At 48.1% G+C, this 105,915-nt stretch overlaps 5 protein-coding genes, 1 long non-coding RNA gene and 6 pseudogenes across 8 annotated transcripts; 8 read left to right on the forward strand and 4 right to left on the reverse strand.

The window, feature by feature from the left end:
• Nucleotides 1-3,815: 3,815 nt before the first annotated feature.
• LOC136550507 (beta-glucosidase 26) lies at nt 3,816-6,683 on the forward strand. Its single transcript, XM_066542106.1, has 11 exons — nt 3,816-4,109; nt 4,236-4,294; nt 4,384-4,459; nt 4,546-4,617; nt 4,714-4,801; nt 4,902-5,145; nt 5,286-5,401; nt 5,595-5,812; nt 5,923-5,954; nt 6,055-6,157; nt 6,235-6,683. The coding sequence occupies exons 1-11, from the start codon at nt 3,857-3,859 to the stop codon at nt 6,510-6,512; spliced, it is 1,539 nt and encodes a 512-aa protein (XP_066398203.1). The 5' UTR covers nt 3,816-3,856; the 3' UTR covers nt 6,513-6,683.
• Nucleotides 6,684-6,936: 253 nt separating this feature from the next.
• Nucleotides 6,937-8,579, reverse strand: LOC136550510 (uncharacterized; annotated as a pseudogene).
• Nucleotides 8,453-41,269, forward strand: LOC136549198 (probable glycosyltransferase STELLO1; annotated as a pseudogene).
• LOC136550508 (uncharacterized) lies at nt 12,936-14,166 on the forward strand. The gene has a single exon (XM_066542107.1). It carries the CDS (start codon nt 13,070-13,072, stop codon nt 13,979-13,981), a length of 912 nt encoding a protein of 303 aa, XP_066398204.1. The 5' UTR covers nt 12,936-13,069; the 3' UTR covers nt 13,982-14,166.
• LOC136549199 (3-ketoacyl-CoA synthase 1-like) lies at nt 15,377-16,048 on the reverse strand. Its single transcript, XM_066540464.1, has one exon. The coding sequence runs from the start codon at nt 16,046-16,048 to the stop codon at nt 15,377-15,379; it is 672 nt and encodes a 223-aa protein (XP_066396561.1).
• A 6,033-nt stretch (nt 41,270-47,302) lies between the features above and the next one.
• On the forward strand, nt 47,303-49,823 carry LOC136550512 (uncharacterized). Of its 3 annotated transcripts, XM_066542109.1 has the most exons (5): nt 47,303-47,700; nt 47,783-47,860; nt 48,265-48,364; nt 48,501-48,643; nt 49,265-49,823. In XM_066542109.1, the coding sequence occupies exons 1-5, from the start codon at nt 47,440-47,442 to the stop codon at nt 49,481-49,483; spliced, it is 801 nt and encodes a 266-aa protein (XP_066398206.1). In that variant the 5' UTR covers nt 47,303-47,439; the 3' UTR covers nt 49,484-49,823. The 3 variants fall into 3 exon arrangements, with proteins under 3 accessions (XP_066398206.1, XP_066398209.1, XP_066398208.1); XM_066542112.1 differs by lacking the exon at nt 47,783-47,860; XM_066542111.1 differs by lacking the exon at nt 48,265-48,364 and having other exon boundaries at nt 47,303-47,860.
• A 141-nt stretch (nt 49,824-49,964) lies between these two features.
• Nucleotides 49,965-52,397, forward strand: LOC136550511 (uncharacterized). Its single transcript, XM_066542108.1, has 2 exons — nt 49,965-50,765; nt 50,940-52,397. Exon 2 carries the CDS (start codon nt 51,031-51,033, stop codon nt 52,195-52,197), a length of 1,167 nt encoding a protein of 388 aa, XP_066398205.1. The 5' UTR covers nt 49,965-50,765; nt 50,940-51,030; the 3' UTR covers nt 52,198-52,397.
• A 5,949-nt stretch (nt 52,398-58,346) lies between these two features.
• LOC136550514 (uncharacterized) lies at nt 58,347-61,529 on the forward strand (annotated as a pseudogene).
• Nucleotides 61,530-62,352: 823 nt separating this feature from the next.
• On the reverse strand, nt 62,353-66,504 carry LOC136550513 (serine carboxypeptidase II-3-like; annotated as a pseudogene).
• An 18,472-nt stretch (nt 66,505-84,976) lies between these two features.
• LOC136552850 (auxin-responsive protein IAA5-like) lies at nt 84,977-86,665 on the forward strand (annotated as a pseudogene).
• A 261-nt stretch (nt 86,666-86,926) lies between these two features.
• LOC136552851 (uncharacterized) lies at nt 86,927-87,926 on the forward strand. Its single transcript, XR_010782887.1, has 2 exons — nt 86,927-87,518; nt 87,636-87,926. It is a non-coding gene; the product is annotated as an uncharacterized lncRNA (long non-coding RNA).
• A 7,730-nt stretch (nt 87,927-95,656) lies between these two features.
• LOC136552852 (3-oxoacyl-[acyl-carrier-protein] synthase I, chloroplastic-like) lies at nt 95,657-98,043 on the reverse strand (annotated as a pseudogene).
• Nucleotides 98,044-105,915: the final 7,872 nt, after the last annotated feature.

Below are 105,915 nucleotides of genomic sequence, written 5' to 3' on the forward strand. Positions count from 1 at the left end.
CTGTCTCAACCGATCATTAAAAAACAAACTAACCGCCTCGGCTGCACAACGACGCCCTAGTTAAACAACTCTGTCTCGACCAAAAAAACCCGCACACACGCCCGCTAACAAACATCTCCTAGACAGTTCTGCCCGAACCGCCCGGAGGCTCGGGGGCTACACCCGCGGGTGCACTTGCGCACACCCGCCGATAAAACAAAAACCTCCCCCGTTGGCAACACGAACCCCCCCAGATGGTTCTGCCCGAACCACCTGAAGGCTCGGGGGTTACACCCGTGGGTGCGCTCGCATGCTCCCGTCGTCGAGGCAAAAATCCCCCAGATGATTCTGCCCGAATCGCCCGAGGGCTCGGGGGCTCCTATCGGGTTCATAAACCCAGGGTCCCTCGCGAACTAGTTTTTCAACAAAGGCTCGGCCCAAAGCAGACAACAACCAACTCATGGGCCGACCCAAGTATCCGAACAACAGGCCAGAACAGCGGTCCAGTCACCGAGCGAAAGGTCTGGTCGAGGAGGAACGATGCCCGCTTGTCGACTCCGGCCCACCTCTCCGACCCGAGCGCTCACTTCGGTCTCCATCCGCCTCCAGATGGTCTCTCCGACCAGAAGGCCTGGCCAAAGCACCACTTTCGACTCTGACCCCATGTCTTCGACCGGGGTACACAAAAACCCAACTCACTGTTCTCCTCCGACTGGCGCAATCAGAGCCAACTAGGACCAACCGACTGGGGACACCCGCTCAGAAGGGACCAGGGAACAAACGGAGAAAGCAAGGCAGGGCGTACAAGTTAAACCGAGATACCAGGGACTGTACCCTGTACGCTTACAAAAACAGTACTCTGCAGCCTCCCTGACACAAACAGTGTTGTAGGTGTCGACATTTTTTCCCTACAGTATTGTAGGCATCATTAATTCCCATACGGTAAGGCACCACCCACATGCCTCTAGGCATTGACAGTGTTGTGGGCGCCGAGATTTACCATATCGGGTGAACCTGGTGAAACCCCTCACATGCCTCTAGGCATCAACAGTATATGCAGGTATCGACATCTGCCATACCCGAAGAAGACAACACCACCTCCCACATGCATCTGAGACTCAAACAGTAGCATCAACACTGTTGTGGGCGCCTTCTATTATCTCGTACCCATCGGCGTGGGTAACAAGGCTCAGTAGCATACGTACCCTCTCCCTCTCCCTTGTAAAGCCATCCCCTTCATCTATAAAAGAGGATGCGCTCTCTCCAACACAAAGAGTTTGAAGGTCAATCCAAGCTCTCCAAGTCATCTCAGATTCATTAGATCAACCAAGTTTACTAGCTCACAACCACAAAACCGCCAAGGTTCGGACATCAAGCACACGCTTGAACACTTAGCTCGTAGCGGAGCTCCTGTCGCTCTTGGCCCTTTCGACCGGAGTCTGACCGGACCTCTCGTACACCTAATCTTTCTCCTTCTCGTTTATAACTCCACTGCAAACTTCGAGTACCTAGGCTCAGGAATAAAGTCACCGACCAACTCAAACTGGACGTAGGGCATGTTGCCTGAACCAGTATAAACCTTGTGTCATTGAGTGCTAGGCCACCTCCGATCACAACGTACGATAAAACTACAAATATTTACGTGTTGGTCACTTTTTGCATCGACAATATTAGAGAAATTATTATAAATCATTGTGATTGATAACCAACAAAAAAATCAATCTAAATCTAATGGACTTTTTTTTCTGACTAGTAGCTACTTGTCGGGGACCAATACTAGGGTACCCGAAGAGAAGGAGCTAATAACCATCAACGGTTGATTCATCCGAGCGGCCAAGAGCGCGACTACACCTCTTGCTGGGCTCTGCCTCATCTGACCACCGAGGCTAGGGGCTCCACCTCGTCCGACCCCGAGGGTTGGCTCCGCCTCAGTGGACACTAAGGCCATGGAGTCTACCTCGCCCGACCCCCTAGGGTCGGCTCCACCTTAGCTGACTCCCAAGGGCTGACCCCGTCTCGTCCGACCCCTGAAGGTTGGCTTTGCCTCCCCCGACGTCTGAGGGCCAACTCCGCGTCGCTCGACGTTCGAGGGCTGGCTCCGCCTCAACTGACACCCAAGGGTAGACTCTATCTCGGCTGACCCCTGAGGGCCGGCTCCGCCTCGCCCGATCCCTCGAACACAGTTCCTAACAAAGGCTCACGGGCCAGAGAGTAACACTCAAGGTCAAACTTCTAGCAACGTGTAGGGAGCGGTCATATCTCAGCACGACCCGTCCCAACGACATATCATTTCGGGGAACTCACATCGTCTACAATGATAGATGTGTGATCACTGTGCTGCCAACTCCGTACTTGACCACCGTCCAACATCGGTCAAACCGACGTCAATTGACTGGCACTGTACCACTAACCCCCTGCATGGCTTTCTGTCAGGGGACCCTCTGACCATTCCATCTGCTCGGATGGGACGGAAGACATGAATGGCGCACGACGCCCACACGTAAGCTGCAGCGACCAACAGGACCCTCGGTACGACGCCGCCGCCACCACGATCTATAGGGGCGGCGGGACCCACGCGAAGAGGAGGACAGCGCACCTCCGGAAGCCTTATTTCTCTTTCCTTTTTCCTCCTCCCTCCGGTGATAAAAAAACCCTTGCTTCCCCTTGACCTATAAAAGAGAAAGCAGGGCGTCCCATTGAGGGGATCGATTCGTCGAGCAAACACACCGCATCACACCAGAGACTTGGAAGTTATCTCCCCCTTTCGTCAGTTTGTAACCCCTACTATAAACTCAGTGCTAGCAATACGAGCAGCTCGAAACTAGACGTAGGGACATTCGGTCCGAACTAGTATAATCCTTGTGTCCTTTTAGCACACCATCTGAGTCAAACGCGCAATATACAAATTTACTGGCCAATGCTTACTCGAAACATCGACACTACTCTCTCCGTTCCTGTTTATATGCGTTCTCACTTCTTAAAAAGTCAATTATATTTAACTTTAACCAAATATATATAAGAAATATTAATATTTATGGTACATAATTAATGTTATTACATGGATTGTTGAATAATCTTTTAAATAAACTTATTTGAAGATACAAATATTGCTAATATTTTTTATAAATATAGTGATATAGATAAAAAGGAACATGGTAAATAGATAAAAAGGAACATACGAGTATAACCAAGCCCTTGTTTAGTTCGCGAAATTTGGAATTTGGGGTTACTGTAGCACATTCGTTTTTATTTGGCAAATAATGTCCAAACATTGACTAATTAGGCTTAAAACGTTTGTCTCGTAATTTTTCACCAAACTATGCAATTAGTTTTTCTTTTCGTCTACATTTAATGCTCCATGCACGGACCGCAAACATTCGATGTGACAGATACTGTAGCAACTTTTTGGACTTTGGGGTCCAACTAAACAAGGCGCAAAAAAACTTACCAATCATTGAAGCGATCACTGGATATGTGGGTCCTTCGTCTCGTTGTTGGGGGTATAAAAAAAGACAAACAGAGCCACGCAATCGGCAACGCAGTAAAACACACACATACAACACGGACTCGGGCCATGTTTAGTTACCTCAAATTTAAACTTTGGCATTATATAAAAAGAAGATTTTCTGTCACATCAAATTTACGGTACATATATGGAGTACTAAATGTTGACGAAATTAAAAGCACAGTTTAGTTGTACTTTACAATACGAATATTTTAAATCTAATTAGTCAACGATTAAACAATTATTATCAAATACAAACGAAATTTACATTGTGGAACAGGGGGCACATGGCAAAGGCTCGCCCTCCTCCCTCTTTTAAGCCTTCGGAGAGCACGGCCTGTGTCTCCGGCCTTTGCTGCATCCACTGGGACCATGCAGAGCACCGTGAAGCTCGCGGTGCTAGCTTTACTGCTAGCGGCCGCAGCTCACCATGGTCTGCTGCCGCTGCCGACGGCGCGATGCTACTGGCTCAACCCGGAGATCTACGACGCCGGCGGGCTGAGCCGCCGCACGTTCCCGGAGGGCTTCGTCTTCGGGACGGCCGCATCGGCGTACCAGGTAGAGGGGATGGCCAAGCACGGGGGCCGGGGCCCCAGCATCTGGGACGCCTTCATAGAGGTACCTGGTAAGCAGAGCAGTTTCAACAACACAACCATGGTTTTTTTTTTTCTTCTGATTCTTGGGATAACGAAGTGGTGACAGTGATGATGCTTGAATTTGTGTTCTTGTTGTTGGGGGAATGAAAAATAAGGGACCATCCCTAACAATGCCACCGCTGATGTGACGGTCGACGAGTATCATCGGTACAAGGTGTGTTATCTGAATGCTGTGTTTTATTTTATTTTATTTGGTGCTCCTTGTTGTTTTGTGTTGCCTGATGGATGCTCTTCGAGGCACAGGAAGATGTGAACATAATGAAGAACATGGGCTTTGATGCGTACCGCTTTTCGATTTCTTGGTCGAGGATTTTCCCAAGTAGGCGTGCTCCATTTTGTGATTTTTCTTGGGTCCGAGGAGTTTCTGATGTAGAGTTCTGTATATATAAAATATAATATATTCAGATGGAACTGGCAAGGTGAACCAGGAAGGAGTGGATTACTATAACAGGCTCATAGATTACATGCTTCAGCAAGGTGAGTTTCTCCAATATGGCAGTTAGTATATATTCTTTCAGGAAACGTTCAGATTCCTGATTAAGCTTTGTTGCCCCCCATTAAAAAAAAAACCAGGCATCACCCCGTATACAAATCTCTACCATTATGACCTCCCATTGACACTACATGAACAGTACTTGGGCTGGCTTAGCCCAAAGATTGTGTAAGAATTGCGAACTACACATCGAGAAATCAAGTTTCAAATTGATTTAACCATGTGTCAGTCAGTCTGAGCCAACTGCACATTGTGCCCATGATTGAAGGGAGGCGTTTGCAGACTACGCCGAGTTCTGCTTCCAGACGTTCGGGGACAGGGTGAAGAACTGGTTTACCTTCAACGAGCCAAGGTGCGTCGCCGCTCTGGGCTACGACAATGGCTTGCACGCACCGGGAAGGTGTTCCAAGTGCGCTGCCGGAGGCAACTCCACAACGGAGCCATACCTTGCTGCACACCATCTCATCCTTTCTCATGCAGCTGCGGTGAGGCGATACCGCGACAAGTATCAGGTAAAATGCAGACCTGCTAACCATTTCAAGCCCCAGAACTCTAAAGTGTGAATTGCACGGTGCAAATTTAGTTCAGTTAAAATGTTAGTGCTCAGGCATCTGAAATATGACCTGTATCTCTTTTTCCATTAAACGAACAGCTTTACCAAAAAGGTAGAATTGGAATTCTCTTGGATTTCGTGTGGTACGAACCTTTCAGCAACAGCAATGCAGACCAGGCTGCAGCACAGCGAGCCAGGGACTTCCACCTAGGCTGGTAAAGCCCTTAAAACACACACTTGATTAAGGACCAAATGTCATTGCAGACCTTATTAGAGGTTCATTGTATCAATGAGTCAGTGACATTATTATAGCGTACTAGGCACAAACTGTTGATATCTTATCTTGGAGGGAAACAAACTAACACAGCTCGTTGCCAAGAACAAACTGATACTACAATCTTCTTACAGGTTCCTTGATCCCATTATAAATGGACGGTATCCGTACTCGATGCAAGAGATTGTCAAAGACAGGTTGCCATTGTTCAGCGATGAAGAATCCAGGATGGTGAAAGGTTCTATAGACTATGTTGGCATCAACCACTACACTTCTTTCTACATGAAGGACCCTGGGACATGGAACCTGACGCCAGTCAGCTACCAGGATGATTGGCATGTTGGTTTTGTCTGTAAGTTTCTGACTCGACATACCAAATTCTTGAATTCTGCAGTTTATTGTGCTGCTGTCAACTGTGACTAGATGCTCATTCAGTCATATGCTTCTCACATGTTTCTGCAGACGAACGAAACGGCGTTCCTATTGGCGCTCATGTAAGTATGCTGCTATATGTCTTCAAACATCGAAAGCAGGGAGAACTGAAAGTTGGTTTGCCTCTGATTATGTAACTGTAAATTTCTTTGAGCTGTGCAGGCAAACTCCTACTGGCTGTACATTGTGCCGTGGGGAATCAACAGGGCTGTCAACTATGTCAAGGAAACTTATGAAAATCCTACAATGATCCTTGCTGAAAATGGTACTCATGAATCAAAATTCAAATTTCCAAGGAAAATGGTCTATGGATTGGTTATAATAAGTGTTATGCTCTTGCAGGAATGGACCAACCTGGTGATGTCAGTATTACTCAGGGTGTGCATGACACAGTAAGAATCTGTTATTACCGAGACTACATAACTGAGCTCAAGAAGGCAATAGATGGCGGTGCCAGAGTCATTGGGTACTTTGCTTGGTCGCTGCTTGACAACTTCGAGTGGAGGCTTGGGTACACTTCGCGGTTTGGCTTGGTCTATGTGGACTACAAGACGCTGAAGAGGTACCCCAAGGACTCAGCTTTCTGGTTCAAGCATATGCTCTCCAAGAAGAGGAGCTAGAATTTCAAACAAGAGGACCAATGGCTTCAGATGTCACACAAAAGTTCACTCTGCATATCCTCTTAGTATGTCAGATTAAGCTTAAGAAACCATGCAGATGATTGAGTCTCAAGACTCGACATCTCTAGCTTTGTTAATTGTTGCAAGGGAATAAATTGGCATCTTTGAAAACCTTGATCCTCCATAATAGAACAAATAGAAGCACAATGACTAGATCACAGACAAATGACACACAAGTTCAACAACATATATGCCATAAGAAAAAGAAAAGGGGCGAATTAAAATTTCATTGCATTCAAGAAGCTGAAAAATGATCTCATTTTATTCGATAATCCAAACCATATATATATATTTGATTATACGATATACGTCTCAGCATAAATCAACAACAAAAGCATGCTATCTTCATTGCTATACTTTCTATACTAAACTTATACTTGAGATTCTATCTTGCCATTTTCTGTCCAAGAGCTTATCTTCATCGTGCTAACATGACGACTTAACTTCTATCCTACACTTCTCCGTGGGAAGGCAAAACCAGGCCATTAAGACAACAGCAGGTAGAAATTACTAGATACACTTCAGAAGATAACTTGGCCTCTCCAGTAGCCTTACAGTAAACATCTCCGTTGCTATAAACAAAACTTAGTTAACTTCATCGGATCAGTCTGCGACCTGAATTTTTTTTTCAGAAAGTTAGTATACACGATATATCATGCGAGTCAATAACTATAATGCACATCAGAAAAACTAAGACATGGTTAAAATGACTCCTTGTGCTTGCGGGCTGCGGCAAGTTCCTAAATCCTAATTTGCAGTTCTAGGAATTCTACATTTCAATTCACTGATTTTGAAGTTCATAGCTGTGCACAACACATTGCGGATTTAAAAGTGCAATTCCAGCTACCATCCTAATTCAAGTAGTCTGCACGAGTTTAACATACCATATAAACATACGGATCCAGGGCACCACCAGTGCCTGCACACCGCAAGCCGCCCTCCTGCTTCAGCAGCCTGCAAATTTTGCACGAGCGGAAGCACACAGATACACAGGTTTAGGCAGCAATCAGGCAACCATTGCAAAACCGCTTCAAATGGGAGTCGGAGGCAGAGTCAAGCTCACCAGCGTATCGCCTTGCTCGTGCCGGAGTTGTCGCCGACGGCGGCGCGGATGTCATTCTCGGTAGCTGGCCCAGCTTGCGGCCGTGAAAACCACTGCATGATCACGTCCGCCCTCCTCGGCCCCTTCCCAGTCCCACCAGCAGCACAACCCACCCGCGGAGCCCGGCGGCATCTCCCCGACGTGGCTGTGGAGCCCGCGGACGCGGCGGCCGTGACGGTGCTCCCCTCGCTGGCCACGGCGCTGCTCCTCTCGCTCTGGTCATCCTCGTCGTCGCCGCTGTCGATCTCGATCCACACGCCCTTCCGCTTCTTCTCTGCGTCGGTATGGAACAGCGCGCTTGTGGCCTCGGCGAGCACCTGGAGCCAAGGAGCAGAGCCATCAGTGCGTAATCACAGAAGAGAACTTCTCGCAACCGCGTGCTGATCATTAGTCGAGGAACCGGATTGCACACCTTAGGGTCGACGCGGCGGAGGGAGGCGACGACGGAGAGCACACGGAGGGGGTCGACAGGCGGCCGCGCTGCGCCGAGTCGGAGACGCACGACCTCGCCGACGCGCCGGAGTAGGAGGACGAGGAGCCCGAGCAGCAGGAGAACTCGTCGCTGCAATGCGGAGAAGCGCGCCGCAACGGAGGCTCGGTTAAATTGCGGTGATGAAGTGCAATTCGGTGGGGCGATGAGCGGATGACGCGAGGCAGGCGAGGAAAGTACCTGAGAGCGGGAGGAGGCGAAGGCGGTGCCGGCGGGGGCGTGGAGTCGGCGAGGAAGAGGAGGGCGCGGGCCCCGGAGACGTCGGCGAAGGTGGGATACTCCGCTCCCATGCTGCCGGCCGCGCTCTCCGGCAGAGGAGGAGCAGTCGCCGACTGGCCCGGTGGTGGCGGAGGCAGCGGTTGTCGGGGCCCGGGGGCTGGGGATTTTGTGGGGGATTTCGAAAAGTTTCGGGGGCGTGGCCGTGAGGCTGATAGGGGAGCAGCGCCATTTTGAAATTTCGAGCGTCTTGGAACGCCGGATTTGTTTCGCCCAAGCCCCTGTTCGGTTCCCGAGGAATGACCTCCAGGAACAATTTCAGGCCTTGTTTAGATGCCATCCAAATTCCAAGTTTTTTCACTCTCTCTCCATCACATCAATTTTTAGCCGCTTGTATAGAGTATTAAATGTAGGTAAAAAAAATAACTAATTACACAATTTAGTTGGAAATCACGAGATGAATCTTTTGAGCCTAGTTGGTCTACGATTGGACAATATTTGCCAAATAAGACGAAAGTGGTACTATTCATCGGTTTGAAATTTTTTCGCAATCTAAACGAGGCCTCAGTCCGGATTGGCAGTTTCATTTATATTAGCTTTTCAGGGTCGGAACTGATGTCGTAGCGCAGTAACCGAACGGAGCCTAAAGCTTCGTTCGGTTTGCAGGGGTTCTTCAATAATTTATACTAGTATGAACTGTTTTTGGCCTGGAACGACCTGGAACCTCCTAACCGAACGGGGCCTAAATTGTTTGATGGGCCGAATCAAGATTCGAATCCGGCCCATGGTATTGAAAATTGCCCAGGAAAGAGGCCCTCAGTTCGGTCCAAGTCCAACTCGTTAGAACCTACTCCCCCAAGACCACGCGCAGTCCACGCCGTCGGCCCTTCCGGTCCCCTCGCCGGCCGAAGTGCCGAACAATCTCACCGGCGGCGGCTACCAGCGCGGCGCCGCGACTTTCGCGCTTTACCCGGCGGCATCGAGTCAACCCCTTTCCCTCCCCCAACACCCAAATGCCACCGCACGCCTTGCCCACTACCTCCACACCCGCATCGAGGCGCTCTGCCCCGCTTCCTACCGCGCGCCCCGCCGCCTCCCGTACCCGTCCGTGCTCTGATCCAAGGTGCCCCCGCTCCCCGCGCTCCCCACCTCGCCGCACCCGGACTTCCACGGCTCTCGCTGGATTGTCTTCACCGCGTCGCCGCACGCCCCGAGGCACCGGCCGCTGCGCGCGGTCCCGGGGTGGCAGCTCCTCGCCGTCGCCGACGAGGCGACCCCCGCGGACTGGTCCCACCCAGGCGCCGTGCTGCTCACGCTCGCCGACCAGGCCCGCCTCGGATTCCGCTCCGTCGCTTTCCTTCCAGCTCGGGGCCCGGCGCGTAAGGCCGCGGCGTACCTCTTCGCCGTGCAGCGCGGGGCGCGGGTCATCTATGACGCCGACGCTCGCAACACCGTCCTGGGTGGGAACCTCACCGCTCACTTCGATGTCGATCTGGACCAGCGCCAGGGAGGCGCCGTGCTGCTGCAGTACAGCCATGCCGATCCTAACCGGACGGTCGTGAACCCGTTTGTGCACTTTGGGCAGCCGTCGGTCTGGCCGCGGGGGCTGCCGCTGGAGAAGGCAGGGGAGCTGGATGCTGAGGAGTTCTACACTGAGATATTCAGTGGTGGCCAATTCATGCAGCAAGGGATGTGTAATGGACTTCCAGATGTTGACTCAGTGTTCTACTTTACCCGGAAGTCATTGGAGATGGAGGCATTTGATTTCCGGTTTGACGCGGATGCACCCAAGGTTGCGCTGCCACAGGGCACAATGACGCCAGTCAACTCTGTTAACACATTGTTCCACTCGCCGGCGTTCTGGGGGCTTGCATTGCCAGTGTCAGTGAGTCCAATGGCATCGGATGTCATACGCGGATACTGGGCTCAGAGGATACTATGGGAGATTGGAGGGTACCTAGTTGTCTACCCACCAACTGTGCACCGCATAGATAATGTGCGTGCTCACCCATTTGATAACGAGAAGGATCTCCATGTCAATGTAGGGAAGCTGATAAAATTCCTAATGGAGTGGCGATCCAGTAAGCGGACACTATTTGAGCGGATTCTTGATCTAAGCTATGCGATGACAGAGGAGGGATTCTGGGGTGAAAAGGATTTGCATTTCATGACTGCTTGGCTGCAAGATCTTGTTGCTATCGGGTACCGGCAGCCACGGTTGATGTCATTGGAGATTGACCGGCCTAGGGCAACCATTGGACATGGGGACAAGGACTTCGCACCAAAGAAGCTGCCTTCAGTGCATCTTGGGGTTGAAGAGATTGGGGAAGTAAGCACTGAGATTGGCAATCTAATTAAATGGAGGAAGCATTTTGGTGATATCGTGCTCATAGTGCATTGGACCGAACTTGTGGACCGAACTGCACTAGAGTGGAGGCTGCTTTACGGTCGGATATTTCGAGCAGTTGTTATTCTTTCAGAGCAAAGCAATTCTGATCTTGCTGTGGAATTCAGCAACTTGGCAAGCCTACAAGTGAGTAAAATCATTTCTTACCCTGTTGATAAAATTCTCGCAACACTAAATAAACCCCTAAATTTTACTGGTTGCTACTCTGTAAGTGTGTCGTTTCCTTCGTATCAAAACTATGCTACTCTTTAAGTGTGTACTAGTAATTTTGTGTTGCAGGTACTTTTTTTCTCGAACACGCAGGAGAGCTGCGTATCTTTGTATTATAGGGAAAGAGAGTGGTCCATACAAGAACCCCACTTACTAGTAATTTTGTGTTGCAGGTCCTTGCCGAAGGTGTTTGCTCGGTTTGGAGGTGCTCAAGGATTTCTGTTCCTTCAAGATCATATGGTCTTCAATTACTGGAACCTCTTGAATGCTGATAAAGCTAAGCTCTGGATAACCAACCAGGTGCATATCCACGTCATGATTTCTATTCTAGAACATATATGTGTGTGAAATACAGAATTTCTGAAGTTTTTTATGAGATAAAATTAACCTCTCCCCAGGTGAAGGAATCTTGGTCGGATGTGCCTCTACATGGTAACAACATTGAGTGACTTGTGAACCAAGGGGATATGATTAAAAAGGCAGTCAGCAATTTTCCATCTCATTACGAAGATAATTACAGGAGAAATGTTGGTGAAAAATAATCCTAATTCGTTGCAAGCAGTGAGATATTTTACATACCTCAGCGGTACATTGGTGTCTTTTCAAATCTTGTTAAAGCTATTGGAAGCTTAGACATTCATCACAGTTTTGCAGTCCCCATGTTATTCCTTGCAATGGATTCACCGAGCAACTTTGAATCCAAAGCTTTGACAAAGCTTGTCTATACGGCAGATCTGCCATCAAATACCACACTCTCAACTAATTTATACTGCTGAAGCACATGCAGTGTACCCTGTGAAGGTTCAGAATGAGATGGACTTTGTAAAACTAATCAGGGTTATGTCTTCAGGAGATCCATTTCTCATGGAATTGGTCTGATTTAGGAATTCACTAATTTTTTATGTGTCAGGTTAGAGAGAGAAAACAAAACAATGTTGAAGATAATATTGGGTTCCTCTTTGTCCTCCCTTCTTCCATCTGAGGATGAGGATAATCTAGTGTTACTAGATCTCAGTTTACATGTACAATCAGATAATACAAGCTTACTTTGCTGAGCTACAAAAAATAAGTAGAATTTCCAAAGTTCCTAGTGTATTTTGTTGAATTGAATCAGCTTAAGACTGATGCTACTGTTACGACACTCCTTCCTAGTACTGCTGTCATCAAGCGCAAGAGGAAGGGCAGGGCGGCAACGAAAGCCCAACGTCCGTTTCCAAGGACCAGGAGATGTAGGCAACCAAGCACACGTTGCAGAACTGACACGTGTGTCGCGCAAGTAGTCCTCTCTGGTCTTCCAAATTTGCCCATGGATGGAAATCCTCTCGAGTCTCGGCGCAAGGAGGGCCGAAAATAAACATAGAAGAGGAGGCTGCAGCCTGGATTGCAGGTAGGGTTTGGAGAAGAGGTGGCATAGTTGATTAATCGATCCGGCAGCCCCGCTGAGGCTGAGCAGGTTGGATCGATCGGGTGTCATCAATTGATCCAGCCGCCCCGCCAAGCAGCTTGGAAGGATCTACGGTGTCCTCTCCACGGGTCCGAGAGCCCGCCAGCGCCAGGTACACAACAGACTCGTGGTTCCAGATTCAGTTTCGGAATCCGACTTCTCTTCGATTGCAACTTGTGATGTTGCTCTCTGCAACTGTATATATATTTTTTTTTCTAAAAAGGCTCGTTTTGCATCCGTAGATAGATCCAGATACACGAAGGGAGGGGAGGCGTCCACCCGCCGCCGCAAACCCTTTGATTTTAGGTGCCCTAGCAGCAACGAAAACAGGAATTTCAGATCTACCGCACGACTATCTGGAGGAAAGAGATGCCTAAGCGCCGAGTGGAGGGTTACTGGCCAGAACCAGCGCCGCAATGGAGACTTGGCCTGCAAAAGGTCACGCCCAGAGAGACGGTGGAAGCACCTCTATCTAGTTTTGGATGACTGGGAGAAGGGATACAGCATCCACAAGATTGACCTTGCTAGTTTTGACTCCGACGACAACCAGGACTCCTCCAGGGTTGCTGTTGCAGGGCACCTCCTCGAGCCTCCTCTACTACGGTTAGAGTCACCAAGGGACGTGGACATGTTGTTCGCCACCATGGGAAACAAGATCTTCATTGTTACTGATGCACGTTATGGACAGACCCCTGCCCTCATCTATGACACCGAGACAGCGGCACTGGCACTTGGCCCTGCCATTCCTGCTCATCTGCAATGTGGCTTCAGTACTGTTGTTGCTGCCCATGGAATGTTCTACGCATTTTCACCTCCAGCTTGTAAAGAACAACACTCCTCTGATGATGACGAACAACACTCCTTTGATGTGATGTCATGCGCACTGACTGGCTCACGCGGTCCAGCTGAGGCGGGCTGGTTCTGGAGGAGTCTCCCGGCATTGCCGCCGCTGTTCAGCGTCCACGAGACCATCACATCATATGCTGTGCACTCAGATGGACACACCATCTACATGACCACAGCCTACAGAGATCGTCCAGGTCTCCAGAAGAGCACCTATTCCTTCAACACTAAGTATTCTGTGTGGAGGTGGCATTCCTGGGCTCTACCTTTCAGAGATGAAGGTTACTTTGACAGCGAGCTAGATGCATGGGTTGGTCTTCGCTGGGATGGGTATATTTGTTGCTGCCAACTTCCCTCTGACACCGGCAGCGAAACTCCAATAGAGCTCGGCACAGTGGAATTGGATTGGCAACTGGTGGAGGACAAATTGTTTCGCAGGGAAACTGAGAAGCACTTGGTGGCCACTCTCACCTACATGGGTAGAAGCAAATTTTGCCTCATCCGCAGTGCCATGTGCGAGGAAGCCAAAGCTAAGTACCTCTTGGGTGATGATGATAGCTGTGTGCTCCATCTGACTATGTTTGGCCTCAAATACAATAATAAGGGAGAGCTGCGTTTCACGAATCACAAGACCTCAGTCTCGTACCGAGTAGCTAGGCATACAAATTTCTTTTCTCCTATAGCATTCTGGTTGTAGAAGTTTTTTTTTTAAGTTCTCAGAATTCACAATTCAGTTATCACCCACGAGAAGTTTTCTATGTTACTGCGGTTCTCAGCCCGCTGATATATATAAGTGTATCCAGGACCTCAGTCAGGTTTTGAAATTCAATGCGTTACCTGATATGTTAGTTATCATTCTGGAAATGAAGGGATATGCCTATAATCCTGTCTCAAAAATTAAGAGTCATGCTGTTGTGCTCTTTACAAAATTATCATGCATGTTTCCATAGAAGTAAAAAATTGATTTCATGATTATAACTAAAATTACTTCTATCCACATAAAAGATTTAATATAGTTAGAATGCACTTCGATAACAAAGGGAAAGGGGATATTTAAACACCAGAGGATTCCGGTGAGCCAAATTGAATCTTTCGCTCGCTATCAGGCTACTGCGTTGGGCAAAAAAAAAAAAAAAAAAACCGAATCGAATGAACCGTAGCTGTTCGGTTCTCAGTTTTCAGGAACTAAAATTTGATCGTTAGTTTGGTTCCTGGGCTTCGGTTAACCGAAAGAACCAAAGAAACCGAATAAACATAGGAAGACCCAAGTAAGGAACACACAACCCAGCCCAATATCAATTGGAGCTATATATTGCTCCTCGTTCAGAACCCTAGAGAAGCCCCCACTCTCTACCCGACCCGCCCCCCTCCCCAGCCGCAAGGAGAGGCACTCCAGCCGACGCCCCTAGCTCTTCTACTCCTCCGACTGTCGCCCCTGTTCCTTCCGACCTTCCCAATGGCGCCTAGCTGTAGCAACACGATGCCCTGCCCCCGCTCTTCCCCACCCCGGTGGCCGGTGCTGTGGCCTGTGGCGCCTAGAGCCCTCGAGCCAACCCTACCCGCCGATGCACACCTCTGCTTCTCAGCGGACCGGCGGCATTCATGAGATTTGCAGTTGTTTAGTCTCAGGTTGATTATTATATGTTGAGTAATATGCATTGTGGGCCCTTGAACTTGTCTTGGGGTGCCACTTAGATCCACAAACTCTCTAATCGTACTACTAGCACCATAATGTTGTTTAAGTATGCCACTTAGGTCCATAACTTATCGAACAAGGTTTTGGCCGACATGGCGTGGACAGCGTGGCACAAGCGCAAGCTGCATGCATGAGCAGCCGCATAGGAACATGCACGAGCCGCCGCTGCGTACAGGCACGCGTCCTGGCGCACGGGGCTCCCCAACGGGTTCGCGGACCACGTGGCGGGGCGGGGCAAGCTCGTGGACTAGGCGTCGCAGCAGGACGTGCTCCGCCACGCCGCTGTGGGGTGCTACCTCGCCCACTGCAGCTGGAACTCCACGCTGGAGGCCATCCAGCACGGGGTGCGCCTGCTCTGCTACCCGGTCCTCCCGGGACCAGTTGATCAACTTGCGCCTACATCACGGGGCCACGGCGCCGGTCGACGACGACGACAGCGCCGGCACGTCGCTGGAGCGCTCGCCACACGGCGCTGTTGCACTTGAACCCGGAGCCGAAGCCGATCTGCCACACGTGGTGGCCGCGCTGCACCCGGCCCTTGGCCTCGGCGTACGCCAGCTCGTACCACAGCGAGCTGCTGCTGGTGTTGCCGAACCGGTGGAGGGCGCACTTGCTGGGCTCCATGTTCGTGTCCTGCAGGCTCAGGCTGCGCTGCACCTCCTCCAGCACCGCGCGGCCGCCGACGTGCACGCAGAAGTGCTCGAACATAGTTGCAGCGCCACGATGGCCACCGCAGTTGAAGCACTCATCGGTGGCGCCCTTGTGTGTGCGCACCGTGTGGAGCAGCCGGTACTTGGCACTGCCCGGTGTCCGAGCGCTTGTTGGACAGCTACGCCAGCCGTGCCGCCCATGCGGAAGATGCAGTTGGAGAGGAGCATGGAGCGGTCGTTGCCGAAGTACCAGTTGAGGGTGATGTTCTCGGTGCTGAGCACGACGGCGTACGAGCTTGGGTTCGCCTAGGAGCATGTCCTTGGCGAGGTCGATGGCGATGAGGCCGGCGCTGCACCCCATGCCACCGAGGTTGAACGACTTGACGCCCTCGCGCATCCTGTAGTGGTTGATGATCATGGATGCCAGCGACAGGCGTCAGGTTGAAGAGGCTACAGTTGACGATGAGGATGCGCACGTCACAGCGCATCCAGGCACCCGAACATGACCGCCTCGGCCTCCATCCGCTCCTCCGCCATGTTGAGCCTGGGCGGCCGCTCCTGGACGCCCAGGGGTAGGTACGTCTCGTTGTTAGCATATTGTATATATAGTAGTGTCGGGTACCTTAGAACGGGGTACCCCAAGCAAACATCAAATGGGTCGCTCAAGTCCCATCTAAAAAATAAAGCTAGAAGGTAAGCCATGGGCCCCTCACCCACCACGACCGAGCCCACTGGGTCCTCCTCCTCCTTGCCTCGAGCCTCGAGCAGGAGGTCTCGGCATCCTGACACAAACTCCGCCTCGCGCGAGGCTCTCTAGGGAAGGCTTCGACAGGGAACGCCGTCTCCACCTCGCCCGAGGCTCTCCACGGAAGGCCTCGGCAGGGGATGCATTCTCCGTATCGCGCGAGGCGTCTCGCGCAAGGCCTCGGCAAGGAGCCCGATCTCCGTCTCAGCGCGAGGCCTCATTCTCCGTATCGCTCGAGGCTCGGTCGTCCGCAGCCCGTCACCCCCCGCCTCGACCGACCCTTCAGACAGCGCGTCATGTCTCATTAATGCTTCAACCACTCCCGTAATCTCAGCCGGACGATGGCTCAACGCCATAGAATGGCCGACGGGACCCGAGGTCGCATCAACGCCATACCGGCCGGGACAGGGCACGGCAGGGGATTACCGGCCACTGTGTCCTAACGCTGTGTCCACGATCAATGCCATACCGGCCGGGACAGGGCACGGCGGGGATTATCGGCCACTGTGTCCTAACGCTGTGTCCACGATCAGCGCCATACCGGCTAGGACAGGGTACGGCGGGGATTACCGGCCACTGTGTCCTAACGCTGTACCCACGATCAGCCGCCCACTCGAGGCCTTGGCACTGTACACCAAGGTCTCGGCTATCTTGGGGTTCGTGCCTGCCAAGACCCCTCCACCATAGTACAGCCTCGGCACTGACCAAGTCTCGGCCTCGCGCATAGTCCGTCCACAGTGGCTTGCACGTTCACCGTCGCACCCACTCCGAGGCAGTCCCGGGGCTCCCACGACGCACAGGATCTAATGGGACGACCACACCGCCCCAGTGCTCCAAAGGACGGACCACTCCGATGACCACTCCGCCACAGGAACAGGCTATAGGGCCCTGGACACGCCGCCTCTGTTCACACGACACCGTATAGTTAGCTCATGTACCGTCCTTGTCCTCCCTTCAGGCTATAAAAGGAGAGGACTTGGGCCGTTTTAGGGGGGGACGAAGGAGAAAGCCTTGTAACACACACACACGCATACATCCCTGCCGCCTGAGAGCAACACCTCAAGCGGCCCACACAACACCTTGCCGAGACCTGGGACTAGCTCCCTCTCTCCCGTAGCTTGTAACCCCCTACTACGAGCACTTCGGTGCAAGGAATACAAGATCGACCTCTCAGACTGGATGTAGGGCCTCGATTGCCAGAACCAGTATAAACCTTGTGTCTCTTTGCATCACCATCCGAAATTGGGAGCACGCAGAACAAATTCACTGGTTGGTTGAGGACCCCCCGATCTGAAACACCGACAAGTAGGTCCCTTAATTGTGGATGTAATCACGCGCCTGTGCAGTAGGCTTGCATGCCACCCCGGCTGCCCTATATGTACTCTTGTACACGTATGGAATACAATCAATCATTCCCACACTTTCATGGTATCAATCACAGTTCCAATCCGCTACCCTTCCGCAACCCAAACCAGCACCGCCGCTGATCCGATCGCCACCCCCATCGCTGACAACATGTCGCCGGGTGTGTCGCCGGTCTCATCGTCCGCGCTGCCGATCCGATCGCCCACCCCGTAGCTTCCCTCGTCACCGGGTGTGGCCGCCGATCCAATCCTGCCTCCGCTCCTGATCTTCTATTGTATGTGCTGTACGTCTCCCGCCCACCGCCGTCGTCGTCAACGTGTTGTACGTGCTGTACGCGGCTGTACATCCTGTACGTGCTTGGAGCTGCACACATCGCCAGGTGTGATGCGTGCTGTACGGGCTATGCACGTGCTGTACGCTTGCCTGCTGCACACATCGCCGGGTGTGCTGTTGATCGCGCCACCAGGTGCGGCCGCCGGTCCTGCCCCTCATGGTGGACGACGATGATGCTGCGGCCGCGGCTGCTGCGGCCGAGGCCGCCAAAGAGGACCGTGCTGAGAAAGCACGCCGCGTCGAGGAAGAGCACCTCTGTTCCATCGTGCTGGACGAGTACGAGGCCACCCACAAAGCTATCTGGGCGTAGGCCACCGCCGTCATCAACGTCAAGGCCCTCATCCCCATCATTCTCGACCAGGCCACCAACACCTACACCAAGTGGCGCGGCATGTTCCTCGCCTCCTCGGCAAGTACGCAATGACTCGCCACGTCCTTGAGGATGAGGCGTTCCCCACAGCCCGGCATGGGTGCAGGCCGACTGTGTCGTGTTGACATGGATATATGGCACGGTCTCCGGCGATCTACAACAGTCGCTCATGATGCGGCAGCGACCTACACGCGAAGCTTGGTGCTACCTCGAGGATGAGTTCCTCGGTCAGCGGGAATCCTGCGCCCTCCTCCTCGAGACGCAATTCCGCAACTTCCGCCAAGACTCCCTGCTGATCACAGATTATTGCCGTCGTCTCAAGTCCATGGCTACGTCACTTGCAGAGTTCGGCGACCCCATCGGTGATCGGCAAATGGTGCTCACCCTCCTCCGTGGCTTGAGCGGCAAGTTCCGCCACATGGTGTCCATTCTCAAGATGCATCGCCCGTTCCCGACCTTCGTGGAGGCTCGGATGCACCTCCTCCTAGAGGAGATGGAGATCGACGTGAGGCCGCCCTCGCCTCCCGCCGCACTCGTCGCCGCGCCACGCCCGGCGACAAACAATGGTGGCCCTGCCGCGCCGCGCTATGGGGCGCCCACTCCTCCTGCGCGCCCCCACGGTGCGCCCTCTGGTGGATAGCAGGGAGCACCCTCTGGTGGACAGCAGGAGAGGACTTGGGCCATTTTAGGGGGGGCGAAGGAGAACGCCTTGTAACACACACACGCATACATCCCTACCGCCTGAGAGCAATGCCTCAAGCGGCCCGCATGACACCTTGCCGAGACCTGGGACTAGCTCCCTCTCTCCCTTAGCTTGTAACCCCCTACTACAAGCACTTCGGTGCAAGGAATACAAGATCGACCTCTCAGACTGGACGTAGGGCCTCGATTGCCTAAACCAGTATAAACCTTGTGTCTCTTTGCATCACCATCTGGAATTGGGAGCACGCAGAACAAATTCACTGGTTGGTTGAGGACCCCCCGGTCCGAAACACCGATAGTTGGCGCGCCAGGTAGGGGACTCTGCGTGTCAATTTCGTCATCCCAGCAAGTTCCGGATGACAGACCCCGTACGACCATTGCGTCTCGGCACCGTGGTTTGGTTCGGGAGCCTAGAGTTCATGTCTCTAGGGCATGAGTACGACATGGTACTCCTCACCCCTCGAGCCCCACCGTCCGACGATGAAGTTACGCACCGGCAGCCCAGGCGCAGGCGGCGCCCGGGCGGCCGCTCTCACCGCGCTCGCCAAGCATGACACGAACAAGGCCACCCCGACGCTACGCGAATCCGGGGCGGCACGCCACCCCCCGCCGATATCCTACGACCAGCTATTAGCATAGGGTCCCTGGCTGGGGACCTGTCTAGCCTGAGCTTGGACAAAGGAAAGTCGCCTGTGGCACGCGGTGATGCCCAGTCGTCAAGCTCCGCTCCACCACTCCCTGAAGAACCGACCCCGGCGGGGCAGAATCTGGCGACGGCACCATACCCCTTTGGGTTGAGAAATGCCGCCGCCTCTTATGCCTACGCTTACACTGCCGCTCACGAGCATCCCTCGGAACACCGCCAGCGCTTCGCTCTCGACCTGAGCACCCATGCTGACTCCTCGGATGAGAACGAGGCATGGCCCGGAGTGGATTTCTCCAGACTCAACGACCCTGGGCTTTGCGCCAGTTCTTGGCCGCAAGCGACTACTGCTTTGGCTACTCCGACTCCGACGACGAAGGCACCTATGACCCCACTCGCGAGTGTTTTCATGTCGGACTCGGAATGCCGAGGGCGGGCGAAGAGGATGAAGGGGCAGGTAGTCGTTCCCCACTTTGCCTAGGTGCGGGCACCGCCACACCTCCACGCACCGTCCTACCGGCCGCACGAAATGAGAACATCGCTCTTGCGCGACCTCAGCGCCCAGACCTAGAACAGCTCCGTGAGCTCCAGGCCAAGGTCGAACAAGACCAACTCCTTCTGCAGCAGCTTCGAGACTCTCTCGAACAGGAACAGCGAGGTCGCGGCGAAGGTGGGGGAGCCCGACGGAGGGCCCGCGATGTGCATCACCGCATCCATGACGATGAAGGGAGTGAGCAACCCCTAGTCTTCAATAGCGCTAGCCAGAACGTCACGGCTACGGCAATGCTGGTCCGCGCAATGCCCGAGCCTTCTACCACAGAGGGGCGGCGGGTCCGCGGCGAGCTCTGGGATCTCCTAGAGACCGCCGCGGTTCAGCAGGCTGAGAGTTTCGCCTCCCGACGACACGGGGGCGCCTCGAACCTGCCCACGGCACCGCCTCGACAAGACAGGGAAGCCCCAGCTCGTCCCGAGCCCGACTGAGCGCCGATAGCCCACAGGGCCCCCGTGCTTCTAGACCACCTCGGTAATCAATGCGAGGTATAGGGAGACCATGAGGTGGTCAGCAGGCGACGACGCCACGACAACGAGGGGCCCACTCAAGGCTACCACCCACACCGAGGCGGTCGCTACGACAGCGGGGAGGACCGTAGTCCTTCCCCTAAACTCGTCAGGCTCTCGGGTCTTCAGCAGGGCCATCCGTGCTGCTCTTTTCCCCGCTCGGTTTCGGCAACCAGCCAATCTCGTGAAGTACAGCGGTGAGACCAACCCTGAACTCTGGCTTGCCGATTACCGCCTAGCCTGCCAGCTAGGTGGCGTGGACAATGACCTGCTCATCATCCGCAACCTCCCCTTGCTCTTATCAGACTCAGCGCGAGCCTGGCTCGAGCACCTTCCTCCCTCGCAAATCCACGACTGGCGCGACTTGGTTAGGGTCTTTGTCGAGAACTTCCAGGGCACATACGTGCGCCCTAGGAACTCCTGGGATCTTAAGAGCTGCCGCCAGAAGCCAGACGAGTCTCTCTGAGACTTCATCCAGCGCTTCTCCAAACAGTGCACCGAGTTGCCCAGTGTCGGCGACTCTGAGATCGTCCAGGCTTTCCTCTCCGGCACCACTTGTCGGGACTTGGTTCGAGAGTTAGGTCAGAATGTGCCGTGCTCTGCTGCCACGCTCCTCGACATCGCCACCAGCTTTGCCTCGAGTGAAGAGGCTGTTGGAGCCATCTTCCCCAACAGCAACACCAGGGGTAAGCGGAGGGATGAGGCCCCCAAGGCCTTAGCCTCCCACCTCCCCAAGAGAAAGAAAAAGGGGCGCCTGGGGAAGCAGGAGGTCCTAGAGGCTGATCTGGTCGCGGCCGCAGAACGCAAGAACCCCCGAGGCTTCAAAGGCCCTAGGCCCTTCGACGACATGCTCAAAAAACCCTGCCCTTACCACCAGGGCCCGGTCAAGCACGCTCTCGAGGATTGCACCATGCTGCGGCGTTACTATGCCAGGCTCGGGCTCCCCGACGATGATGCCAAGCAGAAGGGCACCGGCGACCGGGATGAGGACAAGGACGATGGGTTCCCCAAGGTACGCAATGCCTTCATGATCTTCGGTGGGCCCTCGGCATGCCTCACGGCGCGGCAGCGCAAGAGGGAACACTGAGAAGTCTTCTCGGTCAAGGTGGCCACCCCCCAGTACCTCGACTAGTCCCGAGAGGTGATCACCTTCGATCGAGATGACCACCCTGACCATGTTCCGAATCCCGGGCGGTACCCACTGGTTGTCGACCCGATCATCGGCAACACCCGACTCTCCAAGGTGTTGATGGACGGAGGTAGCGGCCTCAACATCCTCTACGCCAACACCCTGGAGCTCTTGGAGATTGACCGGTCGAGGCTCCAAGGCGACGTCGCACCCTTCCACAGCATCGTGTCAGGGAAGCGCACGCGACCCCTTGGGCGCATCGACCTTCCTGGGGCGGCCATGCTACGCCAAGTTCATGGACAGATACCCAACTGCCACCTACTCAAATTTAGACGGAGTGCTGGACCCTATACTTCGACGGATCCCTGATGAAGACCGGGGCAGGCGCGGGTCTGCTCTTCATTTTGCCCCTCGGAGTACACATGCGCTACATGGTGCGGCTCCATTTCGCCGCCTCCAACAACGTGGCCGAATACGAGGCCCTCATCAACGGCTTACAAGTCGCCATTGAACTTGGGGCGCAGCACCTCGACATCCGAGGCGACTCGCGGCTTGTCATAGATCAAGTGATGAAGGAGTCAAACTGCCTCGACCCCAAAATGGAGGCCTACTGCAAGTTGGTACGACGCTTAGAAGACAAGTTCGACAGTCTCAAACTAAATCACGTCGCGTGGAAGTACAACGAGGCCGCCGACGAGCTGGCAAAGATGGCCTCGGCATGGCCCCCGGTCCCCCCAAACGTCTTCGCCAAAGACCTCCACAAACCTTCCATTGGCTACACCTCGGCAATAGAGGAGGGCCCACCTATGGAACCCACGGCAAAGCTCGACGCCCCCTCTGCTACCGAGACCCCCTCGACCAAGCCCAAGGTCATGGAAGTCAACGTCGAGCCTCCGCAAACTGATCAGGACGCGGATTGGCGAGTCCCGTTCCTCGATTGGCTTGATCGGGGGGGAGCTTCCTGACGACAGAACCGAAGCGCGACGGCTTGTGCGCCGAGCCAAGACCTACGACCTCTACAATGACGAATTGTACAGGCGAAGTCCCTCAGGTGTCCTCCAATGGTGTATCAGTGCCGAGGCGGGCCAAGCCCTGCTTTGGGACTTACACGCGGGCGCCTGCGGGCACCATGCGATGCCTCGGACGCTCGTAGGGAAATGCTTTCCACCAAGGGTTCTACTGGCCGACGGCAGTCGCCAACGCTATCAAGCTAGTACGCTCCTGCGAAGGATGCCAGTACTATGCCCGGCAGACACATCTCCCGGCCCTGGCCCTACAAACCATCCCCATCACGTGGCCGTTCGCCGTATGGGGGCTCGATATGGTCGGGCCTCTACAGAAGGCCCCCGGGGGCTTCACCCATCTATTGGTATCAATCGACAAGTTCTCCAAATGGATCGAGGCTCGTCCGATCAATCGAATCAAATCCGAGCAGGCGGTGCTGTTCTTCACTGACATTATCCATAGGTTTGGGGTCCCCAACACCATCATCACCGACAACGGGACGCAGTTCACCTACAAAAAGTTCCTGACATTTTGCGACGACCACCACATCTGTGTGGCCTAGTCGGCCGTAGGACACCCAAGGACCAACGGCCAAGTAGAGCATGCCAACGGCATGATCCTACAAGGCCTCAAGCCAAGGATTCACAACCAGTTGAAAAAGTTTAGCAAGAAATGGCTCGCCGAACTCCCGTCGGTCATCTGGAGCCTGAGGAACACTCCAAGCTGAGCCACGAGATTCATGCCTTTCTTCCTAGTCTATGGGGCCGAGGCCATCCTCCCCACCGACTTGGAATATGGTTCCCCGAGGCTGCAAGCCTATAACGAACAAAGTAACCGCACCACCCGAGAGGACGCCCTTGATCAACTGGAGGAAGCCTAAGACATCGCGCTACTACACTCGGCCAAATACCAGCAGAGCCTGCGACGCTATCAGGCCCGACGCGTCCGAGGCTGAGACTTGAAGGTAGGCGACCTAGTGTAGAGGCTAGCATAGAGCAACAAGGGTCGCCACAAGCTGACCCCGCCATGGAAAGGACCATACATCATCGCCCAAGTGCTGAAGCCCAGGACCTACAAGCTGGCCAACGAGAAGGGCGAAATCTTCACCAATGCTTGGAACATAGAACAGCTACGTCGCTTTTATCCCTAAATTTCCAAGCATTGTATATGTCGTTTCTCAAAATACAATTAAAAAGCGTTCTTTAGTTGGTCTAACTTTTCGAGAAACCCCCCGAGCCCATCGTAGGCCTCGGCAATACAGTAACACGGCAAGGGAGACTCAGTTCTGCCTTGGCAGAACCAAGCCTCCCTCGGGGGCTAGATAGGGGACCCCCCTAGGTGTCCCCTAGGTCCCACGCACCATTCTTCAGTTGTTTTTCGCAAAAATTCCTACGCCAAGTCCCTAGCAGGCTCTGACGAATCAGCTGTAAAAACTCCTCGGACCAAGGTCTGTTTCCTAAGCAAGAGGCCGATAGAGTCACGAGACGGCCTACGCCTCCGGGCTATGGCACTCCCTCACTACCTCTCGCTCAAGGGATGGCTTAGGCCCCAAGGGGGTGTTTTGCAAATGAAATCCGATTAGGAGCAACAGAGGGCAGAGGCTCAGAAACATAAGAAAAACAACTAAGAAACACAAGTACTTCAAAAATAAAGGCCTCGACGGCCACAAGCGTTACAATACAAAAATTAACCCCTATTCTATTTTTACATAGCCCTCGGGGCCCAGATCAAGGCTCAGGGCCTTCAGCACCGGCAGATGATAGGGGAGGAACCACCTCCTCTTCGAAGAGCGTCGCCAGCGCCGTGCCAGGGCCTTTCGCCGCCTCCATCAGCTTTGCGACCGCCGCGTCGGCCTCCTCGTCATCATCAGGCAGAACATAGCCATCACTGATGGCCGGGAGGTCGACGCCAAGGTAGTGAGAGGAGATGACAGCCAACGCCCGCTTGACACCCATGTGCAGTGCCCCTTGGAGCCGCTCGCGCATCTGGCTGCTCAGCTCAATCAAGCGGCTCCCAAGGGAGCTGCCTGACTGAACCCCCTTGACCTCCAAGGCCTCACAGGAGGAAAGGGCAGCACGTTTCAGCGCCTCGTGCTCCCCGATCTTGGTCTCGAGCACCGTCTACACCGCGCTGGAAGCCTCGGCGGCCCGAATGATCTTCGCCTCTGACTCTACACCGTGGAAAATGGAATGAGGTTGAGCGAGAGAAAGAACAACCTAAGTTAGGGACGGAAGCCCATGGAACTCACCCTTGGCCTTCTGCTCCCAGCATCGGGTCTCGGCCAGACAGGCCTCGGCCTTCTCCTTCAATCGCTGGGCCTCGACCCTAGAGGCCTCGGCCACCCTAGAAGCTTCACTTCCCAGCTCTATGTCATACAAGGAAGTCAGGGAGCGAACATAAGGAAAAGGAAACAAAACAAGGGGACTAGAACTCACCCTCGACCGCCCCCTTCAAAACCACAACCTCGATTTGCGAGGCCTCAACCGCAGCAAGGGCCTCGTTCAGAGTGCCTTTTGTCAGCCAGTGCGCACTCTCCTCTGCCCCTAGCTGCCCGGTGAGGGCCTTGCCCGAGGCTGTCGCTTCTTCGGCCCAGGACCTGAAGGCATCCCGATCGCTGACCGTGCGGGTAATCTCCTCCTCCAGCTCCTTGACCCGCGCCGCCAAAGGGGCGAGCTGCATCTAGGCCGTGGCCACCTCGACCTTCGCGTCGGCACAGCGAAGGCGAAGGTCCTCCACCTCCGCGCTTCGCGTCGACAGAAGCTCGTTAGCATCGGCAAGAAGGCCTTTCTACCGCTAAAGCTGGTCCTAGATGCCCCTCTCCCGCCAGAGAAAGACCGACTTCCCAAGGGACCGAGTCTCGAGCTCCTGAGGAAACATAACAGAGGTCGTCGATTGCAACAAAACCGAGAAAAGAACGACGTCACGCAAGAAAGGAAAACGTGAACCTGGGCAACTCCGGGCAGTTCGTCGGCCACCACGGACAAGGCTGTCCGCAGCGACCGCTCCGCCAGCTGGCGGTATTGCTCGAAGGTGCCCCACCGCCCGCCCTCAGTTGCGTCCTCGAGGGCGAACAGAGGCTCCCCCTCAGGGTTGTCCCGGCTCCGCCACAGTACCCGCGGGTGGTCCCACCCACAAGGCTCGGGTCGCGCCCGCACGAGGGCCGAACTTCCCTCGTCCAAGATCGGCGCCTGGCTGTTCCACTGGCACCGGCGTCCTCGGCGTCGACCACCTCCCGCGCCCTGGGAGGTATCGTCGGAAGAGATCGGATAGACCTCCGCCTCCCGGGCGCTCTCGTAACAACGGCGGCCCCTGAGCCAAGGGCGCCACCGAGGCCTCCGCCGCCTTCATCTCTGCCTCTTGGACGGACGGCCCCGCCGCTATTACGACGGCCTTGGTGATCTCGGGGGCTCCAGCCTCCGCCATCAGTGGCCTCGGAGGACTGCAGAAACACCAGCCGTGGCCACTGCGGTCTCGGCAGCCTTGGGCGCCCTGTCCTTCGCCGCCTCAGCCTCGGAGACCCTGGGGGCCTCGGCAACCAAGGGCACGCCGGCCCCATCCGACTCATGAGCCTCGCCCCCACGGGATGGGAGCGATCCCTCTCTCATCGGTGTTGGGGCCGCCTCGGCAGCCCCTCCTTGGGCGGCCGGTTCTTTCAGGTCGACCCTCACCGACGCCGCGCCACGGTGGATGGCGGCTTGTGCCTCCACCACCTAGTGGGCGGAGGAGCCAGGGGCTCACCTTAAGCGCCTTAAGGGGCTCCAAGGGAAGGTCGTCCGCAGGCCGCTTTCGAATAAGGAAATTTAACCTACAGGGTCAGCGCAAAACCAAAAAAGCGAATGGAAGACACTATGACCCTGCCAAGAATACACTTGCCTTGAACGGGGCGGCAACCGCTTCGCCACGACAAACCTCATCCACAGCGGCAAAGGTAGCGGCAGAGGCGTCGCCTCCATATCCATCGGTGCTGGTCGGTCTTCAGCGGACCCCAGCGCCCCTTCGGTCCTCTGCAGGGGCGGTGGTGTCGCCTCCACCGCCACCTGCTCCACCACGGCCGTCGAGCCTACTAGGCTGATGGCGCGTTTGCCTAACGCCCATGCCTTGGGCGTGTTGGCCTCGGCCCCGAAGCGGGCAACCGCCGGCCCCGGGTCCGCTTCTCTTCCCCCTCCTGGGGGCGCCGGGCTGCTTGCCGACACCCTCGAGCGCCACCTCCACGACTGTCAGGAAGGTGGTCCAGGGGACCTCGCCCTCCCTCGCCCTTGTCGTTCCCTGTCCAAGGCCTTCCGTCGACAACAACAGTCGACGGGGATTCCTCCAATGGGAGACCATCCTTTCGTTGTTGATGGCGGCGCTTATCCAGGTCCTCGCGCGCGAGGATGTGCTTCAGGTGCTTCGCCACCTTGGCATCCTTTCACCTCTTCTGCGCATCAGCGTGAGCGCGGTTGATCGCCCGCCGCCCCACGTCCTCGGGAACGGGCGGCGGAGAGGAGCGCACGTCCCTCATCCCCTGAAGGAACGACAAACGCGCATAAGGGAACAAGGGGTAAGGGGAGACTGAGGAGGCTTAGAGGCTACAGCGGCACATGACTTACCAGCGATAGGAACCCCCGTGATGGCCGCATTGCGATAGGGGTCAAGTTGCCACCCCTCAGCTTCGCCTCTACCGTCTCCCCCACCCGACGAAGAATTTCCTCGTCAGAAAGGGTGGAGGAGGACATCCGGGTGCCCTCAATGGGCTCACCCGGCTTCATCTCAAATAGCCGCCGCCGCCGAGCCATCAGCGGCAGCACCCTCCAGCGGTGGAAGGCGGCCACGACCACGGCCACGGTGAGGCCATGGCCCCATATCCTCGCCAGCCCCTCCAGGAGCGGCTCCAGCTTGGGCTGGTCGACCTTCGGGACACCCCACTTCCATCTCTCCGGGAACTCCCCACAATCTGCCCAGTATAGGGGGGAAACCCTTCGTCGTCATTGTAGAGGTAAAACCAACTCGTGTACCACCGGCGGTTGGAGGACGCGAGTTGGGCCAGGATGTAGATGTGCAGGCGGTCCTGACGCACTTGGAGAGTGCAGCCTCCGACCCTCGCCGCCTTCCTCTTACCCGACATGCCTGTTGGCTTGGTAGTATGCCCCGCCCAGAACAGATGGAGCCACAACTCCCAATGGGGAGCGATCCCTAAATACCCCTCGCAGACGGCAACAAAGATAGCCGCCTGAGCGATGGAGTTGGGATTAAAATTGTGGAGCTCCACGTCGTAGTAGTGCGGGAGCGCCCGCATGAACCGGTCCGCCGGGACGCCGAGGCCGCGCTCGTGGAAGGAGACGAAGCTCACGACATAGCCGTCATGAGGCCTCGACTCTGGCTCACCGTACGGAGCAATCCACTCTGGCCTAGTGGGGTCTGTCACCGGGAGGAGGAGTCCACCGTCGACAAGCGACTAGAGCATGTCCTCGGTGACGTCCGATGGATCCCAGGGGTCCACCTCGACAACAACGATGTCGCCGGCCATGGGTGCGATGGAGGAATCGAGGGCGATGGTGAGTTTTTTCTCTCTCTCCCACGCTCTCGCTTTTGTCTCGCTTTCTCCCTAGGCTCGCTCCTCTCTCCTCTTCTTCCCGGCATTCGCTGCTCTAGCGACGGCTCGACAGAGGCGGTGCTAATATAGGCAAGGTAAGATGAGGAGGGGCGAGACTCTTTGAGTATTTATGTAGGGGGAAGGCGAAACGAACGGGCGATGAAATCGGGGAGGTTTTCCCCTCGTCTAACGTAGTTAACCACGAGCTGATTTCATCGGCCCACACGCCCATGTCTCCCGCATTAAATGCGAGGACAGTTACGTCCCATCCACCATGGCACGATCGGCCACTACGGACAGCAGGCGTCAGTTTCGACTCCCCATGAAACCGCCTTAAAAGGCGCACCGCCCATGCCGAGCCAATAGGGAAGATATTCCCTATGGCCTATTCCTTTCGTATGAAGGAACCGGGCTCTGAACCTATTACGATCCAGGGGTTCGAAGACTGGGCCCCAAAGGGTTTCGACAGCTGCCCCAGGATAACAGAGTCAGGGATGACCGCGGGTGAGCCTATACGGGGCCGAGGCCCAAGCAATCGAAACTGCTTGGGACAGCCCAAAGTCGTGTCCGAGACCGGGGGAAAGTCTCCGAATGGGATCCCACCTGTAGGGAGGCACCGAGCCACCTAAGGCCCAGCGAACTGGCCTCGGTACCCACTAGAGAAATCCTCTGGTACTCTTGGAGTGTGTCTCTGGACCGCTAGCCATGTCCCCTAGCGAACTGGGGTACAGGGCCTCCACTCGGACTACCCGATAACAGCTCACTGGAAGTGCCACCGCTCGTGCCCATCGAGGGTAGCGAGGCACATTCCACCCCTCCTTCCGAGCGAAAAGGAAGCGTGAGGGTCGCACAAAAAGTCAGGGGAACCTCCTGACGGCCTTCTCATTTTATGCAGAGGCTAGGGGGCTCTTCCTACGACCTTGCCGAGACCCTAGCGACCCCAGCTCGCACTCAAAGGGGCTCAGGCAAAACAAACCCTCCTTCCGAGTGAAAAGGAAGCATGAGGGTCAGTACAAAAAGACAGGTGAGTTCCTGATGGCCCTCTCACCCTGTGCAGAGGCTAGGGGGCTCTTCCTACAAATACGCCGAGACCCCACAACTCAGGCTCAGCACCCAAAAGGGGCCTCGGTAAACAAACCCTCATGCAGCGAGGGGCGTATAAAAAGTCAGGGGAACTCCCGACGGCCCTCTCGCTCCACGTAGAGGCTAGGGGCTCTTCCCTGCAACCTTGCCGAGACTAGTATGGGCTCGGCAAATAAACCCTCCAGTCCGAACGAAAAGGATATGTAAGGGGCGGATGAAAAAGTTAGGGGACCCCCGATCCGCCCTCTTGCTCTAGGCGGAGGCTCGGGGGATCCTCTTGCACCCAAAGACCAAGACAAACGGTCCAAGCCCATGCTAGAGGTTTCATTACAAAACACGATAAAGGGCGCCGAGCCCATTACGGTCCAGGGGTTCGAAGGCTGGGCCTCCAAGAGGTTTCGACAGCAACCCTAGGGCAATAGAGCCAGGGACGACTTCGGGGCGAGCCTACGAATGGCCCAGGCCCGAGCGAATAGTCACTCGGGGCGTCCTAAGTCATGTCCGAGACCGGCAGGGAAGTATCCGAATGGGATCCCATCGTAGGGAGGCACCGAGCCATCGAGGCCCAGCGAACGGCCTCAGCACCCACTAGAGAAACCCTCTGGTACTTTTGGAGTGCGTCTCTGGACCGCTAGCCGTCCCCTAGCGAACGGGGCTCGGGCCTCCACTCGGACTACCCGATAACAGCTCACCGAAAGTGTCCATGCTCGCGCCCATCGAGGGTAGCCTAGCACATTCCACCCCTCCTTCTGAGCGAAAGAAAGCGTGAGGGTCATACCCAAAGTCAGGGGGGCCCTGACGAACCTCTCGCTCCGTGCGGAGGCTAGAGGGCGTTTTCCTGCAGCCTCGCCGAGACCCCCGCAACCCGAACTTGCGCTCATGGGCTCGGCAAATGCAATAAGAACTACTCGCTCAAACGCGAAAACGAAGAAAGCCCCTGGAGGAGTAACTTCACTCCTTTAGGGGCTCAGGGGCTACACCCGGCGGGTGCGCTCGCTCGCACCCACCGGAACCACAAAAAACAAACCCCAATTCCTACAGAGCAGGTATGAACCCAGCCTCGGTAAACCCTTAGGGAGAGTGCACGCACTCCCCCCGAGGCTTGGGGGCTACTATCGGGTACCTTAGAACGGGGTACCCCAAGCAAACATCAAATGGGTCGCTCAAGTCCCATCTAAAAAATAAAGCTAGAAGGTAAGCCATGGGCCCCTCACCCACTACGACCAAGCCCACTAGGTCCTCCTCCTCCTCGCCTCGAGCCTCAAGCAGGAGGTCTCGGCATCCTGACGCAAACTCCGCCTTGCGCGAGGCTCTCTAGGGAAGGCCTCGGTAGGGAACGCCGTCTCCGCCTCGCCCGAGGCTCTCCACGGAAGGCCTCGGCAGGGGATGCATTCTCCGTATCACGCGAGGCGTCTCACGCAAGGCCTCGGCAAGGAGCCCGATCTCTGTCTCGCGCGAGGCCTCATTCTCCGTATCACTCGAGGCTCGGTCGTCCGCAGCCCGCCACCCCCGCCTCGACCGACCCTTCAGACAGCGCGTCATGTCTCATTAATGCTTCAACCACTCCCGCAATCTCAGCCGGACGATGGCTCAACGCCATAGAATGGCCGACGGGACCCGAGGTCGCATCAATGCCATACCGGCCGGGACAGGGCACGGCGGGGATTACCGGCCACTGTGTCCTAACGCTGTGTCCATGATCAACGCCATACCGGCCGGGACAGGGCACGGCGGGGATTACCGGCCACTGTGTCCTAACGCTGTGTCCACGATCAGCGCCATACCAGCTAGGACAGGGTACGGCGGGGATTACCGGCCACTATGTCCTAACGCTGTACCCATGATCAGCCGCCCACTCGAGGCCTCGGCACTGTACACCAAGGTCTCGGCTATCTTGGGGTTCATGCCTGCCGAGACCCCTCCACCGTAGTACAGCCTTGGCACCGACCAAGTCTCGGCCTCGCGCACAGTCCGTCCATAGTGGCTTGCACGTTCACCGCCGCACCCACTCCGAGGCAGTCCCGGGGCTCCCACGACGCACAGGATCTGATGGGATGACCACGCCGCCCCAGTGCTCCAAAGGATGGACCACTCCGATGACCACTCCGCCATAGGAACAGGCTATAGGGCCCGGACACGCCGCCTCTGTTCACACAACACCGTATAGTTAGCTCATGTACCATCCTTGTCCTCCCTTCAGGCTATAAAAGGAGAGGACTTGGGCCGTTTTAGGGGGGGACGAAGGAGAATGCCTTGTAACACACACACACACGCATACATCCTTGCCGCCTGAGAGCAACGCCTCAAGCGGCCCACACGACACCTTGCCGAGACCTGGGACTAGCTCCCTCTCTCCCTTAGTTTGTAACCCCCTACTACGAGCACTTCGGTGCAAGGAATACAAGATCGACCTCTCAGACTGGACGTAGGGCCTAAATTGCCTGAACCAGTATAAACCTTGTGTCTCTTTGCATCACCATCCGGAATTGGGAGCACGCAGAGCAAATTCACTAGTTGGTTGAGGACCCCCCGGTCCGAAACACCGACAAGTAGGTCCCTTAATTGTGGATGTAATCACGCGCCTGTGCAGTAGGCTTGCATGCCACCCCGGCTGCCCTATATGTACTCTTGTACACATATGGAATACAATCAATCATTCCCACACTTTCATGGTATCAATCGTGGTTCCGATCCGCTACCCTTCCGCAACCCAAACCAGCGCCGCCGCCGATCCGATCGCCACCCCCGTCGCTGACTACATGTCACCGGGTGTGTCGCCGGTCTCATCGTCCGCACTACTGATCCGATCGCCCGCCCCGTAGCTTCCCTCATCACCGGGTGTGGCCACCGATCCGATCCTGCCTCCGCTCCTGATCTTCTATTGTACGTGATGTACGTCTCCCGCCCACCGCCGTCGTCGTCAACGTGCTGTACATGCTGTACGCGGCTGTACATCCTGTACGTGCTTGGAGCTGCACACATCGCCGGGTGTGATGCGTGCTGTACGGGCTGTGCACATGTTGTACGCTTGCCTGCTGCACACATCGCTGGGTGTGCTGTTGATCGTGTCACCAGGTGCGGCCGCTGGTCCTGCCCCTCATGGCGGACGACGATGATGCTGCGGCTGCGGCTGCTGTGGCCAAGGCCGCCGAAGAGGACCATGCTGAGAAAGCATGCCATGTCGAGGAAGAGTGCCTCTGTTCCATCATGCTAGACGAGTACGAGGCCGCCCACGAAGCTATCTGGGCGCTGGCCACCGCCGTCATCAACGTCAAGGCCCTCATCCCCGTCATTCTCGACCAGGCCACCAACACCTACACCAAGTGGCGCGGCATGTTCCTCACCGTCCTCGGCAAGTACACAATGACTCGCCACATCCTTGAGGATGAGGCATTCCCCACACGCCCGGCGTGGGTGCAGGCCGACTATGTCGTGTTGACATGGATATACGGCACGGTCTCCGGTGATCTACAGCAGTCGCTCATGATGCGGCAGCGACCTACACGCGAAGCTTGGTGCTACCTCGAGGATGAGTTCCTCGGTCAGCGGGAATCCTGCGCCCTCCTCGAGATGCAATTCCGCAACTTCCGCCAAGACTCCCTGCCGATCACAGATTATTGCCGTCGTCTCGAGTCCATGGCTGCGTCACTTGCAGAGTTCGACGACCCCATCGGTGATCGACAAATGGTGCTCACCCTCCTCCGTGGCTTGAGCGGCAAGTTCCACCACATGGTGTCCATTCTCAAGATGCATCGCCCGTTCCCGACCTTCGCGGAGGCTCGGACGCACCTCCTCCTGGAGGAGATGGAGATCGACGCGAGGCCGCCCTCGCCTCCCGCCGCACTCGTCGCCGCGCCACGCCCGGCGGCAAACACTGGTGGCCCTGCCGCGCCGCGCTATGGGGCACCCACTCCTCCTACGCGCCCCCATGGTGCGCCCTCTAGTGGACAGCAGGGAGCACCCACTGGTGGCCAGCGTTCCGGCCGACGTCGCGGCCGCTGCGGACGTGGCGGCTAGCAGCAGCAACAACCTGCTGCTGGCGCCCCTCCCAGTTTTAGCCATGCATCCCCGGGTGTGCACCCATCAATTGCACACCCCTGGGCCGGCACCCTCCAGATGTGGCCCTACGGGCGTCCTCCACCGGCGCCACCAGCGTTCACCGCCGTCCCGTAGTACGGCTATGGCGGCTCCTTCAGCGGCGTCCTGAGCGGTGGCGCCTATGGCTCCGGCTACAGCGCTCCGCCTTCACCGTACGTCTATGGGGGAGCAGCACCAGCATTCCAGGGGCCCTCGCTGGCCAACCAGGTGTCACAGCTGGCACCTTGGAACCCCTCCATGGAGGCGCTTGGACTCAAGACTCCCTGGCGTAGTCGTTCAACACCATGACGCTCACTCCGCCAGCACCGTCCGAGTGGTACGCCGACTCCGGTGCTAGTTCTCACATGACCGTGGACGCTGGTAACATCTCCACCATTTCCCCACCATCATCTTTTACACCTTCATCTATCATTGTGGGCAATGGAGCACTCCTTCCTGTCACTGCCACCGGATCACATATTTTTTCATCTCCACATCGTAATCTTGTTCTTAACAATGTTCTGGTGTCCCCCAACATTATTAAGAATTTGATTTCCATTCGTCGTTTTACCACCGATAATAATTGTTCTATTGAATTTGATCCGTTTGGTCTTTCTGTGAAGGATTTGCAAACCAGGAACATGATCGCCAGGTGCAATAGCTCTGGCGACCTCTACCCATTCTTTCCACCCGCCCCCAGCACCTCCGCACTTATCGCTGCACCCACCTCACTTTGGCATCGTCATCTCAGGCATCTTGGGCGCGAAGCTCTGTCCAAACTTATTCGTTCTAGTGTTATCTCATGTAATAAAGATGATCTCCACCATATATGCCATGCGTGCCAACTTGGTCATCACACACGGCTTCCTTTTGGATCATCTAGCTCTAGGGCTAGTCATAATTTTGATTTGATACACTGTGATCTTTGGACATCTCCTATTGTTAGTGTGTCAGGGTACAAATATTATCTTGTTATTCTTGATGATTGCTCACACTACATTTGGACGTTTCCACTTCGCCTAAAATCTGAGACGTTTTCCACTCTCTCAAATTTTTTTGCCTTTATTCACACGCAATTTGGCACCACCATCAAGAGCGTTCAGTGCGACAATGGCCATGAATTTGATAATTCCACCGCCCGCACGTTCTTTCTCTCCCACGGTGTTGCACTCCGCATGTCGTGTCCATATACTTCTCAGCAAAATGGCAGAGCCAAGCGCTCCCTTCGCACCATTAATAATATTATGCGTTCTCTGCTATTTCAGGCGAGTCTTCCTCCGGTTTACTGGGTTGAGGCCCTCCACACTACCACCTATCTTGTGAACCGCCTCCCCACCAAAACCCTCGCATCCTCGACACCTTACACCCACCTTCATTCCACCCAACCTTCCTATGACCATCTCAAAGTTTTTGGGTGTGCTTGTTACCCCAACTTGTCCTCCACAGCACCCCACAAACTTGCACCTCGTTCTTCCCTATGCATCTTCCTCGGCTACTCCTCGGAACACAAAGGCTATCGGTGTCTCGAGCTCCAGTCGAATCGCATTATTCTCTCCCGACATGTCGTTTTTGATGAATCTTTTTTCCCTTTCGCCGACATTTTGACCACGCCCATGGCTTCCTCTGCCTTGGACTTCCTCGTTGATGAGCATGATCTCACTGCTCCACTTCCTGGAGTTCGCGTTGTGCATGCAGGTACCCCAGCTCCTCCGACGTCGCCCGCCGTGCATGGCCCTGTGCCTGTGCATGCGCCTGTTGCCGCGTCCTAGTCCGCTCCTGCACCGCTGAGCCCTAGAACATGGTCGCCCAGCTCGCCCCTGATCGGCGCTACTGCCCCTGTGCATCCCGCACAGGCTGCTGCCAGTAGCGCCCCGGTCGCCTCACCGACTGCACCATCCGGTGTTGCTGCCCCTGTGCCATTAGCACGGGTTGCTGCTAGCAGCACCAAGGCGCTAGGTGCTGCTGCCCCTGTGCCATCCGCACGGGCTGCTGCCAGCAGCTCCATGACAACCGACCGCACCATCGCCACTCGCCCGGTCTCCATCACCCCGGTCACCAATGCGTACTCAATGCGCACGCGCAGCAAGGCTGGCATCACCCAACCTGTGGATCGCCTCAACCTCCACATTGTGCCCATGTCGCCTTTGCCGCGCTCTGTTCAGGACGCTCTGTCAGACCCCAATTGGCGCTCCGCTATGTAGGCTGAGTATGATGCTCTTCTCGCCAATGACACTTGGAGCCTTGTTCCTCGGCCGCCTGGTGTCAATCTTGTGACAGGCAAATGGAATTATCGTCACAAGTTGTGGGCCGATGGTTCCCTTGATCGCTACAAGGCTCGCTGGGTATTGCGGGGTTTCACACAGTGCCCCGGTGTTGATTATGATGAGACTTTCAGCCTAGTGGTCAAGCCTGCGACTGTCCGGGTGGTTCTATCTCTGGCATTGTCTCAGCAGTGGCCCATTCATCAACTGGATGTCAAGAATGCATTCTTACACGGCACCCTCACTGAGGCAGTATACTGTGTTCAGCCCAGTGGTTTTGTTGACTCCTCACGTTCGGATTATGTCTGCCGCCTCAACAAGTCTCTTTATGGCCTGAAGCAAGCGCCTCGTGCCTGGCGCCACAGGTTTGCCTCACACCTTGTGTCCCCCGGCTTTGTTGAGACTCAGTCTGATACTTCAGTATTCTCATACCATCGGGGTTCAGACACTGCCTATCTGCTGCTGTATGTGGATGATATTGTTCTTACCGCCTCCTCCGCCAGATGTCTCCAGCAGATTATTGCCGCTCTCCAGCGTGAGTTCGCCATGACCGATATGGGACAGCTACACCATTTTTTGGGCATCTCTGTGACACATTGTGCTGGTGGTCTTTTTCTCTCTCAGCAGCAGTACACTCTGGATATTTTGGAGCACGCCGGGATGAGTGCTTGCAAACCTTGCAGCACCCCTGTTGACCTTCACTCCAAATTATCTACAGATGGGGCTCCGGTTGCCGACGCCACATAGTACCGCAGTTTGGCTGGTGCTTTACAGTATCTGACTTTCACCTGACCAGATATCGCCTTTGCAGTTCAGCAGATTTGCTTATATATGCATGATCCTCGTGAGCCCCACCTTGCTGCACTCAAGAGGATTTTGCGCTACCTGCAGGGTTCTCTCTCACTTGGGCTGACCATGCGTCGGTCACCACCTGCAGAGCTGGTCGTCTACACTGATGCTGACTGGGCCAGCTGTCCCGACACTCGACGTTCCACCTCCGGTTACGCAGTGTTCCTTAGGGACAATCTGGTGTCCTGGTCCTCCAAGCGTCAGCAAACAGTCTCCCGTTCTAGTGCAGAGGCCGAGTATCATGCTGTGGCAAATGGTGTTGCTGAAGCTACTTGGCTCCGCCAGCTGCTTACCGAGCTTTGCCACCCGCCTCGCCGTGCCACCCTGGTCTATTGTGATAACATCAGTGCTGTTTACCTCTCTAGCAATCCGGTGCAGCATCAGCGGACAAAGCATGTTGAGATTGATCTTCACTTTGTCAGGGAGAAGGTCACCCTCAGTCACATTCGGGTACTTCATGTTCCGACGACATCATAGTACGTCGACGTCTTCACCAAGGGCCTTCCTACCTCGTTGTTTCAGGAGTTTCGATACAGCCTGAATGTCCACCATGCTCCGGATCAGACTGCGGGGGAGTGTTAGCATATTGTATATATAGTAGGTCCCTTAATTGTGGATGTAATCACGCGCCTATGGGGTAGGCTTGCATGCCACCCTGACTGCCCTATATGTACTCTTGTACACGTATGGAATACAATCAATCATTCCCACACTTTCACTTGTCTCCCAGCGTGCCTGATGAGGAAGGCCAAGTCGGCGGTCACGTACGACTACCTGCTGTCGGTGGCGGACCTGATGGTGCTCATGGGGCGGCCGTTGTTCGCGCTGTCCAGGATGTACATCATGTCGAACGTCAGCCATGCTGGGTTCCTCACTAGGTCCAGCGCGAACCCGAGGTCTGTAGTTTGCACACCGAACCGAATAATCCTAAAGTCATGTAAACAAACTTGTAGATCGCTTCTAGCTCTACAATTTTTGTTACTACACCTTTCGCTGGATCGGGCTGGTTTGAGAGTTTGAGGGAGCCGAAGATTGAGTTTTAGCTTGTATATTTGAGGTGGTATTGATCAGTTCATTCAGTTCGGAAATTTTAAACGTGGTCGATTGTTCAGAACCGCGTGGCCTCGTGCGCTCGGCCGGACAGGAAGGGCTCACCGGCGTTGAGGGCGGCGTCACGCTGCTCCAGTGCATGGGCGTGGGCATGGTGCTCTCCGTTGTGGCCATGCGGTGCTGATGCCTGCAGCCTCACCGATCGACGGCCCCCACATTCGCCGAGGTGGAGGTGCTGGGCCACCTCCAGCACCGCAACATCGTCTGGCTGCTGGCGTCGAGGCGGGTCGACACGGGGAGACGCGCGAGCCGGGCGTGGAGCGGCCACGGCCGGACCTCCACGGCGCGGGCGGCTTCGGCCAGCGGGCACCGCGGCCGCACACTAGCGCGTCACTGGCTGGCTCTAGGCTCCGCGAGGCACGGCGCCAGTCTCTGAGTGGCCGAGTCGCCGACGAGCCACGGCAGCAGAGCAGAGCAGGCCACAGCAGCCAGCAGAGCAGCGCTGGGGTGGCTGGCGACAGCGCGGTGCAGGCCGCAAGCAGAGCCGGGGAGCGCTGGGGTGGGGACGAGGAGTCGCCGGGGCACGGGCTCGTCGGTGAGCGGCCGCGCGAGGAGGGACAGGGCTGGTCTCCGTGCCCGCATCCTGCGCAGCTATGGCGTGCGCCTAGACGAGCGTGACGTCTCCATGCACGACGTCTTCAAGGCTCGTGCATGTTCCTGTGCGGCTGCTCGTGCATGCAGCTTGCGCTTGCGCCACGCTATCCACGCCACGTCGGCCAAAACCTTGTTCCGATGAGTTATGGACCTAAGTGGTATACTTAAACAACATTAGGGTGCCAGAAGTACGATTAGAGAGTTTGTGGACCTAAGTGGCACCCCGAGACAAGTTTAAGGGCCCACGATGCATATTACTCTATATGTTGGACTCGTATCATGTGTTGTGATGGATATAAATATGAATTGAGTTCAAGATTGATTATTGAAATACATGATTTGGCAAGTAAGTGTGCTATCAAATAAGTGAGACATGAGGGCTTGCCCATGGTTGGTCTCAACTATAAAGCTTGCAATACTACATGCCTATGGTCAATTGTCAATGCTTGTGTGGCTTATTGATGGAAACAATCTAGTTCAAGTAGAAGACAACAATACAAATGAAATGGTATTCATTATATGCTTAAAGATGGTTTGAAGCAAGCTATGACTTGATGGCTTGAGAAGGTGAAGATAGCAAGAAAAGGCTTCGGGATACTTAGCAAGGGTGAAGGGCAAGCGACGGCTTGGCGGCTGAAGAACTCAGCTAAGGTGAAGAAAGTACTTGTAATTAGCCAAGGTACTAATTAAGCTATGGAAAGTCATGTTGATGTGGAGGATCAAATCAAATGATAAAAGTGACTTAAAACCTTCGACTCAAGTCACATGCTCAGGATTGACATGCTCAAAATGTGAAGCGATGAAGACCTTCAATGCACGATCAATGTGGCATGCAACGGATGGATGAAAGCTCAAGTAGAGTGTAAATTGTTTCTATACTTAACTCTTAAATGAGGTATATGCCACACTATCAAGAGAGATGCACCACTGAGTTTGAAACGAGCAATAGTGCTCAAGTAAACCCAAGTGAGGAAACTTGAGTGTGAGACAAGACTGAGTGAGTGAGTGAGTGAGTGAGAGAGAGGAGAGAGAGAGAGAGAGAGAGAGAGAGAGAGAGAGAGAGAGAGAGCAAAGCCAAAACCCTAGCTTCAGTTGCAATACCAGGCAAGCTCGGTTTAGGGATCAGCCAGGCATCTATATTGTTTGTGCCACATATTAGCTCAGAAAAGTGTTACTTAACTACGTTTAGTATTGGATATGTGCTTAACATGTTGTTTTCGCTTGCACTTTATGTTTAAACTAGTAGTGTGCCCGTGCTAACGCTACGGTAAAATACAGAACAAAATAAAATTTATTAAAAAAATAAAATGAACAATCATATACATTCATTAAGGTTCACGTTTCATATATTTTGTAACCAACTATTTTTGTCATATAATGAATAGGCCCGGCAAATTCTGGTGTATTATAAGGGGTGCCTGTGCGTTGTAACAGTGAACAAAATAATTTCCGATCACATCAACATCAGCCCAGCAGTAGCCCCAGTCGAGATCAACTAACAGACATGAAGACCAAAACTTCGTCCATTGCCAAGCATAAATGTTCAACTATATTAGAGCAAACAACATGGACCAGTGCAAATTTAGCACTAATCACTAATGCACTACGATATTACTATTTGATGTTACATCTGGAGGCTGTCTACTAATATATATTTTTCTATGCTTGGCAAGGTAGAGAGAGCAGGAACATCAACCTCTGCAGAATGTCGAAGGGGCAAAGTGAACCTTCATCATAGTTTGCTTCCAATGAGGACTGCCTGCATGGTGAAGAACGACTCTGGCAACAGGTTGCAACATTTGCAGTGCCATACTGGATGCAGAACAGAGCACAAGAGCGTGGATGCCCAACACGAACCTAGTGGAAAGAAAAAATCTAGTATTGTTAGCACCAACCTGATCTGCTCCAATCCCTTGTGTTATAGCACCAGCTTTAGATGCCAACACCTGTAAGGAACTTGGGTTAGATCAATAATTGGTACAGAATAGGTCTTTTATTCAAAAGACATAACCTTCATATATCTTCAACATCAGATGCTATAATCTTCGATACATGCATGGTTCAACAGAAATATACCATATGATTTCACCACCAAGCCCCAATGAAGCCAAAAAATAAGGCAATGTCAATGTACAAAGTACAATCGTCAGCTGCTTGACCGGATTCCACATGCATAGCATCTAACTCAAACTAACACAGTCTCCATCAATGCCAAATTTTCATTATTTTGCAATACATGCCGGGTAAGCTGAGTGCAGAACTGAGGCACGCCGATGAAGTAGCCCTAGAAATTATTTTCATAAAAAATTATAAATGTCTCTATTTAAAATACTACTTTTACAGAAAAAACTTAAGAAAGTGTTATATTGGAGATTGTGTCAATGTCCTAAATGACTTACAAAATCAGAGGGATGAATTGATCATTTCCCCACATGAGTGGGGCTACATTAGAAATACACTAATGACAGTGCATAGAGAACTTTCAAATGAAGCTTCATTACCTTTTCAACACCTTGGTTGCAAGCATAGACCAACGCATCAACAAGCGTTAGCCTTCCCTCCGCGTCAGTAGTATACTGACAATAAATCTATGAAGAACAATCAAAGTTTGATGAAAGATCTACTGACCAGGGGTAAGGACATTTGCAGGAGAGTCCACAAGCTCTCTTCCGAATAGCACACCCGACGAAAGATCATTAGCATACTTGAGTTTCTGATCCACCTCGGCACCATAACCTAGTCCAATAATATAAACCTGTTTCAGGTGCACCTTTTTTTATTCAGAATTGTATATGTTGTCCTCATACAACCCTAGCATGGTTCATGTGATTCAGACCGGCAGAAAATTCAGCATCAATCTACTACACTCCATAACCATCACAATAGAAAAGAAAAAGAAGCCTGTGCAGGATAATCAATTTACAGAATAAATCAACAAAAATTAGCAATACAAAAAAGCAAAAGTAATCTGAATGGTTACTATTTCTCGACAACAGGGTATATTGCCTTCAAAGAATTTTTTGTTTGTTATTAGCATGTATGGCCATGAAAGGCATTATCCGTTTATCTGCGCATCGTCTAGTTAACATGAACAGATAAATGAAAATCCTAACATGTTTACATTTTGCAACACCACTACCAAGCTAACACAATAGTACTACTATACTACTATAGAACAGAGGACCATATTTGCATCGTGAACCCAATAGATTCTTTTCATGTCACCATTGAACCATCATTTACCTGAATGGACTTTGCAAAAGATGAGTCACCACAGAAGAAGTGCATGTTAGGGTGGGTGCGCTTTACATCATGGCCAATCTGCTCCATAATCTCTGAGTACTGTATGAAAGAAAAATTCCAGACAGCATCAGTTACCAATAAAAGAGCAATAAAGGAGGGCAAAGCTGTTCATACATGCAACGAACCCAACAGCATATGTGCAGGTACACACTGCACACTCAAGCAGAAAGTTTTTTTTTCTGAAACTAAATGGCAAAATAAGCTGTGCAATAGTTGGCTCAAAGATTTCTTACATCATTTTCTTTTTCTCAAACCACAGTGAACCTATGTTGTGGAGCAGGAATAATGAAGTAAGCCAATTGCATTATCCAGTTCCACTTGATTATTGCTACGATCAAGTTATACATGGAAATGTTAATAAGAATACATCATCAAAACAACAACGACTAATTCGCAAAAAAAAAAAAAAAAAAAAAACTCCTGTTCCACAGCGAGCGGTCATTGGTTAGATAGCCCAGTAGCAGCTGCACAACAATAACATGCTTTGAAAGCCAATCTTTCCACTAATGTGAGTTTATCCGTGTTTAATTTGGCCCATATCCCAGTTACTCATTCACTATTCATATGAAGTATGAGAGAAAACCAAATTTCGTATATTACTTTCCCAATATATAAACTACCTACAAACAACACTCTTTCAGTAAAAGCTTCTCAAATCGTGGATTTTGATATTGCAATAATGACAGCACTCTTTCAGAAAGCTTCTCAAAGGACACAATCCGATCTAGCCTATATATACAGTTCGAAAAGCAGTAGGACTAAAATGAGATTGCCTGCTCTTCATTTAATAATACAATGTACGTACTTCGTATTAATCTTTCTTCCCTCATGCATTATTCTGTGTGCATTCTAATCAAGAATCAGAAGAAAAAAAGGTCGCTTCAAATCAGGGAATCGCGAGGCCGCGCATGGTAGAAGGCAATGGCCTGCCACAGGGAGGCAGGCAGTGAGGTGGGGGGAGGGAGGCGGAGAGGTGTCGTAGTGCCGTACGTACCCGGTTGGCAGCGCGTCGACGAAGGCGAGGCCGGCGTGCATCTTGACGACCATGGCGTAGACCTGGCGTAGCGCCCCCGTCCGTTGGCGGGCCCCCACGCGGCCACCCGGCGCCCCAGCCCTGCCCCTCCCACCCGCTCCCCGCCCCACCTCATGCGTCGCGAAGCCTTCACGGTCGGCGGCCTGAAACTCTAGGCTGCTGGAGCGGAGTCGCGGCCAGACAAAGGGGCCACGGGCCACCTCAGGCGGCCGCAGATGAGAGAACGGGGGCAGGGAGGCCAGCGCGGTGGCGGATCAGGCGCGAGGGCCTTGATCCTGGCGGGATCGGTGGCGGCGCGGGGTTGGGGATTGCGAGGTGCAGTGGATTTATGGGCTCGCTGCGGGAGCGGGCGAGAGAAAGGGGAAGGTTAGGAAGCGGGGGAAAAGAAAATTTTCAAATTATCCCAAAAAAAAAGGGTTGAAATATTCCGCGTTCGCATCACGGCCTTCGCACCCTGCTCGCGACGGTGTGTGCGTGCCCTTTGAAGCCGCATAAAAAAAAAAAGGATTATGTTCATTCCTTTATTTATTTTACAAAAGCAAAAAGAAAAATATAGCAGTTCAAGATAAAAGCATTCAAAAAGAAGATAGCAATGTCAACCATAGAATGTCATGACCGGTAAAAAAACTCCAGGGGTAAAATGAACTTTTCTCCTAGGACTTAACACCATTAGCAGTCCAAAATGACGGAAATGTCAAATGGGAAAGAAAAACTCGAGTGAAGGGACATATAGAAAAGAATTTCAGTTTCGGTGTCAAATAAGAAAGCAGCATTATTTCTGGTGTCTAAATAGGAAATTTTCAACAAGCGATCGTTATGGTTGAAAAAATGAAACCGATAAATTCGAGTCTGGTTTTATACTTCGATTGTTCGGTTTAAACCGAACCGACTGAAGTTTCCTTGCGAGCGCCTATCGCCGTCCGCACCTTCCTACTCGAATGCTCGTGAACGCTATCGCGAGAGCAGTTCCCTGTTCGCTCATGCTGCATCGCCAGGGCATTGTCTGCTCACTCACGCCACCGCACTGGACAAAGACAGCTCCCAGGTCGCTTGCGCCCATTTGAGTGGTCTTGCTACCGCGTTGCACCGCTCGCGCCGCCGAGCTACCTACCGGCCGGGCCACTCGCCCTCGCCGTGCCCACGTCACACCGCGCCGCCGCCACTACCGCTGGAGGAGATGCGACTGGCTTCGTTAGGACATGTAAGGTTCACCAAGCCCGAGGGGGTGCCTAGGTGGGGATTGGGAGATTGGCTGCGGGCTGGTAGACTGGTAGGCCGGCTGGGGATGCTGCCTGCTTGCCTAGAACCTACCTGGTGCTTCCCCTATTTTCTTCATATTACTGAATACTTGATTGCTTAGGTTTCTCGGTTCGGTTTGAGTAGAAAACCGCAACCAAAGCGAGCACCGAAATTCTCATACGCAGGAACCGAACCCGAAACCGCAAACCGATCAGACCCTTTTCGGTTCGGTTTGTAGTTTGTGGAGAAAAAGTGACCAGCGAAAGATCCTAGTACCTGTTCAGTTATTTTTCTTGCACCTTGTTATCATTTTGATTTTGATGTATATTTTCTCATTTTGATTATAAAGATGGAGCAAATGTTATTTTTCTTGCACCTTGTTGTCACAGGTCAAGGATTATTGTTCCTTGAATTTTCTTGCACTGACAACCTTCTACCTTTTAGATGGAGTGGCAGTTGCATCACTAACCTGCCAGCCTACGGGCCTTCCCTTTCTTGGCTCAACCTTATGTGTAAATGTAAAGTTGACAAAATGAAATATGAAACAAGAATGAAATATGCAAAAATAAAGCAAACAAATTTATCTCTTCCTACTTCCATTGAGAGGGCACTTTGAGGATGTCTTCCTGTGGCCAAGACCCAAGCAATTTGGACACTTCACCAGCCACTTGGCTTTGCCCTTGTTTCCCTAGTCCTCAAGGCAGCTAGGATGTCTGAGTTTCCTTTGTCTTCCAACCGGTCTCTTAGTGGGAGGTGGCAACACCATAAATCTAGGATCCATATGTACCCATGGAGACTTGTCAGTTAGTGGCTTAATCACACTGCCGTAGGCTAGCCTAAAACGGTACACTGAATAGTAAGGATGCAGGTACTCCTCCATCTTATGAAGGTCCTTAATGACTTTCACATTAGAAAACACTTTTGTGGGTTTCTTTAGAACAACAACAAACAAGAACAACTTCTCATGATTCTTCCTTTCGGAAAAGGCAAGTGACATATCTGTATTATCCAATAATTTCCATTCTCTACCACCACTCATGTCAAATTCAGTGATTACTTCCCCAGTTCATCCTAGCCGCCAAATCTTTTTCTAGCCTCGCTAAATATAACATTGACAATCTACAACCCATTCATCATATTTTCATGGCACATCAACAAAGCAACCAGCCAACCATCGTTGAACTTGGTGGTGAACTGAGAAACCTGAACACAAAACCTAATTGTGGCCTCCTAATCGACCCTACAATGTACCTACAAAAAGTATAAGAGAAACAAAATCAAGTTTGTGCCCCCAAACTCCTAAGAAACTGCAACAGTAGAGACCAAAAGGATTGGGGATTGGGGGTTAGGGCCTTACCCTAGAGGGACCTTAAAGGAAATCATGGTGTCAGCCAGTGGAGGGCGGCGTTGTTGCCCCTTCTGATGTTGCAGCACTGTGTGGCTTTAGATGGGTTCTAGCATGTCGATGTTGAGCGGGTTCAAAGGGGCAGCGTCAGGTGGTGCTCCTCCGGCGACAGAGGGAGGGACTGTGGAGGGGTGGAGGAGGGAGCCTGGAGCGTCGTTGGCTGGCGGGGTCTTTTTTATCTTCACTCACGAGCGAACGATCGACGTGTCTTCGATGTATCGGGGCTGTGTCACTGACACATGAGTCATTAATACGGTATTTTATATACCACCCACCCCATAAGGATGGTAAAAAGTTAATTATTCCCTATATATCACGAGCGAGTGGACGACTGGACTGATTAATATGGGTTATTAGGCTAAGGGCATTTTCATCAGTTTAGGTGGCCTAGAAAAAACCGAAGATACAAAAGAAAATACTCCCTCTGTCCACATATAAGTTCAACTTTGATCAAGTATATAGTAAATAGTATTATTATTTTTGTCTCTAAACATATTATGAAAATATATTCTATAACTAATATAATGATAACTATTTTGTATCATGTTTGTTAGTACTTTTTATATAAATTTAGTCAAAGTTCAAATTGTTTGACTCCTCAAAAAGTGAGAATTATATTATTTTGTGCACGGAGGTGCTAGAAAAAAAGAAAAAGAGAAGGAAATCATTTGAATCAAAACAATTCGCAGCCATATTATGGTTAAATATCTAAAGACACACGAAATGAGTGTTAAAAGTTAGGAGGCTACCTATTTGACGTCAAATACCGAAATTTCTCAAACAGCCTATTCACTTTCGATTCAGCGCTTATTCAGCAGTGTTTTTCTCTCACAACGAATCAGCATCAGCCAGAATCAGCCTAGAAACCAACCAGCGAACAGGTGAAAAACTAGTAAAACAGTTGCTGGTGTAAAAAACTGTAATTGTTGCGGTCCAATACGTCAGCGCCTCACTGTAAAAGCTACCAAAGTTATTTATATTTTTTGAATGGGGGAAATACAGTAGAATTGATTAATTGGGGCCCCCGGTGGGAACTACTCAAAACTTCGCCGCGATGTAGAGGAGGCGGTGAGGCGGCGTTCTTGGCCGGCACCACGCTCCTCTCCGATGGCGGCGGGAGGGAGAGTCCTTTGCCCCGGAAGAATGTTGCGGCGGCGGCGGCTCAAGAGAGCTCCGGGAGAGTGAGAAGCGACTCCGGGGCGTTCTTGCCGCGGCGATTCTTCCCGGCGCGAACGGAGATGGTCGACGCCTGGACGGCAAGGGTGACCTCTTGCTCTCGGCCTGGGCAAGAGCGGGAGACGAAATTCTGTTGTGGATTGAGTGCCGGTTTAGTTTCTAAAATTTTGCAAAATTTTTCAAGATTCTCCGTCACATCGAATCTTTGGACGCATGTATGAAGCATTAAATATAAATAAAAAATAAAACTAATTACACAGTTTAGACGAAATTCGCGAGGCGAATTTTTAAGCCTAATTAGACTATGATTGAACACTAATTGTTAAATAAAAACAAAATGCTACAGTACCATTTTCTAAAAAATTTCGCAAACTAAATCGGGCCTAGCTCCTCCAGCTCCAGTACACCGTCTGACCGTCGTGTCGTGCTTCGCGGCACCGGTGCTCGTGCTCCACGCGCTGCAACTGGAACAAACAAACCATGTGGGAGCGGGACTGCCGGACTGCCGAGTGGCCGAGTGGGGACGTACCCGACAGCGACGACGCGCGAGAGGTATATCCCCCCACCCCTTCTGCCCACCTCTCCTTCAGATCGTCGCTCGCTCGTTCTCGCTCCACTCCAAGTCCCAGCGATCCAGCCCACCCGGAGGCCGGAGCATCGAACCTGCGCCAGCACCGGCACCGCACGCACGCCGCGGCAACCGCCTAGCCTCTCGTGCGTGCGTGCGCGCGCGCGCAGAGCACAGCAAGCAACCCGATGGCGCTCCTGGTGCTGCGCGGCTGCGCCGCGCCAGCCGTCCACGCGGCCCCGGCGGGGTCCCGGCTGCTCCCGCCGCCGCCGCCGCGGCGGCGGCGGCCCGTGGCCGTCGCCTCGGCGGCCTCCTCCGCGCCGTCCGGCGAGGTGGCGTCGTCGTCCCAGGACGTCCGCGGCTACGGGATCGTGGGCGGGCCCAACGGCAACGCCGTCGCTCCCGCTCCCGCCACCAAGTCCACCGTCGTCGAGACCACCGTCGAGAGGGTACGCTTGCTCCCCATCTATCTGCTCCATCGCCTTCTGCTCGCCTCCAGGGTCTTCTACCGGTCTGACGCCACCGCCGCAGGCGATCTTCGATTTCCGGTTCCTGGCACTCCTCGCCGTCGCCGGGTCACTCGCCGGCTCCATCCTGTGCTTCCTCAATGTAAGCGATCTTGGATTTCGTCCCATCCATGGCTGCTCCGGTTCTAACCTAACACACAGTACTGGTCTTGGACGATGCCCGCAGTCATGTAAGATAGCAAATTCAAATTGGCATTCTCTCCTAGTAGCGAGTGTTATTCTGGCTGGAATCTGAAAATAGTTTACGTGGCCGTGCGCGATGGACAGAGCTTTCCTGCAAACTGACATGACTAGTTGAACTGTGTTACCATGCCAGTCTTTTGGCCACAAGTTTTAGAACCACTTTTGCATCTGTTCGAATTTTAAATGTGACACACACAAGCAATCATGCATACTTATTGCCTATTGTTAGGCGCCAATACTTTCCTACTGTCACTCCAAACCAAGGTTCATGGATCTGGTAATCTGACGTCTACTCGTGATCAGGGATGTGTCTTCATCAAAGAGGCATACCAGGTTTATTGGTCGAGCTGTGTTAAGGGGATTCATACGGGGCAGATGGTCCTCAAAGTCGTAGAGGCCATCGGTGAGATGTTCTTCTAGCTAATCTGTTCTGTCAATTAGCATCGTCAACAATGTTATTTGCTACGATAATTCATATCTGTCCGTGCCATCTCGCTAAACTGTTGTTTTGTGGTACACTTGTGCACAATCTTCTGCAGATGTGTATCTTGCTGGAACAGTCATGTTGATATTTGGGATGGGTCTTTACGGTCTCTTCATCAGCAACGCGTCCGCAGATGTTCCTTCTGAATCCGACCGTGCGCTGAGTGGATCGTCGATGTTCGGGATGTTCGCTTTGAAGGTAACTGTCGGAATTTCGAATATCAAACATTTTGCAAGTTCTGTTGGTACCTTTTGTAGTATTTATCAAGCAATATTCAGCACTCTTCTGTTTGCTTACATTGGACTTGCACTCATGTGTCATGTCTTCGTTGCTTCTTCTGAAAAATCAGATTAAATCCATTTTTACTCAACTGCTCATTTCATTCAACAGTTTGTACACTACTTACTGCCAAGTGAATTACTCGTTCATACTACTCTACTACCACTGAAAATTTTAGACTACTTATAGTCCCAAATAATTTATAAGTTTTGCTGATAGCTTGGTATCATTTATCAGTATCCTATGCTTTCGTTGGACACACACATGCAGAACCATATCTCGAATGCCATTCCATTGCTTATTATGCATACTCTTCAGTCTACTGCTGAATTCAGACTAACTCCACTACTAGTGAAACATTCAGACGACCAGCTAGTGAAACAAAACATAGCAACTGTAGATTAACGCATAGTGATTCCTACTCCTGGTTTGAGAACTGCCCTCATCATTTCTACTGTTTCTTCAAACTTGGTAAACAGTAATAAGGCACATGTACGGAAAAATTCCTTTAGCAATACGATAAATCTTTTGTTTATGCAGGAGCGCCCGAAGTGGATGAAGATCACCTCCCTTGACGAGCTCAAGACAAAAGTGGGGCATGTCATCGTGATGATTCTGCTTGTGAAGATGTTCGAGAGGAGCAAGATGGTGACAATAGCCACGGGGCTAGACCTCCTCAGCTACTCGATTTGCATCTTCTTGTCGTCAGCTTCTCTGTACATACTGCATATGCTCCACAAGGGCGACCCTGAGGACTGAGGAGAGTGCAATGCCGAGTTTGTAACTCTTTTAGCATTGTAAAATGACCAGATCAATCAGATTTCTTTAGCTATTGAAGGAACTAGAATAGTTTTGTGTATAATAATTATTGATCTCCCAACCTCTGATTGCTGCAGTTAAAACAAAAGAGGTACTAGTCACTTTGGGTCAGCTGCCATGTGCCCCCTGGACCCACATGTCAGTGAGCAAGGGTGTCACCTGACATGCCCTTTCCAAGGCTCTGGTTCTGAACTCAGACTACCAAAGAAATTAGGTTCTGTTACTCTATGGTCTGTATACTATGGTTTTATTTCGGAGTGATTGAGGAAACTTCCATTTTTTTTTCTCTTGTTTGAATGGATTAGAAGATTTCTTGTTTTCAATTGTGAGAGAGCAAGAGACCTGCTGACGCCTACATGAAAGTTAGCCTATTGCTTTGGTGTCGTATAACTGACGGTACTGATGTATTCAAGAAAAAAAATATATAACTGATGGTGCTCAATACTGGATTTTTAAGGTACACATGTTGTAAGTTCCCTATCTGATACAGACGTTGTTCGAGGTAGTGACTTCTTAGAGCCTATTGCTTCTACCACAAGCCTTGTCAGCATTACTATAAGTCTATAAACAAAGGCGAAATACTAACGCCTGATAATGGGCCACCTTTTTTTCAGTCTTCTCCTTTTTTCAAAATAAAGTTTGTGAGCAATAGCTACCACAAGGTGATGTGTTGGTCTAGCTATAGTAATTTGGTGCGCGCCCATTGACCGCGCCTCCATAAATTTTTTGAGCTAGTACTACTATATGCTAAGCACTAATGTTGGTGTCTTAGACTATGCTAAGATTTGTGCTTAAGTGTGCTTAGTATCTAAGCTAAGAAGATTCAAGTATTTATGGCCTCCTAAGTCCTAATAACACCTGATTTTTTATATGTATCTTAAGTTATGGTTAATTTATACTGGAATTATAATTAGTTATTCATTAGTTGCAATTAACTCCGGTGTTTGTACTTTTTTTTAAAATGGCAACAATGTTTTAGAGCCTCACATAGCACATGGTGCTCTCTTTAACTACCTCCGTCCCAAGGGCTGCAGCCTGGACTGCAGGTAGGGTTTGGAGAAGAGGTGGCATAGTTGATTAATCGATCCGGCAACCCCGCTGAGGCTGAGCAGGTTGGATCGATCTGGTGTCATCATTCATCGATCGATCCAGCCGCCCCGCCAAGCAGCTTGGAAGGATCTACGGTGTCCTCTCCGGGTCCGAGACAGCCCGCCAGCGCCAGGTACACACAACAGACTCGTGGTTCTAAATTCAGTTTCGGAATCCGACTTCTCTTCGATTGCAACCTGTGGTTATAAATTCAGTTTCGGAATCCGACTTCTCTTCGATTGCAACCTGTGATGCTGCTGTCTGCGCTGTATAAATTATTCTAAAAAGGCTTGTTTTGCATCCGTAGATAGATCCAGATACACAAAGGGAGGGGAGGCGTCGACCCGCAACCAAAACAGGAACTTTAGATCTAACGCACTACGATTTGGAGGAAAGAGATGCCTAAGCGTCGGGTGGAGGGCTATCAGAACCAGCGCCGCAATGGAGACTTGGCCTGCAAAAGATCACGCCCAGCAAGACGGTGGAAGCACCTCTATCTAGTTTTGGATGACTGGGAGAAGGGATACAGCATCCACAAGATTGACCTTGCTAGTTTTGACTCCGACGACAACCAGGACTCCTCCAGGGTTGCTGTTGCAGGGCACCTCCTCGAGCCTCCTCTACTACGGTTAGAGTCACCAAGGGACGTGGACATGTTGTTCGCCACCATGGGAAACAAGATCTTCATTGTTACTGATGCACGTTATGGACAGACCCCTGCCCTCATCTATGACACCGAGACAGCGGCACTGGCACTTGGCCCTGCCATTCCTGCTCATCTGCAATGTGGCTTCGGTACTGTTGTTGCTGCCCATGGAATGTTCTACGCATTTTCACCTCCAGCTTGTAAAGAACAACACTCCTCTGATGATGACGAACAACACTCCTTTGATGTGATGTCATGCGCACTGACTGGCTCACGCGGTCCAGCTGAGGTGGGCTGGTTCTGGAGGAGTCTCCCGGCATTGCCGCCGCTGTTCAGCGTCCACGAGACCATTACATCATATGCTGTGCACTCAGATGGACACACCATCTACATGACCACAGCCTACAGAGATCGTCCAGGTCTCCAGAAGAGCACCTACTCCTTCAACACCAAGTATTCTGTGTGGAGGTGGCATTCCTGGGCTCTACCTTTCAGAGATGAAGGTTACTTTGACAGCGAGCTAGATGCATGGGTTGGTCTTCGCTGGGATGGGTATATTTGTTGCTGCCAACTTCCCTCTGACACCGGCAGCGAAACTCCAATAGAGCTCGGCACAGTGGAATTGGATTGGCAACTGGTGGAGGACAAATTGTTTCGCAGGGAAACTGAGAAGCACTTGGTGGCCTCTCTCACCTACATGGGTAGAAGCAAATTTTGCCTCATCCGCAGTGCCATGTGCGAGGAAGCCAAAGCTAAGTACCTCTTGGGTGATGATGATAGCTGTGTGCTCCATCTGACTATGTTTGGCCTCAAATACAATAATAAGGGAGAGCTGCGTTTCACGAATCACAAGACCTCAGTCTCCTACCGAGTAGCTAGGCATACAAATTTCTTTTCTCCTATAGCATTCTGGTTGTAGAAGTTTTTTTTTTAAGTTCTCAGAATTCACAATTCAGTTATCACCCACGAAAAGTTTTCTATGTTACTGTGGTTCTCAGCCCGCTGATATATATAAGTGTATCCAGGACCTCAGTCAGGTTTTGAAATTCAATGCGTTACTTGATATGTTAGTTATCATTCTGGAAATGAAGGGATATGCCTATAATCCTGTCTCAAAAATTAAGAGTCATGCTGTTGTGCTCTTTACAAAATTATCATGCATGTTTCCATAGAAGTAAAAAATTGATTTCATGATTATAACTAAAATTACTTCTATCCACATAAAAGATTTAATATAGTTAGAATGCACTTCAATAACAAAGGGAAAGGGGATATTTAAACACCAGAGGATTCCGGTGAGCCAAATTGAATCTTCCACTCGCTATCAGGCTACTGCGTAGGGCAAAAATAACCGAAAACCGAATCGAATGAACCGTAGCTGTTCGGTTCTCAGTTTTTAGGAACTAAAATTTGATCGTTAGTTTGGTTCCTGGACTTCGGTTAACCGAAAGAACCAAAGAAACCGAATAAACATAGGAAGGCCCAAGTAAGGAACACACAACCCAGCCCAATACCAATTGGAGCTATATATTGCTCCTCGTTCAGAACCCTAGAGAAGCCCCCACTCTCTACCCGACCCGCCCCCCTCCCCAGCCGCAAGGAGAGGCACTCCAGCCGACGCCCCTAGCTCTTCTACTCCTTCGACTGTCGCCCCTGTTCCTTCCGACCGTCCCAATGGCGCCTAGCTGCAGCAACACGATGCCCTGCCCCCGCTCTTCCCCACCCCGGTGGCCGGTGCTGTGGCCTGTGGCGCCTAGAGCCCTCGAGCCAACCCTACCCGCTGATGCACACCTCTGCTTCTCAGCGGACCGGCGGCATTCATGAGATTTGCAGTTGTTTAGTCTCAGGTTGATTATTATATGTTGAGTAATATGCATTGTGGGCCCTTGAACTTGTCTTGGGGTGCCACTTAGGTCCACAAACTCTCTAATCGTAATACTGGCACCCTAATGTTGTTTAAGTATGCCACTTAGGTCCATAACTTATCGGAACAAGGTTTTGGCCGACGTGGCGTGGACAGCGTGGCACCCTAATGTAGTTTTTCTTACCTCGACAAAATGAAACATCAGAACACCTGCCAAATTGCGCTCTCAAGTAACAATGCTAAAAAGCGTATAAGATGCAGAGGCTGTTTAATTGGGTTTTCTAGTTAGTTTTAGATAGATGAGGGATATATTTATGAGTACCTCAGTTCTCATTTATGTAATATCTTTTTGTCGGCAAATAAGACTGACTTGTAAATTAGCAAGCTGAATAATCTTGCAACCTACAGACACGATGAGCGGGTTAACCGATGATGATTTACTCGATCTTGGAAATTAAAAGGTCAACTTGTGAGCAGCGGTGAGGGCTGGTGTCTGATACTCTGATCCACACGATGCAGACACAGACACCACCCTTGCCCTTGGTTTCTTAGTCAGCTCAGCATAGATGTCAAGGACTTACTTCATGAACCGTGCGCTGACCTCACAGTGGATGACCACACTGGTAATTGGTAAACAAATGCCATTTCTAACTGAAGCAGTCAGGAACATGGTGGTATGTTCTTCCTATCCAACAATTGCTCGAGTGAAATCAGTCGTCTTGTTAGTTTCCCTTGAAATGGCAAACCATGCAGAATACGTGAAATTGGCCGTCTTGTTAGTGAAGCCATTGAAATGGGGATGGCAAAAGAATTATAGCTCCCAATTGGTGTTGAAAGGTCTGCTGTTGATGTTAGCAACAAGGAAAATGGTAAAACATGCAGACTACAGGAGGCTTTCAGATTACTCTGAACTACTCGCCACCTCTGAATTGTTTCTTGTGTAACTGCCTAGCCTCCTAACATACGTGGTTGCATGAAAGAAAAGGAAAAGGGTAAAGTTCACTTTAGGACCTCCAACTATCACACAAGTATGGATTTAACCTCCAACTTTAAAACCGGATAACATTGGCCCTCCAACTCTCGAAAAAGTTCACTTTAGGACCCTGGCCGGTTTCCCTGGCGGTTTTGCATGGCACTGCAGCAGTGCTGACGTCAGCGATGACGTCAGCACTTCTTTTTAATTTGCAAAATTGATATCTTTTTATTCGGAGCTTCAAATATAGCAAATAATATATCAATTTTGATCGTCTCGACGAGCTCTTTGCAATGGTGTACTCCGTTTTGTTGTTTGAGATAATTTTATTTCATGAAAAAATAACTATTTCTACAAAACAAGTTAGAATAACAGAACTCGTGGAATTTGTTAGATAAATAATATTTTTATTATTATGTAACACGAAATGTTGTCTTTTTAGGTTCATTTGACCATAGAATATATAAGTTTGACCATTTTTGAAATGCAATAATTCAAAACTTGTTTTGTAGAAATATTTCTGCTTCGTGTCCGCCCGGTCCGCAAATATTTCTGCAATAATTCAAAATATTTCTGCAATAATTCAACAAGGGCGCCGTGTCCGTCCGGTTCTGGCTGCACGACACGAGCTTCTGCTTCGTGTGCTGCCACCTCGCGTCGGGCGGACGCGAGGGCGACGAGGCGCACCGCAACGCCGACGCCACGAAGATCCTCGCCCGGACGACCTTCCCGCGGGGGCACGCGCTCAACTTACCGATGCCACACATGATTCTAGACCACGAGTAAGCCACTCACTATTGCTGCTACCTGCTCCCTCAATTCAATCTAGCTATCCACTGCCACTTCATGCGGTCATACTCATGCCATGCCAGTCAGGAAACAGATACGTACAGGTCGGCCGAATGATCGTCCAGTTCCTGTGTGCTGCAATAGTAGCCGTAGGAAAGGAAAAAGGACAAGTGTACACGAATCGTATACTGTATTGGATTTGGGTACAAGATAAATATAATACTACTACTACCACTAGCTACTTAATTTCACCACAAAAACAGAAAAAAACTACACTAGGAGAAGTAAACATATCGTTTGATCGTGTCATATGTTGACAGTTAGTTAACCGCAGCTAGGAAAGGTTAATTCAAAAAATATCTAAGCGATCGTGGCAGGTCTGATTGACCGTCCAACTCCCTGTTTTATATACTGACTACGTTGGTGTTGTACATATACAAATATACAAAGTATATAAAATACTTGCATACGTCAGCTTAATTGCATAACTTGTTTTGTAGAAATATTTATTTTTTCATGAAATAAAATTATCTCAAACAACAAAACGGAGCACACCATTGCAAAGAGCTCGTCGAGACGATCAAAATTGATATATTATTTGCTATATTTGGAGCTCCGAATAAAAAGATATCAATTTTGCAAATTAAAAAGGAGTGTTGATGTCATCGCTGACGTCAGCACTGCTACAGCCATGCAAAACCGCCTGGGAAACCGGCCAGGGTCCTAAAGTGAACTTTTTCGAGAGTTGGAGGGCTAATGTTATCCGATTTTGAAGTTGGAGGTTGAAATCCATACTTCTACGATAGTTGGAGGTCCTAAAGTGAACTTTACCCAAAGAAAAACGTCTATTTCACCCCCTCCCAAACTATGGGGGTGGACTACTTCACCCCAACTATGAAACGGTCTATTCTATCCCTGAACTTTCCAAAACCGGTCAAATGACCTCTCAGACGATTTTGAAAGGTGATTGCTACAGTAACAACGGTTGCTACAGTGGTTTTTCCTTTCTTTTTTATTTCGGCTGAATCTTTGAAAAAACTATAGAAAAATCATAAAATGAAAAATTCAATTTTGTTGGACTCCACATGAGTAGATCTACGCAGTGACATATAATATGGTATGCTTTATTACAAAGTTTTTGCTGTAGATTTTGATCTATTTTTTTCCGTAATTAATCGGAATAATTCATAACTGCAGTTTCTATGTTCGAATTGTGGTGAAATTTTTATGCTGGCCTAATTATTGTATGCTTGAACTGTAGTAAAAATTTCATACTCATTGAATCATGTATAACTTAGTTATAGATTTATTTAGGTGTAGACCTACTCATGTGGAGTCCAACAAAATTGGATTTTCTATTTTATGATTTTTCTGTGATTTACTATGATTTTTCAAAGATGTAGCCGAAATAAATAAAAAGAAAAGACAAAGGCACAATTACTGTAGCAACCACTGTTTGAAACCGCTTGGAACAGGTAATTTGACCGGTTTTGGAAAGTTCAGGGGATAGAATAGACCGTTTCATAGGTGAGGGGTAGGTTTGAAGTAGACTTTTTCCAAAGAAAAACATCTGCCTTTACATTGCAACCTTTGCTGCAAGCATTCAGTTTGTGAGTCTGAATCTGAACTGAAACAAACAGGCTTTCATTTAGCTACAAGTGAAACGTGGTCTTCTGCTTCTGCAGCAAATGGGCCATGGCTAGTTGGGTACAGGCTTGGCTGCATAGCAAAGCTTGGAAGCTATCGGTGGGCTGGATGTTGCTTGAGCAGTTGAGCACGTGCAGGTGCAGAGCCACGAGCGACTCGGTGAGCGTGGTCCAGGCGTCCAGCAGCCAGAGGATTGAGATAGAAGGGAGGACCAGTGGCTAGTGGGCAGTGGCGGTTGGGCTGATGCTGATCGGGCGGTGCGCTGCGCTGGGGCTGGCCGTGTCCCTGCTCGTGCCTTCTGCCTTTGTGATGATGATGAAGTGAAGAATCCAAGGCCCAGAGATCTGTTTCCTAAGCAGAAGCACGTAGGTTCCACTCCTACCCAGTGCCTGTTTAGTTTACAAAATTTTTTTTTAAGATTCTTCGTCACATCGAATCTTTAGATGCATGTATGAAGTATTAAATATAGATAAAAAATAAAACTAATTACACAGTTTATACGAAATTCACGAGACAAATCTTTTAAGCCTAATTAGATCATGATTGGACACTAATTGCCAAATAACAACGAAAATACTACAGTACCATTTCCCAAAAAAATTCACGAACTAAACAAGACCCTAACGCATCAACTGTCGACTAAATATGCTCGACAGTCTATCGAGGGAGATACCCACGATGGTAGATTGATCGGAGGGATGCGCGAGATCAAGAACAAAAAGGCAACGGAGACACATGAGTTAGACAGGTTCGGGCCATCAACACAACGTAATACCCTACTCCTGTGGTCTTTTGGTTTGTATTGTCTATCATATGATATTGCGTGTCTTTGGAGGGGGTCCCTGCCCGTCTTATATAGTCTAGGGGGCAGGGTTACAAGTCGGTTAGATCTGGGAGATAATCAAAAAGTAATAACATATTACAGGAATCATGTGATCATACGTATTCTAACAGATCTCGTAGTATCTTCAGGATATCTTTCCGATGTCTTGCGAGACGCGCCGAGTGGCGCCATACTCCGTAAGGCTTCGTCTCGTGGGCTGGATCACCTCTGGTGGCGCAGCCCATGTGGCCTGTCGTGGGGATCCGGGTTGTACCACAGAAGGCCAATGAATAGCGATCCTAAACCGTTGCCAAGTTGGGTTTGGGTCCGGTCCATCCCGTTCGTTTCGCTGCAGCTTCTACCAAACACGTGCACTCGTTTTCTTGGGAGAAGGTCTATCAGACCTGGAATAACACACACAACACAGAACACACATATTAGTATATATCTAGTAAATATTTGGAGTACAATTTGTTGGATCCCAAGATTCTTAGTACTGAAAACTGAAACTCTAATGGGTTTTTTCTTTTCTTTTTGAAATGCAGTATAGGTATAGCACTGAATTTTGGCCAGCCAGCTGTAGTGAATGAAATAGTGCAGCCAAACACATAGGTACTGAGTGCTAGGATGGCCACTTGTGAGTGAGCTGCGCACGTCCATTCGACCCACGTGCCAACATTAGACACTGACAGTAACGCAATAACCTGTTCAAGACTTCAAGTGGTTGCGAAAAATAATAATAATGTGAAAGTGAAACCGAGCCGAAGTGGAAGAGACTGGGGAGACAGCACAGCCACAGAATCAATCACAAAACCATTTTCATAAATAAAATAACCTAAAAGGGCTCTTCTATATAGAGAAAAATAAGAATTTTGATTTAAAAAAAGAGGGAGATCAACTGGGCAGGCGGCGACGGCGACGGCGACGTGTGGGTGGTGGCGGCTGGTCCCAAGCTCGGGGCGGGCGCGACGCGCGAGCACCGCACCGATGCCGATGCTCCTCCGTCCCCCCTCCAGCCCTCCTCACCCCAACCCAACTACTACCTCCCCTCCCCGCCCTCCTTTGGTCCTCCCCATCCGCTCCGCTCGCAGCCCGCGCTCCCCGCCCCTCCCCTTGCCCCGCGATGTCGTCGCCACCGCCGCCCGACGACGACGACGGGGCGCAGGACGTGGGCGCCGACGCGGACGGCGGCGATGGGAGGTCGCTGGGCTACGGCGAGGCGGAGTACTGGGACGCGCGGTACGTGGAGGAGGGCGGCGCGCCGTACGACTGGTACCAGCGCTACGACGCGCTCCGCCCCTTCGTCCGCCGCTTCGCGCAGCCGGCGTCCCGGATCCTCATGGTCGGCTGCGGCTCCGCGCGTACGCAACCACCCCCCCCCCCCCCCCCCCCCCCCCCCCCCCCCCCCCCCGAACTGCTCCCTTCTTCTAGTAACTCTACCCGTCATACTATCAGCACCGGTAATAGCGGACAAGCGGAGTTACCGTTGCGGCGTTGCTTCGCTTTCTTCTAATTCCTCGATGTTCCCAAAAGTAGAAAGCTCAAGTCAATTTGCTCCTTCTCCTTCTTCTTTGCTCATAATAGTAAGTAGCTGGGAATGGATGCATTTGCACCAGTAGGCGGTAGTAGAATAGAACAGAAGCCAAGCCGCTGTTTGGATTTAGCCACACGATAGTTTCTGCAAAAGTGTGTTCGTGCCTAGGTGGTGATTTGGTTGCGCTTATTTTTGTATCTTTGCTTAGTTACGTATCATCATGGCAACGGGACAGGGTCTTTCTCGCGCTGTCGCGCTACTCCTTTTCTGCCAAGTCATTCTCTTGGTCAGTCCACGTGTTAGGCATAGTGCTTCATCTGTTGTTTACTCTGAATAGAATCCTGCTGCTGCTGTGGGTTGCTCTACGGACTACGGCTAGGCCACTTGTGAAGTGAAGCAGTACTGAAATGGCATGCTCTTGTTATTGATGTTACTCGTCTTCAAGCAGCTGCAGTGTTTCTTTGTTTTTCCTTATGTTGAACGTAGAGTCACACATCTCTGGAACCAGCACTTGGCTGTATGATTTATTTTCCTCCGTTGAGTGAAAAATAACAGAGCTGTATAATCGATTGTCTCAATCAACTCTGATCAGGCTAGTTATGCAGTACAAGTTTGTTTTTGTCCTTGCCAGGCAAACCTCCATTGTTCATAATCTTTGGAGGTGTTTCTTCTTTTCCTTAATCACATTGTCCGTCCTAATCTACTAATCCAATTCCCTTTCTCTGGCTCTGCCGTCTGTAGTCATGTCGGAGGATATGGTCAATGACGGCTATGTGGAGATAGTGAACATTGACATCTCTTCGGTTGTGATTGAGATGATGAGAAAGAAATACTTCAATGTTCCGCAGCTGCAATGTATCCTTGACTATTTATCATTTCCCTTTGTTCGGAGCTGCAATCGACCTTCCATTGATACCCTTATGACCTGCAGACTTGCGCATGGATGTTAGAGATATGGGTATGTTTCCTGACGAGTCGTTTGATTGTGCAATTGATAAAGGTATGCATTCCTGCTATGATGTTCTGTTTGTGGCCATTACTGACACGCATTTGTAATTTCACTTAACTTTGTTATTAAATTCTTAGGTACTCTGGACTCGTTGATGGTAAGTAGGTATCATAAGTCACCGTGTCCTTTTGCTTATTTCTGGACTTCTTCAACAATGCCGTCTTGCTGCTTTCATAGTGTGGTGTGGATGCTCCTCTCAGTGCAGCTCAGATGATTCTGGAAGTGGACAGGTTTTTTAGTGTCTTGCTGCCTCTCTGAAGTATCACTATGCAGTGTCATCTGCGCCAAGATATCTCGTAAATTTCAACAGCCCTGCAGCCTTATCAGTTATTTACTTTTTATTGCAGGCTTCTTAAACCAGGAGGAGTCTTCATTTTGGTAAACACTGTGTACATTTGCTCTGAAAGTAGTGCTGCTGAGGACGATTTGGGCCTCAGTTCTAGACTATTTCTCCATTTCTCTTCTTAGTCATGGGCCTATGGCCTTAGTCACTACACAGCCCATCAACAGTAATTAAAATGTTGAAACCCTGATATATATTTTGATCCATTTTCGTGTCTGGACTTGTAGATAACATATGGTGATCCATCGGTACGAGTGCCTCATTTGAATCAATCAGCATGCGTCTGGGAAATTGTACTTTACATTCTACGTACGTATAAAACTTCAGTTTGAGTTTTTATCCCTTGCTTTGGAGACATATATGTTGTCTAACTGACAGTAAATTTTGTATATCGTGGTATGTTTCTTTTTCCTTTTGTATTGTGGTACAACCGTACAATGCTTAGGAGAAGGCTTCAACCCTTTGTTTTCATGTATAATGCAATTGAAGTGAGAACTAAGTTGATCTTTCTTGTTTTCTCATGAACATTGCCTGTTCCGTTACATAAAGTTACTAATATGTGTAATTCATTTCATTTAATTCTGGAGTACTGCAAGTGTTCTACTAATAGAAGAACATTGCCTATTTTCTTTCTTTATTTATTTTATCTATGAAGATGCTTTGGACCAAAGTAGTAGATTGAGATTCCTGTATCAGCCATACACCTTTGTTCCCCCATGTAATGACATCTTTTAGTAGAATTAGTGGTCCATACTACCCCACATAGTGGTACAGAAAGAGGATAAATAATGGTATGATAAAATGAAAACAGATAGCTGTGTAAATCCCTGCTGAGTAAAAAAAATGAACACCGTTATGCTCGCTTCATCATTGCTGTTTTAATGTATTGCAGCAAGACCTGGATTCACTGAAGAGATAAGGAGGCGTGTATTGGATCCTGTTCCACTGACTGAGAGGGGTAGACTCCCTGATGGATTTGTTCCAGAGGATCCTGACTCCCATTATGTCTATGTCTGCAAAAAGATGCAAGGATTAACAGGGACAGGTTCCCCAACTGTAAACCACATAGAGAGTCAAGGGGAAGAATGAACTGTAGGCTGATTCACCCCACAAGATTTGTGGATTGTTATGATTTATATACAAGATCAGATGACGCGATGTTGCCACCATTGTTATGGCCATCCAAATCTAGAAGCGTGCCATTGCCTGCATGTATATTTAACTGATCTTGTAAGCCAATGTATTGTGCAACAGGTGTCTTATTTTGCATTCTTTTCTATATCATCTTGGAAAGCACGACGGAATTGTTTGACACTCCAGTCCCAAATAATCTGTCGTTTTTTTGTTTCCGTGCCTCAAGTTTGACATGATTTGTAGAAAATGCGTGCAACATTTGAATCTTTAAATATTTTAAAAAAAAATTAGATTCAAAGATCTTTCCAATGATATTAATTATATACCATAAATATTAATATTTTTTTAATATATATTTTGTCAAAGTTATTTCTCGGGAAGCGAAAACGTCAGATATTTTGGGACGGAGGGAATACACTGGAGGAGAATATTTTTTATTGGAAGAAAGGAATTGGCGTGGAACTGAAATTCTTTGTTTCTGCATGATTGAGATTTCTGAGACTTGGCCATTCCGCCATGCTTTAAATGCTATTTTTAATACTTTCAACTCATGGAACCGATGTTATTATTACATGATTCCTCGAGGTAAGTGTACATAAGGTTCGTCGTCTAATTTTTTCGACGTGGTCTTCTCTCGGGTGGTCTTAACCCCTGCTGGTCGATGCCATATGTTATTTTATGGCCTGATGACTACTCCCCTCCTCCCAGAATAAATCAGTTGCCCTAAGTCAAATTATTTTAAATTTATAGAAAATGTAAAAATATTTATATGATATAAAATTAGTATAACTAGATACACCTAAGTCATAATCTACTTATATTGTGTTATAAGTATTGTTATTCTTTGCTGGTTCACTGTAATGTTGGTCAAATTCAAGATAGTTTGACTTAGATGATTCTATGAGTTGGTGTATTTTGGGACGGGCGAAGTATCTGCAATTACACATTGAAGCAGCACTTCTTTAGCACATTTTTCTAGTGATGTTGATTCATTTCATCACTATAAAAAAGATTTGTTTGGTTCCATCTTCGTTCGTGTACAGATTTCTCTCTAGGAGTATATGACTATATAATTGCCTTTTGCAGACCTGCAGTTACATGATCTGCAAGATGCGTATGTTTAATGTTTCTATTTCTAACTTGATCCGCTTTCGCTTTCTCTCTCTCGTACTGGATCAAATGGATACATGTTGTTGTAGTGCTGCCGGTGCACTCTCTGTACTTCGGAATGCTAAGCCGACTCGCATGTTTTGCAGTCAGGGAGCGTTTTGCCTGCAAGGAAATTCTGGACAAGCAGGAGCGCTCGCTTTGGCTGGTAGCTGGGCACCTCGTGGCCGGCTCCTCTCACGGTGACCAGGCTGAGGCTGCCCTTCTCCTTGCCCTTGTACTGCACAACGTAGCCACCCACCTGTTCGGCGCCCTGAAAAGTTCAGTTAGTTCATACCATAACATTGAAATGGTCACTACAAAATGCAAAAAAATCAGATACTATTCAGACAAAAAATGTTTTGCATTGTGCTTATGTTTGCTTTGATATTGCAGGGAAAGAACAGGGGAGGGAAGTGTTGAGTAGAGGTAGAGCACCTGAGTGCCGCTGAACCATGCCCTCCATTTTGCAGCAACTGGAAGCTGGAGCTGGTTGACGGAGTATCTGCTGGAAGTGACCGGCACTCTCCCATCGGTGTCGCCACTGCAAAAATCACAGTGACATCGTGCTGAGTGCTACTACTACTACGTTTCGATTTCCAGTTGCTGCATCAGTGGAGCTGAAAGAGATGCTGTGCTGGCGTACATACCTGTACACCCAGACCCTGACGTCGTTCTTGAGGAGCTCCGTGAGAATAGGCAGCACGGTCGTGGCGCTGTCAGTCCAGCGTCTCAAGACACCACTGAAAACAGATTGAACAGCTTTGTTTCAAAACTTGAGTTTTTTTTTGCAACATAATTAATAATATTAAATCATGTTCATCTGCTGCGGATAACTGCCGCTTCACATGGGCCCAATCAATTGTCGCAGCACGCGGCATGGGCTGGAACAAGTGGATCAATCATCACAGATTACTTCCAAGATGCGCAAGCAATTCCAGTAGGTCCATCCGTTTCCGTGCATGTTTTTTTTCTGGAGTGTACTGCTCCATGCATATATTTAAATTTTATTTAGAACTGCATGTAATATAATCCCAAAGAACATGAACATGTATGGGGGAAATGCTGGTATATATATTCGTCATGTGCGTTGGATCACGCCTTCCATGAACCATGGGTGCATGAAAACTATGCAGGCAGACAGCATTATCAGATCTTGGACTCCGAGTGGATGGAACACTTAAATCATATAGAAAGAGAGTCAAATCAGGAAACCCTGATAACGCTGAGAAAAACTATTGCCATGCATTCCTTGCAGTCTCATTTGTTTCCTCGGGAAAACAAGTGCTAGAAAAAAAAAAGAGCTAAGATCCATGATCCGTCAGAAATGCATAGCCTCTTTGCCAGCTCGCCGAGGACCACGGTTGGGTCCCCATTGGTTTGGAAGCTGGAGCAGCACGCAATTTCTGCACGCTTGCCCAACTCACTGAAACAAGCTGTGCAGTTGGTGAAAGTTCGAAAGCTTTTGTTTGAGCGTGCAACCACCTACTGCCTCTTTTGCGTTGTTCCTGTGCTAAACCTACCGCTTCACGGATGCACATATATTATATATTTATATATACACACACAAGAGCGCCCATTAATTCATTATCATACTGTTACGGACGAGATCCGTGGAAACTATTATTCAGGGCAGATGCACGGCGGCACTTTCTATTCTCCGTGCATGTGATGAACCTAATCCTATTATGTTATTATGAATATATAGTCATGCCCTAATCCAGCTCGATCGAACCTAGCGTGCAACTGTAACGAACGAAATCAGTGTGGATTTCGTATGCCTTAAGCCAGGGCTTGTCTGAATGATTGTGCTTGACTGCTGCCTACGTTGTGCAATATAATGTGCAGTGCAGCAGCTTGCTAATCATCTATCAGTAGACGGGTGACCGGTGAAGCAAGCAAACAAGCATGCGAAAATATCTGCAGCCACGAAACCAATCATGCTCCGGGCCTAGCTGTTGCGAACATGAGTCCACCGGTGGCCGGCGGGACCACTTGGATGCTTGCGCTGTATTTCAACCAAATCATGTGCAAAACTATACAGAAATGCATATACATGCTCCGTTTGAAATATGGTGAAATTCGCGAGTTCCAAATTAAACAGGACAATTTTTAAATTTTTGGGAGCAGTGGTACGGACGGGCGGGTGTACCTGCAGGCGTTCCAGGGGTGGTCGAGGCGGGTGACGTTTGCGTGGAGCGCCTTCTGCACGTCCGGGTCGTTGAGGTAGGCGTTCACGTAATAATCCGAGCACGGATCAAAGTTGTCCATCTGCACCAACATTTATATATTTATATGTCACATTATTATTAGCTGATGATATTAGCTAGCGATGAGATCGACGGCGGGCTGACGTAATACGCACCGAGGGGGTGATCGGCGGCGAGACGAGGTCGGCGGACTGGCAGTTGGGCGCGTAGATGTTGTAGATGTCGATGTTCTCCAGGGCCTCGCCGGCCTCCGACGTCGCCTCGTCGCACTTGTCGGAGTTCGCGGCGGCGGCGCTGAAGTTGCAGTACCTGTCGATGGCGTCGGCCGTCGCGTCGGAGATGAGCGCGTGCGTCCAGAAGAAGTCGTACATGCCCTTGCTGTCCGTCCAGTCGTTGATCACCGCGTTCCCGATCTTCGCCCGGCACGACACGAAACCTCAGTTAATTAGTTGGCTGGCTCGTTCGCATCGTACATTCGTACCAGCATTATTGGCTGCACGGCCCGGCCGGGTCACGTACGTTACACGTACATACCATGATGCCCTTGAGGTTGATGGGCGACGACGACGGCTTGCCGGCGGCGGCGTGGCGGAGGATGGCGTGGGCGAGCTGCGGGACGTAGTGGCCGGCGTAGCTCTCGCCGGCGAGGTAGAAGTCGCGGCCCTTGTACTCGGGGAACTTGTCCATCCAGTTGAGCAGGAACTGGAGCGCGTCCTCGGCCGTCTTGTTGTCGCCGAACCGGCCGTAGTCCGCCGTCGTGTTGGAGTAGGAGAAGCCCACGCCGGCGGGGCTCTCCAGGAACAGCACGTTCGCCGCGTTGTTCCACGCGTACGGGTTGCGGTACAGCGTCTTGCCGTCGCTCTTCACCCGGAACGGGCCCAGTTCCTCCATGGCGCCGTACCCCAGCGACGAGCACCCGGGGCCTGTCCGTCCGTGTCCATCCATGGCGGGAATCAGGGGATCCAACACGTGAGAAGAGATCGAAGCAACCAGCACGTGACGTGACCGCAGTTAAGTCAACCTAGCTACCCAGTGAGTGAGCAAGCAAGCCATACCTCCGTTGAGCCAGAGGAGGAGTGGCTTGGCCGCCGACCCTCCGCCGACGGCCTCGGCGAGGTAGTAGAAGAGCGCGCGCCCGGCCGCGGCGTCCACCGTCACGTACCCGGCGTACTGCTCGAAGTCCACGCCCGACGGCTGGCCTGGCAGCTTGTCCACGCGGTCGTCCTCCTTGCGCCCCACGGGCGGCGACGCCGCGTGCCGGGCCGCTCTGTCAGTCGCCGACGCGACCGCCAGCGACGCCGACTCGGCCGGCCACGACGACTGGCGCGGCTGACCCGCGCAGACGCGCCAGGTAGTCGCCCTGCCGCAGGCCGCGCCGCCTTGGCCGTGGCGCCAGGGAGCAACGGCAGCACGAGGCAGAGCACTACCAAGAGCGGCAGTGCGGTGGTGTTGGTGATCCTCATGGTGCGTGCTCTGTCCGGTGGTTACGGTGCTGGGCGAGGACGAGGACGAGCACGTCGGGCCGGAGAGCATCCGGTATATATAGGCATGGACATGGATGGGCTGCCACTGCGATCTGGATTCTTTTTTTTTTCTCCTTCTGTGTCTGAAGGAGAAGGATGGATTTGCTGAATTCGATGTGCAGCAGTGGGGCGGGCGAGAGAGACAGATGACAGGCAGGAATTGGTGGCAGGAAGGATTCCCCATTTCAATCAAGAGGATCACCCACTAGGCCAGGCATGGTTGTACATGAATGTTCCGTCCCAATGGCCAATGCAGATGCTTCTGTTGCTGTCCAGTGTCCATTGCTTACTCGGCAAGGGGAAACTGCCATGGAGATCCTATCAGTATTCTATACTGTACCTGAGAAGTACTCCCTCCGTTTTCAAATTACTCAGAAAAGCTTTTGCTATGCACGTAGATATACAATTAGTGTCTAAAGGTGTGTTTGGGAGGGCTCTTCACCAAGGGTTTCTTCATTTTTTCACTGAAAAGGGATCCAAATAGCTCATCCGAAGAGCCAGAGCCGAAAAGGAGTCCTACCAACGCGGCCTAAATACCGAGTGAAAACTATGTACTCCCTCCAGTTCCAAATTATAAGACATTTTGGCTTTTCTAGATACGTTGCATTTGCTATGCACATATATATACGCTATGTTTAGATACACAGTAAAAACATTGTATCTAGAAAAGCCAAAACTGTCTTTTAATTTGGAAATGGATTAAGTATCTGGGAATACCAAAACGTTTTATAATTTGGAACAGAGGGAGTACAACATTTTAGGATAAATAAATTATAGTAAACCTCCTATCTTATTTTCTGTAACTATAGCTTTTTAAGAATATTCTAAAAACAGCCTCATGTTTCTAAATAAAAGGAGATAACTCTTCCCCCCCCGTCCCTAAATAATAGGAGACAAGTTTTAGATATCCTGCTACAACAGTGATCTATTATATCTTAAAATGATTTTAAGGTACTCTTCTAATCAGGCTGTTCGCTGGTCTGAAAATTTCAGCCAGCTGGCTGATCCCCCTCTTAAGTTACTGTTCACCAAATCAGCCAAACAGTGTTTTTCTCTTACAACAAACCAACCGGAACAGTGTTTTTCAGCCAAGTTTCAGACCAGCGACAAGAGATCGAGTGGAGTTGCTGTAACCCTCCTAATCAGGTTGTTTTAGTATTCTATTAGGTCAAACAATTTTTTTAGCTCGGACCATTTTTCAATACAAGTATTTGAAAAGTTAAGTTATTTAGATTTGCAACACATGGTTGATATTACTATATTCATCATGAAAAATACTTTCTCAATATATGTTTTCACTATTCAAGATGGTATATTCTAACAAAAATTGCAATCAAGAGGACCACTCACTAGGCTAGGCACCGAATGGCCAATGCAAATGCTTCCGTTACTCTGTTCTTACTTGGGAAAGGAAGCCGTCAACATCTCCATTCGGTACTCTATCTGGTCTTCTATACCTAAAAACCAGTATTTTAGGATATAAAGTTGGAGATTTCCTATCTCATCTTCTGTAGAGTAAAAAAGGCTTCCTTTCCCAAGTAGATGAGATAGGATATAAAGTTTTATAGATGTCCTAAAAACATCCTCCTTTCTCCTAATAAACGAGACAACCTCATCTTCTCTATCCCTAAAGAAGTATAGGAGACAAATTCTAGGTAATATGTTAAAACAGTGATCTCTTATATCCTAAATTGATTTTAGACAACTTGTAGGAGATGCAATGATCCAGTTCAGTAGAGTGGTAAAAAAAGGCTTCTATGAGAAAAACATGATCAAAATAAGCTGCTTTTAATCACATCGTATTTTTGCCATTTAAACTTCTTATAAGCCATATGGGGCTTATATGCCGGTACCAAACAGGCCCAATATAACATATGTGGTGGAATTGCTCACCTCGTAATCAGGATGTAAGTCGTCTTATTAGTATCCTATTGGGTCAAACTTTTTTAGCGTGGACCATTCGATATGAAAAGTTAAGTTATCTATTCGCAACACAATGTCGCATCGTTAGAACGTGCTAATGTCATAAACGACCTGCGTTCGGAACCAGATGTAATAGTATTTACCGGTCGCTTTGCTACAAAGCTGTCAAGGATTTGGATTTGGTCAGAGAAATAAAGGTGATGAACGGATAATTCTTGTGTCACATTCTACTGCTTTGATAACTTGATAAAGACATGGCCAATTCCAAGTTACTAGTTGGGTTAGGAATGAAAACCTTTTCCTGTTGTTTCGTCAGCAGCAGTAGACTTTCTCTTGGCACGCTAACACTATGATATGACCTTGATGAGTATTGGAAGTGTGAAGGAAACGGCCTCAGCATATAATAAACTTAACCTTGAAGGCTCAAACTAATGTTGGAAAAATGCTACCTGGTTCTACACAGTGTCAAATCGTCGGACACATAGGCCCCGTTCGCTGCTCTGAAACTTGATTGAAACTGGCTAAAAACTCTGTTCTAGGCTGAATTGTTGCGGGAGAAAAATATTGTTCCGGCTAAAAAAAAAAGTCGAATAAGTCGAATATGGGGTAAGCCGAACAGGGCCCTAATCAGAATACGAGCAGCAAAATTCTCACATGTTTGTAGGTCAAATATATTGGCGCGACACGATCGATACAGGGAAATCGTGCAGTTTGCCATGGCGCTATGGGTTTATTTCACCATTACAATAATTACTCTCCATTTTTTACATGTATTAGGTTTGTCTTTTTTTTATAGTAAATTTTAAAACATAAGTCTTGTAGTATTGTTAACTTACACAGTTTTTTAAATTAATTATCAACTAGGATCATGTCTGTGCGTTGCAACGGGAATAAAATAATATCACAGGAATTTTAAGCTTAATCATGTATATTAGCATGTGAGTATTATTTCTTTATGTGATTGCAGCATTTCACCAGATTTCTCAGCTTTTCTTCAACAGTCTCCATAAGGGAACCTGTGAGTTGTAGAGATATGATTTTCGACGTAGGAAGAGTTTGTTTCTGAAATGATTTTTTTATGCTGTATCTTTTTTCGCAAACTCTTTTTTGCCGTATTTTTTTTGGAAACAGGGATGTGGAAGAGTTTGATTTTTTTTGCCTTGTATATGTTTTAATGTTTTTTTACCGTATTTGATTTTTTCGGTTTGGAAACGGGGAGGTTGGTTTTTTTTACTATGTTTTTTTTTTGCCGTGGGGCAGGGGCGACGCAGACGATAGTTGTAGGGATCTTTTTTAGGGTAGATAGATAGATAGAAGATAACTACCTATGTGGACGTGACGATCGCGTACACAATGATCGTCTTTCTTTTTAGGTGGTCCGATCCGGATTGCATGTGGACAGACTAAGACTGATCCAAAATTTTCTTTTGGCCAAGACCAATCCGGATTTTGCATGTGGGCATGCACGTGCACCGTATATCCTGGGGCGAGCGTCTGGAATTTTCTTTTTGGCAAGACCGATCAACGTATTCTCGGGGGGCAAGCGTGTACACTCTGAGGTTTTTAGGTGGTACTAATTGGCGGCGTGGGGTGATCGCGTAATTAATCATGATTGTTATGGGAATTGATTTTTGCATTCCTGATTTGGTGCGGTTGTTATGGGGATTGAGCTGATCGCATGGAGCGAGTGCACGTTGCCTTCCTGATCTGATCGCATGGAGGGAATTGATTTTTGCGTTCCTGATTTGCAGCGGCTGTAATGGGGATTGAGCTGATACTAATTGGCGGCGCGGGGTGATCGCGTAATTGATCACGATTGTTATGGGAATTGATTTTTGCCTTCCTGGTTTACTGCGGTTGTTATGGGGGATTGAGCTGATCACATGGAGCGAGTGCACGTTGCCTTCCTGATCTGATCGCATGGAGGGAATTGATTTTTGTCTTCTTGATTTGATGCGGCTGTTACTGAGGATTGAGCCGATCGCATGGAGCGAGTGCATGTTGCCTTTCTGATCTGATCGCATGGAGCGGCTTTGGTGTAGCACCTGTGGACGGAATAGTTATGAATGTTCTAGTTGTAGAGAAGATAGAAGTGTTTCACTTAGGACAAAACTAATATGAACTGTAAAGGAATAGAAAAATCTTGTGCATACTTCAGATGACAAGGATGTATTAATGTCCCTTTCAATAATTAAAGCAGTAAGTTGAACCATGGTCATCTAGAAGTTGATTCCTTAAAGATTGATAGAAGATCAAATGCGTCGTTTCGGCCACACCTTTACACCACCCTTAAGTCTTGAGGAATACACCTGAGCCTCAAGCATTGAGGCGTTTTCCCGTCTCTCTCTCTCTCTCTCTCTCCTCTTTCTTTTTTCCCTTTTTTTTTGGTTCCTTTACAGTAACGAGGACTGTGACGAACAGTTTCAGGTGTGAAATTTATGGTGGTGTCCATCAACAACGAGTTACTTGTAATGACTACATCAACTTCGAGATTATCAATTTAGTCTTTTAAAGATACTCATAGGATACAATTATTGTGTAATTCAAAGAGAGAAAAATAATATAGGGACTACGGACTAGGTTGGAAGTCGAAAGTACCTTTTGGCCTCTCTATTCTGATCGTGCTCCAGCTATGTTATCCATAATCTGGTTAGGCAAGTACACAATTAGGTACTAGTAAATTACCACGTGATTGGGAGCTAAGCTTGGTCAGCTTTTTATTATATTAGGGCCTTCCACTATAGAAAATGCCCACCACTTTTACAGCCTCCGATTAGTTAAACTTCTTAAAGCACATGTTATTGGCTATTATATCCCTTTCGATGGCTACCCCACGTATATGCGCGTTTCAGATTTACTTTTTTCAGTCAAAAAAGGCTGTGTAATGGAGTATATGCGTTTACGACCTTTTTAGGTCATCCATCTTGTGGATACACAACCCATCTAATCTAAACTACTACCTCTCCGCCCTTGAAAGAGTGTCATTCTATTTTTGAAATCAGTCAAACTTTATTAAATTTGATTAGATTTATAAACAAATATTATCAATATTTATATCTCTAAATAGATTAATTATGGAAATTTATTCCATAATTCATCTATAATATTTATTGCACCTTATAAATATTAGCATTTATTGTTTGGTTAAATTTAAGACTCCGTGACTCCTCGAAAAGTCAGAATAATATTTTTTTTGGGAAGGAGGTAGTTAAAGAGAGCACCATGTGTTATGTGAGGCTCTAAAACATTGTCGCCATTTTCAAAAAAAAAGTACAAACACCGGAGTTAATTGCAACTAATGAATAACTAATTATAATTCCAGTATAAATTAACCATAACTTAAGATACATATAAAAATTCAGGTGTTATTAGGACTTAGGAGGCCATAAATACTTGAATCTTCTTAGCTTAGATACTAAGCACACTTAAGCACAAATCTTAGAATAGTCTAAGACACCAACATTAGTGCTTAGCATATAGTAGCACTAGCTCAAAAAATTATGGAGGCGCGGTCAATGGGGCGCGCCTAATTACTATAGCTAGACCAACACATCACCTTGTGGTAGCTATTGCTCACAAACTTTATTTTGAAAAAATGAGACCAACTTTGGACGAAATATACATTTTTTAATAATAGAAAGAAAATAAGCACAAACTGAGTGTGCCCATTCATATTTAAGTCATCAGTTTGACACGAGTGCTCTAATTTTTCTGGATTTATTCCCAGATTTAACTAAGCTATTCTTTTAGCGGTAGGTATGTGGTCGTCGATAGCGAGATGTCCATGGTAATTTCGTCAATCTCGAGAACCGATAGTCGTCTTTCGGGGGTGCTACAGACATAGGGTGTGTGCGTTCATATACATAGTGTCTGCGTCTCTCTGTTTTTTTTAAATAGACACATAAATTTAAACCGGAGAGGACTTGATCTTTCAAAAAAAATAAATTAGAGAGGACTCAGAACTAAGTGGTTGGGTGTACGATGGCACCAAACCAGGTGAGTTAGGCTGACTGGCTACAGACTCCACTTTGTAAGTAGTACTGTTCTTTGTCATGTTCGTTTGACTGATAAGCCATGGCTGAAAGTACTGTTGACTGATTTGTTGTGAGAAAAAAATATTATTCGTTGGCTGAAAAAGTACATGTTATAAGCTAAGCGACCAGGGCGCTTTTTATCTTCTCCAAGTGCTTACCAACTTATCGCGCGTCCATCAGATACAGGCTTCCAAAATTGGTGTCCAGAAAGGGCCGGCGCACAGGACGAAGGGAACTAGCACCGCTTCGTTGCAAACGATAGCGTGGAGACAAGACGCCTCGCCGCCTCGCGCCGGCTGCGTTGAGTTCCATGTGTGTTCGTAGTCCGTACGAGTTCCATGCAATTTCATGCGTGTGTGCAAACAATGGGTCCATGCAAAGGTTTCATCGAAGACGAAGCTAGGAAATCATCGCCCCGGCCCGATGTCATGTGAAGCTAGCTCACCTGGAAGCTCTCCTCTGTACGCATGAGTGGTCGACTCTTCAGGATCCATGAGGTGCGGTGCGGCCTTGCGGCGGCGTGAGTAGTCACGCACACGCAGAACGCATACAGACGCCTGTAAATGATCGTGGATTATTTACTACGGACTGGTTTGGTGTGAGTTTACGAGCAAGCGAATAGGCTTTGGGCTGGAGTAATTCGCAGTGGCGATTGCAATTTTGCAGTGTTGCCGGACGTGCAGATTCGGTCTCCGTCGCCGGCGACGGAGACGTCGAACGGTGTGGTGGTGGCGAGTGGAGCCAGTACGCGCAGGTGCCGTCGCATCACCGCGCACGAACCGGAGCAGCAGATCGTCAGTTGCTGGTTTATAAAGAAGTATTGTTAGCTGATTTATGTGAGAAAAAAATACTATTTCAACTGAAAATTTAGGATCATTTACAACAAGCCACAGCCAGGAACAGGCTGCGTGCAATCTATCATTCAGCGGCTGCATGCAAAATGATGCTGCTGCCCCCTGGAGTCTGGAGGTGACTAGCCGACTAGCTAGCTAGACCGTGTGGTGACGTGAGCCAGCAAATTATTATGGTCCCAGCCGTCGTTCATAATCAAAATAATCTAACCATAGAGTTTTTTTTTCAAGCATCATCCTAAACAGGTTGCATTCCATATGGACGAGCATACTTTTGTTCTGTTGATGAGCTCTATCGGTATCCAGTACTATATTCTATTCGCTTGGTTGAAAAAAGATCGGTCAGGCTAGCGTTCGGACGTTCGGGCGTAGCTCCCCGCACCCGCGCCTTGCTCCGTGTTGTACGTCCCGTCCACTCGAATTCCGCGTTGCTCGAAAGACTTGCCCCACCCACGCCGCCCGAACATCACCAGCATCGAGAAGAAGAGGAGACACCGAGATGAGACAACAGAAGGTGAGGAGGGACATGCAACACCCAATATACTTTTGAAACATCCAAATAAATCATTTGCAACATATATTCGAAACAGTTGAAACACTTGCAACATACGTCTGAAACACTTATAAAAATACATGAAAATATTTAAAAAAGCCATTGCAAAATATATGGAACATCCAGATAAAATATATACAACATATGTGTGAAATATATGCAACATCCAGATAAACACACTTACAAACATATGTCTAAAAACAGATAAAATATTTAGAACAGACGCTTACAACATACGTGTACAATCATTGCAACATCTCGATCTAGTTTTGCAACATCCATATAAAACACTTGTAACACACATCTGAAACATCTAAAACACTTAAAACATACCCTTGCAATATGCGCTTTCAAGCGCAACATCTATTTGCAGTTGGGACGAATAGAGGCTCGTCCACGCGGAGCTCGACGCCGGCTCGGAGTTCAATGTCGCAGAGTCACGCGGCGGGATGCTAGCGACAGGATGGGCAGGTGCGATCCCCGCGGCAAGGCGCCCCCGCGGTATGCTGGAGAAGGGGAGGTGGCGGGTGTGTGACCTCAGGGAGCCTACTGCTGAATGCTGCTTCTCCTCGTCGGCGACAGGGAAGGAGGGGGGATGGCGAGAGCGGGCGGCGGCGGCGGCGGCATGGAGCCGAGGCGGAGGGGGAGTGGAGCCATAACAGGGAGGAGAGTGAGGCTGGAGAGAGCATGAGCAACAACACCGGAATGGAGAATCAGCAATCCTGTTTTTTTAGATGGAGTAGCCATGAGAAGAGCATCGGGGGAGTAGGCGTATTGGGCGGAAAAGACCCGGACGGCGCAGATGGGAGTGGAGAATCCGCGTCGGTCCATCCGGACGTCCTAAGGAGAGCATTTGGGGGAGTAGACTGAATAATGGTCAGAGCGCTAGCAAATTCCGTTGTCTTGTTGGATTGGATCGTCTTCTTCGCTAAGCTAACTGGTAGCTCGACTAATAAGACAGTGGCATCAGCCTAACTTTGTTGCACACCAAACTGCTGCATGCGGAGACTAGAATTTGACTGCCTGAAACAATGATGCGTAGTCGTCATTATCATCTCTCGCTCGCCGTCATTCCATCGCGTCTGGGGCCGTTCGGCTCTTGGGTCACTTTCGATCGGGTGTACTAGTAGTCTGCAGTGTCATCGCATCCACATCCTCTCGGCCGGAATTGGAAGAATCCACGATAGTAGACACCAGTCACCACTCACCACTCCAGCCACCACGCTCGGCCCATCGGCGTCGTCGGGTTCAATCATTCGGCCCGCCCGGGTGGCCGAGTCTGCGCGCGGCGCCTGCCGGCCGCACGCTTGTCCGGCCGTGCGCGTCGACCGCGACGCGAGACGCGCGACGACACACACACACACACACACCAGCCTAGCCTGCTGGCAGCAGTTGTCTCATTCTGGTCGACGCCGGCCGGCGGATAACACCTGCGGCCTGCGGGCTGTGGATTGGCACGGCCGTCGCGTTCGCCGGCCGGTTCCAGTTGTTGTGGTAGAGGTAGACCACTAGCGACGGACAGACGGACGCGGATGCTCATGGCGATCCGGGTTGGTTTTCTATGCAGCACGTAGTGTAATTGATAGGATTTTTTTTTTCAGAAAAAAGGAAGTTATATTCTAGTGCAAGAATTTTGCATCCCACCATTCATTATTACAATTACAACCAGCTTTCTGCTGATTAATTGATATAGGATATATGGACATATATTGGTTTTGGTGTAATGGGATTGAATATGGACAGATACTGTTTGCACTATATCTGTTTTCGTATTTTTTTTTCTACAAAGTCAGAGTTAGAGGGAGGTATCGATAACGTCGCATACAAATGCGGTTTTGTCTCGGTTACTGATACTAATAGATACTACCTCCGTTCCAAAATATAAGTCGCTTTGACTTTTTTTAGTTCATCCATTTTGCTATGTATCTAGACATATTATTATACATAGATGCATGGCAAAATGAATGTACCAAAAGTGTCAAAGCGATTTATAATTTGGAATGGATGGAGTATGTATCGAACACGGGACAAGATAGGTCCAGATAGTGTCAGCAAGGAATATTTTTTTAAATATTGAGTAAGGCAACAGCAATATGTATCACATGTTTTTAATTCATCAAGACACTTTAGTCAAATATAAAAAAAAGCAAAAAAAAAAATCTCTCATATTAAGAACATGTATAAATTTTAGTCAAATGGCTTGAAATATTCTCAAATTTTAAACTTTTGCAAAAGAAAATATGCATTGATTTATCTTCTCAATTTACTTTGAGTTTATTATAAGTTTAGCAAAGTCGAATTTTTACTTAGTTCATACTTCATATATCTATATACTTTAGATTTACCATTTTTAGCTGAAAATCATCTTAGTCCAATCCTACTGGATTTCCAACAGAACTATCCGGATCTAATATCAACTTAGCTAACCGAGTTATTTGGCTGGATATCCGATATCCCGTATCCATATTCGATATCCGAGAAAATGACTAGATATATGGGAAGGTAAACTAAACCAAAAAAAAACTATCAGAACCTAAAACAGAATAATGAGAGATGACGATGGAAGTAAGAAATGGGACCATAATCCACATCGGTAGCGCTTTGATGATCCTCCAACTTTGGCAACCTCCGGTTCAAATTAGGGTTAGAGGGTTGGGATTAAGGTTTCGGGTTTGGGGCCGGGTAAGGCATATGTGCCTATCGAGTTTAAAGGGGATGGGGCTAGTGGCGCGGACCGCCACTAGTGGTGGTGTGTGGCCGGAATGGATGGCGGCGGTGCCACCTCCACCAGAATAGTGGTGGAGGTCGGTTGAGGAGGGTTGGTTGGTGGGGGCATCGGATTTGTAGCAATTAGTGGTGTGATGATGGGTTGCTACTCTGATTGGGAGGCACGGCGAGGAACACGAGGGAACGTGAAATAAGGAAGGGGAGGATGGTTCTTGCCAGCTTGTTCGTACTAGTTAGCAGGGGCAACAGACATTACTAGGAATATCCACTTCTATGACGAATAGCTTTCATCACAGAAGGAGCCAAATTCGTCGTAATTTCAGTTCTATGACGAATTTATGACGAAAACCGGTTCGCCATAAAAGTCGCGTCATTCTTGCAATTCTATGACAATTCTAGAAATTTGTCATAGAATTAGATAGATCTACGATGAAAACTGATCGTCATAGAACTACTTTGGCATGCGTGGCAGGGGGACATCCATGCTGGCGGTTTCTTCCGTTGAAGATGCTTTTCACGTGTACCTGCTATAGCCGGCTGCATTGCAGATGGTTCAGGTATGTGTCCCCTTGTTATTGGACAACGTGACCATCTCTGGTTCTTCCATGTTTCAGGTTCTTAATGGACCACGTGTCGAGTCCCTGTTGTTCCACATATCAGTTTTCTATTGGCACATGTGTCGTGTTCCGGTTGGGTCACGTATCACTTCTTTATTGGACCGTGTGTCATATTTTTATTGGTCCACGTGGTCGTCTCGTATTCGACCATGTGTCAAGGTGCTGTCAGTCCACGTTTTATTTTTTTTATTTGGCCATGTGGCTTGACGGTTTCCTTCCACGTGTCGTGCCATGGCTATTTCACGTGTCATATAATGGTTCGTCCACGTGCCCAACAATCAATTCATCAAAAACTAATTCAAGATCGTTACTACTGCACAGATTGACTACATAATTATTCGACGATGTCTATATAAATATTTACCATGACAATCAAATACAATAAATTACTGTTTACACATTAGCAGCAACCTGCTGATAGTTTCACCATATCAAACCAGCACACGAGTGCACACATCAAACCACAAATGTTTACTGCATCAAGCCAACAGAGTTGACGACTGAGAGTTACCAGACGAAGAGCTGAAACGCATGATATCCTCACGTAGCTTATTGTACTCCTCCTGTTGTTGTATCTTGAACTTCTCAAACTCTCTTTTAGTCTTTTCTGTCTTCCTCTTCAGTTCATCCACTTGTTCGACGAGGTTAGCGGAACTTTCCTATTCAGCAACAAGCTGTTCCCGATGCATTCTCTCCGCCGCTGTCTCTGTTTTGGCGGAGCTTGTCGAGATACCAGCATTCTTTAAAAAAAGGGGTGTTGCCGCTGACCTGAGAGTGGACCTGGCCATGAGAGAGGCAAAGGACCATGGGAACAACATTAGCACTTATCATTGGTTCGTGCCCACTAGCAACGGGTTCTGCTCACATAGTTTTTATAGTTTCCTGTGAAATTCAAGCAGTAAACATTAGGTTACAGATAGCGAAAGAGGACTTTAATTGAAAATCCAAGAAATAAGTTCATAACAAGTAACGCAGGTTTCATATTGATATGGATTACGGGGCTGTTTGAATCTTGGCCACACATAGCCTCGCTGTGGCGAGTTGTGGCGGTGGCAGGGTTTTTCTTCCGCCACACTCTTGTGGCTCATTCTCTACCGAGTAAAGCTGTGGTAGCCTCATTTAAGTCAGCAACCAAACAGCTACTCCGGTTCCCGTGACGAGGCACAGTTTGTGGCATGGTGGACGGTGGCCCTCAACCAAACACCCTCTACATAAGCACAACACACAAGTACTGATATGGATTACATACTGCGAAATTCAAGCAGTAAACAATAGGTTACAGATATGGATTACATAAGCACAATGCACAGGTATTGCAACTTCAAAATTAAATGATGATGCCAAATTTAGGGTCCATTTGGTTCATAGGATTTCCAAAGAAAAAATATAGGATCAGAAGGATGACGGCGAAGGCGGTACAGCCGAGTGTTTTTGTACCGGTTAATTAGTGGCAGCTATGGTCGTGGGGATGCAAGCCGACAATGATGACACGTCTGGATCAGGACAGACAATGATGGAGGCAAGGGAGCATAGCAGGAGGGGGAGGACGAGGAGGAGGGAGGACGAGAAAGGCCGTGTTTAGATGGCCACTGAATCGGCGCCGCCGAATTCAGTCGGTACACTGTAGCTACTGTAGTGTTTTGTTTTTATTTGGTAATAATTGTCCAATCGTTGACTAATTAGGCTCAAAACGTTCGTCTCGCAAAGTACAACCAAACTGTGCAATTAGTTTTTGATTTCGTCAACATTTAGTACTCCATGCATGTACCGCAAGTTTGATGTGATGAGGAATCTTCTTTTTGCATAGTGCTAAATTCTGGATTTTGAGGGAACTAAACATGGCCAAAGACAGAGTCCTTGGGACTGGATCGGACTAGAAGTACAACTTGGTTCGGGCCCTCTCGTACTTTGTGCCGCTCCGGGTCATGATCGCTAGGCACGCTAGACACATTGGACTGTGCCAACACAACATAAGAACTCTTTGCTTCGGCTCAGACATGATTCATGGCATGTCAGCACACCTTTAAGTTGAAATGGTCCCAACCGTCAAACTATTTTTGTTAGGTACTTGAAAATTATACTGTAGCGTTGTAGATATACTTACGAGTAATTCTCGTGCCGTGTTAGTCAAGTATAATTCAAATTACGAGTTATTTTGTGTAATCAAACGTACCGAGATCTTGGAATAACACGGTCCTCGTGTTCATGCCTTAACGTGCTGTAGACCGTGTCATGGCCTGCCCTCGATTAACATGGCCTACGTTTTTCAGCTATGGATCGGATGGTGTTCTGACCGTTACACCCCTAGAGCGTACGTAGAAGCCTGCGTCCTAGGGCCGTCGTGTAAAGCTGGCGACCTTGTCGGCTCGGCCGTCCCTTCCGTCCGTCCTATTGACATTGGCACATTGGAAGCTTCCTGCGCTCTAAACTTTCCGGTGGTTACCGGACCGGCACCGGCGGCATCTCTTTTCGAGGCACGAGGCGGTAGAAGGAGCTAGTAGGCGTATGATTTGCAAGAGGACGGGACAGGAGAACGTCCAAGTTGCAGTTTGGCCGGCGTACGTCGACGAGATTTTCATTTTCTAGAGATCTGTTGAGGCAGTCAGCTGGTCTGCCGATGCCCAATGCCGGCGCCATCTCATACTGTGCCAAACCCGTAGAAAATACCTTCCATTCCCTTCCTCCAGTTTTTCTCCTCCAGTTCGACTAAACTACTCAGGTGATTCAGGCAAATATCACGGATATTATACTATTTAATCCTAATATAATTTAGCATATATTATTCACGTTTGTTCCACTCATGTGTCATGCACTCATGCTATCAAATTTATGATTTCCTCAATGCTTTTACCAAAAGTAGGTGTTTTGCCGTCAGAGATTTACAAGCTATATATGTCTTGCTTTTATATTCGCATTTTTTTTAGAAAGGGGGCAAAAGCTTTACCAGATTTTTATTATACGAAGAAAAGGAGAAAGAAAAACAGAGTTACAAAAAGGGTTTTTTGGAGACCATGCTCCAAACCACTAAGGCACACAGACTAGTCACTAGTAAGCTACTGAAAAAAACTAACACCACAAAACTACTGAACTGAAGTAACAAAACAAGAGAGAACATAACTTCCACGGGACAAACAGCCTTCAACAAAGAAGACTACTACTCGTTGATGATCGGTCTTGTTGCAAGCTCGTATTGTTGGATATCATCTTTGCATAGAAGAACTACTTGGCATGGTTGTAGGGATTTTTATTGGAAGGTTCTTCTATTTCTTTCTTTCTTTCTAAACATTCCACCAGAAGTATATCATGATTCCATCTATTCTTTTTCTGTCTCTTCTCTCAAATCTGTTACGGCATTTTCGCCAATAACCATGTAGCGATCCGGTCATACCCACTGAGTCTAGTGCCGATAGCTAGAGCCACTGCTTTAAATGTAGCTCAATATATGGAGACGAGGAATATTCAATCTGTGCGATGTACCGGGCCTCTGAAAAACTAAGACCCCTGATTAATCTGAAGTAAATTGGTTAGTAGTACTAGCAATTACTAGTCTAATGAATCAACAAAAACCTCCCTCCATGACCAATCCACACCCTCACAGCTCCACAAATCTACAACTCCTGCAACCCTGTGCCTCTCACGTCTCTGGCTTCTTAATCTTCCCATGCATCCACACACAAGCTTTCTCTTTGAAATTAAATTCCATCGATCAAGGTTTCTTTCATACCAATTTAGATTCGTGATTTTTGGATTCAAATACATGTTATTTTTTATTGAATGCATCTTGGACATTGATAGTAATGACTTGTGAATGGAATTTAAGTTACTCCAAGGTTTCTGTAGAAATGATATATAAGAACTTATGACGTTTTGATTTTTCTCAAGCGGTTAAATCGTATCATGAGGCATCTACTGCATATAGAATCTCGTAGACTATTCCAATGACTGTGGCATCAGAAGAGAGATTTTCTTCAACCTTGTTTTTTTTTTAAAAAAAAATCTACATGCCTTGTACAATGACACATGAAAATTCATTGCCCTAGCTACAATAGTAAAAGGACCGAGGATATCATCTAGAGGGGGTGAAAAGGTGAAAATGAAAATTTTATAACTTAAAATGTAAAAGACGTTAGAATAAGGATTTTCAATCTCTCCAAAATCCCAAATCAGAGAATAAAAACCCTCTAAAGCTAACACGCTGTGTATAACAAAAATATTAAACAAGTATAGGAGTCAAACCCCTGAAAAACAAAGGGTTAAAAAACAGAAATACAAATTTTAGTTTATGGGGTGGGGGATCAAACTAGTATGTCAAAATAATATTTAAATGTCTAAATCATACATAAGCATACTATTACATTTGGACATTTATTTACACATAATATCTACTATCATTTATCCAAAATATATCCTCCATAAGTCTACAAATAAAAAGTTCTATTGATTATTGGGTCAATGATGTCAAGCGTCTTTGTGTCTTTTCAGCCTTCACACTACTACACAAATCTTTTGCGCAATGTTTACAAATGGGGCTCGGAGGCGGGCGGGCTGCTTGCTCGCCTTCGCTATTGGGTGGCCGGGCAGCCGGCCCAGCGACCGCCTCGGTTAATCATTAACCGAGGCGGGCACTATAAGCCAACCGCCTCGGTTAATCCATTAACAAGGCTCCGTTAATGGATTAACCGAGGCGGGCACCGTAAGCCAACTGTATCGGTTAATCCACTATTAACCTTACGACAACCACCTCCGTTAATGGATTAACCGATGCGAGCACCGTAAGCTAACCGCCTCAGTTAATTGACTATTTTCGGAGGCGGTCGTTATAAGTGCCGACCTCCGTAAATCGATTTATGGAGACGGGCGTTTTAAGATGTCCGCCTCGGTTAATGATTGAAACAAAAAATAATACATAACGTTTTTCTATAAAGTCAGATGAAGATACACTTTATATCAAAATTATAGCTCTCGACGAGATCTACAACTTTATAGTTAATTTTTTTTTTTGAATTAAAGTTGCTTAAGGTCCCAAAATATTGTTGTAAGTGCACAGATTTTAAAATTTGAAATTTAAAATTATCAAACGATCTCGAATATTGACATGGTCTATATAAAACTTATAGTTTTCAATAGAATCTACAACTTTGTAGTTGAAAAGTTTTTAATTTAAAGATGTTTAGAGTCCCAAATATACGTTCAAAGGTTATAGATTTTTAAATTTAAAATTTCAAACTCCTCAACAATATCAAATGTTCACATAGTTAATACCAAAGTTCTGGTGGTGGACCTGATCTACATGTTTAATATTGACAAGTTTTTTATTTAAAGTCACCTAGAGTCTCGAATATGTTTTTGAAATTCACATATTCCGAGACTCAATTTTTTGATTTTTTTCAAACTATCTCTGATGGAGATACATCCGATACCAAAGTTGTAGTCTTTCACAAGATTTAAAATTTTATAGTTAAAAGTTTTTTTCATTTGAATTCATTTAGTAGCTAAAATATCCAATATAATATTATGAAATATTGATATAAAAAGATAGCATATTATATATAGACATGAATGAGTGTGCGGTGCAGTGGTAGTGTCGAGCTGCCAGGTCGTTGGTTCGACTCTCCAAAGTCGCAAGTTTTTTTAGGTTTCTGGGTTTTCTGGAGAACATTAACGGAGGCGAGCATTTTAAGACGTCCGCCTCGGTTAATGGGATTAACAGAGACGGGCATTTTAAGACGCCCGCCTCGTTAATGGGATTAACGGAGACGGATACCTTAATTTGCCTGTCTCCGTTAATTGATTAATCAAGGCGGGCAAGGCAACCGCCCCCTTAATCCACGGTTAACTGTGACCTTTCGATTGAGGCGATTGCAATGCCCGTCTCCGTTAATAAAAAATGCCCGCCTCAAAAAAAGATTTATGTAGTACTATCATTTAACACCGTTACATCACGTAATAGGGGCCATGTGAAGCTTTTGGATTAAAAAAACAAGGGTAAATCTGCAAACTTAAAAAAAACGGGGATCAACCAATGCAATTATATAGTTGAAAACAAGAACAGTACCGCAACTGTTCCTAGATTTTAAAGGGTGGCGTGATACAATACATTCAGCCGTTCATGCTAGAGCAACTCCAAGTGAGATGCTATTTTTTATTTTGAGCCCATTTTAGACGATCTATGATATAAAATAGTCTCCAGCAGCTATGCTATCCGGATTTCCAAAATACCTGGTAGGCTATCCCATCTTTTCCGCTAGCTAGAAATAGCAAGCCTGGGGTGCTTGCCATCGGCTGTCTCGCCCTGATTTCATGGGGGCTCTGGTGAACATTTTGTCGACGAGATTGGTGGAGCCAAAACGAATAGTAGATGACGTGGCAAGTTTTGACTATGAAACCGGAAATTTACCATGGCCGTTGGGGAATCCATGTTTCTTTTATGAGATTTTACTAGCAAAAATGCATGTGTGTTGTAACGGGACTTTAATTTACTATACTACCTGCGATGAGAATAGTAGCATGACAGAGTTGCATGTGGCATAGCAGCCACTGCGAGGCGGCTTGAACCGGCGGCATGGCGGCCATAGCAGCATGCGTGTGCGTCGTCGCTGGTCACAGACTAAGCCGTCTGTGTCGGTGGCGCGGCGGCCACCATGTAGGCCTGGCCCGGCACTGCACTGCGACAAGGAAGAAAAAAACGACAAAGAAACCGAACTGCCGAAATACAAAACGGAGTCACGGACGAGTAAAAAGCGAACGGGAATAAAAATTTTAAAAATAGAAACAAGAGTCATGGTAGAAAAAAACAACAAACAAAAATAAAAAATTAATTCAAAAAAAAGAAATAAAAAAACTTTAAAAATAGAAACCAAGATAAGATGAGATGCTATACAAACTTGTACTCTTATTTTTATTATTTGATTGGAACTCCTATTCATGTTATATGGGATCAGAGAATTTATTTGGATTATAATTTGGATTCTTTGGCCCTGTTTGCTTGTCTTATAATCCGTACTGTTCAGCTTGTTTTTTTTTTCCGTCGGAACAGTATTTTTCCTCTCACAACAAATCGGCCGGAACAGTGTTTCAGCTTGTTTTTTCAGCAAAGCGAGCGGGGCCTTATTTGCTTAGAATGCTGACCCAATATATTTTAGAATCGGACTCCGTATCGCGAGAGCTATTCTAATTCGTATGAGTATGGGTTATATATATGTCCGAACAAAAGAAACTCTCTCTTGTCCGGTAGTTAAAGGGAGACAGACAAAAAAAAATGGATGACCAAAAAATTGGCTGAAATGTTAGCTCTTTATTATTAGGTATAGATATAGATATAGATAGATTAGGTATATCCTATTAATTTTTAAAGAAAATATAGTTTGTATTGGAAACGTGTCCACAACACTTATCTTCAAGATTCGAATGTGGAGATCAGACAAATAATTTCTGAACATGCTTCTCTAGTTCTCGTGTCTCTTTCACGCTGGACAAGCACCTAACTCTCGCTATTGTCTTTGTTTTATTTATTAGGAAAGGATCAAGGTTCAAGGGCCTATTATATTTTATATTTGTTATGTTTATATTTATATACATTTCTATGTTTATATAATAAAAAAGGAATATTCTTGAGATAAGATAAAAACTCGAAAAGATCGGCTAATGAAAAGGAGGTCACTCTCGAGAAAAGATAAAAAGATAAGATAAAAACGGAAAATGACCGGCTGCAGGAACCGTGGGAAACACTAGATAGACAAAAAAAAAAAAAAAAAAAAAAAAAAAAAAAAAACAGACGCAAACAAACACAGGACGCACGGACGCGGCTGAGCGGGCCAAAAAATGCATCTACCCTACTAATTCACCACTTTTTTCTTTGCTACATTCACACCAAAAAACGTCCCCTGCTGAGATGTCCTCCATCCATCCACCCATAAAATTATACCCAGAAAAACAACATCTTTAAAACGGACTGTCTAGATTGCTTCTAATTTCTTCTCTCTCCTTACTCACCCACATCCAACGGTCCAGATTGAGTGTGTCAACCTCCTCGTCCTCCCGCACGCAGTGAACCATCCGTGCGACTTCGTCCCTACGCTGGCGCTCTGGGTTCGATTCCCACCTCCACCTTGTTTTCCCCTTTTTCCGAAAAAAATGAAAGCTCAACGCGAGACAGGTCAGGAGACGGCGGCAGCGCCTCCACGCGCAGAAGCGCCCGTGCCTAGGGTTTGGGCGAAGGGCACGGCGGCTGCACATCCTGGCAGCCAGTGCGGCAACCAGATCGCCGCCAAGTTCTCGGAGGTGATCTGCGGGGCTGCGCCGCCGACCCCAACCTCTTCCTCCTCGCCGGTTCCCCATCTCACACTCCGCCTCGGCCTGCCGGGCTCCGAGTCCTCCGACCGCAGCTGGGACTGCTGCGAGGACGTCACGGCCGCGCTCTCCCTCGGCCCGCTGCCGGCTGCCGCATCCGCTGGCGTCTCCGCCAAGCGCGCCTTCCCAGACCCCGCCCAGCGCCCTGGCGCTGTCAAGGCTAGCGACGACAAGCAAGCTTCCCCCCGCCGCGCCGCCGGCCGCCAAGTAAGACCCTGCTTCGATTCGTCGCAGGCGTTACTGTTTTGGCTTGGAACTGGACGCCCGGCGGACTGACCGATGCTGTTCTGTCGATCTGTGCAAAGCGCAGTTGGTGGGATGGCCCCCCATGTGGAGCTACCGGAAGAACACCCTCGCCGCGAGCGCCTCCAAGAGCAAGGTGCCGGCGTAGGAGGCCGCGTCCAGAGGCGGGCCCATGTATGTGAAGGTGAGCATGGATGGCGCGCCCTACCTGAGGAAGGTGGACATCAAGATGTACTCCAGCTACAAGGACCTCTCCATGGCGCTCGAGAAGATGTTCAGCTGCTTCATCACTGGTGAGTGGTGTTCGGTTCTATGCTTCTGTTTGATGCATTCCCCTCTTGTAATTACACAAGTACTGCGCCGTTCACTGAACAGTTTTTGCATAGTATGTCTTTTTTTCACAAGGATATTTACTTAGCCTGTGATTTTAACGGTCAAAGTGGTCTGCATAAATCATCGAGGAAAGACAGGCTGACTAATGGCTCAAAGGTGGATGCCCTCAAAGACCAGGGTTATGTCCTTACATATGACGATAAGGATGCAGACTGGATGCTTGTCAGTGATCTTTTAGAGGAGCATAGAGGTAAGGAAATGAGAGGTTCATGCCTTTGTTTGGTAAGCTAAATCCTGTAATGTGCAGGATTATGCTACCCTGCACTTTGCAGGGTTAGTTGTGGGCATTAGCATAGGGGGTGCTTCAAAGATAGATAGTAAGTGTTTCACTGAAAGTATATGGATTAATTGGCTGTGGTCTCTGGACAATTTGACCACAGGATTTGCTGTTTGTATATCGTCTAATATAATTTTGTCATCTATTGCTGTAGTTGATTCCTAACGGAGTAGTAATTTTGATTACATGGGGATATTGTTGTAGGTTTGTATAAATATTAATCACTACTGATGTTACTGTATGCTTTAGCATTATCCTGGATGTATGAGCAATACATAATCTTGAGCAGGTACACTGACCTTTACCTTGATCCAGTTTGGCCTCCGTTTGTATTATATTGCAAGCACAGGCACATAAATATAACTACAATGGATATGAGCCATTGTAGTGAGTGGCTTTTCCTTTAGCAGTGAAACCTTCTCCCCCCCCCCCCCCCCTAGAGTCGCACGGATGGTTCGCTGCGTGCGGGAGGACGAGGAGGTTGACACACTCAATCTGGACCGTTGGATGTGGGTGAGTAAGGAGAGAGAAGAAATTAGAAGCAATCTAGACAGTCCGTTTTAAAGATGTTGTTTTTCTGGGTATAATTTTGTGGGTGGATGGATGGGGGGCATCTCAGCAGGGGACGTTTTTTGGTGTGAATTTAGCAAAGAAAAAAGTGGTGAATTAGTAGGGTAGATAAAGCTTTTAGTTGATGTAGCATCAGCCAAAGAAAGAAAAACATATTGGCTCAGAAAAGGATACTTTTTTTTGTTTGCCAAATTGAGTGATGTCGTTCATAAAGAAACGAGCTTAGATAATTGCTGCATCAAACACATGGTTGGTGCTAAGAGAGTGGAAGGTATAAGAAAATTATATTATGCTGATAGAGGATCTTGATTAAACACCACGGTAAACAAAAAAACATTAGAGTTTATAATTAAGAATCTCAGTCAAAGCTAAAAAACTTGAGACATTGCCTATATTTTGTTAAGAAATGAGGCACTGACAGATTTACAATAGGCAGTGTTTCATGATGATCGTATTTGCTAAATTAATGGCTTGTTGCTCCTGTACTTTCATCACAAAAAATGTATGGAGTATAGTTAATAACATTGACAACTTTGCTGGCATGAATTGGTGCAAATTCATTGTTGACCAACTATGACATTATGCAAACAAGTGGAAGGAACCAGGTTGGAGCAAAAAGACAGTGTATGGTTGCGCAATTGTGATTTCAGATATAACATAAGGTGCACATCAGTTTGTTTTATTTCCACCCAGCAGCTGATCAATGCGGTATGTTCTTCCCATCCCTGCTTGATTTCTTAAATATTAAATTTTGTTCTTGTTGGTCCTGAACAAATGATAAGAGTTGGGATGACAAATAATAGCTCATATATTGGTCACTGACAGCAACCAGAAGAAATATTGTCATTGATGGGTTAAGTTGCAGATGGTATATTGGTCATCTCATGCTCTCCAGCTGCAGAGAAGATTTTTGTAGAAAGGTGCTTCGCACACACCTTGCTAAACCTTTGCCACGGCGATCACTGCCACCAAGACATGCTTATTTAGGCCTCTGTATGTAGGGTAGATAAGATGATTCCTAGAAAATATACTTATTGTATTTCTAACTCTTTCAGTGTGTGCTGTGAAGTTATCAATGTATTTCAAATAAGATCAGTGTTTATATATCTAACTCTACGTATCGTTGTTTTTTAGTGAATCTTAAACATACCACATCTTTGCTATGTTACCGATGCATATATTATCTTTTGAATATTTGATTTGTACTACCGAAAGTCGCCGTAGCGTTAGCACGGGCAATATACTATGGACATTTAACGCACGGACGCGGACGCGGCGAGATCCTGGAACGAGCGCCCCAGCGGCAGGACGGACACGGCAGACGGACGCAAAAAAAAAAAAGAACTACGCACGCAAGACGAACACGGCAGGAGGCGAGAGCAGGGCAGGGCGTTCGGTTCGGTGGAACCGTGGAAGTCTACTCGGTATAGGATTAAGTTAAGGACGAAAAATTATTAGTACCAGAAATTTGCCTCTTTAGTATTGTCATAAAACAAGTTAAGGATATTTTTTCTTCGTCCCTCATGATCAATATAGTAAATAAAAGTAGAACATATAGACACACGCTCTGTTTGTTTGGGCTCGTTTGGCTTGTAAGCCATGACTGAAAGTACTGTTGACTGGTTTAGTGTGAAAAAAAATATTGTTCGTTGACTGATAAACTATGGCTTATAAGCCAAATACGACTAATAGATAGGGAGACTATTCTTTATTTATCCGAATATTAATGATTACAACATAGAGCCCCTATATATATATATATATATATATATAGAGAGAGAGAGAGAGAGAGAGAGAGAGAGAGTTCTGTCAAGGCCTAAGAGTTTTTGGTAAGAGCCCACGTACAAATAGGCTAGCATTAGGATTCTCCCTTCTCCTTTTTCTTTCTAGGATAGAGTCCGTATGTTTTACAACACTCCTCCTTGAACGATTACCACGATATGCACATGTCTCATTAAAAACCCCATCCGAAAATCCAGTGAGAAAAAACGGTTCTTGAAGAAAAGAGTACATCGTATTCGTTAATTGCATTACACATATTGTCTTATTAAAAACATTGTATGAGAAACCTTCAAGTAAAAACTCACAAAGAAAAAAAGAGTAAAGTATTTAACCTTCTTGGTCATGTATTCTTCAAGGTATTCTATTCTTCATTAATATATTGATCTTCATGATCTATGCATAAACTTTAGTGTTTTAGCAAAAATGATCTACTTGATCTTTATAATTCTAGTGGTTTACCTTTAAGGCAGATTTAATAAAAATATGCTCCCCTCATAAAGTTAAAATTTAAACTTCATTGTTCAAACAGTACTTTTCATAAATATGTGCTTAATTAATGGTACGTGGCACCCAATACTATATCTTTCAAAAAGTTGGCTCATAATTCTTCTATGAATTATATGGGTATAAACAAGAGCAATATGCTTTATGCATAATAACCACTTATTAGTTGTGCAAAATAAATAAATTTTATTCTTCAGGGTAATAAATCCTATCGAAGGATTATGGGGATAAATAAGTTAATATTCAATATCTTCTAGATAGTGTATCAAACTTATACTCTAGTTTGAATACTAGATTTTGATTGTACCACTAAATAGTAAATTCAGTCTTGCATTTGCCATTTAGAGGATAATTCAACCATTATTCTTATACCTTCTATGGTATTTAGAGGATATCAACACTTTATTGCTAGCTTTATAATATACACTTTCTTAATTTTTTAATGATTCCTTATTTTCTTTCTCTCGGGTCTACATTCACTTCAGGGATTAATGGTGTTTTTTAAGAATTGACTGGTAAATCCTTCATGGATTAAATCCTTCAAGGATGTTCTTAATCTTAGTGAATAATATTTCTCTTCTATGAGATATATTCTCTACTACATGAGAGATTATTATGTGATATACACATTGAGATAGTGGTATTCACTACGAAGTCATTCGATGACTCTTTTCCTTTTAGGACATACTCTTTTTGATACTTTAATATTCATATAGAAATATATATTTTACCTTAGACTTCTTAATACTTAGTATGAGATTTAATTTTCATATGTTACGATTTATATTCTTCACAAACTATAAGGATTTTCATAATCCACTTACTAACTGCATATTTTATATTCATTCATTTCATTTGTCATAGATATAGCAGAACATTTATTTCTTATTAGTAGGAGATTCAACCTCAATTGCTTTCTTCATTGACCCGATATAATCGCTACAGACGATTTTGCCATGGACTTTGTTTTTTGGATCCGAGTTCTCATAAGAGAAACATTTGTAATTATAGAGGTAGCGTTGTCAGCAACTATTATTTTCTCTCAACACTCTTACAATGTGAAATTATTCTATCTCTTTGTCATTTCCCAAACAAGAGATAGTTTATTGTTTTACGTACCCAACACTATGATGTGCGCGCTTAGTGTGTTGGATTTCATCTTCATGATGATCCTCTTCATGAGGTGCTTAACCTTCTTCATGAGGTGTTCTCTTCATGAGAATGGAGGATTTTTATTTTATTTCTATTTAACAAGTATACAGTAAGCTAGAATCCACAGACGTCGCCGTAAATTTTAGCTTGATAGTATACAATATTTAGTTTACTACTAGTAAATACAACTTCTAGTTTATAACTTCAAGTTACTCCTCTTATTTTTAAAAATATCTGGCATATGCTCCGCTTCATGCTTCACAAGAGCATTAGTCAAACTATTGTTTGATTTAGTGCGTGATACTATTTATGTTTCAAGCTTCAAGGAATATTTTTCTCTTAAGACCATTTTCCTTCTATAGAAATAATATTTGACATTCAACATAGGCTTTCTCTCCCCCTAATGCCAATATTAGATTTTTAATAGCATACTTCAAAAGATATCTCCTATCATGGGCTTAAAATAATTCAAATTTATGTATCTCCGACTACACGTGGAGGCCCATCCATGTATGCTATGATAAAATTTTCTGAAAAATATTCACGCATACATTTAAATACGGGGGTTATTATACATTATATGCAGTGAGCTAGAATACATAAAGTGCAATAAAGAATATTCAATATTCCTACAAACTCAGGGATCTTCTCCCCCTGATATGCACATATCATAGTGAAGAAAACTATTTCATTGTCTAGCTTCTTTATTATTTAGCCAAAAAATGATCCAATTACTCATACATAAAAATGGACCATATACTTTAAATGTATAAAATACGCAACATTCAAATTCACATGGAATTTCTTCTAGAATTTTATAATTGCTATTAATGCAAAATTTTGCAAAATGCCTTTTCTTCGTAAATCCTAAATCATCATAAGTGTCTTGTCTATCAATTCAATTTTCAATATAATCCATCCCATTCAATTGGGTTATTTCTCTATTTAGTAAATTTCAATTTAAGCAACTCTCCCTGATCTTAAGCTACTTGACCCTAGACCAATTTATTGCTTATACATGCGATCCATTAAAAGCAAGATATTTTCTAGTTCAACTGGAACTATAAACATAGCATACTAGCTAGCCAATCTAATTATGAGGGAAGTGCAAGGTAGCTACTAGCTACAAATATAGCTGCTATGCTAATATTCATGCAGGAGTGGAGATAGTTATAGCTCGACAGGAGCACAACATAGTGATACACATTCTAGTGTAATGTGGAATATTAGTATTCAACCCAACGTAATAGATAACAACAAAATGCAAAGCTATAAGCTTGCTTGCAATTAGTGCAATGTAGAGACGTGGCTTGGACTTCAAGTCCTGATATATGCACTTAAAGATAGATTTAGGAAAGCTATGCCTATTAAATATGTATTACCCATATTTTTTATGCCTTTACCCAAAATTTCTTCCTCTTTTCATGCCATAATTACTTCAAGTAGTGATCTGCTACATGCATCATCTATGAATAATCATTTCTAATGTTCCATAGAATCCAATCATACTTCTAGTATTCATTAGTTATGGCATGAATTTTACATGTCAAGTGTACTATTCAGTGTACAACAACATATTCAGGGTAGGATATAGATTTCTAGGTTTCGGGCTAAAGTATTAAAACTTAGTTTTATGGATTATACTGTTTTTTTGGCTAAATTGGTCCTTCTAAGATCAGTTCATATGCCAGTATAGTCCAATTGTTCATTTACTTCTAGAAATTCAGTTTCCCTTCTACCTACATGGTAGTAGTGCACAAAGAACTATAACCTTCATAGTTAATTGAGGCTTCTTAGTGGATAAAATCATTGCAACAATTATTTAGATAGGCAAACTAGGCAATTTGTTTATATGTGAAACATATAAATTTATAATTCATTCCATGCAAGATTCACATATATTACTGCAAGTAAGAATTGCAACTAATAATATAAATGCTTCATATTAGTCTTCAAACTAATAAAGTAACCATTAACTCTTCTATGAGTTTACATAATCCACTTAATTTAATGGAAACTAAAACTTAAAGCACAACCACCACTCCTATCAATACTTCAGGATATAGTAATTTTAAAGACAAAACAAGTCTGTAAGCACATTATTTAAGTTCTTCTAGAGAAACCTTAAAAATTTGTTACCCATTCTTACATGTCTTAGCTTCTATGCTTGACATTTAGCAGCTTCACGCATGCTTTATTTCATAGTGGTGATATGTAATCATGATCCTTCTAGGAGTGTAACATATGCGAATCAAATATCCTAGTTCATAGAGCTGTCTAAAAATTCTAACTCAACTTCTATTTGAGTAATTTCTTATGATAAATTTAAATATTTCATGTATTACATTGCTCTTTGATTTTCTATATACAAGAGACATTTCTTCGAGAATATTCATCGATAAAATCTTATTTACCATCTTGTCTTCTATGACATTTAATACAAAGCTTTGAGCCATTGTATTTGTTTATAGAGCAGCATTATATCCCATATGGTCATATAGCTTGAAAATTCATTTTTCAATATTTTTGTCATTATGCAATCATAATGTAGGATATCTTTTAGAATTTCTCATTCAGGGAGTCCCATAAGGTCTTCGGGATTTAGCTTGGTCACATACTCGTTCTTTGAGAGTAATATAAGGAACTATAATGCTTAAGGTCAACTCCACTTCAGTGGTAGTAGAATATCCTACTAGGATTTAATAAATGACCATGTTATATAATTTTGTCATTTAGGACAAATCCAGGATATTTCTTCTTCACGAAGGTATTCATATATTATTATTACTGGAATCATCATGTGCATATGAGTTTACTGCATGTAAACAAGTGGCAAAGTGCAAAAAGATAGCGGATGGTTATACAAAATACTCTTAGAAGCATCCTAACATTTTTCAGGATTATGGTATATGCAAATTTTCAGAATTAATACCAACCATTCATTCGTCCCAAAAATTCATTATACTAGGAAAACAAATATGAGCCTCTCAAAGGTGATAAGTCTAAGGTTTGCAGGATTTATAGAGAGCTCATATGCCTTATACCATGTTTCTAGTGTAATTCTTCAAAAATTTATTATTGCTATTACATGGTATATATATTTCATAATGTGTGATGTGTGATAAATAAATGCATTCAAAAGAGCATACAAATATCAATAGGAGACATATAAATGTATTCGAACGAAAATGTATTACCTAAAAATGCCTACACATAATTTTCTTCAGGAAAATCAAGTTTTTCTATAGGCTTATTTGCTTATTATGCGAACCACAATATTCTTTGAAAAATTGTATTGTTTTCTTCTGGTCCAGCAAAAATTCTTAATTTAACTGAAACTGTTCTTGGTTCCCTCTAGTTCATAGGCCTGCTCGGCCTGCCAGCCAGGATGTCACAATACGGGCCATGAGCTACGGCTCTGCTGCAGGCTGGCGGAATAGTTGTTGTGCCACGCTGAATTGGCAGCCATGCGGTGGCTGTTGTAGTGCCAGTAGGGACTCGGATTTATATGCGAGGCACATAGAGTGAGCGAACACATTACACATGCGAGGCGGTGCTCCAATACAGTCGCTTCGAGGCTGAGCCGGCAATGTACGTGTAGCCACGGTTTTCATGCCTTGTGTATTGCAAAGGGTTGTTGCTGACCAATGCGAGGAAAAGTAGCTGGCTGCGAGCCGCGTGTGGGTGGACAAGTAAGCGACCGGCGTTAAGGCCGGAAGAGCTGGTGGCTAGCTGCAGGTTAGGGTACGGTGACAGCGGCATGCAGGCCGCTTGAGCGGCGACCTACGTCGTGTGGACCACAACCGAGCGCACGACGCCGGACGCCAGTAGCAGATTGATGGCCACATTCGGGTCGCATGCAGCTGGCGACGGCGAGCTGATCCCTTGCGTGTGCTGGCACGCGAGCTACAGGCTATTGTTCTGTGTCTCACCGGTAAGGTGCAGCGTTCGGTAAGTACAGGCGGAGATCGCAGATGGGAGCGAGCGTGCTGCTGGCTGGCTTGCATGCAGGCTGCATGGTCACGTGCTCATGCTTGAACTTGACACACGTCGAGGCTCTGTTGTGCGTTGTGGTTTCCCCATTAATAAACCCTAGATTTAGCACATGCACAATCGTAGGTGCTAAATACACAATATGTGTATATGTATTGTGTATATGCATGTGTATTTCAAGTACAAACCTATACGTACTGCGCGTACCGTAAAATTGATTACCCAACTCGATGGCTAGGAATAAACGCAATCTGCGAGATGCGATTCTTTCATACCTCATACAGGATGCCAATTTAATCTACCTCACATGCCGCGTAGGGCAATGGTTAGTAAATACATACCGCGTAGGGCGTTTGGCATTGTCGTAGAGCTGCTTGCTTGATGACGACAGTGCGTGTCGATGCAATGCAGATTAGATGCAGGTAGAGGTTGCAGATCCGTTCCGCTAACAACGTCAAGATGTCAACGTCGTCGTCGAAGTAGTCGCAGCGAGACATTGGTACGAGTGTCAATGTCGACAATCGGCGGCGACTTCAATGACGATGTCAACGTAGAGCTTGTCGTGCTGATAACGTGTTATAAAACATGTTGCCAGCAGTTAGGACATTTCCCTCTCCGTCTCTCATGATCAATATAGTAGACACAAGAGATAGGGAGACTATTCTTTATTTCTCTGAATATTGATGATTACAACATAGAGCTCCCACATATATATAGTTCTGTCAGGGTCTAAGAGTTTTGGTAAGAGCCCACATACAAATGGACTAGGATCAGGATTTCTTTTTCTCCTTTCCTTTTAGGATAGAGTCCGTATGTTTTATAACAAGTATTAGGTACAGATACAGATTTTAGAAGATGGCTAAATCATGGATATTAAAATCTATTTTTGGCTAATCTCTTGGAGTGCCTATATAGGCGTTGCTGACTCTTATATCTAAGCAGGCCTCGAGGCCCATAACAGTTGCAGCCCATGATAAAGGTTTTTGATTCTCCTAAAAAAATATCTACTTCCTGGGGATTTTTGTGTTGATAAATACTTCCTGGGGAATTTATTCGTTTATTCTATTAATGGATGTTTGGTTTGAGAAAACATTTCATCTAAAATCGAATGATCCATCATGGACCATCCTATGAATTTTGGGGGAGAAACCTATTGCTCAACCTTAAGCTAATCACGAGCACGTGAGGAGCATGGAGCAAGGAGTGAGGTGTGACAGGTCGTTCCATTCAACTCTCCAAGTAACCAAACAAAGATATAAATAGTAATAAGATGTGCTAACAGGGCCACCTTTTACCTCTATGGCTCTAACCAAACGCCCTGTAGCAAACACGTAAGTCAGGCAAAATGGTGGAAACAGGCCAAAAATCATCTTACAACGCTGCCGCACTAGTGATCGTTTTTTCCCCCTGTCAGTCCGGTTCGTTAGCTTCAACATTATCTATCATCCGTGACAAAGTCCCAGAAGGCGGCACCGTTCCAAGCATCTGGTCCATATATACATGCATGGCAAAAGGCCCAAATAACTAGACGCCTGCTCTGTTGTCTAATGCGACGACCCTGGGAGGTCAAATTTTCGTTTTCCCTTGATGCTGCCGTTTTACACAACGCATTACCCAAACACAAACAAGCATTTCTGTATGGGAACTTTTCGCTATGGCAAGAAAACATCAATCAAGGAAGGCATATATCCTGTTCTACCAAAACATGTAGTATAGTGGCGTGCTGCAGAAACGTGCGACGCACCGTCTTGGCCACTCACCAGGATATGGGCTCGAACGGTGCGACCGTGCGAACACTGCCACCGAGTTGTGCCCACCAAATCCAAACGAATTGGAGATACCTACATGCCAGAGGGAAGAATTATTCATCATCACTAACAGTACCAGGGTTCAGGGAGGGATCGATTCAGTTCTGTACGTATGTATTGACGGTTCGCCACTCACCGACGTGCACCTCGTGCCGCTGTTTCACCCCACTCACCGTGTCAAATTCTCCAACTGCCGGCTCAGGATTCTGCAGCCGACAGAGCAAAGCAAAAGTGCTACATATCACGTACAAACATCACATTGCTTGTATATAATATAATAACAAGTCAACAAGATAGAAATTCATTCAACGCTGGATCTAGTTTCTCGCAGGATCAGTAACTTTGAAGACGTAAATTTACTAAACTCGTTGCAAACTTACAAATTGGTTTATAGTCGGATGCACCCAGCCGGTGGTTATGGCTTTGACGGTAGCAATGGCTTCCAGCCCGCCGGCTACGCCAAGGCAATGCCCGATCATGGACTGCGAGAGGAAGACACCGACACAGACATCAGTTGCGCCATCATGCACGGACCTCAAGCCAAATTGTTGCAGCAAAAACAGATAATCATCATGTGCAACCGTGCACCTTGGTCGCGTTCATTTTGATCTGGGACGGGTTCTGCCAGGTCCCCGGCAAGCGAGGAGGTCGCGTGAGCGTTCACGTAGTTCACCTGCAGCGCATGCAGATTCAGTGGATGGATCATCACCCACCTTTCACAACAATGCAATGGGCGAAGCATTTCGGCAGGCACCCTATTACCTCCTCCGGCGCCACGCCGGCGTCTTCCAGGCTCCGCCTGATGCACGCCGCCGCGGCACGGCCGTCGGGCCTCGGGTCCATCAGGTGGTGAGCGTCGCAGCTCGCCGCACCACCCAGGTACTCCGCGAGTATCGGGGCGCCGCGCCGCCTCGCGTGGTCGAGGCTCTCCATGACCTGACAACCAAAGCATCATCCATCCTCGTCATCAGCTTGCAGCGTGGCACGAGCCGCACGCACGGCACGACGAAACATTAGCGGCGAGCACAGACGCACGCACACGTTCCCTCGAGAGCGCGGCGGCGGCGCGCACGTACCAGTATCCCGGCGCCTTCGCCCAAGATGAAGCCGTCGTGGTTCCTGTCCCACGGCCAGGAGGCCGCGCCGGGGTCGCCGTTCCGCCGCGACAGTGCCCGCAGGGCCGCGAACCCGCCGAGGCGACCATGACGTCCGCGCGGCCCAGCCGGATCTGGTCGGCCGCGCTGTGGAGGCAGTGGTTGGACGTGGCGCAGGCCGTGGAGATGGAGTAGTTAGGGCCAAGGAAGCCGATCCCGGCGTCAATGGAGACCAGCGCCGACGCCGCGTTGGGCATCGCGAACGGGATGGTGCAGGGGGAGACTCCCCTTGGCCCCTTCCTCACGAGGTCCTCCACCCCGGCCGAGAATGTCGTAGCGCCGCTGTTGCCGGAGCCCACGACCACGCTGTCGCGTTCCTTGTCGATCTGCGGGCCGCTGCGATGGTTAGAATAGATTGGTCGGGTCGGCAAAGCGGTGAGCGAACCGCGTGCATGGCGTGTGATCGGCCGACCTTGTACATCGCTCTGGAGATGAGGGCGGGCCCGGCGGACGCGAGGGCCTTCCTGGCGGCGACGAGGGCGTAGCGCTGGCAGTCGTCGAGGTAGCGGTCGCTCTCGCCGTCGATGTGGCCCTCGCAGGAGAAGCCGCGGATCTGAGCGGCGAAGCGGGTGGGGAACCCGGAGGCGTCGAGGCCCCGCTGCTCCCGGCCCCGCTGCTCCCGGCGAGGAGGCGGTCGTAGTACGCGCCCACGTCGTTGCCGAACACCGACACCACGCCCATCCCTGTGATCACCACCCGCTTCTTCGGGTCCGACTCCCGCCGTGGCGCCCGCGCCATCGACACCGAGACGCGGCGGGGCAGAGGTTGCGTGCGCGGTGGCAGGTCGGCCGCCGCCGCCGCTGCCACGGCCATGGCGTCGGGGAGTACGAGGGTTTGCATGGCTGCGGCGGTCGGGAGGTTTTGGGTGCACGCACGACCGAGCGGAATCAGGTGAATTGCACACGTATATGCGCCGTTAACTGGACTCTGGTCCCACCGGAAGGAATGAAGAATCAATCAATGAACCAAATAAAAATTTCCCAAGTGATCGAGAATTCGTCTTTCTTTACCAATCCTAAGTTGAGCTGATTGCAGTACCGTGCTCAATGTGGCACTAACTGAAAAAAAAGGAATGATTATGAGAAGCAAGATAAGAAGGTCTCTACTGCAGATTGTATCTATTTTAAGAATGGAAAAAGTTAAAGGATTGTAGTTTATACAGAAGGATCCAAGACTAATCAAAATAGTGGCGTGGATCCAATTTTTTATATTTAGAAGAGTTTCACTCCCCAAATCCAAACAAATCCACCTTTCCCTTTTTTTTTCCTACTGCAAGTTAAAGGATTGTAGTTTATAGAGAAAACTACCAACAGCCTGTTCGGTTGGCTGGTTCGTATCGTTGCTGGTTCGTGAAGAAGTACTGCTGGCTGGTTTGTGTGAGAGAAAAATACTGTTCCGGCTGAAAATTTACGATCGTTTACGACAAGCCACAGCCAAACGAACAGGCTGCGAGATGCCGCCCCCGCCCATCGCCGCGCCGGTCCCCGGCATTCCCGGCCCTTGCCGCCCACCCCTGTCGTGGGCGCCCCGGTGCTCCGTGCATCATCTTGGTAGTTTTCCTCGTCGGTGCTCTGTGCAGCATCCTGTTAGGATCGATGTGAGTACCTTTCTGTGTAACCCGTATATCTGGATAGGCTCCTCGCCTTTCTCAGTAGATGCACCGCAGCCGGTGCCACGATGTAGAAGACGTCCAGCGTCGGCGAGATGAAGTCCAATGACGCCGGCGATGTCCTGCAGGGGAGACGGCGGAGTCGGTGGGCCATCCCGTCGCTGGCAGCACGCTTTAGGATCGGATTAGGGTTTGTCTATGGGTGGGTGTGGCGGCTCCGGTCAACCTCGTTAGTCCAAGCCCTCACTCCCACCTTCCTTTTATGTGTGCTGTGCGATAGGGGCCCTCCAACCGAATTAGGGTTGGGCTCCCCCGATCAGGGAGTAGAGATAGGGCCCAATAGGCCGTTGGGCCTATTGGTGGAGATCAACTAACATTCTCCCCCTTGATCTCATTCCATCTTTCACTTTTATATCATTTGCTTTTGTTCATTCCATTACAGATTAGCTCATAGAGCATGTCTCATCGTCACGGTCCATTACCGATAGACTTAACAGCTACAACTCACTACTCTGTTCTGAAATAGATACTTATCTTTGGGCCTTCTTTTGTCCAGAAATATTTTAGGCTTTCCCTTAAATACAAGCTAGCTACATGTTCTCTGAACACCATGTCCTCTGAACATGTTGGGTGGTAAGCCTTTTGTAAGCGGATCCGTGAGCATCCTTTCTGTTCTTATATGCTCAAGACTTATGATTTGATCCCGAACTTTATCTTTCACAACATAATACTCTATGTCAAAGTGTTTGGCAGCACCACTTGACTTATGTTGTGAGCATACTGTACTGCTAGATTATCATCGCAGTATTACTTTAAGTGGTCTATAGATGTCGTCAACCACCTTTAAACCGGGTATGAACTTCGTAAGTTAGTTCACCTGCCCGTTGCCTTATATCACGCTACAAACTGTCATACATTGTGGACGATGTAGTGACGGTTTGCTTTGAGCTTTTCCATGAAATAACTCTCCTTTGCGAGATGATAGAAAATCCACATCTGGATATACATTCACTCTCGCATAATCAGAATCTGAATATCCCACCATGTGGAGTGAATCAGATCTTCTATATGTCATCATGAGGCCTTTCGTTCCTTGCAAATAATACAAGACTTTCTTTACTAATTTCAGTGTTCTATTCCAGAATTGCTCTGGAATCTGCCAAGTAAAACCCGGTAACAAATGCAAAGTCAGGGCGCGTACATACTTGAGCATGTTGTAAGCTTCCGACAGCTGAAGCATATGGAACCACTTTCACTTTGTCGATTGAGCTCATATTGGTTCCTGGGGCATTGAGAATTCCCATATCTGTCGCCCTTGACTATAGGAGCAGGTGAGGAACTACTTTTGTGCATACTGAATTTCTTTAAGATCTTTTCCATATATGCCTTTTGTGACAGCCCTTATACCCTTTTTCTTCTATCTCGGTGAATCTCGATCCCTAGAACGAACGAGACTTCGCCAAGATCTTTCATATCAAATTTCTTTGTCTCTAGTAGTAGACTGACATCACTACTAGCAAGTAAGATATCATCTACATACAGGACAAGGAAGTTAAACTTCCTATTCTTAAACTTTGTATAGACACAATTGTCCTCTACATTCTCTTTAAAAAAACCCAAAATTCTTTATTGTCTAATCAAACTTCAAGTACCACTGTCTTGAAGCTTGTTTTAATCTATAAATGGATTTCTTTAGGCAGCATCACATTCGTTCTTTTTCTTCCATGGCAAAACATTTCGGTTGTGCCATGTAAACATTTTTCTCCAAGTCTCTGTTGAGAAATGCCGTCTTTACATCCATATGATGTAATTCTTAATCGTAATGTGGCACTAATGTCATTATGATTCTGAAGGAACCTTTACATGAGACTGGAGAATAGGTCTCATTATAATCAATTCCTTCTCTTTGCATATAGCCTTTTGCCACAAGTCGCGCTTTATATGTTTCTATATTCCCTTGAGAGTCAAGTTTTGCTCTGTAGACCCATTTACAGCCTACTGTATTGGCTTCTTTAGGAATTATTTCAAATCCCAAACTTTATTGACATTCATCGATTTCATTTCATCTTCCATGGCCTCAAGCCACTTTGATGAATGATCACTTCTCATGGTTTCTTCAAATGAGGTGGGATCATCCTCCATTTGAAATTCCTTAGTGTTATACACTTCATAATCAGCAGAAATAGCTGATTTTCTAACTCTTTGAGACCTTCTAGGGGCCTCCACATTTGGCACATCATCTATTTGAGGTTGTTGTTGCTCCCCCTCATGTGTGGCAATAAGTTCTATAGAATCCTGAAGAATAGGTTTCTCATTTTCATTCATTGTTGCCACAGGTGAAATAACAACAGGTGCTGGCACCATAGTATCTAGCACTGTCGGTGCAGCTATAGCGGGTAGTGAGAAAAATGGCTCATGAATCATTGGAGTGGATGCATACACCCGCTCCACTTCAAGGATAATTTCTCGAGCTACCATGCTCCCCCTCATCTTTTCATTCTCTAGGAAAACATCATGTCTCGTTTTCACAAACTTTGTATGTCTCTCTAGACAGTGGAAAATAAAAACCTTTTGACTTTTCTGTGTTGCCAATGAAATGGCACCTTACTATTTTGAGATATAACTTCCCAATGTTTGGGTTAAATACTTTAGCTTCAGCAGGGCTCCCCCACACACACACAAGTGGTTTAATGAGGGTACACTTTCTGTCCACATCTCATACGGTATTTTGGGCACCGACTTACTTGGTACTCTTTTGAGAATACGAATGAGGTTTTTAACGCCTCCATCCACAGGCTCAACTATAAGGTGGAGTAACTTATCATACTGCCCACCATATCCATCAGGGTACGATTGATTCTTTTAACTACTCTATTCTGCTGAGGTTCACCCGGTATAGAATACTGGGCTACTATGTCATTCTTTTAGGGTATGCCGACCGTAGTACTCTTTCACGGTCAGACCTGACTATCTTAATCTTTAATATCTTAAATTTATCCAATACATCTTTTCTTTCTTTGATTGGATAAATATAGCCATAATGAGAGTAATCATCTGTGAATGTTATGAATGAATCATTACCATTCACACTCTTTATAGGAAACTGATAATCTGTGGAATTCCTACGCTTCGTTTGTCATCTTTTCTTAATTCTTTTTACATACTTTTCTTTGTTCTAAAACTGAGAGCTCTAATAGAGGAAGAATATCATTATTAACTTGTCTTTCCATTCTTCCCCTCGAAATATGGCCTGAACGATAGTGCCATAATTTCGACAACATATCGTTAGCTCTCTTATGCCACCATATCCAGAGTAACACTCTGTCACCAGCTACTTTATTAGCTGAGTAGCATATATCTTTGAAGTGTCAGTGAACTGGCTCTTTATTCTATCGAGGTACTCGGTGACCGTGTCACATTCTAGGATTAAGCCCATAATTGCGGGTTCAATCATGTTCTTTATCACAGCCAAACATTTCTTATTGACAGTGATCCACTTTCTATGCTCAAAAGCCATAGGATATATTTTGGGATTTAAAATCCCTTTCTTTAGTTGTCCAAGTGGCATCATTCTCTTTTGTCTCCCTCATCGGTGCCACAATCTCAATGGAACACGGTGAGGTGACTCCACCTTAGACAGGATGAAAACCAGATCATAACTTTTCTTAACATAAAATTAACATCATTTGCATGCCTTGATTCCAACGTTGGTCAAAATCAAAACATACAACTATTCTTATACACTAATTCTACATTACCGTTGGGCAGAAATAGAATCAATGCATAAATCATTAACTTTCACAATTGTTCTTACACACTAATTCTACATCACCGTTGAGCAGAAGTAGAATTAATGCATAAATCATTAAAATTAACATCTGTTCTTATACACTAATTCTACATCATCATTGGGCAGAAGTAGAATCAATGCATAAATCATTAAGATTATGATATTGTTATTAACAATGTTGGTCAGAAAATAACAACATCATAATCCATGACAAATCTCTTTTCTCCAATTAAATACCACATTGGTTCAAAATAACTGGAGAATCAATAATTTCTTTAGCGGCGGAAAACTTTTCTTTTTCTCCAATTAAATACCACGTTGGTACAAATTAACTGGAGAATAAATAATTTCTCTAGCTATGGAAAAACTTCTCCTTTTCTTGAATTTTACCCACAGGGAAAATTGCTTTTTATATTTTCTTTAATCTATTAATCAATTTCCAGGAAATAAACATTTACTGGAAAAACTTCCTTTTCTCCAGTTAAATATCACGTCTGTTCAAAATCACTGGAGAATATACCTTTTCTTTAGCAGCGGAAAACGTATGCTCAATTTCTTGAATTTTACCCACGGGAAAAATTACTTTTTCTATTTTTCTTTTTGAGCTATTTTTCATTTTCCAGAAATAAATATTTGCTGGAAATAGAAAAAAGGAAACACTCATTCTTTTCTGTACTGTACTTTCGGCCCAAAACGGCAAGGCGGCCCACGGCCCACGCCCACGTGGGCGCTTCCCGCGATCTCCCCCGCGCCCAGGCCGCAACCTGGGCCTAGGCCAGGAATTCGGCCTGGCGCGCGCACCCGCCTGGGCTGAAAACCAGTCCGCTCGATCTGAGTCGTCCGATGGAGATCGACGGCTGCGCGTCGATTTTGCGCGAACAAAACCACAGCCGCGGCCTCCGACCGGAAACCCTAGGGTCATTTCGCTTCCTCCGCTTCTCTCTCTACGCTCTCTCTTCTCAGCGCTGTGAGCACCGAGCGGCGATCGAGCGGGCAAAACAGCGAGTGAGCGGGCGGTGGAGCGAACTTGGCGCCGTCGTCGGCCCCCTCGCCGGCGTGCGTTCTCCCCAACGGGTGAGCACGCCACCGTCGAGCGACCTGGCCGCGGTGCCCCCTTTGCCGAGCCCGGCGAGCAGCAGCCCCGGTTCGGCCTATCTTCTCCCGCGCCGGCCAAGGCTGTCCCGGCTCTTCTTTTCCCGCGCCGGCGAGGGTGGATCCGTCCCCTTCCCTTTCTCCTTTCCCACCCCCTTCTTTTCGATTTGGATCTCGCTTTCCTCTTATCCGAACCGAACCGAAGGAGGGGATTAGGGTTAGGGTTTCTTTGATTCCTTTCTTTTCTTTTCTTTGATTTCTTTTGTTTCTTCTCGGATTCAACCGGTTAGGGATGAGGATCCGTTCTAGGGTTAGGTTTAGGGTTCGTATGCCGACCCTGTTCTTTTCCCCTTTCTTTTCTGTTTTTCCTTTCTTTTCTTTGACATCCGAATGGATCTAGGGTTAGGTTCTGTTTTCTTTTATTTCTTTTCTTTTCCCTTGTTTATCCGAACAGATTATCCCCGTTCTAGGGTTAGGGTTTCGGCTCTGTGAGCCTAGGGCCCTATTTCTTCTCTGATCCGAAAGGATCTGTTCTTTTCTTTACTTTTGCCGTGCGCCGTCGAACGGTGCGGCTCCTTTCCCCCACACGCGGTGGCGGTGATGACCGGTAGACCATGAGCCGGTCTCTCTTTCTTTTGCTTTTACCCAGTTAGGGTTAGGGATACACAGGAATACACAGAGGTAACCTGCTCCGGTACCATTGTTAGGATCGATGTGAGTACCTTTCTGTGTAACCCATATATCTGGATAGGGTCCTCACCTTTCTCAGTAGATGCACCGCAGCCGGTGCCGCGGTGTAGAAGACATCCAGCGCCGGCGAGATAAAGTCCAATGACGCCGGCGATGTCCTGCAGGGGAGACGGCGGAGTCGGTGGGCCATCCCGTCGCTGGCAGCACGCTTTAGGATCGGATTAGGGTTTGTCTATGGGTGGGTGTGGCGGCTCCGGTCAACCTCTTTAGTCCAAGCCCTCACTTCCACCTTCCTTTTATGTGTGCTATGCGACAGGGGCCCTCCAACCGAATTAGGGTTGGGCTCCCCCGATCAGGGAGTAGAGATAGGGCCCAATAGGCCGTTGGGCCTATTGGTGGAGATCAACTAACACATCCGCGTTGGACGAGCTCCGCGCCGCGCCTCACCACGCCGGCGAGCTCTCGTGCTGCATCCATGCCAGGCCAAGCTGCGGCCGCCATCTTGAAATATCTCTCTCTCTCTCCCAAACAAATCCACCAATGCGCCATCCATGGTAGCCTCGTGAACTCGGCCCCTGCAGCTCCGGGATCGCGCCGGCGGTGCCCCGGCCTCTGCCGCCCCGGATCCGGTGACCTCGCCCGCCACCGTCCCCGCCGCCCATGGCGTCGTGACCCCGGCACCGACCGGCGTCGCCCTGGCCTCCGCTGTCCCCGTCTCCAGCCCAAGCCTCGGCCGCCCCTAGCAGCGACCACCACGTCGGCTCCCTCATCCCCCGCCACGGCAGTAGCCTGGGACTCGAGAGCGCGCGCCCCTGTCAGGTCGACACCATGTGGGCGGCGAGGTGGCGTGTTGACGCCGTCTGCTACACTCTGCTGACTTCTGCGCAGACATGCCCCTGGAGTCCGAGCGGACATGTGTGAGTTGTGACTTGTGAGCGCCACCGCCATGCCACCCCATGCACGCGCTAGCTTAGCTTGTGCCATGCCACCCGGTGCAACGCAGATGCAACAACTGAAGTCTGGGAGACGTGCCACCGACACCGCCATGTTCAGCACATCTGCGGTTTAGGTGTCGAGCGGTTGAGAACCCACGGCGGTCGACGACCTTTCTGCCTCGTGCCTTCTATTCTGCTACAGTGCTACTGATGATTGAATAATGGGCCGGACTCCGACCAGGAAGGCCTGCAGTTTGTGGGCTTGTGGCCCGGGTTGTTCTCGTCAACGTGTCGTCAGGCAGGCCTGGATTGTCGAAATGGGCTCGGTCGTTCTTTGTGCTCTTTTTGTTTTGTCTTTTTAGAGCTCGAGTCCTTTTCTCTTTAAATGGCCCTTTCCTTCGTTCTATTTGCGAAGATCTTCTCGCCAAAACTCACGGTTGAAGAGCATATGAAAGTAGAGGGTCGCACACATGCCATCAACAGTGGCGGTGCCATTAGATATGGCCTCAGATGATATGGACAGATGTGGAGCTAGGATTTTATCTATGTGGATTGTACGTAATATTTTAGCTTTTAATTTATTGTTAGCTTTTTCC

The sequence above is a fragment of the Miscanthus floridulus genome, chromosome 4 (genome assembly GCF_019320115.1).
Source record: "Miscanthus floridulus cultivar M001 chromosome 4, ASM1932011v1, whole genome shotgun sequence".
In the NCBI taxonomy this organism is placed as follows: domain Eukaryota; kingdom Viridiplantae; phylum Streptophyta; class Magnoliopsida; order Poales; family Poaceae; genus Miscanthus; species Miscanthus floridulus.

Coding starts and splice junctions, on each gene's coding strand:
- LOC136550507 (XM_066542106.1), top strand. CDS start 3,857: ATGCAGAGCACCGTGAAGCTCGCGGTGCTAGCTTTACTGCTAGCGGCC. Junction 5,402..5,594: donor AGGGACTTCCACCTAGGCTG/GTAAAGCCCTTA, acceptor ATCTTCTTACAG/GTTCCTTGATCCCATTATAA. Junction 5,955..6,054: donor GCGTTCCTATTGGCGCTCAT/GTAAGTATGCTG, acceptor TGAGCTGTGCAG/GCAAACTCCTACTGGCTGTA.
- LOC136550508 (XM_066542107.1), top strand. CDS start 13,070: ATGTTGTTCGCCACCATGGGAAACAAGATCTTCATTGTTACTGATGCA.
- LOC136549199 (XM_066540464.1), bottom strand. CDS start 16,048: ATGATCATCAACCACTACAGGATGCGCGAGGGCGTCAAGTCGTTCAAC.
- LOC136550512 (XM_066542109.1), top strand. CDS start 47,440: ATGGCGCTCCTGGTGCTGCGCGGCTGCGCCGCGCCAGCCGTCCACGCG. Junction 47,701..47,782: donor TCGAGACCACCGTCGAGAGG/GTACGCTTGCTC, acceptor CCACCGCCGCAG/GCGATCTTCGATTTCCGGTT. Junction 48,365..48,500: donor CAAAGTCGTAGAGGCCATCG/GTGAGATGTTCT, acceptor AATCTTCTGCAG/ATGTGTATCTTGCTGGAACA.
- LOC136550511 (XM_066542108.1), top strand. CDS start 51,031: ATGCCTAAGCGTCGGGTGGAGGGCTATCAGAACCAGCGCCGCAATGGA.